Source organism: Catharus ustulatus, chromosome 17 (assembly GCF_009819885.2).
Source record: "Catharus ustulatus isolate bCatUst1 chromosome 17, bCatUst1.pri.v2, whole genome shotgun sequence".
NCBI lineage: Eukaryota > Metazoa > Chordata > Aves > Passeriformes > Turdidae > Catharus > Catharus ustulatus.
In genome coordinates this window covers 13,509,914-13,652,032 of record NC_046237.1, presented here as the reverse complement: position 1 = coordinate 13,652,032, position 142,119 = coordinate 13,509,914, and the positions used below count along the sequence as shown (strand labels likewise).

Sequence of the window (142,119 nt, the reverse complement as noted above, 5' to 3'; positions counted from 1 at the left end):
AATCCTCTGGCCAAGGGCACGCACCGGCCCAGGTGTGCAGAGAGAAGGAGCTGCTGGGCCAGGAGAAGGCTGCCCTTGAGAGCCGACTGGCAGCCATGGAGCAGCAGCAACATGAGCTTTCCAAGCAGCTGGCAGAGACCAGGTAAAGGCAGGGAGCAGAGCCTTTCAGATGTTTTTACATTCCATGGACAGAAGCTATACGAGAGTCGCAAGAAAAGAAAAATATGCCCCAATGTGAAGGTTATTTTTCTGACACCCAAAGCCAGGAAAGCTCTCGTGAGCCTTGGGCTCCTGTCTGTGCTGCTGAGCACACCCTGTGGGAAGGTGAAAGCAAGCCACCCAGCCCGGATTTGAGCAGTAGTTAAACCATGAAGATGTTGAGTGAAACCTCAAATGTCTCTTGGGTTTGGCTCCTTGTTCTGGGCATTGAACATGCCTCGTTCCTTGCCAAGTAGCTTGACATGATCCTGATCTTCAGAACTGAAGCGTCACCTTCAGCATTCCAGGCTCTGGGACGCTGGGAGTAGCACGCTGCCATTTAGGGTGAAGCTAGAGGCTGCTGCAGAAAATCTTGAGGGCTTTCAGCTTCCAAGCACACTCTTCAGTAGTGTGGGGCAGGACCTAGAGCTGGTTAGAGAGCAGCAGGGAAAGGTGTTCGGAATTCTCAACAGCCTCTGGGAATTCTTGCTGGATGTTGATAGGCACCCACCTGCCAAAGCTGCCAAGATGCTTTTGCATGGTCCCTCTCACTCTGTAAGGGAGGACGAGTCCCTTGGGCTACTGCCTGCTTAGCCAGCAACACTAAAAAAAAGGTGGCAAGCCTACTCCTTGGCCTTGCCAGAGTTTAAACTGCAGTGTCTGCATTCAGGTAGTTGTTGTTCAGACAAAAGGGTGTTCTGATTTTTTAGAGGTGCTGCCATGACCATGAGATTTTACTGTATCATGCAAAGTATTTCTGAAGTCTCTTAAATACAGGGTGTCTGGAAGATGATGTACCCTTGTGTCCATTATGAAGAGCGTTAAAAAGTCAGGAGTCAGCCAGGACAAGAGTCTGTTCTGTCCCCCTGCAGAGCAGCTTGGAAGTGCTGATGAGACGAGGGCTGTGAGCAGAGTCTGGGCTTTTGCTTGTCAGCCCAGCTTGTTTGGGCACAGCCGTGCCCTAGGTCAGGAAGAGCTACTGAAGGTTTGGCTGCTGAGGTCCAGTTGGGCTGGGCTGTCTGTGCTATGCCAGGCCATAAGGAAGGCCTGGGCACTCCCTCAGAGGGCCCTGCTTTGCCATTGAAATGGCACAAGTGTGCCTTCTCTGGACGAGTTTCCATGCCACTCCTTTTCCGTCCTCAGCAGTGGAGATCTTGAGCCACTTCATCCTGGAATAACCAGCTGTGGGTGTCAGGAGCAACCAGCTCATGTCTCTCTGTATTTGCAACTTGTAGCTCAGCAAAGGAGAGCTTGGAATGCAGCCTGTTTGCTGCTTAGCAGCAGATATCTCAGCTGGAGGAGACCAGGAACCATCTGGAGGCTCAAATGCTCACAGTCATGCAGGCCAAAGAGGTGATAGAAGGTGAGAACCTCGTGGGCTTTGTTTGTGGTGCTGCCCCTGCCAAGAGAAGCTAAATGGCCTGTAAAGCCACCTCTGTCCACAGGGCTTCTGAGGAGTGATGGAGCTGGAGGCACTGGAAGGGCCTGAGGTGAGTAAAGGCGCTAAAGACTCTGACTCTTGCTGTTGGTCATGTTTGCAGGAGAAGTGAAGTGCCTGCAAGGTGAGCTGGAAGCAGAGAGAGCTCTCAGGAGGCAGCAACAGGAAGACACAGCTCAGCAGCTCTTGTAGGCAGAGCAGCAGCATCAAGAGAGCCTCAGGCTTCAGGGAACTGCTCAGGAACTGCAAATAAACAAGCTCCTGCAAGACCTGGTAGGGGACATTGCGCTTCCGAATTGTCCAAGCTGGCCCTGTGGGTTGGTTTAGCACAAGCAGAGCCTGAGGGTGTGTAAGGGCAGCAATCCTCTGCCAGAGGCCTCCTGCTGCTGGGCCGGGCAGCAGAGCCACCGGGTCAGCCTTGGAGGCATGTGAAGGCCCCCAGGATGGTGCAGGGACAGTAAATGCAGCCATGGCTTTGGTGGGGGTATAAGAGAAGTTGCAGAGCAGGTTGGGCAGTGCCCACCCAAAGCATGGCCGCCCAGGGCAGGATGGTCCCTGAGTCCCACCTGCCAGGGAGCAGATGCCAAGGTGGAGCAGATGCCAAGGTGGAGCAGATGCCAAGAGTGGTGCTGGCTGCAGGTGTGGGAACACGGTTCCTTCCTTGCTGTGCTTCCATGGTGGACAGAGAGATCAGCTATGGGCTGGAAGCAAACGGAACAGGCCCCTTTTGCCCGGTGCTTCAGTCCTTGTAACTAGGGCATCAGAGAGCGGAAGGTGACACCTCCTGATCTGAGTGGTTGGATTCAATGCTTGGGAAGGTCTTTCCCAACAGAAATGATTCCACAAGTCTGGGATTCTTGCACCTGCTGAGTGTCCTTTTAAATTCCATGACATTCCATTCCAGGACACAGTTTCTGGAGTGCAGAAAGCCAGCGCTATTGACTTTTCAGGTTGAGGGTTGTGGGAGGCAGGAAGCTTCAGATTTTTAAGCGAAGAGCTTGCCTGGCACATCATCTTGAAGATTTTTCCTGTCCCTCCTCAGGCAAGTGAGCGTGAAAGGCACCATGCAGAGATGCTGGAGCGATGGGAAGAAGAGAAGGCAGAGAGAGAGCGGGAGCACCAGAAGGTGCTGTTAGAGATGAGGCAGAAAATTGCCAACCTGCAGACCCAATAGGAAGAGGATCAAACTAGATTTGAAAATGCAAAGAGAGAGGTCATGATTGTGAAAGGAGAACTGGTATGATATTTTTGCAAGGCTGGATCTGTGGGAAATATCAGGGTATGGGGCTGTGTGGAGAAGGCCCTCCATGTCTTCTACATGGAATTTGGGATGGTAAGAAGTGAACAGGGCTATCTTTGAGACCACGAATGAGCTCTCTCATAGAAAGGCAGGCAGAAGGATCAGCTTTCAGCTGAGATTTGTGTGCTGCTCCTGTGCTCTGTATTTCTAAGACGTACCTCAGAGTATTTCTACTGTTCTCTTCCTGCTCATCATTTGGTGTATAGTGGGAGATGTTCATAGCCAAAGTGAGTTTATAGGACATTTCTTTTATGGTCATGGGGAGGGCACAGCAGGAATGCTGACACAAAAGATAAAAATCCTTTTAAAGCCTCATGTGGAGAATTTCTGAACAGTAATCCAGAGATGTCTTCTGGGCTGTGTTCTAAGTCACTTCCTGGGAAGCTGTGGCTCCCCTGCGGCAGACAGTGGCCCAGGGGAGCAGCAGCCGAGTGCTCTGAGAGCGCGTGGGCCCATCAGGCTTTGCCTCTTGCCACGCAGAAGTTTCAGGGCAAGTGTGAAGCTCTCTGCTTTTTCCTTCTGTGCAGGTGCTGCTAGAAGAGCAGAATAAGAGGAGTGCTTTATCAGAGGCACTGCTCCAAACTTGGGGAGAGCTCAACCAAACCTGCCAGCAGGTCCAGCAGCTCAGCCAGGAGGTGAAAGAGCAGCAAGAGAAGGGGCAGGTAAGTCTGAGTAGGCAGGGAACAGAGTGCAGGGCAGTGACAAAGGCACAAAAGGCAGCTCCTGGGACTGAGGAGGCAAGGGCTGCTTCAGGCCCTGGGACCACAGAGCCTGGCAAGCCCCAGAGCTCAGCCCCAGGAAGGAGGGCTTGCAGAGGAGACAGAACTTGCTAGAGATGCCAAAGGAAGTAGCTGAAGGAATGGGATTTTGAGACAGCAAGTGGAAAAAGCTGAGCCTGAGGACAGGTCCCAGGAAGTTGCTCTGCATTTTGTTGCCAGACCATCAAGGCTGAGCTGCAAGCTGAGCTGCAGGAAGCTCGGAATGAAATCCAGGCAGCACAAAGTAGGCACAAGGATGAGCTACAAGGCATCAAGGAGGAAATGAATCTCCTCCTTGAACAGAGGGAGGACCTACAAAAGCAGGTGAGGGAAACAGCAGTGGCACCACAGTCATCCAGGGAGGGACCTGTGGTCTTGCTGCTTTTCCATGGCAGGGCAGCAGCTGCTGGGGTGATCCTTGGGGCTGCCTGGTCCTGTGCTCTCCATGGCAGCTGCTCTGAAGGACACTCAGTGCTCTGCTGAATCTCCCTGCTGCCCTGGACTGCTGGGCTAGTGCTGTGGGCTGTTGGCCAGCATTCATCAGCATGGATTCCTGCTGGCCTCTTCTTGCTAGCCTTGGTTTGGGAGGTGCATTTTCAGGTGCCCTTGGTGGGCCACTTAGAAACTGACAGAAGTTGTCCATATGCATTGTGAATGTGTTTCTGTCAGGACAGGGAGAAATGGAAAGTGGTCCTTTACCTTTCCTCACAGCCTCTGCTGTGGCTGACAGTGACAAGCTGTGGCTGTAGGCTCTGACTGCTTTGTTCTGTTTGACTGGAGGTGGGAGAGTTGGCATCTCAGCTGGCAGCCTCCCGAGAGTCCCAGGAAGCCATTTTCCAGGGAGCACAGGAACAGTCGAGGCAGAAGCTGTTGGAGGTTGAACAGGTGCAGAAGATGCTGCAGGAAGCAGAAACTAAGAACAAGGAGCTGCAAGAGGACCTGCAGAACCTGGAGAGGGAATGGTCACAATGGGAAGACTTGGCTCATCAAAATTCAGAATTGCAGGCTTCTGTGAATGTGCTAGAGAGGGAGAAAGCCAGGTAAAGGAAAGCCTGTGGGACTCTGCATTGTGGTGAATGGATTCTCTCTTGGCCAACTTTGCACCTGCCAGGGGCTCTGGCAGCATTTCCTAAGTGGTAGAATCTGACCTGTCCATGCAGACAGGTCTCATTGTCTCAGTGTTGCGTCTCATTTTCTTTGCCTCGATGCCTTTAGTTAAAGTTTTTCTGAAGACAAAGGCTTTTAGGGTAGTTCTTTCCCTCTGGGGACTGTTGTGTTGTTAGATTAGGTAGGTGAGTTAATACAGCCCAAGCTGGAGTTTAAGGAGGTGGATGCATCCATCAGCTCCACGTTGTGTCCTGTTACCTGAAACCTGTGGGATTTGGATCAGCCTGGCATCAGATGCCTTTGCTGGGCAGAACCATCTTAAGGCCCTGATTGATGATCTAGGCCAGATTGCCCTTGGAGGCACCCAAGAAACAAAATTGTCTCTGTTGCATCATTCCTCATAAAATGTGCCCCACTGCCTGAGGGGAGTCAAGCAGAGTCCCTGCCATCCTCCACAGTCACAGTCACCACTGAATGTGCAAAGAATGCAAGAAACAAGACCAAGGTTAGGGGGGCTCCTCCAGCTGATCATGTCCTGCCAGTCTTCAGTGTCACAGGATTCTTCTTCCAAGAAGACAAAGGAAGGCAGGGTACTCTTGCTTGCCTGGAGGTTTCTGCATTTTCCTCCAGGTTGTGGTCCAAGCCTCTGTAGCCACTTCTGCCTTTGGCTTTTGATTTTCTGGCTGAAAGTAGGATGTGTGCTGATAAATCCTAGGGAAGTTCCCAGAGATCCCCTGGCTGTAGTCCGCTGCCTGGTTATTCAGAAGAAAATCGTTCCTCTTTCTAATGTCTTCATTGCAAGATTTTGTTAGGTTTGTATTCACATTTGCATCTCAAAAAGCAGGCAGGGCATGTAGGCAGGAGCTCCCCATTCTTTCAGGAAAAAAAGCAGAGTGGGCACATGCTGGGCTGTGACTGCAGGGCAAACAAACAGCCAAGTTGTTTAGACAAAGCTCATCAGAGAGAGCAGTTTTATCCTGAGGTGATGCAAATGCAAGACTTTATGAAATGTGATACCATGTACTAATAAGGTACATCCTTCCAGGCTGATTGTGTCTCTAGAGGAAAAGAACCTGTGCCTCAGAACACTGGAAGAAAAGAACCTGGCACTGAACAATCAGGTGTTTCTGTTGCATTCTGCTCTTCAGCAGGCTGAGCAGCCCTCTTCAAACCGCACAAAACAACTGCAGGAGCTCAACACCCAGGTATGCTGTGGCCTGGCACCCTCTTCTCCATGGACACACACCACCACCTTTGGCTTGGAGGCCCCAGCCTCTTTCCCCTCCCCGTAGCAGGCACTGCTGCCGTGTTCTGCCCATGGCTGCTGCTGCACCCTGAGGCCAAGGCTGGATCTGCTGTGTGCTGCCAATGTTTTTCCCCATTTTCTCGCGGGTCCCAGCAGGAAATGTGGGAGAAGAAGCAGCAGCAGACTCCTTTGGCTCTTCTCAGTCCCTGTGTTAGCAGAGCTGTCCCAGATGGAGTTGGTGCCTGTGCTGGGCCCTGAGCAATGTGGGGACACAGACATGGCTATGGCAGGCTGGTCAGAGCACTTCCACCACAGCCAGTTCAGGCAATGTTCAGAGCTGCAGCCTCCAGGGTTTCCATTGCCTCCCTTTCCCTGTTTTCTCCACACTTGTATCCATTGGAATGATCAGTTCTGCCGCTTCTGTTTCCCTTTGTGGCTTTTGCCTGAAGTCCTTTCTCCTTCATCGCTCTCCCTGCTGCCCGCTGTGCTGCCTCAGGAGCAGCCCTGTCCCTGAGGCTCTGTGCTTCCATCTTCCAGATCCGGGCCCTGCGGGAGGCAGTGATGGAGATGGAGGCGGCCCAGGCCACTCGAGAGAAGCAGCTGCTGCAGGAGCTGGAGGAGTCCCAGGCAGGAGAACGGTGTTTAAAGGTCTCTGTGCATGTGCTGGAGAATGAGGTGTCTGAGCTGCGTGTGAGGCTCCAGACGTCTGATGACAAAGCTCTTGCCTGGTCCATACAGTATAACATCTCAGAGCTGGATCTGAGGAAGGCACAGGCTCAGATGACGAAACTCAGAGACCAAAACCAGGAGCTGCAGAAGGAGATGGAGGAAAGTGAACGAGGTAGAGATTCTCCTCTCCCACCTGTTGCCCCATCCTGTCTCACCAGTGGGTCTTTCTGATCCCATGCACAGGAAAAGTGCCAGAGATGGCAGAGAGGAAAAAATAATCAGCAGGAGATTGATCTATTATAGTGCCAATGAAAGCTTTTTCTCAAGAATGATGCCATGGCTGGCAGTGCCATCTGGCTGTGCTATGGCTGATCCTGTGCACAGCTGGTGCCTTTCAGGTGGTGTCTGTGCTAAGGAGCTGTGGCAGGATGCCTCAGTTTGATTCCCCCAAGCTGCGGGCCCTGTCAGAGCCTCGAGACTATTGATCCCTCTGGTGCAGGGCTGCACAGGCATCCCCGCTCCTTTGTCTGTCTTGGATTGCTCACTCTGCAGAAGCCTGAGAGCAAACACAATTTCCTATTCCTTGGAACCTTGCCCCATCCATTCCTGGTTTTTTCTTTGCATGGAAGTTTCCTTCATTTGTGTCAGCTTTGGAGTCCTTGTGGGTTTAGGGCCTGGCCAAGACAGGCAGGCAGAGAAGACAGTGCTGTTGTCTCAGCAGGATGCACATCAGTTTGCCTTTCCTTTGCTTTTCCCCTTCTCATTCCCCTTCTGTGCTGCAGATTTGTTGAATGCACAACACAAGCACAGATCTCGAGAAGCTGTCCTGGAGAAAGAGACCAGTAAAATGAAGGAAGAGGCTGTTATTCTTCATCAGGAGGTGGCATCTCTGTGGAGGAAACTGGAGAGCGTGGAGAAGGAAAGGGAGGATGTGCTGGTGAGATGGGCAGATGCCACAAAGGGTCATTTCTTAGCTATGATTGGACCTTGTGTTAATAGTCCTTAGGAGCACCGTTTTCCAGTTTAATTTTTCTAATTGCATTCTTCTGAATAAAGAGAAGAAAATGTTGTTGTCATGTCAAAGCCACTTAGTGCTGAGGCAGGTAATTTCCCTCCATGCCACAGTTCTGTGCCCTAGAAGCTTTAGTTCTCAGTGTCCCCACTGTCTCTGTTGACATTGCATGCTTTGGGAAATTCCTCATGTGCTAAGCCATGTTCAGATTAATAAATATCTGGGCACGGAAGGAGTGGTGAGAACAACTAGTTTGCTGTTTATAGAAAGGTGTTTGTGCATGGCCATCTGAGAGCAGCCAGTGGGGAGAGAAGGGAGGAAAGGCACGTGCTGAGGCAGAGAAGGACGTGTGCCTGCAAGGGGAGAACTGGTCCTGAGTGGCAGCAGAGAATGACAGTGTGATCTGACCATTGCTGCTGCAAGAGAGGGCAGTGGGGCTCTGGGGATGGTGCCATGGAAACTCTACAGAGGAGAGGTTGAAAACCAGTGCTGTTGCCCCACCCCAGGGAATGAAATGCTGGAGGTGTTTGCTCTTCCCTTCCTCCCTGATGGAGAGCACATCCTCGTGGCACTGCCTAAATCCTGCTTAGCATGACTTGAAATCCTGGCTGAATTTCTGGCAGCTGCTCCCCAAAGGAACACTGGAGTGGAACTGCAAGGGGTCGGGAAGGGGCAGATGGAAGCTGGGATGGGCTGAGCGAGCTGGGAAAGATGCAGCATCACGGGGGCCCAGCACAGATCTGCAGCATCCTGAGAGTGATCAGTCACCCTTTTTCTCCCTGTTTTGCAGCATGAACAGGAATTGTACCAACAGCACATGAGAGATGTGGATAGGAAGAATGAGAAGCATGCACCTGATGTGCAAATCTAGCAGGCAATACTGCTGCCCAAGCAGCAACAGGACATTAAAAAGGACACCAAGCAGGTAATGTTGGAGCATGAACCTACTGCTTTGGAAGAAGGGAGCGGGAGCCCTCTGAGTGCTACTTTTTCCAAGTATGAAATTACCAAGGGGGCTGTTAAGAAGCCTTTTTCTTTTCTGAAGGGAAGGACTTGCATCCAGGTAGGCACTGGCACTGATTTTCAGTCCACTCTAATGTTCCTGAATTGTTGCAATGATGTTTCCTGTAAAGAATTGGGACTCTATATCCCTGTCAGTCCAGTTCTGCTTGTGCAAAGTAGCCCAGGCTGCAGCAAGTCATCCTTGTCTGTGTGCCTGGCTCCAGCCAGAGAGCATTGACTGCCAGATTGTTTCCTGGCATGCCCAGAATGACTGAACAGCTCTGGAGCTTGCTGTTGAAATCAGCTCCAGGCCAGTAGCTGGGCATGGGGAGATGCTTCTTCTGTGCCCATGCAAGGGGAGGCAAAACACAGGGGTTTGGATTTTGCATGCAAAGGAATGGAACAGGTGAGCAGAGTGATGGACCAAACCCAGCAGAGTTTTGGACCAATGGCTGAACAGCAGCTTCACTGCTTATGCTTTGAGGATGCTCCCCAATACCAAGATTTCTGAAGGACAGCTTTTGTGGTGTTGGAAATAAGAGAATCATCTCCTCTCTGAATACCCAGCAGGCTGCTGGAGCAGAAGAGAAGCAGCTGTCAGAGCACTCTGGGAAGGGCATGGAATGTGTGCCGGATGAGGTTGCAAAATCAGCAGAAAACATTACAGAGAAACGTGAAGCAACCACTGAGCCCGGGAGGACTTACGAGGTAAAATGGGCTGTGTAGAGCCTCAGGCTCCTCTGGAACAGGGCATGTTATCCCAGGCAGTGCTTTGGAGTCCTCCGCTTGTTTCCTTGCCTCTCCCTGTCCGTGCTGTGTGCACAGCATTTTGTTTCTTCTCTCTGTTGTGGCAGCCCATGGCTTTCACAAAGGCACCTTCACTCCACTGCTTCCCTCCCTGTCCTCGTGTTCCCAGACACACACTGGCCTCTCTTGCACAGCCGCCAGCAAGAGCTTTTGGCCCCCAGTGTTGTCTGGTGCAATTCAGGCTGTCTGAGCAGAGATCTCCTTGCCCTGATGTCCAGAGGTCCTTTTGCTTCATGTTTGCTGACAGGTTTTTGTGACCCTCTCTCCCATCCAATATGCAGGTGACACCTGAAGGGAGAAGAATCAGAACTTTTAGGAGAGTGTTCCCCCCAGACTGCTTTAAGTTGCCTAATCGCGAGTCTGCCCAGGAAAGTTCATCGACTTCTGACGGAGAAGATTCCTCCCGTAGCTCGGGGAAGCAGCAGCCCTCCTGCTGATGCACAGCCTGTGGAGAAAGGGGTCAGCCTCTCCTCACACAGCAGAGATGCTCCAGTGCCTCCATCACCTCCTTCCTGGCCCTGTGCTGGAGTCTGTCCAGTCTGTCCCTGTCTCCTGTACTGGGCAGCCCTGCTCTGGGCCCAGCACTCCAGGGCTGGCCTCACTGGTGTGGAGCAGAGGCGAAGGATCCCCTCCCTCCACCAGCTGTGACACAGCTTACACATTCAGAAGGAATTGGCAGGTTTTATTACAGGGATTTCTCTTCCATATCTTATGTGGGAAAAAATGTAATGATCCGTACTCACTCTCACTAGAGGTGGGTAAAGGAAGGTCCTGGAATTGGTGACAATGGATGTCAGCTGGATAGGAACCGTGCCAGTCTGTTGTGACCTACTGTGAGAAAGAGCACTCTGAGGGAGGTAGAAGCTGGGGTATAGAGATCCTTCAAAGACTGTTCTTCAAACCATAGAAGCCCCTGTTTTTTGAGGATCAGGAAGAATTGCTAGGCAAGGGCTGTAACTGTGCTTCTGTGAGTTCCTTTCCCTCCCAGATCAATTTTGCCATTAATGATGACAGATCAAAGTTGAAACTTGGCCAGCTGAGAATTCACTCATCGTCCTATGAGGTTTGATAGAAGGGAAGAATTCTTGATGCTGAAAGCATTCAGGAACTCACTGAGAATGAGAAGGTCAAGGGTTGAGGGCATAATTTAAAATAAGGTAACTTTGGAAGGTGAAAAGCTGAATCCCAATGCTGGGTGACAGGGGATCTACTGAATCACGAACTTCTGATCAACCTCATCTCAGAAAGGAGGAATGTGGAAGAAAATCCTGTGGAAGAAGGATCAAGCTATCCTGGAGGAGGGTAGAGACATTTCAGTGGAAGCAGTATGGAGGGGGGAGTATAGTTAGAAAGCTCTTGAACCAGACCAAGTCTGAGGATCAGAGGAAGCTACAGCAGCTGTCTATTGTCTTCAAAAACGCCTGGCCAGTGAAGGTGGCTCCTGAGAACTTCAAAGAACATTACAGCAGTCTTAAAGATGGGCACAAAGGAGAGTCTGCAGAAGAACTGCCTGCTACTCAGCTCCTTTGGAATCCCTGGGAAGGTGATGGAGCAAATCCTCCTGGACACCTGTTCAAGCAATTGAGAGGACAGGGCTTTGGGAACAGCCAGCACAGATTTACCATGGGGAAATGGAGCCTAGCCAGGCTGACTGACTCTGTGAATAATGGGGGACCAGGGATGGTGTTACCTGACACTGCAAAACATTCAACAGCCATGCAGTCTCCTCACAGCCCGCCACACTCTCCGAATCCTCTCTCTACCCCAAAACTTTGCCCAGAGGAATGTTCCTTTTCCGTGGTGATCCAGTTTGGGCCGGGATCCCCTCTCATCTTCATGGGGGACCCTGTAGCCTTCGCAGGCTTTCTTCCCTCACCCTCAACATCACCCTGTTGCATAGTTGGAAGAAAGACAGCAAATCAAAAGGCGAAACAAGATCCTACACTGACTACGATGATAGTTGTGACCCCAAATTGTACAATTGAAACAAACCCAAAAGAGCTGCTGTCTCCTTATTTCTACCATGGGTAGCAGCAGCTAAAGCCATTGGCGAAATCAATCATTTCTGGGCCTGACCTAGTAGGCAAGCCAACGCTACATCTGCTGCCCTGAGTGATCTCTTGAAGGATGAAGAAACAAAAAGACATGCTTCTCTGCAGAATCGTGCCACAATCAACTTCCTGCTGCTTGCCCATGGGTATGGCTTTCAGGACTTTGAAGGGATGTGCAGCTTCAACCTCTCATCACGTTCCACATCCATCCACACCAACATCCAAAAACTGCACAAACTCATGAAGGACTTGAAAGTGGAAACCACCCCCGATTGGGTCCATGACCTTTTTGGCCAATGGGGACTGACGAGATGGGCATTATCCTTGGTCAAGGGAATTTAGTGGATTTTAATTGTAATTGTCATTGTATTAGTTATCTTTGCATGTTTGGTTCAATGCTTCAAGAAAATTACAGGAAGTGCCTTTTTAGTAAATACAGAGAGAGGAATTGCAGCGGATACGGATTCCCCTAAGGAGGCCTCGGTGTGGGGCCCCTGGCACTTTCTCTTAAAGATAAGGCATCCTAGTTACTTAGTATGACTAATGTTAGAAAAATGTTATGACTAATGTTAGACCCCTGCTTATTGTTCTAGGAGATAGTTGGTTAGAATTTAGCTTTTCTAATTGGTTAGTTTACTCATAGAACTTCAACTTAGATTGGATGCTGTTTTTCTATATGACTTTCTATTGGTTATAATCATGATCCTCTCAAAATCTGTAAATATGACTGTTTGTCCTTTGTCTATCGGTATTCTTGCACTATATCCTTCGCGGGAGAAATAAAGACCTTTTGTGGAACTGTCCTGTGTGCCCCAGTCTCTTTCTGTCAGCTGTGTGGGCTGCTGTGATTACTAACTGATAAATAATGAGTACAGTAAATTCACGAATACAAGCCGCACGGAATATAAGCCGCACTGCTGGTGTGTTGGCAACATTGTTGCCTTTGTTAATAGATAAGCCGCACCCGGAATATTCGCCGCACTTTAGTTCGCAGCGAACTTTCACAAAATCGTCATTTAGTAACACAATCGCGGGATCGCTGGAGCTTACTGGCTTACTGCCGACCTCGGAAACATTGTTTCCAAGTGAAAAAAGACACACCCTTTATTTACAAGCCGAAAAAGACAGGAACAATAGTGTGGTCATTTTGCGAGCATTCCCAATGGATCCGCGTTGCCTTTAAACAGCCGCTCAGCCGCGCGGGCAGGCAGCTGAGCTCCGAGCGGAGCCACATCTCCGTGCTGGCACAGGAGCGGCCGTTGTAGCCCTTGCGGCCCGCGGGGGCTAGCGGCCCCGTTTTAGCCCCCGCGGCCCGCGGGGGGAGCGCCGCTCTGGCCCTCGCAGCCCGCGGGGGCTAGCAGCCCCATTTTAGCCCCCGCGGCCCGCGGGGGGAGCGCCACTCTGGCCCTCGCAGCCCGCGGTGGGGAGCGGCCCCGTTTTAGCCCCCGCGGCCCGTGGGGGGAGCGCCGCTCCAGCCCTCGCAGCCCGCGGGGGCTAGCGGCCTCGTTTTAGCCCCCGCGGCCCGCGGGGGGAGCGCCGCTCTGGCCCCCGCGGCCCGCGGGGGCAGCGGCCCCGTTGTAGCCGTTGCGACTGCGGGGGGAGCGGCCGTTGTAGCCCTCTCCCTGCGGGCTGAGCAGCTCCCACAGCCCTCTCCCTGCGAGCCGATTGCCCGCTTCATCCCTCTCCCTGCGGGGAGAGAGGCTCCCCCAGCCCTCTCCCTGCGAGCCCAGCCAGCCCCGTAGCCGCACAAGACTGAAAACACTTTAAAAAGTACAGAGAAATATCACACACTTTTATCGAACTGCCGAGGTAACTCACCCTGATAACAACCCCCGCCCCTCAGTAACGCCGCCATCCACAGGCAGGCAATAAGCTGTTCTCTGATTGGTTCATCGTCGGAACAACGGGAAACCATGGATTTCAGACTGTTTTGGGTCGGGACTGGACCAGCATGATACTAGGTAAGAGCAGACATCACATTTTTGTCCATAGATTAGCTGCACCGGAATATTGGCCGCATTTTCGGGTTTCCACCAAAATTTTAGTCTTCTTGCTGCGGCTTGTATTCGTGAAATTACTGTACTTTCAAGTCCTGGTAGCAGATAACTGCCAGAGACAGGCAGCCCACAATTAATGACTAATATTTATATGCAGAGGATCTCTCCTCTAAGCAAATATGTGCCATGAAACTTTACAACAGAATGTTCATTGCACCATGGTTATATATATATTCATCACAAGGTACTTTCTAGCTCCTACATGAACATTACAGTAATTTCACGACTATAAGGTGCACTGGATTATAAGGCGCAGCTCTGGGAGTCGACAAATTTTGCAACTTTGTACGTTATATAAAGCGCACTGGACTATAAGGCTATAAGGCGCACTTTTTTTGCAGTGAAGATCCGTGCCTTGTGCAACAAAGTAACAAATTAGTAATGGAATCGCACAATTCCAGGTTTACTGGCATGTGCTCAAATTGGAAAAATTTTAACAGACTGGTGTGGCCTTTAATTGCAGTCTGAGGCGCCCTCCCATGTGCAGGCGGACCCCAGAACCCCTGCACGCCAATGACGCCGGCTGGCATGGTTTGGGACTGCCTGCAGTTCGGGGCAGCTGGGGACTGCCTACGGCCGCTGGTATAGAGCCAGTAGAGAGCCGGGACTCAGCCGGGACACAACTGGGAGCTGCAGCTGTGGGGAGGGACCCGGACTGCCTGTGGTTCGGGACTGCCGTGGTTCGGGGCTGCTCGCCTGCGGCTGCGATCTGGTGTGGTCCATGTCGAACTCACTCTTGCCGTTAAAAACCACCCTCAGTAACGCCTTCACCAACGGGTAGGCAAGAAGCTTTTCTCTGATTGGTTTATCTTGGTCAGAAACACAGGTCCCGGCTTGTCCCCGGGATTGTTTGGGCGTGGAGATTTAGAGAATGAAATGTCCTTTGTTACCTAATCCTGCTGATTAAGTGCTTACAGACACTGAGTGCAATACTCATTAGCACATCTTCCTGTTGAGTAAATGAAGAGCAGTTCCCAGGAGACTACAGAGACAGACCAATACCAGAGGATATGCTGAGAAGGACAACCACACCAGATGCCACCACTGGTGAGCAACTCCGAACCATGGCAGTCCTGAACCACGGGCAGTCTGGGTCCCTCCCAGTGGCTGCAGCTTCTGGCGGGTCCCAGCTGTGTCCTGGCTGTGTCCCGACTCTCTGCCGGCTGTCTCCCAGTTCCCTCCCGGCATATCTTGGCGGGTCGCGGTTCCCGCCAGGCGGCCGCGGCTCACGGCTCTCTCCCTGCAACTGCGGCTCCCACAGGTCCCGGCTCGGCTCGCAGCTCGCTCTTCCGGGTTGGCAAATGTTGCAACTTTGTGCATTATATAAAGCGCACTGGACTATAAGGCACACTTCTGGGTTTGGACCAAAATTTTAATCAAAGGGTGCGCCTTATAGTATTGAAATTACTGTACATTTACTAGAACTACTTTACCCACCTCTGCCCATTCCTGGAAGTCCTTTTGTGATCTTAGAGGGTTGTCTAAAGGGGTCTCTGGTGGTCATATTCACTGAGAGCCCACAAAATTGTTAGTTCAACGCCCTTGCCTTGAACTTCTCTTAGGGCATGTACTGCTGTTTCTTGTTACGTAACTTTGTCAGAAAACCCACCTGGGTTCCTTCTTACCTGTTTATCCATGGCTTCCAGCTCTGGTTAGCCACCTGTGTGTCTACTTTTACTTTCTTTTCTCTAATTTGCTAGTTAGTCTTTAAGCTCTATTTTGCAACTGAAAATTTCTATTTTCCATGTTGTCTGTCACAATTGAGTGGCAGCAATGCATCTTCCGGGCTGGAGCCACCCCCATTTCCATGCAGTCTTGGCTCAATGTGCTGACCCGGTCTCCTCAGGAGCTGCCCTTTGACCTTGTCAGGGACCACCTAATGGACAAGATGGCAGCTTGGCAACCTCTGGATTGGTCATCCCTATGGTGATGTTTCACCTCAGCATAGAATCCCAGACTGCTATGGGCTGGAGGGGCCTCAAAGCTCATCCTATTCCACCCTGTGCCACCAGACCAGGTTGCTCCAAGCCCCCTCCAACCTGGCCTTGGACACTTCCAGGGATGGGGCAGCCACACCTGCTCTGGGGGATCTGTGCCAGGGTCTCACCATCCCCACAGGGAAGAATCTCTCCTAAGCCTGACTTCTGCCAGTGGAAAGCCATTCCCCTTGTCCTGGCATTCCAGGTCCTTTTCCAAGGTCCCCCCTCATGTCTCTTGGGAGCCCCTTGAGGAACTGGAAGTGGCTCTGAGCTCTCCCTGGAACCTTCTTTTCTCCAGGCTGAACTCCCCGAGCTCTCCCAGCCTGGCTCAGGGCAGAGGGCTTCCAACCGTTGGAGCATCTCTTTGGCATTTTTTTGTTATAAATACATATTATGGTATTGACTTTTCACAAATGTTAGGGCGAATACTATATGTGTGGTGTTGAAATGGTTGTTAAGATACAGTTTTCTTTAGGAGTAATATAAGCTCACAAAGTGTCTTTGTAGTGAGTGAACTGCCTGCTTGGTTGGATAACACCCAGTGAAGACACCTGCTACTGGTGTACCACCCACCAGCACAGACTGTCTGTAGAAAATGAAGACGATACCAAAATTAAGACTGATAAGAAAAATAAATTAAAAACACAGCCAAGAAACACGCATTCTTTAAAAAGGTGGACTCAAAGAGTGGTCATGCAAAACAATTCCTGGAATATGGAAAATAGTTTTTAGAAGAGTAAGAATATGCATGAGTGGTCTATGAATATGCAACGGGATGATGAATTTAATGGGTGTCTCCAAAACAGCAGGGGTGTTCTTGGCTGATGAATGCCAAGCACACGGCCGTATTACCTTTTGCTTTATTGTTTGTCTCTTATTGTCTTTTATTAAACTTTCTAAATTTTACCAGGAAAGTGAACCTCATTTTTCACATCTTGACTCACTCCAGCAGCTCCACATGCTTCTGATATTGGAGCTGAGAGCTGGAGGCAGCTCTGCAGGTGAGATCTCATCTGAATGGGGCAGAGGGGCAGAATGTCCCCTGTCCCCTGCTGCTCACGCTGTGGGGCCAGCCCAGGACAGGGCGGTTTTGGGTGACAGTGAAGGGCTGGGGTGTTGCTATGACAGAGATATGAGCAGTTGTGTCAAGCAGGCTGCCCTGCACACATGCTCCAGGTTGGCCACCACCAGGGCAGTGGGTGTCTCTACAAGGACTCTCATGGCCTTCAGGGACCCCTTCTCAAGTTCAGGGGATTTTGTCACAATGTTGGCTGATGTCCATAGGAGCTCAGCCACATTTTTGTGATAGGAAATGCTGCCTTTCAGAGCCACAGCCTTAGTGCAGTCTGCAAAAGCAGGGTGCATGTTCATCAGTTTGGGGGGATATCCACTGGAGACAGGAATTGGATTGAGGGAATTTTCCTCAGGAAATCCTCTGACTCAGGATTTGCCCACAGGATTGCATGTTGCTTGAGCATCTCCTGCTGTTGGTCCAGCAGTTCTGCAGCATAGTAGGCAGCCCGAGTGGTTTCATGCTCTATCTCCTCAGCCAGTGCCACAAAATCCTCTACACAGAGACTGGTGTAGACACCAGCCTCAAGGAAGAAATCTGTCACAGCACAACCTGGCTTGTAGCTAGGCAATTAATTTAGCTACAAGTCATAAATTCAGTTTGATTAGCCAGGTCCAATAAACAGGTCCTAGGTGAAGAATGATAGGGTGTATTCAGACCCAAACACAGATTTCACCCAATGACCATCCATCCTAAGCAGCAGATACTTCACTGGTCAGAGAGGTGGGCAGTCCAAACTCCCAAACAATCAGTTGATGAGCAGGGAATTCAAACCATCTATTTAAGAAGGGTCTTGAACAACAAAGAGGATTTTGTCACCTGGATCAATATGGGTGTTGTTGTCTGCCTCCAGTTACAACCACAGTCAATGCTATAGGTGCCTCCTATTCACAAACAGGGAGGTCCTCAGTGAGCACCAAGGCAGCCAGCTGGGCAAGTGCAGAGGCTAGGGGTAACTCTGGGAGGAGAAGCTGTTCTGTGTCTCTGATGATGGTGCCAGCCTCCAGAAGGAGTGTCCCAGACAAGTGCTGCAAGCTGGTGTGTCCTGCCCTCGTCTGCTATCAGATGCACAAGGGACAGACTTGCGGCCACAGGTCTACCAGACTTGATCCAGGAACAATGGAGGGCCATGCATTGCAAGGGAACAACCTCTCCTGGAGACACCGATGCTGCTGCCTTGGGACACCTGCCTGTGGAAGGCGTGTCTGGCCTCAAGCACGGCCATTGGAGTCAGTCGGGAGCACAGGATGCAGCTGCAGCTACCAAGGGTTGCTGTGAGGCTGGCAAGTCAAGAGCAAGCCATTGCGGCCAATTCTGCCGAATCCTTTTGCCAAAGCACATGCAGTGGTGCCCACAGTATGCCCCCTTTTGGCCTCGCAGCTGGTGCTGTTTCCTCATTGAACAGATGCCGGCGTTCAGGGTGCTGCTGTTCCTGTGCACGCTCTGGTGCTGTTTGTGTGGTGCCCAGAGCCACTAGGGTGGCAGTGACTTAGCAACCCTGCTTGAGGAGACATGACCGCAATCCCCATAGAGGCAGAAGTGGTCTTAGCTGCGAGGCCTGGGTAGATGTGCGGGCCTGGACTGGTGGCCAGCCCTGCCTCTGCCCACTGGCCTTGCCTCCCCCAGTGACTCTGCCGTGGCAGAGACGCCTTGGCCTCCTTGTACTCAGCCAGCCTGGCCTGGGCCCCTTGGAGGTGTCCCCTCTGTCCTGCTGAGGCCCAGCCTCAAGGCCTTCAGCCACAAGTGTGGCAGACTCTCTGGGGAAGCACCACAGCAGCCAGGTGGCAGGAACAAGGCAGCTGCCTGGGGGCTGTTTATGGCCTCTGACACCCAGTTCCTCAGGGCTTCCCACCAGTCCGGCCCCTCAGGGGCCTCCTGTCCCCTTGGAAGCTCCTGCCACCCACTGCATCCCATCCACGTGGCCCTCATGCCTATCCATGGCCTTGTCCCTTCAGGGCGTCCACAGCACCTCATCCCTTCATGGCCTCCCACCGGCCCGTCCCCTCAGGGCCTCCCCCAGCCCCGCCAACCTTCCCGGCAGTGGTGCAGCCCCGAAGCAGCTCTGCAGGAGCTGGATCGAGAGGCACCTCGGAGCTCTCAGCAATCCAGCCAGCAACCCACGGGCAGGAGGACACAGATGGCGCTTCCTGGCTGGGAGAGGCCTTGTGGCCATCTCCAGGCACTGGTCTCACAGGGCTCCCCACAGTTCCCGTCCCTGCCCAGCAGCTCACTCGGCAGCGTTAAGGCTTCAGCAGAACCATCAAAAGCCAAGGGGCTTCTGGCCATCTTCCCTTCCCTGCTGCACACCTGGACAGCTTGCTGAGCACAAGCACCAGTTTTCCCCTCCTCCCCTGTCCTCTGTGGACACTGGGCACCAAAAGAAAGCTCCTGGGAGTCTTGGTATTAGAACACATCCTATATTCACATGCTAACGAAGAATGAAAAAGAATGAAAAAGAATCATGGAGGAAAGAAGAATCCCTTCAGGATCAAGTGGCCCCAGCTGACAGAGAGCCTCTCTACTCAGCTCTCCTCAGAGCTCCAGCAGCAGAGGCGGCCATGGCCCATAGAGACAAGGCCGTTTTGTGCATGCCCTGCAGAATTGATGCTGCAGCTTGTGTAAGACGGAGCTCAAAGCTCTCTCTTCTGCCCACAGGAGAAAGGCTGTTTGGAGAGCCTGGCTTCTGATGGCAGGGCTTATGTCCTCTGCCTTGTCTTCAAGGGCTGCAAGAGAGAAGAACAGAGCCACCTGTAAGGACCTGAACAGACCCCCGTGCCAGGGCTATCCCAGGTGGCTCTGGCCATGGACAGGGGGAGCAGGGACCAAGGGGATCAGCCCGAAGCTACTGGACACTATTGCCCTGAAATATCTGTGGGTGCTCTGGCCATGGCAGCCCTGGTCCGCACAGGGAGCAGAGCCCTCGGCAGCCGGGGCAGGGATTGCAGCTCCACCCGGCATGTGGGGCTGACAGCCTGCTGCCCTCATTCATCATGACAGATGTGCCTGAGAGGAATGATGGTGTTGTCTTTACAAACAAGTTGTACATCTTCTGGTCAATAAGACTAGCACTGAGAGATAAAATAAACAATGGGACAGATTCCACTGATTGATGAATGGAAAAAGTTGTTTCCCTATACAAACAAGCTGTAGGTCTGCTGATAAATGAAATTGGATCTTGATAGATGAAAGAAGCAATGGGGAAAAATTATGAATTCTATAGAAATTAAAAATGAAAATGGAGGGATATACATTAAGGGGGTATCTCAGGTATCAGGCATTCCAGAAAGTCTCTACCTCTCAAGTATCTCAGCTAACAGGGAAAGTGTGAGGGATATGTTGCAAGGTAAATATGATATAAGGGAGGTTATGTCCTCCAAAACTTTGAGAGGTACCAGGGGAATGCGCCATGGCCACTCCCTTTATTCAAATTAAGCAAAAGGACTCTACTGTCTCCTTTTTGGACATAAACCTCTGGTATTTGTGGATTAATTTTCCTAACAAACTGAATTGTTGCACATCCTGGCCCAAATTAAGTAGTGGCTTCGATTCTCTAACACTAAATGTACTGTTGGAGAAGGGTTTTTGTTTGGTTTTTTTTTTCCCCCTCCTATTTAAGTGACAAACGGACCCCCACAATGAAGATGGGATGCTCAAAGCCCACCTCCCTCCAGACGGGGGAAGAAAACACCCTCGGCCGTTTGCTGGAGTGGGGGGCACCCAATAATCAAAGGGGGCCCCAAAATCAGCCCCCCCTGTCCCTCCCCCACCTCTAAAGACATAGAAAACCTTGACCCCCAGCTCTGTCTCCGGTCACGTATCCCATGTCCATGTCTTGATAGTCTGCTCCCACGACAACGTTAGGCAACCGGGCCTTGTAGAGAATCTCATGGCCTGTTCCTTCATACAAGCCACCAAAGTCCCCAGTAAATCCCCCAACACACAAACAGTAGAGGTTTATGTCCAAAAAGGAGACAGAGGAGTCCCTTTTGCTTTATTTGAATAAAGGGAGAGGTCATGGGACATTCCCCTGGATTCTCTCAGATTTTTGGAGCACGTAGCCGACTTTTTATCCTATTTTCCCGGTCGCATTTCCCACTATCTTTCCCCATTGGCTCCACCCTGGGTCCTGTAACCTGAAGCCTGTGGGATTTGGATCAGCCTGGCATCAGATGCCTTTGCTGGGCAGAACCATCTTAAGGCCCTGATTGCTGCTCTAAGCCAGATTCCCCTTGGAGGCACCCAAGAAACAAAATTGCCTCTGATGCATCATTCCTCATAAAATGTCCCGCTATACCTGGGGGGAGTCAAGCAGGGTCCCTGCCATCAACGACAGTCACAGTCATCACTGAATGTGCAGAGAATGCAAGAAACAAGACCAGGGTTAGGGGGTCTCCTCCAGCTAATCATGTCCTGCCAGTCTTCAGTGCCACAGGATTCAAATTTCCATCTCAAAAAGCAGGCAGGGCATGTAGGCAGGAGCTCCCCATTCTTTCAGGAAAAAAAGCAGAGTGGGCACATGCTGGGCTGTGACTGCAGGGCAAACAAACAGCCAAGTTGTTTAGACAAAACTCATCAGAGAGAGCAGTTTTTCCCTGAGGTGATGCAAATGCCAGGAGTTTACGAAATGTGATACCATGTAGTAATGAGTTGCATCCTTCCAGGCTGATTGTGTCTCTGGAGGAAAGGAACCTGTGCCTCAGAACACTGGAAGAAAAGAACCTGGCACTGAACAATCAGGTGTTTCTGTTGCATTCTGCTCTTCAGCAGTCTGAGCAGCTCTTTTCAAACCGCACAAAACAACTGCAGGAGCTCAACACCCAGGTATGCTGTGGCCCTGCACCCTCTTCTCCATGGACACACACCACCACCTTTGGCTTGGAGGCCCCAGCCTCTTTCCCCTCCCCGTAGCAGGCACTGCTGCCGTGTTCTGCCCATGGCTGCTGCTGCACCCTGAGGCCAAGGCTGGATCTGCTGTGTGCTGCCAATATTTTCCCCCATTTTCTCGAAGGTCCCAGAAGGAAATGTGGGAGAAGAAGCAGTAGCAGACTCCTTTGGATCTTCTCAGTCCCTGTGTTAGCAGAGCTGTCCCAGATGGAGTTGGTGCCTGTGCTGGGCCCTGAGCAGTGTGGGGACACAGACGTGGCTATGGCAGGCTGGTCAGAGCACTTCCACCACAGCCAGTTCAGGCAATGTTCAGAGCTGCAGCCTCCAGGGTGTCCATTGCCTCCCTCTCCCTGTTTTCTCCACACTTGTATCCATTGGAATGCTCAGTTCTGCCGCTTCTGTTTCCCTTTGTGGCTTTTGCCTGAAGTCCTTTCTCCTTCATCGCTCTCCCTGCTGCCCGCTGTGCTGCCTCAGGAGCAGCCCTGTCCCTGAGGCTCTGTGCTTCCATCTTCCAGATCCGGGCTCTGCAGGAGGCAGTGATGGAGATGGAGGCGGCCCAGGCCACTCGAGAGAAGCAGCTACTGCAGGAACTGGAGGAGTACTAGGCAGGAGAACAGTGTTTAAAGGCCTCTGTGCATGTGCTGGAGACTGAGGTGTCTGAGCTGCGTGTGAGGTTCCATACGTCTGATGACAAAGCTCTTGCCTGGGCCATACAGTATAACATCTCAGAGTAGGAGCTGAGGAAGGCAGAGGCGCAGATGAAGAAACTCAGAGACCAAAACCAGGAGCTGCAGAAGGAGTTGGAGGAAAGTGAGCGAGGTAGAGAGTCTCCTCTCCCACCTGTTGCCCCATCCTGTCTCACCAGTGGGTCTTTCTGATCCCATGCACAGGAAAAGTGCCAGAGATGGCAGAGAGGAAAAAATAATCAGCAGGAGATTGATCTATTATAGTGCCAATGAAAGCTTTTTATCAAGAATGATGCCAGGGCTGGCAGTGCCATCTGGCTGTGCTATGGCTGATCCTGTGCACAGCTGGTGCCTTTCAGGTGGTGTCTGTGCTAAGGAGCTGTAGCTGGATGCCTCAGTTCGATTCCCCCAAACTGCAGCCAGAGCCTCGAGACTATTGATATCTCTGGAGCAGGGCCGCACAGGCATCCCCGCTCCTTTGTCTGTCTTGGATTGCTCACTCTGCAGAAGCCCGAGAGCAAACACAATTTCCTATTCCTTGAAATCTTGCCCCATCCATTCCTGGATTTTTCTTTGCATGGAAGTTTCCTTCATTTGTGTCAGCTATGGAGACCTTGTGGGTGTAGGGCCCGGCCAAGACAGGCAGGCAGAGAAGACAGGGCTGTTGTCTCTGCAGGATGCACATCAGTTTGCCTTTGCGCTGCTTTTCCCCTTCTCATTCCCCTTCTCTGCTGCAGCAATATTTAATGAAGTACAGCAGAAGACTGCTCTAGAAATTGCTGTGAAGGAAAAGACTGTTATTCTTCATCAGGAGGTGGCATCTCTGCGGAGGAAATTGGAGAGCATGGAGAAGGAAAGGGAGGATGTGTTGGTGAGATTGGCAGATGCCACAAAGGGCCATTTCTTAGCTATGATTGGACCTTGTGTTAATAGTCCTAAGGAGCACCTTTTTCCATTTTAACTTTTCTAACTGCATTCTTCTGAAGAAGGACGAGAAGATGTTGTTGTCGTGTCAAAGCCACTTAGTGCTGAGGCTGCTGATTTCCCTCCATGCCGCAGTTCGGTGCCCTAGAAGTTTTAGTTCTCAATGTCCACACTGTCTCTGTTGACATTGCATGCTTTGGGCAATTCCTCGTGTGCTAAGCCATGTTCAGATTAATAAATATCTGGGCATGGAAGGAGTCATGAGAAGAACAAGTTTGCTGTTAATAGGAAGGTATTTGGCCATGGCCATCTGAGAGCAGCCAGTGGGGAGAGAAGGGAGGAAAGGCAAGTGCTGATGCAGAGAAGGACGTGTGCCTGCAAGGGGAGAACTGGTCCTGAGTGGCAGCAGAGAATGACAGTGTGATCTGGCCATTGATGCTGCAAGAGAGGGCAGTGGGGCTCTGGGGATGGTGCCATGGAAACTCTACAGAGGAGAGGTTGAAAACCAGTGCTGTTGCCCCACCCCAGGGAATGAAATGCTGGAGGTGTTTGCTCCTCCCTTCCTCCCTGATGGAGAGCACATCCTCGTGGCACTGCCTAAATCCTGCTTAGCGTGGACTTGAAATCCTGGCTGAATTTCTGGCAGCCGCCCCCCAAAGGAACACTGGAGTGGAGCTGCAAGGGGTCTGGATGGGATAGAAGGAAGCTGGGATGGGCTGAGAGAGCTGGGAAAGATGTAGCATCATGGAAGGTTTAGGAAAGGTCTGAAGCATCCTGAGAGAGTGAGGGGCAGCCTGTTCCGCTCCTGTGGCAGGAGTCCAGATCTGGTTTGAGAAGCAAACTGAGAGAGGGAATGAGTGACTCTTTTTCTCCCTGTTTTGCAGCATGAACGGGAATTGTACCAGCAGCAGATGAGATATGTGGATAGGAAGAATGAGATGCATGCACCTCACATGCAAATTTGGAATGAAATAGCCCAGCCACTGGATGTGGAAAAGGAAGGCATGCAGGAAGGGTTGGATGCATGGGGCTTACGGGGTTTCTACCACTTTGAAGCAGATAGGAAGGGGAGAACTCATAGGGACACAAAATGCTCAAGCCCTGCGTGCTGCACTGAGCAAGACTGAAATGGCCAAGGGGATTTTGAAGAAAGATTTAGCAGTCCTACAGAGAAGGGCTCCTAACAGTGGCATGGACATGGTAGGGATTGGCATTGCCCTTCAGTCCACTGCAACATCCCTGAATTGTTGCAATGATGTTTCCCAGAAAGAATTGGGATTCGCTGCCCTTTTCAGTCCAGTTCTGCTTGGGCAAAGCAGCCCGGGCTGCAGCAGGCAGCCTTGTCTGTGTGCCAGGCTCCAGCCAGAGAGCACTGACTGCCAGATTGTTTCCTGGCATGGCTGGAATGACTGAATCACTCTGGAGCTTGCTGTTGAAATCAGCTCCAGGCCAAAAGCTGGGCATGGGGAGCTGCTTCTCCCGTGCCCCCGCAAGTGGAGGCAACACACGGGGGTTTGGATTTGGTGTGGGAAGGAATGGAGCAGGTGAGCAGAGTGATGGACCAAACCCAGCAGAATTTTGGACCAATGAATGAAGAGCAGCTGCACTGCTGGTGCTTAGTACACTGCTTGTATAGGCAGTTGTTGAAGATGCATTATTTTTGGGTGACAGCACGGAGTTTGGAGTAGGGATGTTTGTTGGGCAGGTGCTGTCTGGTGCCAGGCAAGCCAGCAAGGCCTGACACAGCACTTCCAAGGAGACAGTGCCAGAGGCTCTTGGAGCCCAGGCTGTCAGAGCTGCCTAGGGCAGGTGCTGTGAAACGTTGAGCCCAGAGCACAGGTGCTCCTTGTCCTCTGGCTGCCTACCGGGTGGCACTGGCTGGCTCTGCACATGGCTCCCGAGGAAGGGCTCAAGCCGTACTTTGTCCTGCTTCCCGTCTTCCCAGGAGCAAGAGTTGCCGAGCAGGGCCCTGGAGCAGCTGCACCAGGAATCCTCTGGCCAAGGGCACGCACCGGCCCAGGTGTGCAGAGAGAAGGAGCTGCTGGGCCAGGAGAAGGCTGCCCTTGAGAGCCGACTGGCAGCCATGGAGCAGCAGCAACATGAGCTTTCCAAGCAGCTGGCAGAGACCAGGTAAAGGCAGGGAGCAGAGCCTTTCAGATGTTTTTACATTCCATGCACAGAAACTATATGAGAGTCTCAAGAAAAGAAAAATATGCTCCAATGTGAAGGTTATTTTCCTGACACCTAAAGCCAGGAAAGCTCTCGTGAGCCTTGGGCTCCTGTTTGTGCTGCCGAGCACGCTCCTGTGGGAAGGTGAAAGCAAGCCACCCAACCCTGAGTTGAGCAGTAGTTAAACCATGCAGATGTTGAGTGAAACCTCAAGTGTCTCTTGGGTTTGGCTCCTTGTTCTGGGCATTGAACATGCCTCGTTCCTTGCCAAGTAGCTTGACATGATCCTGATCTTCAGAACTGAAGCGTCACCTTCAGCATTCCAGGCTCTGGGACGCTGGGAGTAGCACGCTGCCATTCAGGGTGAAGCTAGAGGCTGCTGCAGAAAATCTTGAGGGCTTTCATCTTCCAAGGACGCTCTTGAGTACTGTGGGGCAGGACCTAGAGCTGGTTAGAGAGCAGCAGGGAATGGTGTTTGGAATTCTCAACAGCCTCTGGGGATTCTTGCTGATTGTTGATAGGCACCCACCTGCCAAAGCCACCAAGGTCCCTTTGCATGGTCCCTCTCACTCTGTAAGGGAGGACGAGTCCCTTGGGCTACTGCCTGCTTAGCCAGCAACGCTAAAAAAAAAGGTGGCAAGTCTACTCCTTGGCCTTGCCAGAGTTTAAACTGCAGTGTCTGCATTCAGGTAGTTCGTGTTCAGACAAAATGGTGTTCTGATTTTTTACAGGTGCTGCCATGACCATGAGATTTTACTGTATCATGCAAAGTATTTCTGAAGTCTCTTAAATACAGGGTGTCTGGAAGGTGATGTACCTTTGTGTCCATTATGAAGAGCGTTAAAAATTCAGGAGTCAGCCAGGACAAGAGTCTGTTCTGTTCCCCTGCAGAGCAGCTTGGAAGTGCTGATGAGACGAGGGCTGTGAGTAGAGTCTGGGCCTTTGCTCATTAGCCCAGCCTGTTTGGGCACAGCTGTGCCCTAGGTCAGGAAGAGCTACTGAAGGTTTGGCTGCTGAGGTCCAGTTGGGCTGGGCTGTCTGTGCTATGCCAGGCCATAAGGAAGGCCTGGGCACTCCCTCAGAGGGCCCTGCTTTGCCATTGAAATGGCAAAATGTGCCTTCTCTGGAGGAGTTTCCATGCCACTCCTTTTCCTCCCTCAGCAGTGGAGATCTTGAGCCACTTCATCCTGGAATAACCAGCTGTGGGTGTCAGGAGCAACCAGCTCATGTCTCTCTGTATTTGCAACTTGTAGCTCAGCAAAGGAGAGCTTGGAATGCAGCCTGTTTGCTGCTCAGCAGCAGATATCTCAGCTGGAGGAGACCAGGAACCATCTGGAGGCTCAAATGCTCACAGTCATGCAGGCCAAAGAGGTGATAGAAGGTGAGAACCTCGTGGGCTTTGTTTGTGGTGCTGCCCCTGCCAAGAGAAGCTAAGCAGCCTGTAAAGCCACCTCTGTCCACAGGGCTTCTGAGGAGTGATGGGGCTGGAGGCACTGGAAGGGCCTGAGGTGAGTAAAGGCGCTAAAGACTCTGACTCTTGCTGTTGGTCATGTTTGCAGGAGAAGTGAAGTGCCTGCAAGGTGAGCTGGAAGCAGAGAGAGATCTCAGGAGGCAGGAACAGGAAGACACAGCTCAGCAGCTCTTGCAGGCAGAGCAGCAGCATCAAGAAAGCCTCAGGCTTCAGGGAACTGCTCAGGAACTGCAAATAAACAAGCTCCTGCAAGAGCTGGTAGGGGACATTGCGCTTCCGAATTGTCCAAGCTGGCCCTGTGGGTTGGTTTAGCACAAGCAGAGCCTGAGGGTGTGTAAGGGCAGCAATCCTCTGCCAGAGGCCTCCTGCTGCTGTGCTGGGCAGCAGAGCCACCAGGTCAGCCTTGGAGGCACGTGAAGGCCCCCAGGATGGTGCAGGGACAGTAAATGCAGCCATGGCTTCGGTGGGGTATAAGAGAAGTTGCAGAGCAGGTTGGGCAGTGCCCACCCAAAGCATGGCCGCCCAGGGCAGGATGGTCCCTGAGTCCCACCTGCCAGGAAGCAGATGCCAAGGTGGAGCAGATGCCAAGGTGGAGCAGATGCCAAGAGTGGTGCTGGCTGCAGGTGTGGGAACACGGTTCCTTCCTTGCTGTGCTTCCATGGTGGACAGAGAGATCATCTCTGGGCTGGAAGCAAACGGAACAGGCCCCTTGTGCCCAGTGCTTCAGTCCTTGTAACTAGGGCATCAGAGAGCGGAAGGTGACACCTCCTGATCTGAGTGGTTGGATTCAATGCTTGGGAAGGTCTTTCCCAACAGAAATGATTCCACGAGTCTGGGATTCTTGCACCTGCTGAGTGTCCTTTTAAATTCCATGACATTCCATTCCAGGACACAGTTTCTGGAGTGCAGAAAGCCAGCGCTGTTGTCTTTTCAGGTTGGGGGTTGTGGAAGGCATGAAACTTCAGATTTTTAAGCGAGGAGCTTGCCTGGCACATCATCTTGAAGATTTTTCCTGCCCTCCTCAGGCAAGTGAGCATGAAAGGCACCATGCAGAGATGCTGGAGCAATGGGAAGAAGAGAAGGCAGAGAGAGAGCGGGAGCACCAAGAAGTGCTGTTAGATATGAGGCAGAAAATTGCCAGCCTGCAGACCCAACAGGAAGAGGATCAAACTAGATTTTAAAATGCCAAGAGAGAGGTAATGATTGTTGTTGCTTCACGGATGGAGGCCTGACAACCCAGTTCGCTATAAGAGACACGTTGACTGAACTTACATGTCTGACAGGACAAATCGCACACTAACACTAATGTGGTGGATGGCGAAATGCGTTTTATTTTCTGCGCGCGCATCCTTTTACACCCGTGAAGCGCTTGCGTCACGGCTGTCACGCCACTTAGTTACATCGCCATTGGTTAACGCTTTGGAGAGGGTGGGGACCTTATCTTTCCCGTACACCACCTGATCTTCCGATCGGCTTGCCTGTGTAACCACATTTCCCCCCTCTCCATGAACAGAGAACTTTACAACTGTGTTAAACTTGTATTAACGAAATTGGGAACTTGTTAGTAACACTGAATGTAACTGCAACGTGTTAGTAAATGAACTGTTGTTAAACTTAGGCTAGTTGCCTTTGTTCTAAGTACATAACGTCTATCCTGCTTAAATGGGCTTTTACAAACTGGGCTAACTTATTGAGGAGACAGGGACCGAATATAAGGGCGAACACAACGACTATAAGTGGTCCCGCTAAACTGGATATGAGAGTAGTAACCCATGGGAAATGGTTAAAAAGTGAATCGAACCACGTCTGTTGGGAAAACTGTCTGCTGCGTTGTTCCAGTCTTTGTTGGAGTTCTGCCAAGGATTGTCTGATTGGCGTAGAAGCAGCACTTCTTGGTGGTGAGAGGCAAAGTTGTCGAGGAGGGTTACCGTGGTAGACCTGCTAAGAGAAACTCACAAATTTCATTAGATTTGTTACCTAACACGGGTTTTATTGATTTTAATGGACACCACTTAATGATGTTATCTCTCTCAATTGCCGCGTACCCTCGACCTGTTGTAACCAATTTCCATCCCGCCTCCCATTCTCCTATCTCATTTTTAATGCTGACTGGCGGACCTTCTTTTATTGCCTCTATGGCCCAATGTTTTTGGGAAGGAGCTTGTGTCTGATCTCCCCTGCGGAACTGGTTTATCGCCATCAAGGTGGTGGCTAATAATCATGGTTGTTCTGGTGGAGGGATACTGTTGGTGACCCCTTCGGCCTTTGCTTGGGTCTCCAACTTGGACTTCAGGGTTTGATTTGCTCTCTGCACTATAGCCTGTCCCGTGCTGTTGTATGGGATGCCTTGCTTCAGGGCGATGTTCCACTTGGTGGCGAACTCCTGCACTGACTTCGAGATGAAGTTTGTCCCGTTATCTGTTTTGATCTGCTTTGGGATGCCAAGCCATGCCATGGCTGTTACCCAGTGCTGGATTGTTGCTTTGGAGTTCGCTTTGGCATGCTGGGTCACGACGATCATGCCACTGTATGTGTCCACAGTCACTGCGAGCCACACCCTGGGTTTTAATAATTGGCAGAGGGTAAAATCTGATTGCCAAATCTTGGAAGCTTTGAGGCACCTAGGATTGACTCCTCTCGACCACAAGGGCTTTCCTTGTGGGTCAAGTCCTATTTGTTCTGGGTTAAATATGTCACTGAGGCGAACAATGAAACTGGGAGCATTAGACATGGTCTGCGCAATTACTCTACCATCCGCGGGACTGCGAAATGTCCACGGGCATGGCTGGTAGGGATGCGCATCTGGTTCTCCTTGTGTAGTGCAAGGCAGGCTTAGAAACGAGAGATCATAAAGGCACATACGTGTTAAATCAGTAAGTTTGGTAAAAACTGCTGGTGTTCTCTTCCTGTCTGGGTCGGAATCTGGGGTAGAAGGGTACCGCTTTGTATCCCACCGGGGCTGTAAGCGGTAGTGTTCGGCATACCGCGGGTAGCTGTAGTCCTCATCCAACTTGGAGGAGGAAGTCGAATGGTGAGGAATTTCCAGTCTGCAGTGGATTTTGCTTGGGCTCCACCCTCTCTCTCTCCCTCCCCTTCTCCGCCCCTCTTTAGAGGAGTTCCCTTCCTTCAAGGGGAGTGTTTTGGGGCGAGCTCCCTGATTGGGCCTTGGGCTCTCCTCCCTCTTAGCATCCGCGCTCTCCTCCTCCTTCCCCTTGGGTTCTCGTTTGTGCGTGTCCGTGGCGGGAAACGACTCCTCGCCCCGCCCTTCTCCCTCTCTCCTGGCGCCATGTTGTGGTGCATATGGTGGTGGCCCCCCCAAAACCTCCTCAGGGACTGCACTGCTGAAACCACTTTCGAATTCATGAGTATTAACACCTCCCCACTGCTGACCCTGCTTAGAGGTTAAATCGGGAGTAGAACCGGAGGAATGAGACCGCGACCGCAACCGCTCTTTAACTTTAGACCGTGAATCCAAATCTGCGGGGCAATCGCTGAACGCCGTCTGCATAGCGGCTCCCACCCCCACTTTCGGAATCGCTTTTAAGCAGCTCTGAGCTGCACTCCACACCTCCTGCTCGAGCAATGCTTTCTGTAGCGCTCGCATAACTCTCCCCCAGCTTTTCAAACATTTACTTGATCCTGAAAGCATAACGTCGTTCGCGAGTGCTTTCGTGCATCTATCCCAGCACCCTGAGTGCAGCACGTCCACAGGACGATCTATCGAACTCAACATCATCAGCCGTGTAATCACGCACTCCAAATCCTTTCTTTTACAACTTATCCCCCATTGATTATATAATTCCCCAACTACCTTGTCGAGCGCTTCCATCTCGACGGTACCGGGAGTGTCCTCCCTCGCGGAAGTCAGTCCCGCTGCTTCGGCTGTCTCTCCTCAACCGGCGAGACTCCCGTCACCCGATCGCCCGCGCCCGCGTGTATCGGAGGGCTATCCGCACACGCCCCTTCATCGGGGGACAACCCTCCCTCACCCGAAGATCGGGAGGTGACCATCCCTCACCCGTACACCGGGGGGCGATCCCGGGTTTTGGCACCGCTATGTTGCCTCACGGATGGAGGCATGACGACCCAGTTCGCTAGGAGAGACACGTCGGCGAAACTTACATGCCTTACGGGACAAATCGCACACTAACACCAATGTGATGGATGGCGAAATGCGTTTTATTTTCTGCGCGCGCATCCTTTTACACCCGTGAAACGCTTGCGTCACGTCTGTCATGCCACTTGTTACATCCCCATTGGTTAATGCTTTGGAGAGGGTGGGGACCCTATCTTTCCCATACACCACCTGATCTTCCGATCGGCTTGCCTGTCTAACCACAGATTGTGAAAGGAGAACTGGTGTGATGTTTTGCAAGACTGGAGCTGTGGGAAATAGCAGGATATGGGGCTGAGTGGAGAAGGCTGTCTGTGTCCTCTACATGGAATTTGGGGTGGTAAAATGTGAACAGGGCTATCTTTGGGACCAGGAATGGGCCCTCTGATAGGAAGGCAGGCAGAAAGATCAGCTTTCAGCTGACATTTGTGTGCTGCTCTTGTGCTCTGTTTTTCTAAGATGTATCTCAGAGTATTTTTACTGTTCTATTCCTGCTCCCTATTTGGTGTATAGTGGGAGATGTTCATAGCCAAAGTGAGTTTATAGGACATTTCTTTTATGGTCATGGGGAGGGCACAGCAGGAATGCTGACACAAAAGATAAAAATCCTTTTAAAGCCTCATGTGGAGAATTTCTGAACAGTAATCCAGAGATGTCTTCTGGGCTGTGTTCTAAGTCACTTCCTGGGAAGCTGTGGCTCCCCTGCGGCAGACAGTGGCCCAGGGGAGCAGCAGCCGAGTGCTCTGAGAGCGCGTGGGCCCATCAGGCTTTGCCTCTTGCCACGCAGAAGTTTCAGGGCAAGTGTGAAGCTCTCTGCTCTTTTTCCTTCTGTGCAGGTGCTGCTGGAAGAGCAGAATAAGAGGAGTGCTTTATCAGAGGCACTGCTCCAAACTCGGGGAGAGCTCAGGCGAGCCTGCCAGCAGGTCCAGCAGCTCAGCCAGGAGGTGAAAGAGCAGCAAGAGAAGGGGCAGGTAAGTCTGAGTAGGCAGGGAACAGAGTGCAGGGCAGTGACAAAGGCACAAAAGGCAGCTCCTGGGACTGAGGAGGCAAGGGCTGCTTCAGGCCCTGGGACCACAGAGCCTGGCAAGCCCCAGAGCTCAGCCCCAGGAAGGAGGGCTTGCAGAGGAGACAGAACTGGCTAGAGATGCCAAAAGAAGTAGCTGAAGGAATGGGATTTTGAGACAGTAAGTGGAAAAAGCTGAGCCTGAGGACAGGTCCCAGGAAGTTGCTCTGCATTTTGTTGCCAGACCATCAAGGCTGAGCTGCAAGCTGAGCTGCAGGAAGCTCGGAATGAAATCCAGGCAGCACATAGGAAGCACAAGGATGAGCTACAAGGCATCAAGGAGGAAATGAATCTCCTCCTTCAGCAGAGGGAGGACCTACAAAAGCAGGTGAGGGAAACAGCAGTGGCACCACAGTCATCCACGGAGGGACCTGTGACCTTGTTGCTTTTCCATGGCAGAGCAGCAGCTGCTGGGGTGATCCTTGGTCCTGTGCTCTCCATGGCAGCTGCTCTGAAGGACACTCAGTGCTCTGCTGAATCTCCCTGCTGCCCTGGACTGCTGGGCTAGTGCTGTGGGCTGTTGGCCAGCATTCATCAGCATGGATTCCTGCTGGCCTCTTCTTGCTAGCCTTGGTTTGGGAGGTGCATTTTCAGGTGCCCTTGGTGGGCCACTTAGAAACTGACAGAAGTTGTCCATATGCATTGTGAATGTGTTTCTGTCAGGACAGGGAGAAATGGAAAGTGGTCCTTTACCTTTCCTCACAGCCTCTGCTGTGGCTGACAGTGACAAGCTGTGGCTGTAGGCTCTGACTGCTTTGTTCTGTTTGACTGGAGGTGGGAGAGTTGACATCTCAGCTGGTAGCCTCCCGAGAGTCCCAGGAAGCCATTTTCCAGAGAGCACAGGAACAGTCGAGGCAGAAGCTGTTGGAGGTTGAACAGGTGCAGAAGATGCTGCAGGAAGCAGAAACTAAGAACAAGGAGCTGCAAGAGCACCTTCAGAACCTGGAGAGGGAATGGAGTCAATGGGAAGAAGTGGCACATCAAAATTCAGAACTGCAGGCTTCTGTGAATGTCCTAGAGAGGGAGAAAGCCAGGTAAAAGAAAGCCTTTGGGACTCTGCATTGTGGTGAATGGATTCCCTCTTGGCCATCTTTGCACCTGCCAGGGGCTCTGGCAGCATTTCCTAAGTGGCAGAATCTGACCTGTCCAAGCAGACAGGTCTCATTGTCTCAGTGTTGCACCTCATTTTCTTTCCCTTGATGCCTTTAGTTAAAGTTTTTCTGAAGACAAAGGCTTTTGGGGTAGTTCTTTCCCTCTGGGGACTTTTATGTTGTCAGGTTAGGTAGGGGAGTTAACACAGCCCAAGCTGGAGTTTAAGGAGGTGGATGCATCCATCAGCTCCATCTTGGGTCCTGTAACCTGAAGCCTGTGGGATTTGGATCAGCCTGGCATCAGATGCCTTTGCTGGGCAGAACCATCTTAAGGCCCTGATTGCTGATCTAGGCCAGATTCCCCTTGGAGGCACCCAAGAAACAAAATTGCCTCTGATGCATCATTCCTCATAAAATGCCCCCCCAGTACCTGGGGGGAGTCAAGCAGGGTCCCTGCCATCCTCGACAGTCACAGTCATCACTGAATGTGCAGAGAATGCAAGAAACAGGACCAAGGTTAGGGGGTCTCCTCCAGCTGATCATGCCCTGCCAGTCTTCAGTGTCACAGGATTCAAATTTCCATCTCAAAAAGCAGGCAGGGCATGTAGGCAGCAGCTCCCCATTCTTTCAGGAGCAAAAGCAGAGTGGGCACATGCTGGGCTGTGACTGCAGGGCAAACAAACAGCCAAGTTGTTTAGACAAAGCTCATCAGAGAGAGCAGTTTTTCCCTGAGGTGATGCAAATGCCAGGAGTTTATGAAATGTGATACCATGTAGTAATGAGTTGCATCCTTCCAGGCTGATTGTGTCTCTGGAGGAAAAGAACCTGTGCCTCAGAACACTGGAAGAAAAGAACCTGGCACTGAACAATCAGGTGTTTCACTTTCATTCTGCTCTTCAGCAGTCTGAGCAGCTCTCTTCAAACCGCACAAAACAACTGCAGGAGCTCAACACCCAGGTATGCTTTGGCCCTGCACCCTCTTCTCCATGGACACACACACCACCACCTTTGGCTTGGAGGCCCCAGCCTCTTTCCCCTCCCCGTAGCAGGCACTGCTGCCGTGTTCTGCCCATGGCTGCTGCTGCACCCTGAGGCCAAGGCTGGATCTGCTGTGTGCTGCCAATGTTTTCCCCATTTTCTCATGGGTCCCAGAAGGAAATGTGGGAGAAGAAGCAGCAGCAGACTCCTTTGGATCTTCTCAGTCCCTGTGTTAGCAGAGCTGTCCCAGATGGAGTTGGTGCCTGTGCTGGGCCCTGAGCAATGTGGGGACACAGACGTGGCTATGGCAGGCTGGTCAGAGCACTTCCACCACAGCCAGTTCAGGCAATGTTCAGAGTTGCAGCCTCCAGGGTGTCCATTGCCTCCCTTTCCCTGTTTTTTCCACACCTGTATCCATTGGAATGCTCAGTTATGCCGTTTCTGTTTCCCTTTGTGGCTTTTGCCTGAAGTCCTTTCTCCTTCATCGCTCTCCCTGCTGCCCGCTGTGCTGCCTCAGGAGCAGCCCTGTCCCTGAGGCTCTGTGCTTCCATCTTCCAGATCCGGGCCCTGCGGGAGGCAGTGATGGAGATGGAGGCTGCCCAGGCCACTTGAGAGAAGGAGAAGGAAAATGAGGTGTCTGAGCTGCGTGTGAGGCTCCAAAGCTCTGAGGAAAGAGCAGAGGCCATGGTCACACAGTGCAAGGCCATGGAGCTGGAGCTGAGGAAGACACAGGCTCAGAGAGACCAACTAAATGCCCACAATCAGGAGCTGCAGAAGGAGTTGGAGGAAAGTGAGCAAGGTACAGCTTCTCTCCCATCCATTCACTGCCCCGTCCTGTCTCACCAGTGGGGAATTCTGATCCCATGCAGAGGAAACGGGCAGTGCCCAGACAGGGCAGATGGGAAACCAACCAGCAGGAGATTGATCCATTGTAGTGCCTGTGAAAGCTTTTTCTCAAGAATGATGCCATGGCTGGCAGTGCCATCTGGCTGTGCTATGGCTGATCCTGTGCACAGATGGTGCCTTTCAGGTGGTGTCTGTGCTAAGGAGCTGTAGCTGGATGCCTCAGTTTGACTTCCCCAAGCTGCAGGCCCTGCCAGAGCCTCGAGACTATTGATCCCTCTGCAGCAGGTCTGCACAGACTGTCTTGAATTGCTCAATCTGCACAAACCCAAGAGCAAACACACTTTCCTTGGAACCTTGCCCCATCCATTCCTGCTTTTTTCTTTGCATGGACGTTTCCTTCATTTGTGTCAGCTTTAGAGCCCTTGAGGGTTTAGGGCCTGGTCAACACAGGCAGGCAGAGAAGACAGGGCTGTTGTCTCTGCAGGATGCACATCAGTTTGCCTTTGCTTTGCTTTTCCCCATCCCATTCCCCTTTCTGTGCTGTAGATTGTTTGAATGCACAACTCAAGCACAGTTCTCGAGAAGCTGTCCTGGAGAAAGAGGTCACTGAAAGGAAGGAAGAGGCTGTTATTCTTCATCAGGAGATGGCATCTCTGCGGAGGAAATTGGAGAGCATGGAGAAGGAAAGGAAGGATGTGCTGGTGAGATTGGCAGATGCCACAAAGGGCCATTTCTTAGCTATGATTGGACCTTGTGTTAATAGTCCTAAGGAGCACCGTTTTCCAGTTTAACTTTTTTAATTGCATTCTTCTGAATAAGGAGGAGAAGATGTTGCAGTCATGTCAAAGCCACTTAGTGCTGAGGCTGCTGATTTCCCTCCATGCCGCAGTTCGGTGCCCTAGAAGCTTTAGTTCTCAATGTCCACACTGTCTTTGTTGACATTGCATGCTTTGGGCAATTCCTCATGTGCTAAGCCATGTTGAGATTAATAAATATCTGGGCATGGAAGGAGTGGTGAGAAGAACAAGTTTGCTGTTAATGGGAAGGTATTTGGCCATGGCCATCTGAGAGCAGCCAGTGGGGAGAGAAGGGAGGAAAGGCAAGTGCTGATGCAGAGAAGGACGTGTGCCTGCAAGGGGAGAACTGGTCCTGAGTGGCAGCAGAGAATGACAGTGTGATCTGGCCATTGCTGCTGCAAGAGAGGGCAGTGGGGCTCTGGGGATGGTGCGAAGGAAACTCTACAGAGGAGAGGTTGAAAACCAGTGCTGTTGCCCCACCCCAGGGAATGAAATGCTGGGGCTGTTTGCTCTTCCCTCCCTTCCTGATGGAGAGCACATCCTCGTGGCACTGCCTAAATCCTGCTTAGCAGAAATCCTGGCTGCAGTTTTGGCAGCTGCTCCCCAAAGGAACATTGGAGTGGAGCTGCAAGGAGTCAGGAAGAGGAAGAAGGAAGCTGGGATGGGCTGAGCAGGCTGGGAAAGATGCAGCATCAAGGGGGGGCCAGCAAAGGTCTGCAGCATCCTGAGAGGCAGAGAGAGAGGGGCAGCCTGTGCCTGCTCCTGTGGCAGGAGTCCAGATCTGGTATGAGAAGCAAACCGAGAGAGGGAATGAGTGACCATTTTTCTCCCTGTTTTGAAGCATGAACAGGAATTGTACCAGCAGCAGATGAGAGATGTGGATAGGAAGAATGAGACACATGCACCTGACATGCAAATTTGGAATGAAATACCCCAGCAACTGGATGTGGAAAAGGAAGGCATGCAGGAAGGGTTGGAGCATGGGGCTTATGGGGTTTACACCACTTCGAAGCACATAGGAAGAGGAGAACTCATAGGAACACAGAATGCTCAAGTCCTGCGTGCTGCACTGAGCAAGAGTGAAATGGCCAAGGGGATTTTGAAGAAAGATTTAGCAGTCCCACAGAGAAAGGCTCCTAACAGTGGCAAGGACCAGGTAGGCATTGGCACTGCCCTTCAGTCCACTGCAACATCCCTGAATTGTTGCAATGATGTTTCCCAGAAAGAATTGGGATTTGCTATTCTTTTCAGTCCAGTTCTGCTTGGGCAAATCAGCCCAGGCTGCAGCAGGCAGCCTTGTCTGTGTGCCAGGCTCCAGCCAGAGAGCACTGACTGCCAGATTATTTCCTGGCATGGCCGGAATGACTGAATCACTCTGGAGCTTGCTGTTGAAATCAGCTCCAGGCCAAAAGCTGGGCATGGGGAGCTGTTTCTCCCTTGCCCCCGCAAGGGGAGGCAACACACGGGGGTTTGGATTTGGTGTGGGGAGGAATGGAGCAGGTGAGCAGAGTGATGGACCAAACCCAGCAGAATTTTGGACCAATGACTGAAGAGCAGCTGCACTGCTGGTGCTTAGTACACTGCTTGTATAGACAGTTGTTGAAGATGCATTATTTTTGGGTGACAGCACGGAGTTTGGAGTAGGGATGTTTGTCGGGCAGGTGCTGTCTGGTGCCAGGCAAGCCATCAAGGCCTGACACAGCACTTCCAAGGAGACAGTGCCAGAGGCTCTTGGAGCCCAGGCTATCAGAGCTGCCTAGGGCAGGTGCTGTGAAACGTTGAGCCCAGAGCACAGGTGCTCCTTGTCCTCTGGCTGCCTGCTAGGTGGCACTGGCTGGCTCTGCACAGGGCTCCCGAGGAAGGGCTCAAGCCGTACTTTGTCCTGCTTCCAGTCTTCCCAGGAGCAAGAGTTGTTGAGCAGGGCCCTGGAGCAGCTGCACCGGGAATCCTCTGGCCAAGGGCACGCACCGGCCCAGGTATGCAGAGAGAAGGAGCTGCTGGGCCAGGAGAAGGCTGCCCTTGAGAGCCGACTGGCAGCCATGGAGCAGCAGCAACATGAGCTTTCCAAGCAGCTGGCAGAGACCAGGTAAAGGCAGGGAGCAGAGCCTTTCAGATGTTTTTACATTCCATGCACAGAAACTATATGAGAGTCTCAAGAAAAGAAAAATATGCCCCAATGTGAAGGTTATTTTTCTGACACCTAAAGCCAGGAAAGCTCTTGTGAGCCTTGGGCTCCTGTTTGTGGGGCAGGACCTAGAGCTGGTTAGAGAGCAGCAGGGAAAGGTGTTTGGAATTCTCAACAGCCTCTGGGAATTCTTGCTGGATGTTGATAGGCACCCACCTGCCAAAGCTGCCAAGATGCTTTTGCATGGTCCCTCTCACTCTGTAAGGGAGGACAAGTCCCTTGGGCTACTGCCTGCTTAGCCAGCAACACTAAAAAAAAGGTGGCAAGTCTACTCCTTGGCCTTGCCAGAGTTTAAACTGCAGTGTCTGCATTCAGGTAGCTGTTGTGCAGACAGAAGTGTGTTCTGATTTTTTACAGTTGCTGCCATGACCATGAGATTTTACTGTATCATTCAAAGTAGTTCTGAAGTCTCTTAAATACAGGGTGTCTGGAAGGTGATGTACCTCTGTGTCCATTATGAAGAGCGTTAAAAGTCAGGAGTCAGCCAGGACAAGAGTCTGTTCTGTCCCCCTGCAGAGTAGCTTGGAAGAGCTGATGAGACGAGGGCTGTGAGCAGAGTCTGGGCTTTTGCTTGTCAGCCCAGCTTGTTTGGGCACAGCCGTGCCCTAGGTCAGGAAGAGCTACTGAAGGTTTGGCTGCTGAGGTCCAGTTGGGCTGGGCTGTCTGTGCTATGCCAGGCCATAAGGAACACCTGGGCACTCCCTCAGAGGGCCCTGCTTTGCCATTGAAATGGCACAAATGTGCCTTCTCTGGACGAGTTTCCATGCCTTCCTTTTCCATCCTCAGCAGTGGAGATCTTGAGCCACTTCATCCTGGAATAACCAGCTGTGGGTGTCAGGAGCAACCAGCTCATGTCTCTCTGTATTTGCAACTTGTAGCTCAGCAAAGGAGAGCTTGGAATGCAGCCTGTTTGCTGCTCAGCAGCAGATATCTCAGCTGGAGGAGACCAGGAACCATCTGGAGGCTCAAATGCTCACAGTCATGCAGGCCAAAGAGGTGATAGAAGGTGAGAACCTTGTGGGCTTTGTTTGTGGTGCTGCCCCTGCCAAGAGAAGCTAAATGGCCTGTAAAGCCACCTCTGTCCACAGGGCTTCTGGGGAGTGGTGGGGCTGGAGGCACTGGAAGGGCCTGAGGTGAGTAAAGGCGCTAAAGACTCTGACTTGCTGTTGGTCATGTTTGCAGGAGAAGTGAAGTGCCTGCAAGGTGAGCTGGAAGCAGAGAGAGCTCTCAGGAGGCAGCAACAGGAAGACACAGCTCAGCAGCTCTTGCAGGCAGAGCAGCAGCATCAAGAAAGCCTCAGGCTTCAGGGAACTGCTCAGGAACTGCAAATAAACAAGCTCCTGCAAGACCAGGTAGGGGACAGTGTGCTTCCGAATTGTCCAAGCTGGCCCTGTGGGTTGGTTTAGCACAAGCAGAGCCTGAGGGTGTGCAAGGGCAGCAATCCTCTGCTAGAGGCCTCCTGCTGCTGGGCCGGGCAGCAGAGCCACCGGGTCAGCCTTGGAGGCACGTGAAGGCCCCCAGGATGGTGCAGGGACAGTAAATGCAGCCATGGTTTCGGTGGGGTATAAGAGAAGTTGCAGAGCAGGTTGGGCAGTGCCCACCTGTTGTGGGTTGGCGAGGTTTAGAAATTTTTTCCATTATTATGTTAAGCTAGCCGGGATGGCTCTCCTATTAGCCGTTAAGAGCTGGAGATAAAGGACTGCTGAAGCAATGATGGCCCATTAGGGAAAGGTGGAGTCCTGCTTTTGTGTTCCGCAAGTAAGAGGACACTGGGGGTAGGAGAACTACACAGCTCGCCGGCCGAACTGGAGGAGAGAGATTCCGTTTCTCCTGTTGGGATCAGGCTTCTTGGATTTGGACTGCTAAAGCTTGCTGTTTCCTCTGAACAACTGGGAACTGGGACGCTCACGGTGAGCAGAGCTCCTTCCTCACCCTTTTCTTCCACCTGGGGTGGTGAAACTACCTCGCCCCCTCCCCTGCCCCTGCAGCAGCCGCGACTGAGAAGCCGCCTGCCCTGCTCCATCGGAGAGCCATCGGTGACTGAAAAAAAGGACTGGGACTGAATTCCGTTCTGTTCTGTCACTGTTTTTTTTCTTTCATATAGCTGATGCTGTTTTTGTTTGTCTTATAAATATTTCAGTAAAGAACTGTTATTCCCAACCTATACCTTTTTTGTGCCTGCGAGTTCCTGAATTCCCTTTTCCTGGTAATACTGTCCCTTTAAACCTGGACAGATCTTGGCGCCCAACGTGGGGCACGAGGTTAAGGAATAACAGTTCTTCAGTTGCCTGAGATTGTTTTTTTTTTGTGTGTGTGCTAGCAACATGTGGTCCAGTTTAATCTGGTTTGGGCTGCACGTGTTCATACATGTATATCTCCCATTTGCAAACCCTTACATAAGCATGGGCCCTGTAACTAAGGCTACTGTGACTGTTATCGAACTTGCTTTGTGGGTTGATAAGGTGAGGAATTCATGGATTTTTAACTTCCTTTGGACGGCGGGTGCATGGATTCAGGGATACCACACACTAAATGCATGTTTTTGGGATTACTTTAATAATGGCACCTACTGTGAGGGAATAACACCAGGGGAAATTTTCTCCCAACCCCTCACCCAAATTTTTGGGTCTACCCCACCAGTTTTTGAAGGGTTCAGATTTCCTCTGAATGCTAATGATATCGTACAGTGGCTGGTGTTAATGATAGGCTTGTCCTATTTAACATTAAGAGATAACGGGGGATTGAGCTGGATAACAACTCTGATACCTACTCCAGGAAATAGGGGTGCTGCCACAGAGCCTGACCCTGCCCCAGAGACTAGGGATGCTGCCACAGAGACTGACCCTGCCCCAGAGACTAGGGATGCTGCCACAGAGCCTGACCCTGCCCCAGAGACTAGGGATACTGCCACAGAACCTGACCCTGCCCCAGAGACTAGGGATGCTGCCACAGAGCCTGACCCTGCCCCAGAGACTAGGGATGCTGCCACAGAACCTGACCCTGCCCCAAAGATTAGGGATGCTGCCCCAGAGCCTGACCCTGCCCCAGAGACTAGGGATGCTGCCCCAGAGCCTGACCCTGCCCCACAGCCCATCTCAGAAAGAAACCAACCGGAGTGGGTGGGGCTTCTAGTGAAGCAGATGAGTGAGATGGGCCAGATGATGAAGGAGTACCTCTCCCCAGCTGGTGAGAAGCCCTGCCATAAAGGGGGAGAATCCAGTGATGCTGTAGTGGAACCCATAGGTGTTACATCTGCCCAGGGTCCAGGTGAATTGCAAGGGCACTCACAGCCAGCAGCAGTCGCCCCTGTAGAAACTAGGAAGTCTAAAATGAAAGCAAGGCACCTAGACAAAGAGGACCAGAGAGGAGGGCCCTCACAACCAGCAGGGGAGCCAGAGGTTGAAATCATCACTGAGTCCCTGTCGTATGAAAATCTCCGCAATCTGCGGAAAGATATTGCACGACGGGGCCGGGAGGCTTTGACAACTTGGTTACTTCGGGTCTGGGACCTTATGGGTACAGGTGTGCACCTGGATGGTACAGAGGCAAGGAATTTGGGATCCTTGTCCCAGGACTCAGGTGTGGACCAAATATTCGTAAGGGAGCCAGGCCCACTTCCCCTCTGGGAGCGGCTTTTAATGAGTGTAAGAGAGAGGTTTGTCAACAAAGAAAGAATGCAGGAGTACCATAATAGAACGCATTGGAAAACCGTTGAGGAAGGGATTCAACAGCTGAGAGAGGTGGCGGTACTGGAGGTACTCTTTGGGAGGGATGGACAGCATGACAATGACCCTGACAAGGTCAGGTGCACAGGTCACATGCTGTGGAACCTGGCAAACCGAGGGCCATCTCAATACACCACCTTCATTGCAATGATTAATGCTGATGAGCACCGAGAAACAGTGAGCTCTGTTGCTAACAAGCTTAGGGATTTTCACAGTATGATGAATGGCGTAGTGCAGGCCCAGGTTTCTTCCGTGGTCCAAGAGATGAGGGGGATGAGGGAGGAGATCAGGGAGGTGAGGGGGATGAGAGGTGACATAAGTGAGATGAGGGAGGAGATCAGGAAGATCAAGGCAGCACCAGTGCGAGCCTCATACCCCAAGGTTACAGCCCAACGCTCCCCAGCTAGTGGAAGAGGGTACACCCCACGAGCTGACCTATGGTTTTTCCTGCGTGACCATGGGGAAGACATGGGAAAATGGGATGGGAAACCCACTTCTGTCTTGGCAGCACGGGTGCGTCAACTGAGGGAGGGAAATGCTAACCGAGGGAGCTACACTAAAGTGAAGGTAGCCTCAACCTCCCATGACCAAGGTGCTGGGCATTACAGAAGGGAGGATGATCTGTCAGACCCACTTGAAGGAACCTCCACTATGTATGTTCAGGAAAGGAGTAATAGCCAGGGCTAGAGGGGCCCTGCCTCTAGCCAGGGAGAGGCACGGGATAACAGAGTCTATTGGATGGTGTGGGTCCGATGGCCTGGCACATCAGAACCACAAGAATACAGGGTATTAGTTGATACTGGTTCACAATGCACTCTAATACCATCAGAACATGTGGGGGAAGAGCGTGTTTCCATTGTTGGGGTGACGGGGGGATCACAGGAATTGTCTTTGCTGGAAGCTGAGGTGAGCCTGACAGGGGAGGGGTGGCAGAAACATCCGATTGTAACTGGCCCAGAGGCACCGCCCATTCTAGGCATAGATTTTCTTAGGAGTGGCTACTACAAAGACCCAAAGGGATACAGATGGGCTTTTGGAATAGCTGCTGTAGAGACAGAGGGCATTAAGCAGTTGAACACCTTGCCTGGACTGTCAGAAAACCCATCTGCAGTGGGACTTCTGAAGGTGGAAGAGCAGCGAGTGCCAATTGCCACCTCAACAGTGCACCGCCGGCAGTACCGGACGAATCGAGATGCTGTGATCCCCATCCACAAGATGATCCGTGAGCTGGAGAGCCAAGGGGTGGTCAGCAAAACCCACTCACCCTTCAACAGCCCCATCTGGCCCGTGCGCAAGTCTGATGGAGAATGGAGATTGACTGTGGACTATCGTGCGTTGAACGAAGTGACTCCACCACTGAGCGCTGCCGTGCCGGACATGCTGGAACTCCAGTACGAGCTGGAGTCCAAGGCAGCAAGGTGGTATGCCACCATTGACATTGCTAACGCATTTTTCTCCATTCCTCTGGCAGCAGAGTGCAGGCCTCAGTTTGCCTTTACATGGAGGGGCGTGCAGTACACCTGGAATCGTCTGCCCCAGGGGTGGAAACACAGCCCCACCATCTGTCATGGACTGATCCAGGCTGCACTGGAAAAGGGTGAGGCTCCAGAACACCTGCAATACATCGATGACATCATTGTGTGGGGGAACACGGCAGTGGAGGTATTTGAGAAAGGAGAAAAGATCATACAGATTCTGCTGGGAGCCGGCTTTGCCATTAAAAAGAGCAAAGTCAAAGGACCTGCCCGAGAGATCCAGTTCCTGGGAGTAAAGTGGCAAGACGGACGGCGCCAGATCCCCACTGAGGTCATCAATAAGATCACCGCAATGTCTCCACCAACCAGCAAGAAGGAAACACAAGCTTTCCTAGGTGCCATAGGCTTTTGGAGAATGCACATTCCTGAGTACAGCCAGATTGTGAGCCCTCTCTACCTGGTCACCCGTAAGAAGAACGATTTCCACTGGGGTGCTGAGCAACAGCAAGCCTTTGCCCAGATCAAGCAGGAGATCGCTCATGCAGTGGCCCTTGGCCCAGTCAGGACGGGACCAGAGGTAAAGAATGTGCTTTATTCTGCAGCCGGGAACCATGGCTTGTCCTGGAGCCTTTGGCAGAAGGTGCCTGGGGAGACTCGAGGGCGACCTCTGGGATTCTGGAGCCGGAGCTACAGAGGGTCTGAAGCCAACTACACTCCCACAGAGAAGGAGATCTTGGCTGCCTATGAAGGAGTCCAAGCTGCCTCAGAGGTGATTGGGACGGAAGCACAACTCCTCCTGGCACCCCGACTACCAGTGCTGGGGTGGATGTTCAAAGGAAAGGTTCCCTCTACCCACCACGCCACCGACGCCACATGGAGCAAGTGGATTGCCCTCATCACGCAACGCGCCCGCATCGGAAACCCAAATCGCCCTGGGATTTTGGAGATAATTACGAACTGGCCAGAAGGTGAAAATTTTGGTCTCGCCGATGATGAGGAGCAAGAACAAGTGAGCCGCGCTGAGGAAGCCCCACCGTATAACCAACTGCCAGCAGATGAAACATGCTACGCTCTTTTCACCGACGGCTCCTGCCGCGTCGTGGGAATGAACCGGAAGTGGAAAGCAGCCGTATGGAGCCCCACACGACAGGTTGCACAAGCTACTGAAGGAGAAGGTGGATCAAGTCAATTTGCTGAACTCAAAGCTGTTCAGCTGGCCCTGGACATTGCTGAAAGAGAGAAGTGGCCCAAGCTCTACCTTTATACTGACTCGTGGATGGTAGCCAATGCTCTGTGGGGTTGGCTGGAAAGGTGGAAAAAGGCAAACTGGCAACGTAGGGGAAAACCAATCTGGGCTGCCGACGAGTGGAAAGACATTGCCACCCGGGTAGAGAAACTACCTGTGAAAGTTCGTCACGTGGATGCCCATGTCCCCAAGAGTCGGGCTAATGAGGAACACCAACACAACGAGCAGGTTGATCAGGCCTCAAAGATAGAGGTGTCACAAATAGACCTGGATTGGCAACACAAGGGAGAATTGTTCCTGGCTCGATGGGCCCATGACGCCTCAGGTCATCAGGGCAGAGATGCCACGTATAAGTGGGCACGAGACCGAGGGGTGGATCTAACTATGGACAGTATCTCTCAAGTCATCCATGACTGTGAGACGTGCGCTGCCATCAAACAGGCCAAGCGAGTGAAGCCCCTCTGGTATGGTGGGCGTTGGTCCAAATACAAGTATGGGGAGGCCTGGCAGATTGACTACATCACACTGCCTCAGACCCGCCAAGGCAAGCGCTACGTGCTGACCATGGTGGAAGCCACCACTGGATGGTTGGAGACCTACCCTGTGCCTCATGCCACTGCTCGGAACACCATCCTGGGCCTTGAGAAACAGGTCCTTTGGAGGCATGGCACCCCTGAGAGAATTGAGTCAGACAACGGGACTCATTTCAAGAACAGCCTCATAAACAGCTGGGCTAGGGAACACGGCATTGAGTGGGTGTACCATATCCCCTACCATGCACCAGCAGCTGGGAAGGTCGAACGGTGCAATGGCCTGCTTAAAACCACCTTGAAGGCACTGGGTGGGGGGACTTTCAAGAACTGGGAAAGTAATCTACCAAAGGCCACATGGTTAGTGAATACCCGAGGTTCCACTAACCGAGCAGGCCCTGCCCAATCTGAGCTCTTGGGAACACCAGATGGAGATAAGGTTCCAGTGGTACACATGAGAGGTATGCTAGGGAAAACTGTTTGGGTGAACTCTGCCTCCAGCAAAGACAATCCTGTCCGTGGGGTGGTTTTTGCTCAAGGACCAGGTTGTACCTGGTGGGTGATGCAAAAGGATGGAGAAACCCGATGCATACCCCAAGGAGACCTTGTCCTGGGGTGAACTACCTATGATACTGTGTATGTAACTGCATGTATGTATGTAATTTAAAGGTTCTAATTTAATGTAGTATGTTAGCATGGAAAAAATTTGGGGTGGATAATGTTGTGGGTTGGCGAGGTTTAGAAATTTTTTCCATTATTATGTTAAGCTAGCCGGGATGGCTCTCCTATTAGCCGTTAAGAGCTGGAGATAAAGGACTGCTGAAGCAATGATGGCCCATTAGGGAAAGGTGGAGTCCTGCTTTTGTGTTCCGCAAGTAAGAGGACACCGGGGGTAGGAGAACTACACAGCTCGCCGGCCGAACTGGAGGAGAGAGATTCCGTTTCTCCTGTTGGGATCAGGCTTCTTGGATTTGGACTGCTAAAGCTTGCTGTTTCCTCTGAACAACTGGGAACTGGGACGCTCACGGTGAGCAGAGCTCCTTCCTCACCCTTTTCTTCCACCTGGGGTGGTGAAACTACCTCGCCCCCTCCCCTGCCCCTGCAGCAGCCGCGACTGAGAAGCCGCCTGCCCTGCTCCATCGGAGAGCCATCGGTGACTGAAAAAAAGGACTGGGACTGAATTCCGTTCTGTTCTGTCACTGTTTTTTTTTCTTTCATATAGCTGATGCTGTTTTTGTTTGTCTTATAAATATTTCAGTAAAGAACTGTTATTCCCAACCTATACCTTTTTTGTGCCTGCGAGTTCCTGAATTCCCTTTTCCTGGTAATACTGTCCCTTTAAACCTGGACACCACCCAAAGCATGGCAGCCCAGGGCAGGATGGTCCCTGAGTCCCACCTGCCAGGGAGCAGATGCCGAGGTGGAGCAGATGCCAAGAGTGGTGCTGGCTGCAGGTGTGGGAACACGGTTCCTTCCTTGCTGTGCTTCCATGGTGGACAGAGAGATCATCTATGGGCTGGAAGCAAATGGAACAGGCCCCTTGTGCCCAGTGCTTCAGTCCTTGTGACTAGGGCATCAGAGAGGGGAAGGTGACACCTCCTGATCTGAGTGGTTGGATTCAATGCTTGGGAAGGTCTTTCCCAACATGAGTCTGGGATTCTTGCACCTGCTGAGTGTCCTTTTAAATTCCATGATATTCTATTCCAGCGCACAGTTTCTGGAGTGCAGAAAGCCAGCGCTGTTCTCTTTTCAGGTTGGGGGTTGTGGAAGGCATGAAGCTTCAGATTTTTAAGTGAGGAGCTTGCCTGGCACGTCATCTTGAAGATTTTTCCTGCCCTCCTCAGGCAAGTGAGCGTGAAAGGCACAATGCAGAGATGCTGGAGCGATGGGAAGAAGAGAAGGCAGAGAGAGAGCGGGAGCACCAGAAGGTGCTGTTAGAGATGAGGCAGAAAGTTGCCAACCTGCAGGCCAAACAAGAAGAGGATCAAACTAGATTTGAAAATGCCAAGAGAGAGGTAATGATTGTGAAAGGAGAACTGGAGTGATTTTTTGCAAGGCTGGAGCAGTGGGAAATAGCAGGATATGGGGCTGTGTGGAGAAGGCCGTCTGTGTCCTCTACATGGAATTTGGGGTGGTAAAATGTGAACAGGGCTATCTTTGGGACCAGGAATGGGCCCTCTGATAGGAAGGCAGGCAGAAAGATCAGCTTTCAGCTGACATTTGTGTACTCCTCTTGTGCTCCGTTTTTCTAAGATGTACCTCCGAGTATTTTTACTGTTCTATTCCTGCTCCCCATTTGGTGTATACTGGGAGAGGTTCATAGCCAAAGTGAGTTTATAGGACATTTCTTTTATGGCCAGGGGGAGGGCACAGCAGGAATGCTGACACAAAAGATAAAAATCCTTTTAAAGCCTCATGTGGAGAATTTCTGAACAGTAATCCAGAGATGTCTTCTGGGCTGTGTTCTAAGTCACTTCCTGGGAAGCTGTGGCTCCCCCGGGGCAGACAGTGGCCCAGGGGAGCAGCAGCCGAGTGCTCTGAGAGCGCGTGGGCCCATCAGGCTTTGCCTCTTGCCATGCAGAAGTTTCAGGGCAAGTGTGAAGCTCTTTGCTCTTTCCTTCTGTGCAGGTGCTGCTGGAAGAGCAGAATAAGAGGAGTGCTTTATCAGAGGCACTGCTCCAAACTCGGGGAGAGCTCAGGCGAGCCTGCCAGCAGGTCCAGCAGCTCAGCCAGGAGGTGAAAGAGCAGCAAGAGAAGGGGCAGGTAAGTCTGAGTAGGCAGGGAACAGAGTGCAGGGCAGTGACAAAGGCACAAAAGGCAGCTCCTGGGACTGAGGAGGCAAGGGCTGCTTCAGGCCCTGGGACCACAGAGCCTGGTAAGCCCCAGAGCTCAGCCCCAGGAAGGAGGGCTTGCAGAGGAGACAGAACTGGCTAGAGATGCCAAAAGAAGTAGCTGAAGGAATGGGATTTTGAGACAGCAAGTGGAAAAAGCTGAGCCTGAGGACAGGTCCCAGGAAGTTGCTCTGCATTTTGTTGCCAGACCATCAAGGCTGAGCTGCAAGCTGAGCTGCAGGAAGCTCGGAATGAAATCCAGGCAGCACAAAGTAGGCACAAGGATGAGCTACAAGGCATCAAGGAGGAAATGAATCTCCTCCTTCAGCAGAGGGAGGACCTACAAAAGCAGGTGAGGGAAACAGCAGTGGCACCACAGTCATCCAGGGAGGGACCTGTGGTCTTGTTGCTTTTCCATGGCAGGGCAGCAGCTGCTGGGGTGATCCGTGGGGCTGCCTGGTCCTGTGCTCTCCATGGCAGCTGCTCTGAAGGACACTCAGTGCTCTGCTGAATCTCCCTGCTGCCCTGGACTGCTGGGCTAGTGCTGTGGGCTGTTGGCCAGCATTCATCAGCATGGATTCCTGCTGGCCTCTTCTTGCTAGCCTTGGTTTGGGAGGTGCATTTTCATGTGCCCTTGGTGGGCCACTTAGAAACTGACAGAAGTTGTCCATATGCATTGTGAATGTGTTTCTGTCAGGACAGGGAGAAATGGAAAGTGGTCCTTTACCTTTCCTCACAGCCTCTGCTGTGGCTGACAGTGACAAGTTGTGACTGTATTCTCTGACTGCTTTGTTCTGTTTGACTGGAGGTGGGAGAGTTGACATCTCAGCTGGCAGCCCCCCGAGAGTCCAAGGAAGCCATTTTCCAGAGAGCACAGGAACAGTCGAGGCAGAAGCTGTTGGAGGTTGAACAGGTGCAGAAGATGCTGCAGGAAGCAGAAACTAAGAACAAGGAGCTGCAAGAGCACCTGCAGAACCTGGAGAGGGAATGGTCACAATGGGAAGACTTGGCACATCAAAATTCAGAACTGCAGGCTTCTATGAATTTCCTAGAGAGGGAGAAAGCCAGGTAAAGGAAAGCCTTTGGGACTCTGCATTGTGGTGAATGGATTCCCTCTTGGCCAACTTTGCACCTGCCAGGGGCTCTGGCAGCATTTCCTAAGTGGTAGAATCTGACCTGTCCATGCAGACAGGTCTCATTGTCTCAGTGTTGCGTCTCATTTTCTTTGCCTTGATGCCTTTAGTTAAAGTTTTTCTGAAGACAAAGGCTTTTGGGGTAGTTCTTTCCATCTGGGGACTTTTGTGTTGTTAGGTTAGGTAGGTGAGTTAACACAGCCCAAGCTGGAGTTTAAGGAGGTGGATGCATCCATCAGCTCCATCTTGGGTCCTGTAACCTGAAGCCTGTGGGATTTGGATCAGCCTGGCATCAGATGCCTTTGCTGGGCAGAACCATCTTAAGGCCCTGATTGCTGATCTAGGCCAGATTGCCCTTGGAGGCACCCAAGAAACAAAATTGTCTGTGTTGCATCATTCCTCATAAAATGTCCCGCTATACCTGGGGGGAGTCAAGCAGGGTCCCTGCCATCCTCCACAGTCACAGTCATGACTGAATGTGCAAAGAATGCAAGAAACAAGACCAAGGTTAGGGGGTCTCCTCCAGCTGATCAAGTCCTGCCAGTCTTCAGTGCCACGAGATTCTTCTTCCAAGAAGACAAAGGAAGGCAGGGCACTCTTTCTTGCCTGGAGGTTTCTGCATTTTCCTCCAGGTTGTGGTCCAAGCCTCTGTAGCCACTTCTGCCTTTGGCCTTTAATTCTCTGGCTGAAAGTGGGATGGGTGCTGATAAATCCATGGCTGTAGGCTACTTCCTGGTTATTTAGAAAAAAATTGTTCATCTTTCTAATGTCTTCATTGCAAGATTTTGTTAGCTTTGTATTCACATTTGCATCTCAAAAAGCAGGCAGGGCATGTAGGCAGGAGCTCCCCATTCTTTCAGGAACAAAAGCAGAGTGGGCACATGCTGGGCTGTGACTGCAGGGCAAACAAACAGCCAAGTTGTTTAGACAAAGCTCATCAGAGAGAGCAGTTTTATCCTGAGGTGATGCAAATGCCAGGAGTTTATGAAATGTGATACCATGTAGTAATGAGTTGCATCCTTCCAGGCTGATTGTGTCTCTGGAGGAAAGGAACCTGTGCCTCAGAACACTGGAAGAAAAGAACCTGGCACTGAACAATCAGGTGTTTCTGTTGCATTCTGCTCTTCAGCAGTCTGAGCAGCTCTTTTCAAACCGCACAAAACAACTGCAGGAGCTCAACACCCAGGTATGCTGTGGCCTGGCACCCTCTTCTCCATGGACACACACCACCACCTTTGGCTTGGAGGCCCCAGCCTCTTTCCCCTCCCCGTAGCAGGCACTGCTGCCGTGTTCTGCCCACGGCTGCTGCTGCACCCTGAGGCCAAGGCTGGATCTGCTGTGTGCTGCCAATGTTTTCCCCCATTTTCTTGCGGATCCCAGCAGGAAATGTGGGAGAAGAAGCAGCAGCAGACTCCTTTGGCTCTTCTCAGTCCCTGTGTTAGCAGAGCTGTCCCAGATGGAGTTGGTGCCTGTGCTGGGCCCTGAGCAATGTGGGGACACAGACGTGGCTATGGCAGGCTGGGCAGGGCACTTCCACCACAGCCAGTTCAGGAAATGTCCAGAGCTGCAGCCTCCAGGGTTTCCATTACCTCCCTTTCCCTCTTTTCTCCACACTTGTATCCATTGGAATGCTCAGTTCTGCCGCTTCTGTTTCCCTTTGTGGCTTTTGCCTGAAGTCCTTTCTCCTTCATCGCTCTCCCTGCTGCCCGCTGTGCTGCCTCAGGAGCAGCCCTGTCCCTGAGGCTCTGTGCTTCCATCTTCCAGATCCGGGCCCTGCAGGAGGCAGTGATGGAGATGGAGGCGGCCCAGGCCACTCGAGAGGCAGCTGCTGCAGGAGCTGGAGGAGTCCCGGGCAGGAGAACGATGTTTAAAGGCCTCTGTGCATGTGCTGGAGAATGAGGTGTCTGAGTTGCGTGTGAGGCTCCAGACGTCTGATGGCAAAGCTCTTGCCTGGTCCATACAGTACAACATGTCAGAGCAGGAGCTGAGGAAGGCAGAGGCGCAGATGAAGAAACTCAGAGACCAAAACCAGGAGCTGCAGAAGGAGTTGAAGGAAAGTGAGCGAGGTATGCATTCTCTTCTCCCTCCTGTTGCCCCATCCTGTCTCAGCAGTGGGGATTTCTGATTCCATGCCCAGGAAAAGTGCTCAGAGATGGCAGAGAGGAAAAAATTACCAGCAGGAGATTGATCTATTATAGTGCCAATGAGAGCTTTTTCTCAAGAATGATGCCATGGTTGACAGTGCCATCTGGCCGTGCTATGGCTGATCCTGTGCACAGCTGGTGCCTTTCAGGTGGTGTCTGTGCTAAGGAGCTGTAGCTGGATGCCTCAGTTTGATTCCCCCAAGCTGCAGGCCCTGCCAGAGCCTCGAGACTATTTATCCCTCTGGAGCGGGGCTGCACAGGCATCCCCGCTCCTTTGTCTGTCTTGGATTGCTCACTCTGCAGAAGCCCGAGAGCAAACACAGTTTCCTATTCCTTGGAACCTTGCCCCATCCATTCCTGCTTTTTGCTTTGCATGGAAGTTTCCTTCATTTGTGTCAGCTTTGGAGCCCTTGTGGGTTTCGGGCCTGGCCAACACGGGCAGGCAGAGAAAAGAGTACAGTAATGTCACGAATACAAGCTGCACCATTTTGACTAAGATTTTGCTCCCAAACTGGAAATGCGGCTTATATTCAGGAGCGGCTGATATGTGAATAATTTTCTGACATTTCCAACCTCAGAAGTGCCAGCCAGGGTGCCAAGCTGAGCACCTGCTAGTAAAAGCCGGCATTTTGCGATTGTTACAAGTGTTACTATGTTGCGCCACAGGTGGAGCCTGGCTCCCTGCAGGCAGCACGGGAGGGCGGAGAGAGAGGGGGGAGAGCTCTCTCCTTCCCTCCTCTGCAGCAGCCCGGGGGAGAGACAGGGGGGCCCCGTGCCGCCATCGCAGTGGCCCGGGGAGGCGGCGGGGGCCCCGTGCCGCCATTGCTGCAACTCGGGGAAGAAGCCGGGTGCTCCGTCCCCACCCGCCTCTGCCGCCGCGGGAGCAGGGGGCGCTCCGTCCCTGCCTGCCACCACGGGCCAGTGCCTGGGCCAGGGCGAGCGAGCCCAGTGGCGGCAACTGGCCACGAGCGGCCCCGCCGAATGGCAGCACCGGGCTGGGCGACCTGGCCCCGTCGTCAGCCTCGAGCGGGCCGAGCCTGCACAGCCTGAGCCGAGCCAGTAAACCCCACCATGCCGCAGTTCTGTTACTAATTGGCAACTTTGTTGCACGCGGATCCTCGCTGCGAACGACAGAGCGGCTTATCCTCAGGTGTGGCTTATTTATGGACAAAGAACGAAATATTTGCCAACACCCAGAGATGCGGCTTATATTCAGTGCAGCTTGTATTCATGAAATTACTGTACTGTTGTCTCTGTAGGATGCACATCAGTTTGCCTTTGCTTTGCTTTTCCCCTTCTGTGCTGTAGATTGTTTGAATGCACAACACAAGCACAGATCTCGAGAAGCTGTCCTGGAGAAAGAGGCCACTGAAAGGAAGGAAGAGGCTGTTATTCTTCATCAGGAGGTGGCATCTCTGCGGAGGAAATTGGAGAGCATGGAGAAGGAAAGGGAGGATGTGCTGGTGAGATTGGCAGATGCCACAAAGGGCCATTTCTTAGCTATGATTGGACCTTATGTTAATAGTCCTAAGGAGCACCTGTTTCCATTTTAACTTTTCTAATTGCATTCTTCTGAATAAGGAGGAGAAGATGTTGCAGTCATGTCAAAGCCACTTAGTGCTGAGGCTGCTGATTTCCCTCCATGCCACAGTTCGGTGCCCTAGAAGCTTTAGTTCTCAATGTTCACACTGTCTCTATTGGCATTGCATGCTTTGGGCAATTCCTTGTGTTCTAAGCCATGTTCAGATTAATAAATATCTGGGCATGGAAGGAGTGGTGAGAAGAACAAGTTTGCTGTTAATGGGAAGGTATTTGGCCATGGCCATCTGAGAGCAGCCAGTGGGGAGAGAAGGGAGGAAAGGCAAGTGCTGATGCAGAGAAGGACGTGTGCCTGCAAGGGGAGAACTGGTCCTGAGTGGCAGCAGAGAATGACAGTGTGATCTGGCCATTGCTGCTGCAAGAGAGGGCAGTGGGGCTCTGGGGATGGTGCGAAGGAAACTCTACAGAGGAGAGGTTGAAAACCAGTGCTGTTGCCCCACCCCAGGGAATGAAATGCTGGAGGTGTTTGCTCTTCCCTTCCTCCCTGATGGAGAGCACATCCTCGTGGCACTGCCTAAATCCTGCTTAGCATGACTTGAAATCCTGGCTGAATTTCTGGCAGCTGCTCCCCAAAGGAACACTGGAGTGGAGCTGCAAGGGGTCGGGAAGGGGCAGATGGAAGCTGGGATGGGCTGAGCGAGCTGGGAAAGATGCAGCATCACGGCGGGCCCAGCACAGATCTGCAGTATCCTGAGAGTGATCAGTTACCCTTTTTCTCCCTGTTTTGCAGCATGAACGGGAATTGTACCAACAGCAGATGAGAGATGTGGAAGAATGAGATGCTTGCACCTGATGTGCAAAGTCATCAGGCAAGACTGCTGCCCAAGCAGCAACAGGACATTGAAAAGGACACCAAGCAGGAAGGGTTGAAGCATGAACCTGCTGCCTTGGAGGAAGGACGAGGGAGTGCTCTGAGTGCTGCCCTGTCCAACTATGAAATTACCAAGGGGGCTGTGAAGAAGCCTTTTTCTTTTCTGAAGGGAAGGATTTGTATCCAGGTAGGCACTGATCTCCAGTCCACTCTAATGTTCCTGATTATTCCACTGATGTTTCCTATAATGAATTGGGACTCTATATCCCTGTCAGTCCAGTTCTTCTTGGGCAAAGCGGCCTGGGTTGTAGCAAGTCATCCTTGTCTGTGTGCCTGGCTCCAGCCAGAGAGCATTGACTGCGGGATTGTTTCCTGGCATGCCCAGAATGACTGAACAGCTCTGGAGCTTGCTGTTGAAATCAGCTCCAGGCCAAAAGCTGGGCATGGGGAGATGCTTCTCCTGTGCCCACGCAAGGGGAGGCAACACACAGGGGTTTGGATTTGGTGTGGGAAGGAATGGAGCAGGTGAGTAGAGTGATGGACCAAACCCAGCAGAGTTTTGGACCAATGGCTGAACAGCAGCTTCACTGCTTATGCTTTGAGGATGCTCCCCAATACCGAGATTTCTGAAGGACAGCTTTAGTGGTGTTGGAAATAAGAGAATCATCTCCTCTCTGAATACCCAACAGGCTGCTGGAGCAGAAGAGAAGCAGCTGTCACAGCACTTTAGGAAGTGCATGGAATGTGTGTCGGATGTGGTTGCAAAATCAGCAGAAAACATTACAGAGAAACGTGAAGCAACCACTGAGCCCGGGGGGACTTACAAGGTAAAATGGGCTGTGTAGAGCCTCAGGCTCCTCTGGAACAGGGCATGTTATCCCAGGCAGTGCTTTGGAGTCCTCCGCTTGTTTCCTTGCCTCTCCCTGTCCGTGCTGTGTGCACAGCATTTTGTTTGTCCTCTCTGTTGTGGCAGCCCATGGCTTTCACAAAGGCACCTTCACTCCACTGCTTCCCTCCCTGTCCTTATGTTCCCAGACACACACTGGCCTCTCTTGCACAGCCGCCAGCAAGAGCTTTTGGCCCCCAGTGTTGTCTGGTGCAATTCAGGCTGTCTGAGCAGAGATCTCCTTGCCCTGATGTCCAGAGGTCCTTTTGCTTCATGTTTGCTGACAGGTTTTTGTGACCCTCTCTCCCATCCAATGTGCAGGTGACACCTGAAGGGAGAAGAATCAGAACTTTTAGGAGAGTGTTCCCCCCAGACTGCTTTAAGTTTCCTAATCGTGAGTCTGCCCAGGAAAGTTCATCGACTTCTGAAGGAGAAGATTCCTCCTGTAGCTCAGGGAAGCAGCAGCCCTCCTGCTGATGCACAGCCTGTGGAGAAAGGGGTCAGCCTCTCCTCACACAGCAGAGATGCTCCAGTCCCTCCATCACCTCCTTCCTGGCCCTGTGCTGGAGTCTGTCCAGTCTGTCCCTGTCTCCTGTACTGGGCAGCCCTGCTCTGGGCCCAGCACTCCAGGGCTGGCCTCACTGGTGTGGAGCAGAGGCGAAGGATCCCCTCCCTCCACCGGCTGTGACACAACTTACATATTCAGAAAGAATTGGCAGGATTTATTACAGGGATTTCTCTTCCAGATCTTATGTGGGAAAAAATGTAATGATCCGTACTCACTCTCACTAGAGGTGGGTAAAGGAAGGTCCTAGAGTTGGTGACAATGGATGTCAGCTGCATAGGAACCATGCCAGTCTGTTGTGACCTACTGTAAGAAAGAGCACTCTGAGGGAGGTAGAAGCTGGGGTATAGAGATCCCTCAAAGACTATTCTTCAAACCATAGAAGCCCCATTTTGTGAGGATCAGGAAGAATTGCTAGGCAAGGGCTGTAACTGTGCTTCTGTGAGTTCCTTTCCCTCCCAGATCTATTTTGCCATTAATGATGACAGATCAAAGTTGATATTTGGCCAGCTGAGAATTCACTCATCTTCCTATGAGGATTGATAGGAGGGAAGAATTCTTGATCCTGAAAGCATTCAGGAACTTGCTGAGAATGAAAACGTCAAGGGTTGAGGGCATAATTTAAAATAAGGTAACTTTGGAAGGTGAAAAGCAGAATCCCAATGCTGGGTGACAGGAGATCAACTGAATCAAGAACTTCTGATCAACCTCATCTCAGAAAGGAGGAATGTGGAAGAAAAACCTGTGGAAGAAGAATCAAGCTATCCTGGAGGAGGGTAGAAACATTCCAGTGGAAGCAGTATGGAGGGGGGAGAATAGTTAGGAAGTTCTTGAGCCAGGCCAGGTCCGAGGATCAGAGGAAGCTACAGCAGCTGTCTATTGTCTTCAAAAACGCCTGGCCAGTGAAGGTGGCTCCTGAGAACTTCAAAGAACATTACAGCAGTCTTAAAGATGGGCACAAAGGAGAGTCTGCAGAAGAACTGCCTGCTACTCAGCTCCTTTGGAATCCCTGGGAAGGTGATGGAGCAAATCCTCCTGGACACCTGTTCAAGCAACTGAGAGGGAAGGGCGTTGGGAACAGCCAGCACAGATTTACCATGGGGAAATGGTGCCTGGCCAGGCTGATTGACTCTGTAAGTAATGGGAGACCAGGGACAGTGTTACCTGACACTGCAAAACATTCAACAGCCACACAGTCTCCTCACAGCCCGCCACACTCTCCGAATCCTCTCTCCACCCCAAAACTTTGCCCAGAGGAATGTTCCTTATCTGTGGTGATCGAGTTTGGGCCGGGATCCCCTCTCATCTTCACGGGGGACCCTGTAACCTTCACAGGCTTTCTACCCTCACCCCCAACATCACCCTGTTGCATAATTGGAAGAAAGACAGCAAATCAAAAGGCAAAAAAAGATCCTACACTGACTATGATGAAAGTTGTGGCCCCAAATTGTACAATTGGAACAAACCCAAAAGAGTTGCAGTCTCCTTATTTCTACCATGGGTAGCAGCAGCTAAAAACTGCACAAACTCATGAAGGACTTGAAAGTGGAAACCACCCCTGATTGGGTCCATGACCATTTTGGCCAATGGGGACTGACAAGATGGGCATTATCCTTGGTCAAGGGAATTTTGTGGATTTTAATTGTAATCGTCATTATGTTAGTTATGTTTGCATGTTTGGTTCAATGCTTCAAGAAATTTACAGGAAGTGCCTTTTTAGTAAATACAGAGAGAGGAATTGCAGAGGATATGGATTCCCCTAAGGAGGACTCGGTGTGGGGCCCCTGGTACTTTCTGTTAAAGATAAGGTATCCTAGTTACAGTAATTTCACAATTATAAGCTGCACCATTTTGACTAAAATTTTGGTCCGAACTCAAAGTGCGGCTTATAAGCAGGTGCGGCTTATATATGGACAAAGAATGAAAAGTTGCTGTTTTAGTTTGGAGGACAGGTGTCTGCTGAGAAAGGCAGGAACTTCTCTTTGAAATGGAGAATGTAAATCCCCTCCCTCCAAATTATTATAATTTTGGAATCAAGGGGCTTTCAGGCAAAAATATGGGAATTAGGAATAACAGTTCTTTTCTAGGGAAATGAAAATAGAAATACAGTACTACAAGAAACGAACTCCAAACCCTGACAAAGTCAGAGTACAGCCTGACACCCTGTCAGGCAGGATGTTGGTAGCAGTCCCATTAAATGGTGGGTGCATCCTCCTGCAGTGACAGATGTCGCTCAGTTGGAGCAGTGCTCCTGTACAAGGTGGAGTTTCCCTCTAAAGGTCCAGTGGTGATGTGGAGAAGTCCAGTTTTCCTCTGGAGTCCAGTGGAGAAAGGGGCTCCCTTAGTGTCCCCAAACCTCTGTTTTATCTTGGTAAGAAATGTTGGGCTCTTCCCCCTGGCTGGAGCAACTTCCAATGGGATGCAGTAATTTTATCAGTCCCACAGTGGGACTCAATGGCCATTAGCAGAAAATGACTGGCTGGAGGAAGGATGGGTTGTGAAAAGATAAAGAACAATGCCCTGCCTGGTTTCAATGGATGGCCCATTAGCAGAATATCTGCCGTTGAGATAAGGATCACTGCCCCCACCCTCAACAGATGGTGATAGAATAGATACCTTTTATCACACTCTGTATTGTAACATGAGGCTTATAATCAGGTGCAGCTTAGGTATGGACAAAAAAATGAAAAGTTGCTGGCACCCAGAAGGTGCGGCTTATACTCAGTGCGGCTTATAATCGTGAAATTACTGTTAAGTACAACTAATGTTAGAAAAATGTTATGACTAATGTTAGACCCCTGCTTATTGTTCTAGGAGATAGTTGGTTAGAATTTAGCTTTTCTAATTGGTTAGTTTACTCACAGAACTTCAACTTAGATTGGATGCTGTTTTTCTATATGACTTTCTATTGGTTATAATCATGATCCTCTGAAAATCTATAAATATGACTGTTTGTCCTTTGTCTATCGGGATTCTTGCACTATATCCTTCATGGGAGAAATCAAGACCTTTTGTGGAACCTTCCTGTGTGCCCCAGTCTCTTTCTGTCGGCTGTGTGGGCTGCTGCGAGTTACTAACTGGTAAATAATCAGTACTCTCAAGTCCTGGTAGCAGATAACTGCCAGAGACAGGCAGCCCACAATTAATGACTAATATTTATATGCAGAGGATCTCTCCGCTATGCAAATGTGTGCCATGAAACTTTACAACGGGATGTTCATTGCACCATGGTCATATATATTCATCACAAGGTACTTTCTAGCTCCTACATGAACATTACATTTACTAGAACGACTTTACCCACCTCTGCCCGTTCCTAGAAGTCCTTTTGTGATCTTAGAGGGTTGTCTAAAGGGGTCTCTGGTGGTCATATTCACTGAGAGCCCACAAAATTGTTAGTTCAAGGCCCTTGCCTTGAACTTCTCTTAGGGCATGCACTGCTGTTTCTTGTTACGTAACTTTGTCAGAAAACCCACCTGGGTTCCTTCTTACCTGTTTATCCATGGCTTCCAGCTCTGGTTAGCCACCTGTGTGTCTACTTTTACATTCTTTTCTCTAATTTGCTAGTTAGTCTTTAAGCTCTATTTTGCAACTGAAAATTTCTATTTTCCATGTTGTCTGTCACAGTGAGTGGCAGCAATGCATCTTCCCGGCTGGAGCCACTCCCATTTCCATGCAGTCTTGGCCCAATGTGCTGACCCGGTCTCCTCAGGAGCTGCCTTTGACCTTGTCAGGGACCACCCAATGGACAAGATGGCAGCTTGGCAACCTCTGGATTGGTCATCCCTATGGTGATGTTTCACCTCAGCATAGAATCCCAGACTGCTTTGGGCTGGAGGGACCTCAAAGCTCATCCTATTCCACCCCGTGCCACCAGACCAGGTTGCTCCAAGCTCCCTCCAACCTGGCCTTGGACACTTCCAGGGATGGGGCAGCCACACCTGCTCTGGGGGATCTGTGCCAGGGCCTCACCATCTCCACAGGAAAGAATTTCTTCTAAGCCTGTCCTCTGCCAGCGAAAAGCCATTCCCCTTGTCCTGGCATTCCAGGCCCTTTTCCAAGCTCCCTCCTCATGTCTCTTGGGAGCCCCTTTAGGAACTGGAAGTGGCTCTGAGCTCTCCCTGGAACCTTCTCTTCTCCAGGCTGAACTTCCCCAGCTCTCCCAGCCTGGCTCAGGGCAGAGGGCTTCCAACCGTTGGAGCATCTCTTTGGCCTCTTTTTGTTATAAATACATATTATGGTATTGTTTTTTCACAAATGTTAGGATGGATACTATATGTGTGGTATTGAAATGGTTTTTAAGATACAGTTTTCTTTAGGAGTAATATAAGCTGATAAAGTGTCTTTGTAGTGAGTGAACTGCCTGCTTGATTGGATAACACCCAGTGAGGACACCTGCTACTGGTGTACCTGCTACCAGCACAGACTGTCTGTAGAAAATGAAGACGATACCAAAATTAAGACTGATAAGAAAAATAAAATAACACAGCCAAGAAACATGCATTCTTTTAAAAAGGTGGACTCAAAGAGTGGCCATTGTCCCGGTTTAAAGGGACAGTATTACCAGGAAAAGGAAATTCAGGAACTCACAGGCACAACAAAAGGTATAGGTTGGGAATAACAGTTCTTTACTGATATATTTATAAGACAAACGAAAACAGCAGCAGCTATATGAAAGAAAAAAAAAACCAGTGACAGAACAGAACGGAATTCATTCCCAGTCCCTTTTTTTTCAGTCACCGATGACTCTCCGAAGGAGCAGGGCAGGCGGCTTCTCAGTCGCGGCTGCTGCAGGGGCAGGGGAGGGGGCCAGGTGGCCTCACCGCCCCAGGTGGAAGAAAAAGGTGAGGAAGGAATTCTGCTCACCGTGGGCATCCCAGTTCCCAGTTGTTCAGAGGAAAGTAGGAAGCTTTAGCAGTCTAAATCCAAGAAGCCTGATCCCAACCGGAGAAACGGAACCTCTCTCCTCCAGTTCGGCCGGCGAGCTGTTAAGAGTTCTCCTACCCCCAGTGTCCTCTTACTTGCCGAAAACAAAAGCAGGACTCCACCTTTCCCTAATGGGGCCATCAGCTTGCTTCAGCTAGTCCTTTGTCTCCAGCTCTTAACGGCTAATAGGAGAGCCATCCCGGCTAGTTTAACATAATAATGGGAAAAATTTCTAAACCTCGCCAACCCACAACATTATCCACCCCAAATTTTTTCCATGCTAACATACTACATTAAATTAGAACCTTTAAATTACATACATACATGCAGTTACAGACACAGTATCATAAATACCTCACCCTAGGACAAGGTCTCCTTGGGGTATGCATCGGGTTTCTCCATCCTTTTGCATCACCCACCAGGTACAACCTGGTCCTTGAGCAAAAACCACCCCACGGACAGGATTGTCTTTGTTGGAGGCAGAGCTCACCCAAACAGTTTTCCCTAGCATACCTCTCATGTGTACCACTGGAACCTTATCCCCATCTGGTGTTCCCAAGAGCTCAGATTGGGCAGGGCCTGCTCGGTTAGTGGAACCTCAGGTATTCACTAACCATGTGGCCTTTGGTAGATTACTTTCCCAGTTCTTGAAAGTCCCCCCACCAAGTGCCTTCAAGGTGGTTTTAAGCAGGCCATTGCACCGTTCGACCTTCCCAGCTGCAGGTGCATGGTAGGGAATATGGTACACCCACTCAATGCCGTGTTCCCTAGCCCAGCTGTTTATGAGGCTGTTCTTGAAATGAGTCCCGTTGTCTGACTCAATTGTCTCAGGGGTGCCATGCCTCCAAAGGACCTGTTTCTCAAGGCCCAGGATGGTGTTCCGAGCAGTGGCATGAGGCACAGGGTAGGTCTCCAACCATCCGGTGGTGGCTTCCACCATGGTCAGCACGTAGCGCTTGCCTTGGCGGGTTTGAGGCAGTGTGATGTAGTCAATCTGCCAGGCCTCCCTGTATTTATATTTGGACCAACGTCCACCATACCAGAGGGGCTTCACTCGCTTGGCCTGTTTGATGGCAGCGCACGTATCACAGTCATGGATAACTTGAGAGATACTGTCCATGGTTAGATCCACCCCTCGATCTCGTGCCCACTTATACGTGGCATCTCTGCCCTGATGACCTGAGGCGTCATGGGCCCATCGAGCCAGGAACAATTCTCCCTTGTGTTGCCAATCCAGGTCTATCTGTGACACCTCTATCTTTGAGGCCTGATCAACCTGCTCGTTGTGTTGGTGTTCCTCATTTGCCCGACTCTTTGGGACATGGGCATCCACATGACGAACTTTCACAGGTAGCTTCTCTAGCTGGGTGGCAATGTCTTTCCACTTGTTGGCAGCCCAGATTGGTTTTCCCCTACGTTGCCAGTTTGCCTTTTTCCACCTTTCCAGCCAACCCCACAGAGCATTGGCTACCATCCACGAGTCAGTATAAAGGTAGAGCTTTGGCCACTTCTCTCTTTCAGCAATGTCCAGGGCCAGCTGAACAGCTTTGAGTTCAGCAAATTGACTTGATCCACCTTCTCCTTCAGTAGCTTGTGCAACCTGTCGAGTGGGGCTCCATACGGCTGCTTTCCACTTCCGGTTCATCCCCACGATGCGGCAGGAGCCGTCGGTGAAAAGAGCGTAGCGTGTTTCTTCTGTTGGCAGTTGGTTATACGGTGGGGCTTCCTCAGCGCGGCTCACTTGTTCTTGCTCCTCATCATCGGCGAGACCAAAATTTTCACCTTCTGGCCAGTTCGTAATTATCTCCAAAATCCCAGGGCGATTTGGGTTTCCGATGCGGGCGCATTGTGTGATGAGGGCAATCCACTTGCTCCATGTGGCGTCGGTGGCATGGTGGGTAGAGGGAACCTTTCCTTTGAACATCCACCTCAGCACTTGTAGTTGGGGTGCCAGGAGGAGTTGCGCTTCCGTCCCAATCACCTCTGAGGTGGCTTGGACTCCTTCATAGGCAGCCAAGATCTCCTTCTCTGTGGGAGTATAGTTGGCTTCAGACCCTCTGTAGCTCCGGCTCCAGAATCCCAGAGGTCGGCCTCGAGTCTCCCCAGGCACCTTCTGCCAAAGGCTCCAGGACAAGCCATGGTTCCCAGCTGCAGAATAAAGCACATTCTTTACCTCTGGTCCCGTCCTGACTGGGCCAAGGGCCACTGCATGAGCAATCTCCTGCTTGATCTGGGCAAAGGCTTGCTGTTGCTCAGCACCCCAGTGGAAATCGTTCTTCTTACGGGTGACCAGGTAGAGAGGGCTCACAATCTGGCTGTACTCAGGAATGTGCATTCTCCAAAAGCCTATGGCACCTAGGAAAGCTTGTGTTTCCTTCTTGCTGGTTGGTGGAGACATTGCGGTGATCTTATTGATGACCTCAGTGGGGATCTGGCGCCGTCCATCTTGCCACTTTACTCCCAGGAGCTGGATCTCTCGGGCAGGTCCTTTGACTTTGCTCTTTTTAACGGCAAAGCCGGCTCTCAGCAGAATCTGTATGATCTTTTCTCCTTTCTCAAATACCTCCACTGCCGTGTTCCCCCACACAATGATGTCATCTATGTATTGCAGGTGTTCTGGAGCCTCACCCTTTTCCAGTGCAGCCTGGATCAGTCCATGACAGATGGTGGGGCTGTGTTTCCACCCCTGCGGCAGACGATTCCACGTGTACTGCACGCCCCTCCATGTAAAGGCAAACTGAGGCCTGCACTCTGCTGCCAGGGGAATGGAGAAAAATGCGTTGGCAATGTCGATGGTGGCATACCACCTTGCTGCCTTGGACTCCAGCTCGTACTGGAGTTCCAGCATGTCCGGCACGGCAGTGCTCAGTGGTGGAGTCACTTCGTTCAACGCACGATAGTCCACAGTCAATCTCCATTCTCCATCAGACTTGCGCACGGGCCAGATGGGGCCATTGAAGGGTGAGTGGGTTTTGCTGACCACCCCTTGGCTCTCCAGCTCACGGATCATCTTGTGGATGGGGATCACGGCATCTCGATTCGTCCGGTACTGCCGGCGGTGCACTGTTGAGGTGGCAATTGGCACTTGTTGCTCTTCCACCTTCAGGAGTCCCACTGCAGATGGGTTTTCTGACAGTCCAGGCAAGGTGTTCAACTGCTTAATGCCCTCTGCCACTACAGCAGCTATTCCAAAAGCCCACCTGAGTCCCTTTGGGTCTTTGTAGTAGCCACTCCTGAGAAAATCTATGCCTAGAATGGGCGGTGCCTCTGGGCCAGTTACAATCGGATGTTTCTGCCACCCCTCTCCTGTCAGGCTCACCTCAGCTTCCAGCAAAGACAATTCCTGTGATCCCCCCGTCACCCCAACAATGGAAACACGCTCTTCCCCCACATGTTCTGATGGTATTAGAGTGCATTGTGAACCAGTATCAACTAATACCCTGTATTCTTGTGGTTCTGATGTGCCAGGCCATCGGACCCACACCATCCAATAGACTCTGTTATCCCGTGCCTCTCCCTGGCTAGAGGCAGGGCCCCTCTAGCCCTGGCTATTATTCCTTTCCTGAACATACATAGTGGAGGTTCCTTCAAGTGGGTCTGACAGATCATCCTCCCTTCTGTAATGCCCAGCACCTTGGTCATGGGAGGTTGAGGCTACCTTCACTTTAGTGTAGCTCCCTTGGTTAGCATTTCCCTCCCTGAGTTGACGCACAGAAGTGGGTTTCCCATCCTATTTTCCCATGTCTTCCCATGGTCACGCAAGAAAAACCATAGGTCAGCTCGTGGGGTGTACCCTCTTCCACTAGCTGAGGGGCGCGGGGCTGTAACCTTGGGGTATGAGGCTTGCACTGGTGCTGCCTTGATCTTCCTGATCTCCTCCCTCATCTCACTTATGTCACCTCTCATCCCCCTCACCTCCTTCATCTCCTCCCTCATCCCCCTCACCTCCTGGACCACGGAAGAAACCTGGGCCTGCACTACACCATTCATCATACTGTGAAAATCCCTAAGCTTGTTAGCAACAGAGCTCACTGTTTCTCGGTGCTCATCAGCATTAATCATTGCAATGAAGGTGGTGTATTGAGATGGCCCTCGGTTTGCCAGGTTCCACAGCATGTGACCTGTGCACCTGACCTTGTCAGGGTCATTGTCATGCTGTCCATCCCTCGCAAAGAGTACCTCCAGTACCGCCACCTCTCTCAGCTGTTGAATCCCTTCCTCAACGGTTTTCCAATGCGTTCTATTATGGTACTCCTGCATTCTTTCTCTGTTGACAAACCTCTCTCTTACACTCATTAAAAGCCGCTCCCAGAGAGGAAGTGGGCCTGGCTCCCTTACGAATATTTGGTCCACACCTGAGTCCTGGGACAAGGATCCCAAATTCCTTGCCTCTGTACCATCCAAGTGCACACCTGTACCCATAAGGTCCCAGACCCGAAGTAACCAAGTTGTCAAAGCCTCCCGGCCCCGTCATGCAATATCTTTCCGCAGATTGCGGAGATTTTCATAAGACAGGGACTCAGTGATGATTTCAACCTCTGGCTCCCCTGCTGGTTGTGAGGGCCCTCCTCTCTGGTCCTCTTTGTCTAGGTGCCTTGTTTTCATTTTAGACTTCCTAGTTTCTACAGGGGCGACTGCTGCTGGCTGTGAGTGCCCTTGCAATTCAGCTGGACCCTGGGCAGATGTAACACCTATGGGTTCCACTACAGCATCACTGGATTCTCCCCCTTTATGGCAGGGCTTCTCACCAGCTGGGGAGAGGTACTCCTTCATCATCTGGCCCATCTCACTCATCTGCTTCACTAGAAGCCCCACCCACTCCGGCTGGTTTCTTTCTGAGATGGGCTGTGGGGCAGGGTCAGGCTCTGGGGCAGCATCCCTAGTCTCTGGGGTAGGGTCAGGCTCTGGGGCAGCATCCCTATTTCCTGGAGTAGGTATCAGAGTTGTTATCCAGCTCAATCCCCCGTTATCTCTTAATGTTAAATAGGACAAGCCTATCAGTAACACCAGCCACTGTACGATATCATTAGCATTCAGAGGAAATCTGAACCCTTCAAAAACTGGTGGGGTAGACCCAAAAATTTGGGTGAGGGGTTGGGAGAAAATTTCTCCTGGTGTTATTCCCTCACAGTAGGTGCCATTATTAAAGTAATCCCAAAAACATGGATTTAGTGTGTGGTATCCCTGAATCCATGTACCCGCCGTCCAAAGGAAGTTAAAAATCCATGAATTCCTCACCTTATCAACCCATAAAGCAAGTTCGATAACAGTCACAGTAGCCTTAGTTACAGGGCCCATGCTTATGTAAGGGTTTGCAAATGGGAGATATACATGTATGAACACGTGCAGCCCAAACCAGATTAAACTGGACCACATGTTGCTAGCACACACAAAAAAAACAATCTCAGGCAACTGAAGAACTGTTATTCCTTAACCTCGTGCCCCACGTTGGGCGCCAAGATCTGTCCCGGTTTAAAGGGACAGTATTACCAGGAAAAGGAAATTCAGGAACTCACAGGCACAACAAAAGGTATAGGTTGGGAATAACAGTTCTTTACTGATATATTTATAAGACAAACGAAAACAGCATCAGCTATATGAAAGAAAAAAAAAACAGTGACAGAACAGAATGGAACTCAGTCCCAGTCCCTTTTTTTCAGTCACCGATGACTCTCCGAAGGAGCAGGGCAGGCGGCTTCTCAGTCGCGGCTGCTGCAGGGGCAGGGGAGGGGGCCAGGTGGCCTCACCGCCCCAGGTGGAAGAAAAAGGTGAGGAAGGAATTCTGCTCACCGTGGGCGTCCCAGTTCCCAGTTGTTCAGAGGAAAGCAGGAAGCTTTAGCAGTCTAAATCCAAGAAGCCTGATCCCAACCGGAGAAACGGAACCTCTCTCCTCCAGTTCGGCCGGCGAGTTGTAAGAGTTCTCCTACCCCCAGTGTCCTCTTACTTGCCGAAAACAAAAGCAGGACTCCACCTTTCCCTAATGGGGCCATCAGCTTGCTTCAGCTAGTCCTTTGTCTCCAGCTCTTAACGGCTAATAGGAGAGCCATCCCGGCTAGTTTAACATAATAATGGGAAAAATTTCTAAACCTCGACAACCCACAACAGCCATGCAAAACAATTCCTGGAATATGGAAAATAGTTTTTAGAAGAGTAAGAATATGCATGAGTGGTCTATGAATATGCAACGGGCTGATGAATTTAAGGGGTGTCGCCAAAACAGCAGGGGTGCTCTTGGCTGATGAATGCCAAGCACCCGGTCGTATTCCCTTTTGCTTTATTGTTTGTCTCTTATTGTCTTTTATTAAACTTTCTAAATTTTACCAGGAAAGTGAACCTCATTTTTCACATCTTGACTCACTCCAGCAGCTCCACATGCTTCTGATATTGGAGCCGAGAGCTGGAGGCAGCTCTGCAGGTGAGATCTCATCTGAACGGGGCAGAGGGGCAGAATGTCCCCTGTCCCCTGCTGCTCACACTGTGGGGCCAGCCCAGGACAGGGCGGTTTTGGGTGACAGTGAAAGGGCTGGGGTGTTGCTGTGACAGAGATATGAGCAGTTGTGTCAAGCAGGCTGCCCTGCACACATGCTTCAGGTTGGCCACCACCAGGGCAGTGGGTGTCTCTACAAAGACTCCCATGGCCCTCAGGGACCCGTTCTCAAGTTCAGGGGATTTTGTCACAATGTTGGCTGATGTCCATAGGAGCTCAGCCACATTTTTGTGATAGGAAATGCTGCCTTTCAGAGCCACGGCCTTAGTGCAGTCTGCAAAAGCAGGGTGCATGTTCATCAGTTTGGGGGGATATCCACTGGAGACAGGAATTGGATTGAGGGAATTTTCCTCAGGAAATCCTCTGACTCAGGATTTGCCCACAGGATTGCATGTTGCTTGAGCATCTCCTACTGTTGGTCCAGCAGTTCTGCAGCATAGTAAGTAGCCCGAGTGGTTTCATGCTCTATCTCCTCAGCCAGGGCCACAAAATCCTCTACACAGAGACTGGTGCAGACACCAGCCTCAAGGAGGAAATCTGTCACAGCACAAGCTGGCTTGTAGCTAGGCAATTAATTTGGCTACAAGTCATAAATTCAGTTTGATAGCCAGGTCAAATAAACAGGTCCTAGGTGAAGAATGATAGGGTGTATTCAGACCCAAACACAGATTTCACCCAATGACCATCCATCCCAAGCAGCAGATACTTCACTGGTCAGAGAGGTGGGCAGTCCAAACTCTCAATAAGCTGATGAGCTGGGGAATTCAAACCATCTATTTAAGAAGGGTCTCCAACAATAAAGAGGATTTTGTCACCTGGATCAATACGGGTGTTGTTGTCTGCCTCCAATTACAACCACAGTCAATGCTATAGGTGCCTCCTATTCACAAACAGGGAGGTCCTCAGTGAGCACCAAGGCAGCCAGCTGGGCAAGTGCAGAGGCTAGGGGTAACTCTGGGAGGAGAAGCTGTTCTGTGTCTCTGATGATGGTGCCAGCCTCCAGAAGGAGTGTCCCAGACAAGTGCTGCAAGCTGGTGTGTCCTGCCCTCCTTGCTGCCACAAGTCCACCAGACTTGATCCAGGAACAATGGAGGGCCATGCATTGCAAGGGAACGACCTCTCATGGTGACACCGATACTGCTGCCTTGGGACACCTGCTTGTGGAAGGCGAGTCTGGCCTCAAGCACGGCCATTGGAGTCAGTCGGGAGCACAGGCTGCAGCAGCAGCTACCAAGGGTTACTGTGAGGCTGGCAAGTCAAGAGCAAGCCATTGTGGCCGATTCTGCCGAATCCTTTTGCCAAAGCACATGCAGTGGTGCCCACAGTATGCCCCCTTTTGGCCTCACAGCTGGTGCTGTTGCCTCATTGAGCAGATGCTGGCGTTCAGGTTGCTGCTGTTCCTGTGCATGCTCTGGTGCTGTTTGTGTGGTGCCCAGAGCCACTAGGGTGGCAGTGACTTAGCAACCCTGCTTGAGGAGACATGACCGCAATCCCCATAGAGGCAGAAGTGGTCTTAGCTGCGAGGCCTGGGTAGATGTGCGGGCCTGGACTGGCGGCCAGCCCTGCCTCTGCCCACTGGCCTTGCCTCCCCCAGTGACTCTGCCGTGGCAGAGACCCCTTGGCCTCCTTGTCCCCAACCAGCGTGGTCTGGGCCCCTTGGAGGTGTCCCCTCTGTCCTGCTGAGGCCCAGCCTCAAGGCCTTCAGCCACAAGTGTGGCAGACTCTCTGGGGAAGCACCACAGCAGCCAGGTGGCAGGAACAAGGCAGCTGCCTGGGGGCTGCTTATGGCCTCTGACACCCAGTTCCTCAGGGCTTCCCACCAGCCCGGCCCCTCAGGGGCCTCCTGTCCCCTTGGAAGCTCCTGCCACCCACTGCATCCCATCCACGTGGCCCTCATGCCTATCCATGGCCTTGTCCCTTCAGGGCGTCCGCAGCACCTCATCCCTTCATGGCCTCCCACCGGCCCATCCCCTCAGGGCCTCCCCCAGCCCCGCCAACCTTCCTGGCAGTGGTGCAGCCCCGAAGCAGCTCTGCAGGAGCTGGATCGAGAGGCACCTCGGAGCCCTCAGCAATCCAGCCAGCAACCCACGGGCAGGAGGACACAGATGGCGCTTCCTGGCTGGGAGAGGCCTTGTGGCCATCTCCAGGCACTGGTCTCACAGGGCTCCCCACAGTTCCCGTCCCTGCCCAGCTGCTCACTCGGCAGTGTTAAGGTTTCAGCAGAACCACCAAAGGCCAAGGGGCTTCTGGCCATCTTCCCTTCCCCAGTGCACACCTAGGCACCTTGTTGAGCACAAGCACGCACCAGTTTTCCCCTCCTACCCTGTCCTCTGTGGACACTGGGCACCAAAAGAAAGCTCCTGGGAGTCTTGGTATTAGAACACATCCTATATTCACATGCTAACGAAGAATGAAAAAGAATGAAAAAGAATCATGGAGGAAAGAAAAATCCCTGCAGGATCAGGTGGCCCCAGCTGACAAAGAGCCTCTCTACTCAGCTCTCCTCAGAGCTCCAGCAGCAGAGGCGGCCATGGCCCATAGAGACAAGGCCGTTTTGTGCATGCCCTGCAGAATTGATGCTGCAGCTTGTGTAAGACGGAGCTCGAAGCTCTCTCTACTGCCCGTAGGAGAAAGGCTGTTTGGAGAGCCTGGCTTCTGATGGCAGGGCTTATGTCCTCTGCCTTGTCTTCAAGGGCTGCAAGAGAGAAGAACAGAGCCACCTGTAAGGACCTGAGCAGACCCCCGTGCCAGGGCTATCCCAGGTGGCTCTGGCCATGGACAGGGGGAGCAGGGACCAAGGGGATCAGCCCGAAGCTACTGGACACTATTGCCCTGAAATATCTGTGGGTGCTCTGGCCATGGCAGCCCTGGTCCGCACAGGGAGCAGAGCCCTCGGCAGCCGGGGCAGGGATTGCAGCTCCACCCGGCATGCGGGGCTGACAACCTGCTGCCCTCATTCACCCTGACAGATGTGCTGGAGCTGTCGCTTGCTCCCCCTGCGGTGCTGCCCGGCCTTCCCTGAGAACACAGAGCGGGTCATGGCCCCAGCGGCACAGCTCCCTGCCCACGGCACTTCCAGCCCTGTGGCCACACGCCCTGGTGCCCCCGCAGGGCTCAGCCCGGGCCCTTGCCGCATGCTGACGCCCAAGGGCACGGCTGCGAGAGGGCGGCAGCAGCCCCGAGGGCAGCCGGGGCTCCGCGGCGTCGGGCCCGGATAGCGCTGCCGGGGCCACAGGCGGGGCTGGGGCCGAGCTGCGCCGGGGCAGGGCGAGGAGAGGGGCCAGGCTTGTGGCTCACCAGTGAACCTCATGGCAAGGACTGTCACAATGACTCCTGTGGGCTGTCCAGATATAGCAGGGCGTGGTACAGGTGCTCGGCTGCTTGGCTCCTGTCCTCTGCCAGCTGGGGAGAGCGGCAGGAGAGTGCAGTTGGTGCAGGTACCACCCCATGCATAGCTCAGCTGGGCCGGGGCTCCATCGACACCGGCTTGGGGCCACGGGAGCCGGGAGCAGAGCCCGCGTGGCCCAGGGAAGGGAACAGTGTGTGGGTGCAGTACTGGGCAGGGGTGCAGCTGCCAGCCGCATGCACTGAGCAGTGCACTCAGGGGGCTTCTCCAGCCCGAAGCTGCAGCTACCAGGCCGTCCTTACCAGGTGCACGCCGAAACTCCAGATCTGATCCACCTGCAGCATCTCTTGGAGATCCTTCCTCTTCAGGAACATGGCTGAAGAATGCAGTGTTTCCCGGGAGGCCTGGAGAGCAGTGAAAAGGCAGAGGTGGCATACCTAAAACTAGGCAAGAGAACTGAAGTTTATACTATAAGGGCTATAGAGCAGGTATTTAATTATTCAATGCTTGGAGGGAGGAGAATATCTCCCGCACAAGCTCACTCTTCCATTCTTCACACAGACGTAGCTTTTATACTTTTTGTAACTTAATGTGTACATTATTCTTTCCTACCTTTTGTATTGCAACCTGTTTTCTAATCACATGTTTATGTAAGCCCATTTATCACATGTGTGCTTTTTGCAAAGTGGTCGTCAGCCTCCTCGTGGCCATTTTTGATGATAGTTCGGAAATCTTCCTCAAGCTTCAACTTTTCGTCCCTGCTTCCTACAGATGCTCTATAAGATTGTCTGCTCAAATAGCAGGAGACATGTCCCAGGCACTGGGACAGAACTTGCGTGTCCCAAAGCCAGTGCAGGGCAGGCTGGAGGTGCTGCTTGTGCCACCAGAATCCAGGGCCCCCCCAGGGCACCGTGTCCCTGAGCAGGGCCACCCAGCCCAGCCCCAGCCTGGCTGCAGGGACCCACTGTGCCTGTGGGCAGGGCATGGCCAGCACCTGCCTGTCCTGCTGCTGGGTTGGTCTTCATCCCAAAATCTTATCTTCATCTTCCTTAACCACATCCATATGCACCTCCATGTCTTCTTTCTCCATATCCACCTCATTTCTTTCACATACTCTTCAAAATCCATCTCAGTCTTCTCCACATAACTATCTGAATCAACCTCCATTATCTCCTCTCCGTCCATCTCCATATATACTTCCATTTTTTCTATGGTCTCTCTGGCAGCCTGCATGAGCCAGCACAACCTCACAGTAGGGTCCCTGTCCCACACTATCCCCACAGGGCTCAAGCCTGCCCAGGCAGTTGGGGGTGCCCTCCTCCCTGGAATGGCACTGTACCTTCACTGGGACAGGAGTGCAAATCCTGCTGGGATTGGTTCTTCAGCACAGACAGCAGGATGAGCTCAGGACTGATGCCAGAAGCAAGCAGCAGCAGAAAACAATCTGATGCAACTAGGGTGAAGGGTGGTCTCCAAACAGACCGAAGGCTCTGTTGGCTACAGTGCAATGATTGGCTCATCAAGAGATACTGGAAGTTCCACCTGGAACACTGGCTGTGACACAACGAATCTGGGAGCTGTGATGTGAGTTCTAGGGCCCCTCCAGATTGGGCATTTTTTGTTGTAAAATGATTGAATCCTTGAATGGTTTGACTTGAGTGGGTCCCTAAAGACCATCTCATTCCAACCTGATCAACCTCCCACTAGTCCAGGTTGCTTAGGGTGCTGTCCAACATGGCCTTCAGTCATCCCAGTGATGTGGTCTCCCAGCCTCTCTGCAGAGCCTCACCACCCTTGTGGGAGAAAAACATCTTCCTCAGATCAAAGCTAAATTGAGCTCCTCCAGTTTCCATCCATGCCCCCTTCTCCTCTGGCCACAGGCCTCCAGCCGCCACGGCGTCTCCAGGGCCTCCTCTGCACTCCCTCCAACAGCTCCAGCTCCTTCCCATGATCAGGACCCCAGAGCTGAGGCAGGGATGAGCCTGGGAGGGGCTGCAGCTTCATGGGCTCCAGCGGGGAATTTTGTGTTATCCCTGGAGAGGAATTAAGGGCACTTGGATACTGAGGGATAAAATGAAAGGAATGAGGACTGTGCTGGGCACCTTTTGATTTACAGAACTCCTTGACAGTATCAGGTATTCCAGTGCACCTGCAGCACTCTGAGTATTATACAGAAATCCTGCTATTTCCCTGTGTACTGATTGTCTTTCCAGGTGTTCTACTGGGATTTCCGTCATTCTTTTCACTGGAGGACAGTCACTGAAGACCAGTTGCTTCTCATCTTAAAAATAATGACCCTCATTTAGAGGAGGACTGGGAACTGGGGTCTCAGGATAAAGTCTGCACTGAGAATTATTTCAAACTTTTCAAAATAATTCAATGAGAATTTCTGTGCAATTATGAGTTAATCGTCACTGTTATGTATTTCACAGGTTAAAGGAGATGTGCGTAACAGTGTGGCTGGAAAGTTCATCCCAGTTCATGACTGAGGCTTATGAAAATCGTATTTTAGATGTTAGAACAGAAGCAAATGTGACCTGCAGGCAAGGCCGAAGCGGGGCTGTGCCTCCTGCGTGCGCAGCAGGCATTGGCTGTGCCTGGGGGCCAGCAGCCCTGCTCAGCACCTGGCAAAGGGCTGCAGCCTGGGGAGGGGAACTGCCTGCAGCCAAGTCCAAGGTCCAGGCTGATACAGCTGCTCACACGTTGGCCCCAGCTCTGCCTGGCATCTCACCAGCTGTATCTTGCGCACTGCCTTGGGCCCTGCTGCAGTGAGGGGTCTGTGTGCCCCAGGGTAACACTTCTCACTGAACATTTTGTGGGATCCTTTTGGGAAAGTGAGATAGGCCTGGCATGGGGAATCAGGGCTGCTCCTGGCACTGCCCTGGGATCTGCTGTGGCTTTATGTGGCTCTGGATTACAGAATCCCAGAATGGGTGAGGCTGAAAGGGTTCACAGTGGGGCTTCTGGTGCCACATCCTGGGTCAAACAGAGTCATCCCACAGCACAGATCTGGAATATTTTCAGTGAAGGAGACTCCACAGCCTCTCTGGGTAATCTGTTCCATTGAGTGGTCACTTGCAAAATTAAGTTCTTCCTCATGTTCAAGTGGAACTTCCTTCAGTTTCTGCTCGTGTCCTCATCCCATTGCTGGGCCCCACTGAGCAGAGCCTAGTGCATGCTCTGAGCCACCCTTGCAGATATTTAGACAGCGGCTCCTGTGCTGGCACCGGTGGCGGTGGGTGCAGCGGCTGCCAGAGCCTGCTTGGGCACGGGGCTGAAGCTGCGGCAGAGGCCGAACGCGGGGTCAGGTTCGGTACGGGGCAGCCCAGCTCCGAGCGCTCCGTGCCCTCGCTGCCCGCACAGGAGGCGGGCCCGCGGCCGGCCCGGCCCGGAGGAAGCGCCGGCTAGGCCCAACACCCAAGCGCAACCCAGCCCCGCCTCACGCAGGCGGCACCGCCTCTACTTAAAGCGCGCCCGGCGTGGCTCTTGTCTCCTCCTCCTGCTCGCTGGCTGCGCAGCTGCAGCATGTCGGACCGGCTGCCCTACAAAGTGGGTAAGTGCGAGCCCCGGGCCGGCCCCGCGCGGCTCGGCGCTTCCACTGGGCCGAGCGCGGTGCGGGGAGCGCGGCCGTGGCGCCGCGCCGAACGCGGCCGCGGGGGGCGGGAGTACGGCGGGTCCTGCCCGCGCGGAGCCGGGCCTGAGCCCCCTGTGCGCTGGGGAAGCCACCGGGGGCGAAGGGGGCTCGGGGGCGCTGCACCGCTGGCTTCCCACTCGCGGTTGTGCCGCTCTCCCGGCCCGGCTGCCCCGTCCCTCCCCCGCCGCTCTGAGCCCTTGGCGGGAACAGGCTTAATACTTAATACTTTCCGAAGGTGAAAGTATTTCCCAGCCTGGGACCTTTGACTCATGTGCCCTGAAGGTTTTGGCGGGTATTTCTGTAGACCTGATACTTCACAAAGAACCCCAGTTTTTACAGGACTTGCGTGTTCATTGGAGGCTTCGTTCAAATAAAAGAACATTAGTCTGTAAGGCTCAGCTTCATAAATAATTTACCCTGAAGCTTCTGAACCTGAAATATTGCAGGATCTTTCAAAAAGAGCCCTGGTAAAGCTACTAAGGCCCTTAACAGGGGTAAGATTAAGCCTCCTTCTCTTGATGTGTTTGTTTCCATGGTCCTTTCCTTGCTTGTTTTCAGTCCCGGTGGTGTACAGGCTGTGCTCCAGTCAGCTCTAGCACGTGCAATAGCTTCAGTGGCTCCAGGCTTCATTCTGCAGCAAAATGCAATTAGCATGTCTGTATTAAACCCGGCAGTCCTGGTATTCCCTAGTGCTTTACACAGTCTGTGTTCACGAGGTAGGGGATAAAAGAGCATCTGACTATGGTCAAAACAGAATGGTGAACTTTTGAAATCTCTCAAAGAGTCTCGAACTAGGTAAGAAGGACACTCTGTGTTGGCTGGTGCTGCAGAGTCGATGCAGCTGGGCATTACCTGCTTGACCCTTGTGTTTTTAAGGCTGGGGTTGGACATACATGGTGAATGCAGTGAGCCTGTCAGAAGTCTCTCTTTATCATTTTCTGCTGGACTTTTCTGCTATTGTTCATTTTCACAAAAGTATAAGTAGACTGGTAGCTGAGGTAAGTAGGGTCACTTAAAATAATTTTTGTGGATCCAAAGGAGAAGGACCAATGGGGAAGTACCTGCAGCTTTCCTGTGAGGAGGGGGAGCTAAACTGGGCTCAGTTCCTGGTACACTCTTAGGGAGCATTCTCTGTGTGGGAAGCCACTGCCCTACAGCCAACTCCTCCCCACATGCACGTCAATACCGTGGTAGTCAGTCTGTGTAGGAAGTTTTGGACCCTCAGGAAGTGTCTGTAAGAAGTGCTTAAGGCTGTGGCTTGCTGAATTCATGCCCCTTGGGATGTCCATGCATTAGATCACAGTTGATTTATACCCTCTTGCAGTAGCATGTTTGTTTTTTTTTTTTTTTGGAGGGGCTGTTAAGTTTGGTCTGAGCTTGTGTACCATAGCAGAGAACCAGGGAGAAACTGGAATAGGGTCTAGTTTATCTGCAGCTCTGTCTGCCAGCTGTTGCTGGGTGTTCAGTTCAGCTGTTGCAGCCACTGCCTACCCACAAGTGTGTGAACACATACCAAGGTCTCAGCTATTCAAACTCTGACACCTGTCCTGCTTCTCTTGCAGCTGACATTAGCCTTGCGGACTGGGGTCGCAAGGCCATTGAAATTGCGGAGAATGAGATGCCAGGGCTGATGAAGATGAGGGAGATGTACTCGGCATCAAAGCCCCTGAAAGGTGCCCGTATCGCCGGCTGCCTCCACATGACCGTGCAGACAGCAGTGCTCATAGAGACCCTCATTGTGCTGGGGGCCGAGGTAACGTGGCTCTGAGTGTCTCCCTCAGCTCTTGCGTACCGCTCTGCTAGGTCACTGCTCCTGCTTATATAACACCTTATGGAATCCTGGCAAATGTCTGTACTTCTTGGATGAGGCTACAATCTCTACATGGAGGGATTGTGTCTTTTCTCCTTGAACAAGAAGCTTGTTGCCTGCCCTCAGCACCTCTGAAGTGTGAGGTGTACATGTTCCCTGTGGACAAGCTGCAGCTTTGAGTGCCTGTTGAGCCCTGTGTGCAGCGCCCACAGCTGCTCCCATGCAGCCATGCTGTGATCGGGCTTGCAGTGCTCTAGGGACTGCCTCCAGCACAGATTAGCCTCTATTAAGAACCCCACTCTGCCCTGGTAAAGTCAGCAAAATCTAATAATGTATTCTGAAAGCTCTTGAGCTGTGCAGGAAAACAACAGGGATGCAGTGTGGCTCACGGACCCAGGACTGGGGTCTCCACTGAATTTTTTGTGACTATGGACCAGTTACTCTCATCTGTATTAAAGTCTGAGATACTTAGTAGGCATTTACTGCCTTGTGTCCCATGCCTGACTTGCTGAATGAAGTCCAGACATCACAGCTGAGAGTTTGCTGTACAGGGCATGAGGAGAGCCAGGTATCTGAGCATAATCTGCATTGCTTGTGTGCTGAGCAGGGAGCTGCCTGGAATTTTGATGGATTGTTAAGTATGTATATGATCTGAAGTTCCTTCTTCCTGCAGTTTGGCTGCCCAGAGGTGCCCTATGTGGGATCCCTCTCTGGGAACAGTTAAGAATTGAGCAGTGTCATGTTGATTGAAAGGCACTGGGACAAGGAAGAGTTTTCTGCATAGCAGTGAAGGTGTTTCCTCAAAAAGAGAAGGAGGGTAGGTATGGACAGTGCCAGGTCAGCTTGGGCAAGGTACATGCTACTGTGCAGGTGCTCCCCAACCTCTTCAGATCTGTTCTGTGGTTGCAAATGGTGCAGTGCTGAAGGAGAGCTTCGGTGTGGAGGTACAGTCCTAGCTTTGTTCCAGGTGCTCTATGTGGAACTCCTGTCCCTTTGCAGGATTTAAAAGGAAGGAGTAGCCCTTGAAATTTGGGAAGCTCCTTGCTGCTCCTGTTGGTTGCTATCTCCCAGTATGGCTAGCCTAAGAGGCAGCTGTGTGCTTAGTTGAACATTGCCAAGCTGCTTTAAGCTGAGCATAACCCCAGATCAGTGTAATATGGGATTCATCCAAGTCATTCAGGGAGGTACCTGCAGAGACTTGGTTTCTCTAAGATGTGGTTGTACCTTTAAAGGTGTGTGCTGGTGTGTTAACTCCTTGTCTTGATGCCTGTGGATTAGTTTCAGCTTTGATTTGAGTTTGGATTCAGCCCTGGTTCATCTGTTCTATCAGAACTTTGGTGCCAGGGAGGGAGGAGTGAAACTGATAAAATCATACCCCATGTAATGGAGGATGTAGCTCACTGCAGCATAGTAACCTTGGTGTTCTTTTTTTGCCTGTGTTAACAAGGATATAATAAATATTCTGTGATTCAGAGTATAAGTTCTGAATTTGTAACAGAAAAATAATCCTTTCCATAACCATTGATGTAAATACTAGGGTCTGAGCCTATCAGGTGTGCCAGCTATTCTAGGCTCTATATCACTACTACAAGTCTGTATCAAGTCTGAAGTATAAACAATATATAGGTATTCTTTATACTTTGAATGTCACAATACCTCCTGATGTCATCTCTGCTGGTATGGGGGAAGCTTGTGAAAACCCAGGTGAAGCAGTGCAGCTTTAGGTTATGGATTCTGTTTTCTTGTGCTGCTTCCAAGTGTGTTTGCATGACAAGTGTGTTAGTAGTGTAGGCTCCTTCCTACTGCACCCTTTACTTTGAGATGTCACTTTTTGATCAGGTGGGATGAGTATCTGAAAACATGCTGGATGATTGTGCCTTATTGCCCTCTTACTCAAGCTCTGTAACCAGTGAGCATGCGAATACAGTAATTTCACGAATACAAGCCGCACCAATTTGACTAAGATTTTGCTCCTAAACCGGAAATGCGGCTAATAATCAGGAGCGGCTAATACAACCTCAGAAGTGCCTGCCAGAGTGCTGAGCCGAGCAGCTGCAAAGTCGGCATTTTGCGATTGTTACAAATCGCTACTCTGTTGCACCGCGGGTGGAGCCTGGCTCCCTGTAGGCAGCACGGGGGACGGGGAGAGAGGCGGGAGAGCTCTCTTTCCTCCTCTGCCACAGCCCAGGGGAGAGACGGGGGGGGGGGCCCGGCGCCGCCATTGCCGTGGCCTGGGGAGGAGAGGGGGGACCCGGGCCGCCCCTACCGCGGCCCGGGGAGGGGGGGGGAAGCCCGCGCTGCCATCGCCGCGGCCCGGGGAGGTGGGGGGAGACCCGGGCCGCCATTGCCACGGCCCGGGGAGGGGGGGGGAAGCCGGCACCGCCATTGCTGCGGCCCGGGGAGGGGGGGGGAAGCCGGCGCCGCCATTGCTGCGGCTTGGGGAGCTGACGGGAGCCCCGCGGAAGCCATTGCTGTGGCCCGGGGAGCCGACGGGAGCCCCGCGCAGCCATTGCCGCGGCTCGGGGAGCCGACGGGGTGCTTTGTCCCCGCCCGCCGCCGCCGCGGCAGGAGCGGGGAAACTCCGTCCCTGCCCGCCGCCGGCGCCACGGGCGCGGGAAAGCTCCGTCCCCGCCCGCCGCCGCTGCCGTAGGAGCAGGGGAAGCTCCGTCCCTGCCTGCCACCGCGGGGCAGCGCCGACCTGGGGTGACCGAGCCCAGTGGCAGCGGCGGCGGGCCCCGAGCGGCAGCGCCGGGCTGGGCCATCTGGCCCCGTCAGCGGCCCCTAGCGGGCCGAGCCTGCACAGCCTTAGCTCAGCCAGTAAACCCTGCCCTCCCGCGGTTCTGTTAATAATTGCACGCAGGTCCTCGCTGCGAACGACAAAGCGGCTTATATTCGGGTGCGGCTTATCTATGGACAAAAACCGAAATATTTGCCAACACCCAGAGATGCGGCTTATATTCAGTGCGGCTTGTATTCGTGAATTTACTGTACCTTCCAATGAGCCCTATGGGGACCAGAGGGTATGTGGCTCTGGGATGCAGTGCTGTGAGATGCAGTAGGTGTGTAGATCCTTTTCTATGCAACTCAGCAACATGCTGTCGCTTTTCTAGGTGCCTGAGCCTAGTTATGAAATCTGAGGAAAACACTTAGCTGGAAAAGCTTCCATGACTGGAGCACAGAGTGGGAGGTGGGTGAGCGTAATCTTAGAGAATGCCTGGATTGAATGTAATGGTTCAGTTGCATTTCTGACTTTTGTGAGTGCCAGTGGATGTGTTGCTGCATGTCCATACCTTCAGTGGACACTTGCTATAGGGCTGTTCTGAAAATCTGACCTTTATTGACCTGTTGGGCACCCCTGAAGATCTGGCATATGCTCTGTCTGAGAGAAGTGCTTGTGAGCAAGGAGATGACTGAATATATGGCACAGCTAAAGCTCATTCACATTCTCTCCATATGACATTATTTTCCCTGACTTAGTCAGACACCCTAAGGTTCTCACCTTAACTTTGCAGAGCTACTGAAAAAGGCAGGAATCTGCACTAATTTTTTCTGGTCTTGCACCCTTTTTAACTCCTGTGTTTTACAGAGTCCCTGATATCTCAGAACTTTGTTCAGCAAACAAAACTTGGTTGTTTTCCAGGTACAATGGTCAAGCTGCAACATATTCTCCACTCAGGACCATGCTGCAGCTGCTATTGCAAAAGCTGGTATCCCTGGTAAGTTCTAGTTTGGCTGAGTTGGGCTGTACTGCCTGTTCCTGCTAAATCAAACTGTGTACACATCAAGCTCTTCTGAATAAGCTTGATGATAGAAACAGCCCATCAGAAACAGTGATTGTTACAAACCAGGACACTTGATTCAGGCTGTGTTGCATCAGCCTGTGCACAGGTCTCCCAGCAAAGGCTGCTGTTGGGCTCTGTGTTAGAGCTCATTAACATGATGGAATGGGTTGGGTGATGAAATGGTGTGGAGGTGTATATAGCTGGAGGTGTTTGGTGCTTTCCAGCAAGCTCTGTGCTAAATAGGGATTGAGAAAGGAACTGCCATGTGCCCTGTTACAGTGGCAGGGTCAATACCCAAGATATTTTTAGCCTAGAATTAGCCCAGCTATGTCCCTGCCTAATATCCCTGAAGTGCTGTATCAGGATGCTGCTCTTTTGTTACTGTCATGATCCAGTAAGGAGCAATTCCTCACAGATCAGTATAAATACCTGAAGCTGTCTGCTGTGTAACTCAGCTGAAGGAAATGCAATCCTCAGTGCTGGGAACTGCATTACCTGAGCCCAGCTGTTGGAAGAGACTTAATTTGGTTTCTAGCAGTCTGCTTTGGGAGAGGTCTCTCTCATTTCTATTGTAATTAACTATTTCCAAGTGTCTTTCCTTAGCTATGTTGCCATTCTATGGCAACCAAGTGATCCCTTCATCAGCTCATTTGGCACTACCAGCTTCAGGCATTGCCTCTGGTGTGGGATTTCAGAGGGTCTCATGGGATTCTTTAGACCTTGGGTTGTCTTCCTCACTGCTTTCAACACCCAAAACTCATTTACAGGTTGAGTGTTTGTTAAAGTGTTTGACCTTTTCCCTTTGTATCCTTATTTTTGGAACTTGCTCTTTTTGTTAATATTGTACTTCACATACTGAATTTGAGACCCTGGAGGAATGCTGATCCTTTGGCTTCAGTATGAGATCCTGACACACATTACTTCAGAATAGGCAGTTGCATGATTGGCTTCTCATGGCTCAAGGTCAGTTTTCTGTGTAAGCAGTGAAAACATGACAATTAGCCAAATGTTGGGGTGTGTAAATAACGTGCCCAATATGTGTTTAAGTGGCCAAATACTTCTGAGGATTGAGCATGAAGGCAGTACAGCTGCTGGAAAGACACAAATCCTGGTGGATGCAACATGCCAGTGGTGGCAGCCTGTTGCTTGGGGCTGTACTCACATTAAAATACACCCTAATTAAAGCAGATGAGGTACCTCAGCTTGGATTTTAGGCTGGGCTAGAGACTAGAATTTAAACTCAGTGTTGCCGAAGAGTTTATATTCTACTGCTTAGCTCATGCTGAAGTCTTGTCCCTTTTTTCTGCTGGGCTAGAAAATGCTGTAGTTGTGTTTTCATTTGTCTGTATCAATATGTCCAGTGGATATTTCTAGTGAGTGGGGTGCTGTGGATGTGAGTCTGCTTTAGTTTGCTTTGTCATCTCCTGCTTAACGTGGAAGAAGAATAAGGGGAGCAATGAACTCTCAAAATTTTGACCATGTTTGTGGCCTGGAACAGTGATTATTCCGAGGTCTGTTTTTCAGTGCAAATGTCTTTGCTGGCCTGCAGGCACAGATAATCATCTGTCTGTCAGCTGCTACTGGGAGTTGCTGATGAAATCTTCCTTTGGGTGCTTCACTATGTGCTGAGTAAGAAACTAGCTGATGGTTTGTGTTTGTTCCCATGCAGTGTTTGCCTGGAAAGGGGAGACAGATGAGGAATACTTGTGGTGTATCGAGCAGACACTGTACTTCAAGGATGGGCAGCCCCTCAACATGATTCTGGATGATGGTGGAGATCTTACCAACCTAGTTCATACCAAATACCCACAGCTGCTGAAAGGTGACTTGTGTTTTGTTTTGGTAGGCACAGTTCTGCCTGGGAGGCTGTTGGTGGGGAGGGTTTCTGCAGGAATTTGCTGGATGTAAAAAGGGGTGGGTGAAGAGGGGCAGGCATGTGCAAACAGGCTGGGAAAATTCTTTACAGTTCAAGACCAGAATCTCTTACCTGCAAGAGCTGTTTCCACCTCTGCTCTGTAGCACATAAGCTGCAAAGACCTGTCCTGGCCATACTTCACTGTGCCCATTACCTGAGAATGGCCACTAGTTCTGCTGTCATGCCAAAAGCTTCCTAGAAGAGGGCTGTGTTCTAGAACTCAAGGTCTGTTTACAATTAAAAATTTTACATTAATGCATTTCTTACCTTCATCTTAGTGAAGTTCTGAATGAAGTCATGACCACCTGTAGCCTTCTGTGGAAAAGGAACAGTTCTCTATATTAAATAGTCAGTTTGTCAGTGAAAATGCTGATGGAATCAGGATTGGGACTCTTGCTTTGATTTGCCTTCAGTGCAAGTTAGTAAAACTGATCAGTGTAGTGTTGTTAGCATGTGTTTATGTAAAAGATTGATGGGAAGCAAATTTGACGTGACCAGGCTGATCTGTGCCTGGTGAGTATGACAGACTCTCCTTAGCCCTGCCAGTGTCCATCAGCTGTGCTGCAGCAAGATATGTGCCCAGGCTTGTTAAAGGGCGCATTATGTCTGGGATGTGAAGGAAATTGGGTGGTAATACAGTGGGGTGTGTTGGTGCTTTTGTAGAAGGGAGGTTGCTCTAGAAGCCTGCTGGATCAGCTCTCCTCTGATATGTGCCCTGCTTTAGTAGGAAGACAGGAGTAAAAAAATCTGAAGGTGGCAGGCTGTGAATAGTGCTGTCTGAGGGGAGTCTGGGGATCTGCTCCACAACCATGTGCTGCTGCAGGTAGGGGCACCAGAAAGAGGGAAACTTTATCTGTAACAAGTCTCACTTTGGCCTTCATCCTCAGCCTGACGTCACTCATAATCCAACAGTCAATATCTTTGTGTTATTTAAACTGTAGTGAAAGGATTTCATTGGTATTTGCTTAGCCTCTCTTCCATGGGTTCCATGCTTCCTGGGTTGCCTCTGTGATATTCATGACCTCTTGCTCTTCCCATGTTTGATGCCAAGGAATACTGCAATTGATCATCCTGCTCTGTCTTCCTTGTGTTTTCAGAGGCTGAAGAAAGTATTTTCCATATTCATTCTTTTTGCAGGCTTGTTTCCCTCCCATGAATACCTTGGTTGGTGTCCTTGTTCCCAGGGTCTTTGAACTGAGCTGTTTCATGCTTTTAGCCCTCCTGTTGTACTCCTTCTTTCCAGCCCTTTTCACCCTCTTGCTTGTCTTTTGATCCTGGTGTTGAAGGGACTGGCATAATACAATGCAGTAGGACAATGGCTCTTGAACTGTCTCATGTCTCTGCATCCATCTGTAGCCTACCACTGATAAAAAACATCTCTTTTTTTTGTGTGCTTCCTAAATTCATAGAAGTTACTCTCTGTAGGGTTTTAAAGAGTCTAGGGAGGATGCAATACCTGTCAGTGTTTCCCTTCCCAGAATGTGTGCCTGTCTGCATTGGCTGTAGTTGAAAAGCTTCTTGCAGCAGTTCAGTAAATTAAGACTGATCTCTATAGAGGATGACAAACTTGATCTGTTTTATCTTCTAGTCTATTGCTCCTTAGAAACAGAATTCCAGAATGGGACTGCCAGAGTAGTCTTGATCTCCTTAATCTGAGATCTGTTCTTTGCCCTTTGCTGCAAAGTCTGCTTAAATGAAGTACTGTAGCACCCAATTCTGGTATTTTACACCTAACAGAGGCTAATATATCTTAAAGGGCTTTTGGGGATACCTGACCTCTGGAGGTGGAACAAGAGTGACATTGGCAGAGCATGCAGAGTGTATGGACTGTGAGCACTGGAGACATTTTGGCATGAGGCAGCTGAAAATGCCATTTGCCATTTAAAGATTGAATAAGTTTTCTGGGTTAATTTCAGAGGGAATTGTCTTCCATGCTTCAGCTGCTTCTAATTTAAATAGTTAGGTCCTAGTGTGCAGCTAACAGTTGAAAGTAGTATTCCTTCAACTAGGAGATGTGTTAAATGTCTATGGAACTGCTCAGTAAGCTTTCCCACTCCTGAAGTGTACCTGCAGTTAGAGAGCAGAATGGCCTTGGTACTATTGGCTTATTCCATTAAGCCAAATGCCCTTAATACCAAGGCAAATAAAGGAAGAAAGGAAGAGAATGAGATCTGACCAAAGAGGGAAGCCATCTGTGCAAAAGACCTGTGTGGGGAAGATTGGCTCGTTTGTGATTCATTGGTCAGACTTGCTCATTGCTCAGGTGAGAAACATAGGGCAAAGCAGGTCTGAGCATTTAGCAAGGCTGTGTCTAATTTAAACTGCTGTTCCTTCTCTGCTGTCCAGCCACTCAGGCATTGACCATGAGTGGTATAGGCAGCACCTGGGGCAGCTGCAGGGTGATGTAGACCAGCTGTAAATGGCACCTGGGGCAGAGCTGGGGTGCCTCTGGGGAGGGGAAGCTCTTGGCCTACCAGATGTGAGGTCTGCTTAGTGCCATGGAAAGGTAATCTGCTAAGCTCAGGACCCTCATCTGGAGAGCCTTTGAAGGATGAGGAGATACACAAGAGGAGAGAGGGCAGGTTTGAACTGGAGGTTCCTGCCATGACCTCCAGAGTTTTCCTTCTAGGGGATGACTGTCCATGATCCAGGCAGTTGCTCTGGAAACCGATGCTTTTGGGATACTGTCCACAGATCCTCCATTTCACTGTGCACAAGGCTTCAATGTGAACTTTAAACTGTCCTCTGTCCTCCAAGCAAGCCCTGACTATGCCAAAGCCTGAATGCATTCCCTCAGCAGGTGACCCAGCAGGTGACCATCAGGAGAGTGGGGCTATTGAGGGTTCTGTGGTGAGAGAGAAGTGATGGGAATCAGTCAGCCTAATCATAGAATCACAGAATGGTTTGGGTTGGATCTCTTAAAGGCCATCCAGTGCAACCTGCCTGCAATGGGCAGGATGCCTTCACCCCAGGTTGCTCAGAGCCTGTTGAACGTTCCCAGGGGTGGGCATGCAGCACTTCTCATGGCAGCCTGTGCCACCGTCATTGTGAAAAAAAAAAAAAAAACCCTACCTTATATCTAGTACGAATTGCCCTCTTTCAATTTGAAACCATTCCCCCTTGTCCCGTTGCAACAGGCCATGCTGAACAGTGTGTCCATATTTTGCAAGCCCATGCACATCAAGTATTAAAAAGCTGCAGTGATCTCTCTCTGGAGCCTTTTCTTCTCCAGTTAATCAGCCTTTTCCCTTCTAGTTCTGTTAGTCTCATTTCCTTCATGTGCTGCATACAGAGTGGTCTGGGCAGCGAGCAATGGGAGGGTCTCATGGTTCAGTCTTGGACTCCACTGGGGAATCTGTCCAAGTTGTGCTCTGAAAACCATGTTGAATTACATTCAGAGTTCCCCACCCGGGCTTGGAGCAGCTCACAGCTGGATTTTTTGAGTAGTGGGGAGGGATTTGGGCCAGACTTGGCATCTGTGAGTGCGCAGTGTGGGTTCGGTGGCTGTGCAGAGCCAGGAGCGGGGCTGGGTCATCCCGGGGTCCCTCCCAGCTCGGGCGTTCTGTGGGTCCGTGTGGGCCGGGCTGGGGAGCGCCCGAGCTGCCAGCAGAGGGCGCTGCGGCGCCGCGGAGCGCGGCCGGGCAGGGGCTGAGGCCCTGAGGGCGCTCCTGGCCCCGGTCCCCGGTCCTGTCGTCCCCCGTCCGCATCCCAAACCCCGGGCCCCGCTCCTGTCGTCCCCCGTCCGCACCCCAAACCCCGGGCCCCGCTCCTGTCATACCCCCGTCCGCATCCCAAACCCCGGACCCCGCTCCTGTCGTACCCCCGTCCACATCCCAAACCCCGGGCCCCGCTCCTGTCGTATCCCCGTCCGCATCCCAAACCCCGGGGCCCGCTCCTGTCGTATCCCCGTCCGCATCCCAAACCCCGGGGCCCGCTCCTGTCGTATCCCCGTCCGCATCCCAAACCCCGGGCCCCGCTCCTGTCGTACCCCCGTCCGCATCCCAAACCCCGGGCCCCGCTCCTGTCGTACCCCCGTCCGCATCCCAAACCCCGGGCCCCGCTCCTGTCGTCCCCGTGCAAACCAACCCCGAGGTGGTGCAGCAAAGCACCTGCCTGCCTTCCCAGGAGCCGGGCTGCTACAGCCCGCTATGGAGCCTGGCAGGTACAGCACTGGCAGGTGCACAGGTGTGTGACTCTGTGGTGTTTCTGCAGTTTGAGGATTTTCATATCTTCCTTGCTCTCTGCCAAGGGGTTGTTTAACTTAAGACTCTGGGGGATGCTCCCAGCATGTGGATGGGCTGGTTTGCACAGCATTGACTCCAGCTAAGGTGAATCCTTTTACTTTCTCCACAGGAATTAGAGGTATTTCAGAAGAAACTACCACTGGGGTTCACAACCTGTACAAGATGAAGGCCAATGGGACCCTAAAGGTGCCAGCTATCAATGTGAATGACTCTGTCACTAAGGTAATACAGACAAAGTCCTTTTGCAGTATTCTGCTCTCTGGCCAACTTGGTGTTGGGATGTTGTCATTCCCATGAAAGTATTCATTCTCTTGCAGAGCTTTTCCTGATCTGGTTCTGAACAGAGATTTCTACCATATCCTAAAAGTGAGGCCTTGATGTCTCTAATGGGACATGCTGTTGTAAATACCCTGTTGTCAGGACATTGAGGGCTTTTTTTGTATGTATGACATCCATTCTTCTGCTGTTTAATAATGTGAACACACTTTTGGAGATCCTGGGCACAGTCAGTACCTGTGGCAAGGAGCCTGTCCTCACTCTGAATAGCTTAAAGCCTCCATGCAGGTGTCAGGTACCAGCTGGAAAAGAGACTTTGACCTCCTTGAGCTTGTGTTGGTTGGTCAGACTGTGGCTGATATCTGTGAGCAGCAGTTGCAAAGGAGGGGGCATGAGGGAGATATTTATCCCTTGCTTAGCTTTAGTACTGCTTCTGAGGTAAACCATGGTGAATTGAGAATGAATTGCAATGGGTTTAAAGGGTGATGGTGCTTTTTGGCTGCAAAGGAATTATAGTGGGAATTAAAGGTGTACTAAAGGTTTATGCATGCTGATGTTTTTGTAAATCTAGTTACTGACTACTTCAAGTTCCTGTTGGATTGGCAGTTCCCATGTTTGGCCTGCCTTCTCTGCAGTTTGCTATCTCCTTTCTGCTCACTGAGATAAATCTGACACTTACTTCATAGATAGTGGGCTGGAATCCAGTTAATGTTGAAAGAAGTTCTTTGCGTCCTTTTCACCCAGATTTGTGCTACTAGCATAATAATTATTAATACTGTTCAGTAGATTTGGAAATTCAGATGTTTCTAACAAAGCCTCTTGAAGGGATTTGGGATTCTAGTACCAAACAAGTGCTTATTTTCAAGTACTGTTTGGTATTTACACAGTACAAGATTTGTGCTAACCGTAATTATGGATCTCTGGGAAAATGTGCAGCTGAGCTGACAAGTTCTGCTCTCCCAGTCTGATATTTCCAAATGGTGCCAGGCTTGTATGCTAACATTTGGAGAAAGAAGGCAGGCACAGCAGCCAGCTCTGTTCTTCCCCTCAAGTGTATTTTAGATGGGGCATTCAAAACTCATCCAGCTGCATCCAACACTCTGCTCTCCTGCCTGCCTGGAATGCACAGACACCTGTAAGGCTTTGATTGCAGTTGGGGAATTTGGTGATGAGGATCCAAATCTGACCATGCTGCTTTCCTTCATGCTGCAAGGAAAATCTGCAGGACTAGGAAAGAGGGATACCAACTGACATTAGCTCTAGAATTTGAAGGGTTTGTAACACAACTTTCTGATTTATTAATGGTAGCTTTGCCTCTGATAATGTTTATAGGCACAGAGTCAGAACTTCTGGATCTGGGGTATAATTTGTTACACTTTGGCCAGTTTCTGCCATGGGCAGTTTATCCCATTTCTGTTCATACTTACAAGAACTGCAGGTGCACTTGTGAATGCACCTTCCATAGACCAGTTTGCTGCCTCTGGGAAATTAATCTTAAGATTGCCTGTAGCAGACAGTGCCGTGTTAAAAGAGAGCAAGAACGATTGGTGCCTTAAGGCTGTAGAAAGCCAGGATAGGCTTTGAGACCAAATTGTGTTGTGAATGAAGATTTTTTTAGTATTGCTTCCTTGGGAAACACAGCACAACATTAGTAGCCAGGTTCTTTAAAATTATTGGTCTCTGTAACTCCCTTAATAATCAAATCTATTTGTACAACCCTTCCTCCTGGTCAAAACAAAAGGTTCCAGGAGAAGGAGCATTGCAAAAATCAGCACAATAAGGGGTGTTTGAGTTTAGGAAGGTCTTCAAGGGGTGAAGTAAAGTAATATTTGATGTCTAACTCAACTGGGCACTTTTGATTGGAGGGTCTGGCTGTCAATGTCAGTGTTACAGTAGGAGGATGTTGTGTGATAGGGCATTAGGAGATGAAATCCAGGGGTTCCTGGTTGCAGTGACCACTATTGTGAATGGCTGCTTGCTGTATTTTTCCAAGTCTGAGCAGTAGTGAGTGACACTGTTAGGGTAACTTTGTGGGGGGAGATGTTATTTTCATCTTCTGAGGCTGCAGGAATCTGTGTCTCCTGGTTGATGTGGGCAGCTTGCTGCTTTGCAGGCTGGATGTGTCTTGCAAAGATAAGATGTGCTGCTGGTGTGTTTTGCCTTCCTGTGGCACTTGGTTCAGTCATTGTCTGATAAACAGAAGCAGGGAACTGGTGAGCATCTGGCTTAGGAACTCAGACTTACACTGGTGTGAAAGGCACTTGATAAATTCAAGTTACCTCTAACAAGTTTTTAACAAGTCCAAATCCTGGTCAGTAGACATAATGTATTTATGAAATGCTTCTCACCATGTTGAAGCCTGTGTCTGATATAACCTATAGACTGAAACTGGATAAATAAACATATCAAAGCAGGTTACCTATCCCTCATGGTAGTTAAAGTATTTGACTCTCGTAGTACTTGCACATAAGTCCATTTTCTTTCTCTAAGGAAATTTCACTTGAATGGATTTCATCTGTTCTGAAACTGCTCTGTTTTCTCCCTCAGAGCAAGTTTGATAACCTCTATGGCTGCAGAGAGTCCCTCATTGATGGCATCAAGCGTGCCACAGATGTCATGATTGCTGGGAAGGTGGCAGTGGTGGCAGGATACGGGGACGTGGGCAAGGGCTGCGCCCAGGCCCTGCGGAGCTTCGGAGCCAGAGTCATCATCACCGAAATCGACCCCATCAATGCCCTCCAGGCAGCCATGGAAGGTGGGAGCTGAAGCAGAGCAGGAATTTGGGATTCTGACAGGATCTCTGCATGTCAGTATAGAGCATAAATGAGAGCTGGCCAGGAATGGTTCAGTTGATTTCAGCCCTGTCCCTGCTGAAGTAGTTGAATCCAGTTTAAGTGCAGGAATTATTTCCTTGTAGTTAGGGAAGGAATTTGTTGCTAGAGGCCTTGAAGGTGTGTTTGGAATCAAGGATTCAGAGACCATAGTGGGGGTTAAGGCTGAGGGATTGTCCTCAAGTTGTGTGGTTCTAATCTCCAGTGTGGGATAAGGCTTGACTGGAATTAAAATGTTAAAAAAGAAACAGGCCTTACCCTTGATAAGTTTTTTTGAAGAGCAATGCCATGCTCTGTCTTTCCAGCTGAGCTTAGGGCATGCTCTGGAGCTGTTCTCCTCGGTGGGTGCCTTATGTAACTGTGCCTTGTGGTACCAGTTTATCCCATTTCTGTTCACACCTGCCAAGAAATGCAGGTGTTGTGGGGACACTTTTTTTGCAAATTTGACCCCCTGAGTCCAGTCTGAGTGCTGTGCCACACTATACCTCTGGACATTGAATGTGTTGATCCACAGATTTGAAAAGGGTTGAGGAATGGATGGTTTCTGTGTGTGTTGGTGTTTAGCAATTTCAGCATTCCACCGCCTTGCATCATCCCTAGGCCAGGTGTGGGCAGAAAAATTTGGCTCATTCTTTCTCTGCACTTTTCTACTTCTGGTCTTTGTCCCACTTGTTAATAAATGTTGGTGCTTGTATAGAGAAGTAACTTTTTCTCTTTTCAGGTTATGAAGTTACAACCATGGAGGAGGCCTGCAAAGAGGGCAACATCTTTGTCACCACCACTGGCTGCACTGACATTGTGCAGGGCAGGTATGGCTAAACCACTTGCTTTAGTGAAAGCATACCTGTACAGTTAGATTTCTTTCTTTAAATACGGTAATAACCTGTCAGCAGTGTGGTTAGGGCTAGCACACAGTCTGACTTCTGAACATCAGAATTTAGCATGAATTTAGTGACAAATTAGGTCTTTTGGTCAGTTTTGTTGGGTTTTCACATTGTAGTTGTTCTAGCTTATGGAATGTAATGATGGGGATACAAATGCTATAGGAGGGTAGGTTGGCTTTTGGAGAATGAGGGTGTCAGGGCTGAATTCTGTGTTAGGCCAGACAAACGTGAAGAGGAGAGGAGGCAGGTAAAGGTTGAAAGGGATTCAATCTGTGGGTGCATATAGCAGCTGAAACCAACCTGTTCTTAATGAACTGCCCTGCAGTGTTAGTTTCTGCTTCTTAGAACTCTGTTTATAGCCCCAGCTCCACACAGACTCCTTCCTTTCTTTGCCATGATGACTGTACGTGTTGTAATGGAAGATCAGATTAGGTGGCAGGAGATCAGGCCATTAGTGTCTAGAGATGTAAAACTGCTGGAAACTTTGAAGTCATGAAGAAAATATTTTTTTCTGTGTAAGGAGAATAGCTGCAGGTATTTGTTTTGACCAATCAGACAAAATTTTATTACTTTATATACTGGGAAAATACTTTCTCTCCAGTAAGCTCTTACATCTTTGTGAGAGTCAATGCAGTTACTGAGGCTGGGCACTTGTCAGGGCTGTGGATTGGAGCATCTGCTGAGGGAGAAAACTGTGTTGATTAACTTTTGATACAATTTTTTTTTCTTTTGCAGGCACTTTGAGCAGATGAAGGATGATGCCATAGTGTGTAATATTGGCCATTTTGATGTGGAAGTTGATGCCAAGTGGCTGAATGACAATGCAGTGGAGGCAGTGAATGTCAAACCTCAGGTGAGACAGCCTTTCCACAGGCTCTCGTGCTGGAAAAAGGCGATGACTGCTCAGTGTCTGTTTCTAGAAAGGAGATTATTTTTGAGGTTCTTTGGTGTTTCTAGCTTTGTTGGAAGCTGCTTCGTCTGGTGAGAATGCAGATTCTGCTAACCTGGAACAAACTGCATGTGATACTTACGGGTTGGCATTAAAGCAATTGTTTCCAGCTAGTGCCCAAGTCCCCCAGGCTGATCTCTGGGGTGAGGTGCCTGGTACATCTTTCTCCATATGTTCCCACTTCCTTGAGAGACAGGAGCCTACCCTTAGTAGATAATTAATTGCATCAAGTCCATTCAGCTTTTGATGTTTGGGGCATGGGCAGGAGGTATGCAAATGTGCCTGCTTCGATAGCCCTGAGATGAAAACAGTGCCTGAGCTCAGCTTGAGGAGGTGAGTTAGGTGAGGAATACAGGGTAGAGCATTAGAGATCCTATAAAACTTGAGAGTGGAGCCCATAGATTGCCTGATGTCTGACCTGAATTTCCTCCTCTGGAGCTGTTTGCTCATGTACTGCTCTGCAGCAGAACAGTCGTGGTCCTAAGGGAATCTCAATGGAATCTCTTTTGGGACTCTGTCAAGGTTTGAGAAAAAAATCACGCCTCTTTGTTTCCAAAGTGTGGTGTGATTTTTTTTTTTTTTTTTTTTTTTAATCAACTCTGAGATTGAAGCCTCAGGAAAGCCTGTCTGGAGCTCTGCCAAACTTGGGTTTTTCTTCCAATTTGGTGGCTTCATTTTTAGAAACCTGCGTGGGCAGACCAGGCAAGATGTTTCACCCTTGCTCAGCTTGCATGCCCACCATGTATTTCCTTTGAGCTATGGCTGTAGCTACACAAGGAAAATCAGAATCTGAAAATTTCAGCTTTTCAGCTGTGTCTTAAAGCAAAGAAGGAAAAATGAGCTAGATCAAAACTTCTGTGACACCAGCATTGAGGGAGAACATCACATAAAGCAAACCAGGCTTTATCTGACTTGGTGTGGGACTTCTGGTTACCTTTTGAAGAGGGAGTTTCCTTGCTGGTAGCAGGATTCTGGGACAGGTTTTGTAGTTTTAAAAACACCACACCCAAACGTACCTCTCAGATCTCCATTTGCCCTTCCAATTTTCCTAACTCCCCTGTGGCTTATTGGCCACCCATATCAAAGTCTTATTAAGCACTTCTGAGAAGTATGTTGGCACACTTTGCACAGCCTTAACCAGGTCTAGAGTTATACCCTTAAGTTCTCACTGTGTTCAGGTTTGTTCTTGCCCAGGGCCTTAGTGGAGCTGAGTCTGCTCAGCAGCTCTCGTCCTAGAGGAGCCCACAGGTACCTGCCTGCTTTCTGCTAGCTCAGGTTCTTTTAAAACTAAACCTTGGACTGCTTGAAGAATAAACACTGTTGAAGGTTTAATTGGGTGTTAATATGGCACCACACACACTCTCTGCACAGGGGGAAGAAATCCCATTTTTTATACTTTGCTTTGTGGAATCAGTCTGGCATTGATGACAGAGTGCAGTAAGGTGCACTGTGGTCCCAGGTATGAAAACTGTAACAAGTTTTTGGTTTAAAGAAAAAATGAACTTTTTGAAAAGGATGGAATTGGGGTTAGGGTTGTTCATATGGATTAATGCTGAAGAAATAGAACTTTCTAAATATTCAGATTTTTACTAAAACCTGTCAGCTTCTTTTCTCTATCCTCAGCCAGAGAGGGGAATATAGTACAAGAGCAAAAATTCCTGACTTTCTGTGAGGACATCAGTTTCTTGATGAAAGGATTAATGCTGGGGCTGAGGGTGGTTAACTTCAGCTGAAGGTACAAAGTCATTGTGACTGTGTCCAACATGAAAGCTTCAGTACTAGTGCTGGTCTGATGTAAGATATGCTTAATACTTTAATAAGAAAAACATCTTACTATGCATTGTGACTGATGTGTTGCTTTCAGAGGACAGGTAAGGTAGAAATAGGCTTATTAGTGAAAAGCTGGCAGGTTGGTTTGACTCTGGGTTTGCACTGCAGCCTTGTTCATTTGTGTTTGGTATCAGAGACTAACCTGCAGGACAAACTCAACTCTAGAGGGCAAGGAAAGGTCAAGGTCAATGAACTTTGGCTTGTCAATTATTCCCATATAGTGTAAAGGGAAGTGCAAAGCAGCCACAAAGTCCAGAGCCAGTTAAATTCCAATGGGGAAAAGGCACTTGTCTAAGTGTGGAGAGGAGCTTGTTGATTGGATAACTTGAATTCTACTTCTGGAACAATTTCTTGAGCTTATAAATCAGGCTGTTTATCTGCCTGTGTATGGGGTGTGTTTCACAGTACTGACTTAAGCATCTGCTAGTACCACTACTATTTTGTATTCATTTCTGTGCATTAATTTTACATTTTCTGTGTTCCCCTGTGCATTGAATGACTCCTGTCAGCACAAGTTGCTGAAGATGTGGGGTTCTAGGCACAAGCCAGCAGCTGTCCAGCAAGTGGTGTGGATATTATGTAAGGATGTAAGATTTTGACACCTAAACCACCCAATTCAGAGCTCAAAACTGAAATACTACTTTAACTGCTCAACTGTCTTTTAGTAGTTCAATCTGTAAATGCAGTGTTTGTTATAAGTAATACTGTAGCTGTTCTCAGGATTTTTCATGTTCTACTTCCCATCTGGTTCCTCCTTTGTTTTTTTACTTCCTCCCATAACCTCATGATGGTCCATGTGAGATTTTTTGGGTGGATAGGAGCACTGTCCCTGGTGATCCACAGTGGAGAACTGGCATCCAAAATAACTTCAGCTGCTCAGGGGGAATCGTTCTTATCCTGCCTGCTGAGTGCTTTTGGGCAGGAGAAACCAAGATTGATTTAGGGCTGCTCTTTGAGGTGGTTACTGCCTGCATGTGTTGTGCTGAAATCACAATAAATCTGTCATGTGAACCCAAGAAGCAGAAAATAGTGTTGTGCTTGAAGCATAGCTGGGACAGGCAGGTGGAGGCACAGACCTGCACTGAAGGCAAAATACCTGTCATAGAAAACATGGTTTGTATTGGTTTGCTCTTGGCATCTGTGCTAAAGTCCTGCACAAGGATGTTTTTTCACAAGAGGGTGTTGTTACAATTACAGCTTCATTACGTGTGGCTTTTAACTTACAGGCCAAAATTGAAAATTACATATTTCACTTAATATTAAATAACTTTTAACTTCTAAAGTTTAAATACAACTGTGGGGAAGGACCCTTTTGGGTCTGTCACAGTTGCTCTACTGTGCTAGCAGAAGATTAATAAATGGTCTGGAGCATTAAGTTTTGCCAAAGTTGGTTGCTGATTATGTTCTAAGTATATCCAAAGTGCTCTACTCCCAAATGCTTGGTATGACATGAGCAATAAATACCAGTTAATCCTGAATATTCTTGTGACTTATGGGCCATATTGGTGTTCCATTATTTCTTTAATATTGTAACCTCCTCCAGGGTGAAGGCAGGGCAGAGAGGAGCTAATGACAGATTTAAAGGAGAAGCAGGGTTAAATTTAACATTGCAGGAGTGCTGTCTGGCCCAGGCAGTTGGGGCACATGCTAAGTGACGCTGTCTCCTGAGCTGTGTGGGACAGTGACATTATCTGTCTCTTGAGTTGTGTGAGACTCTCACAGCTGAGGCTCTGTGTTCAGAGTCCTGCTGTCCCTGGGGGGACTTGGGGAAGATCATGCCTGTGGTCCCCCAAGAGCAAAGCAGGGTACACCAGGAACCAGGACAGCTGTTCATTGTATGTATTGGCCTTGCAGAGGTGGGAACAAGTCCAGGGGAACAAGCAGGCTGAAGGCTCTGGCTGTTACCCTGTGTTAGATGCCAAGGCTCTGGACTGATGCATGCAGAGGTGTTCCCTCTTCCCTGTCACCACACACCAGTTGTGGCCAATGGATGTACATGAACTGGGATTTACTGCTAGCAGCACATTACCATCACAGCTGGCTGGGACTACATGCATGTGGAAAAGCCAGGAGAATTGGAGAGCTGGCTGAAAACAAAGTGGATGCCAGGTTGGGTGTGCTGTGAAGCCCAGGGTTGATGCACGCTTTGCAAACACTTGGGATGGAGAGAGGGGGGTCTGTTGTAACTGAAGTGCTGCAGTGCTGGGTTGCTGAGGGGGAGGGAGGCCCCCTGGCCCCATGTGTGATATGGCACTGCTGCTCCCACAGGTGGATCGCTACACCCTGCGCAACGGCCGCCACATCATCCTGCTGGCCGAGGGCCGCCTGGTCAACCTGGGCTGTGCCATGGGTCACCCCAGCTTTGTCATGAGCAACTCCTTCACCAACCAGGTCCTGGCACAGATCGAGCTCTGGACCCACAGTGACAAATACGCCGTGGGGGTCCACTTCCTGCCAAAGAAGGTGAGTGACAGCCACACAAAAGTGCTCTAAGGAAGCCAACTTCAGGTGTGGCTTTGTTCGTGCTTGAACTCATTTTCCTGCCGAAGGTTTTGAAGGTTTTTGTTGCAAAGTTGTTCTATCCTTCAGAGGATGTTTGGCTTTGAACGTGCTAGGTGTGAATGGGCTGTTCTTCTGTGTGCAGAACTGTCCTGTGATAGAATATCCAGGCACTTTTTGACTTCTGTAAGGTGCTGGGAAGCCCTGTGCTGCCTCAAGGTATTTGGAAAGCTTCTACCAACGTGTCTAGCAGCAAAGTGTAGTGGGCAGAGTTGAAGCTGGAGGGAAACTTGAATCCCTTTTACAGTGGTTGATAGAGTCCTGATCCCATTTGCACCTGAGAAAGCTTATCACAATCTGGTCCTAATACCATCACAAAATATTAATGACAGATTTCCTCGGATTTCCCTTTAAACTTACCTCTGCATTCTTTGTTCTTGGAAAAGTCTGGATCATGGCACAGCTTGCACATTCCTTTTAGAAAACTAACATGGTTTTAATTTTCTAAAACAGGCCTGAGAATTTGAGATGGTTCATGGAAAAAGATGCTAGAGTTAAATCCCACTGCCTTTGGAGCACAACTAGGTGTGAGAGTAAATGTGAAAATACTTTCCATTTGGGAAGTAGAATGTGTATGTTTGGCTTTACTAATGAGGTGTTTGCTGGCTGAAGAACTTAAGTTTACAAACTCTTCAGTTAAGGATCAGGCAAAGCATACCAGAAATGCCGTGTAGGAGTGGATCAGCAAATTGTCACATAATTGTCTTCAAAGGAGCAGTTTTATTGACAGTTGTCTTGAAAATGAGAGCCCTGTGTTGCTTCTAAAATGTGACTTTATCCTCTCACTGAATAACAATTTTTAGTAAGCATATTTGAACTGGAAATACATAGAAATGAGAAGTAATGCCCAGAGCAGTAAAACATGAACTTGCCTGCTAGAGGAGCATATGGCAGTGATCTGTGACAAAACACTTTTGACCCTCTGTACCTCACAGAGGTTTTTATTCAAAGAATAAAGCAGTTACCTTGTCAGAACCAACAAAAGAGTTTTCTGTGATAATTTTCTGGGTTAGTGCCTTTCCTTGTTCTGTGCAATTGCTTTGAGGTCCGAATGTAAGACTTAACAATTACCAAGTACCTTACACTGCACTTTCTTTGACTGCAAGAATATTGCTTTCATCAACCATTACAAATGTGCACACATTTCTGCAACCTGTGTCCCCGTCTCTCCTGCTCAGCTTTGATTTTAAGATGAGAATGTCTGCTTATCTTCATCTAAATTTGTGTGTCTCTATGTCTAAGTCTTGAAGTCCCCAAGCTGAAGCAGCTGGGAAACAATCGATCCCTGCAAAAAACTGGAAATCTCATCTGGGAATTGTCAAGGATTTGGTTCCTTTTCAGTTGAGTGGAATCTGTCTTAAGTTCGCTGGAAATACACCTGTGAGAGCTTCACACCTCAGTCTAATCAACCAGATAAGAATACAATTTCTCACTCTCTTTTTTTGTTTCCTGGCATCCTGACAGGATGTACTAGGCTTAAATCCTTTTTTTCTTCTATGGTTTACCTGTCTCTGGAGGATTTTTTGGTTCACTGCCACCATTTCAACCACTTCTCCTTAGGTTTCTGATTTTGTCTTGTCATCTTTGGCTGTACTGATTCCCAAGAGATGCTGGCAGGTCCACAGTGCAGGCTGAGCTGCAGTGAGTTACACTCTGTGCAGATGGAGCTTCTTACCTGGTTCATGGCATGGGATTACTTCAGAGTAGTGGCTTTGTTACCACAGGCCCTTGCAGGGGAAAATCCAGGACTAGTTTTTGAATCATTTATGGCCCTGCTGGTTCACACAAGCTGCAGATTTGACCCTTGACTGTTTTGTTGATCTACTGTCCTTCAGTTATTTTGCAGCCTTTCATGTCTGCTTAGCTGATATGAGGGAAATGTTGCTGGTTTTCTTCTGTGCTGCTGGGATTTAGACTTACCTTGTATTACCACTGTTTACTTTGCAATGATTGCCTGGTTTTTGCAGGAATTACAAATGGTCAGACTTGTCCTGCTTTTGCTGTCCTTTCCACCTCTGAATATCTCCTGTGGCTGTACATTCTCCTCTGACACAGTACCTTGTTCATCATCCTCCTGTTTGTTTTCTGACTCTCGTGTACCTGCTTCTGGAGCACTTGACTGCCTTCTAACTTTATAAATTTTTCAGTTTCTTGAGTTTACACATCTACCTGACACCTCTGGGATAGAGAAATTATATCAACCTTCCTGTGCTTGTGTTCTGCAGCCCAGCTTGGTTTTCTTCTTCATGAAGACAGTGCCAGTAGATACAAGTAGTCTTGCTGAATTGATGAATGAATGAATAATTTCATTATTCATGAGTCCCTAGGATGGAATATCTGGAGAGGACAAATTTTTTTCCACTATTAGGATTTGCATAATATTGTGGGATGACAGTGCAGTACATCCATGTGTCTTTGTAGTAGAAACTGGGGGTTTATCATTCTACCAAACTGGATATTATCTCTGAAGAGTTTGATCTCTGCTCTTTGCCTGCTGGATGGATGTGAATGTGTAAATGAGATTGAAACAGGCTTGATTATATAAAATTTTGGCTCACTTAACTTGACTCCCTCAAAAGCACAAGTCTCTTCCATGTGAGTGCAGGTCTGTGAGGTGAGGGATGTTGGCAGGAAAGAAGCTGTGTCAGTCTAAGTTCCCCCCTTGGGCTGCTGTTGGTTTCCACGTATTTATTTCTGTGACTTCCTGAACTAGCCAAACTGTAATGTTCTTATCTCAATGTTTTGTCTTCCAGCTGGATGAAGCTGTGGCTGCTGCTCATCTGGACAAGCTGAGTGTGAAGCTGACAAAGCTGAGTGACAAACAGGCCAAATACCTGGGCTTGCCCAGAGATGGGCCCTTCAAGCCAGACCACTACAGATACTGAGGAGGTGGCACTACCCAAAGACCAAAGCGCAGGGATACAACCTTCCAAAGCTCTTGTGTGTGCTGGGCTACTGAGGACAAGCCTTTTGCCATTTTCCTCTCAGTACTGCACAACCCCTCCCCTTACCAGGGAACCCCCAGGGCCCTGTCAGTGGAAGAGGATCACTGACTACTGGAATTAGAATTGGTTACTTAGCTAATGTCACAGTGAAAAAGATCTTACGCACCTTTTGTTGGTTTGTAATGCTCCAATAAGGGGAGCAGGACAGAAGGTGACTAAATGAGAATGTGTAGTCTTATCATACAAGTGGCTGACAGCTTTGAACAGGCTCACCAGTGAGGTGGGGAATGGTTTCTTCAGGGAGATTCTTTTGCCATGCCCTGCTCCAATCAGGTGAATTCCATTAGAGACTGGCAGTGTCAGACCCTCTCCGCAAGAGTTCCCTGGTAAAGTGCATATGGTGAAACTGGAGGAAATAGGAAGGATATGGGTTGCTTGGTCTCTGCTGTAAAATCAGCTCAGCCTCCTATTCAGAGATTAGAGCTGGAGCTTTACCTGAGTTAATTTACTCTATAGGTTTTGATCAGAACAAAGTCCATTTTTGTGCTTCTGCCATACTAGCTTGAGGAGGGGTGAGGTAAGAGACTTTTAGCAACCTTCAAGTGTGTTGTGAGCAGCTGAGGAGCCACTGTGGGGATGGTTGGGTTTAGGGACCTTGTTCAGTCCTCTGCAGACACCAGCAACACACTGCTACCCCTAACTTGATTTCTGAGTTGTCATGTCTGCTGTTGTATCATGTTTGTCACTGACTTCAAGTGCTTTTATTAAAGATCTGACTGTGGCCTGACTTGTTTTGTGCAGTGTGATGTTTTGGGGTTTGCCATGAGATTGCTTACGTTTGTGTGACCTTTAAGCTACTGAAAATATTTAATGTACCTGTGTGGGGTCTCCTCAAGGCAAAAGCCCCAAGATGCATCTTGTGCTGGGAAAAGCTGGTCCTCAGGAAATATTTGAAGAGCTGATCTTACAGGATGATCATTCTGCCCACACAGAATTATCTCCATATGCCATGGAAGCTCTTTTTTGCCACTGTCCTCTTCAGTCAGCATTGTGCTGCAGACCACCTCTGTTTCTGGATGTAAGAAGATAAAAGAGTGATGTTACAAAGTGCTTGAAATTCTCAGATTCATGCCCAAACCTCAGCAGTTGGAACAGATGGTGTGGAGTTGTCCTGGTTTGGAGGACAGGTGTCTGCTAAGAAAGGCAGGAACCTCTCTTTGAAATGGAGAATGTAAACCCTGCCCCTCCAAATTATTATAATTTTGAAATTAAGGGGCTCTCAGGCAAAGAGATGGGAATTAGGAATAACAGTTCTTTACTGGGGAAATTGAAAAAGAAATACACTACTACAAAGAAACTCCAAACCCTGACAGAGTACAACCTGACACCCTGTCAGGCAGGGTGTTGGCAGCAGTCCCATTAAATGGTGGCTCCAGTCCTCTTGCAGTGACAGATGTGATTCAGTTGAAGCAGTGGTTCTGTACAAGGTGCAGTTTCCCTCTGGAGGTCCAGTAGTGGTGTGGAGAAGCCCAGTTTCCCTCTGGAGTCCAGTGGAGAAAGGGGCTCCCTTAGTGTCCCCAAACCTCTGTTTTATCTTGGTAAGAAATGTTGGGCTCTTCCCCCTGGCTGGAGCAACTTCCAATGGGATGCAGTAATTTTATCAGTCCCACAGTGGGACTCAATGGCCATGAGCAGAAAATGACTGGCTGGAGGAAGGATGGGTTGTGAAAACATAAAGAACAATGCCCTGCCTGGTTTCAATGGATGGCCCATTAGCAGAATATCTGCCATGGAGATAAGAATCACTGCCCCCACCCTCAACAGATGGTGATAGAATAGATACCTTTTATCACATCCTGTATTGTAAACCCTAGACAGGATTGTCAACTGTTGGAGGAGGAAACAAACGAGTAAGCCAGGTGTTGCTCAGTGTGCAGCTTATTTCATGGTTTTGTTTTTCATTGACCTCTAAAAAGCACAAATTTGAACTGAATTTGGGTCCCACAGGGGCACCATAAATAACTCCATAATCATTAGTGGTGATCATCTTTTAAGAGACACACAGCAGTTAGTACACATCTGAAATGTAGGTGATGTGCACCTTGTGCTTGTGGCACAGAGTACCAATGGTGGAAAATGTCACTGTGGTAGAACAAATGCAGTAGGGAAATAAGGACTGCTGGTATCCTTATTCCATAGTTTCTACCCCATGGGCTTGGCTTTTCAACCCATTTCACAGCTGAAATCTGTTATGCTGAAGTGCAAGGCTGTAATTCTGCTCTTGGATAATGGATTCCTAAAATCCAGTTAGGAAGAGTCACCTGGAGGTCTCTGGTTCATCCCTGTCCTCATACCAGTGCTGTGCTGAGATGAGCTTGGCCAGGAGAGTTTCAGTTGGGACAGATCACATTATCTCTTTAGGCTTCTCTCCCATAATGTGACCACCCTCTGGTGAAAGTATTCTTCTGTACATTTAACTGGAATTTCCTGTGTTACAACCTGTGCTGGCTGCTTTGTTTTTTTCCTCTGTGCTTCTGGGAAGGGGCTAGTTCCATCTTCGCTACGTGCATGATTCCATTGACAAATCAGGGAAGTGTCCAGACCAGCTCTAAAAATATCTCATCTGCTTTGCAAGGCCCTGGGCCAGGGCATTAAAGCACCACTGTGAGAACAAGAACTGTCCAGTGCCTTTCTTCAGCATATTCATTAACCAAATGAATGAAAATCTGATTTGCTGCTGAAAATCCACTATTGTGAACAAGTTAGCAATGTGGGATTATGATGGCTTGATTTGATAAAAGGCAGAATTTGTATTTGGAATATATTTATTAGGTCTTGTATTTATTTTTTGCTGTTGAAGAGGACTAGATGAAATGCAGACCCTAATAAAACTACTGGCAGATTTTCTGTGCTTCCCTCCCAGTGCAGTTGTGGTTTGGTGGCTGCAGCACTGCTGTGGTCAGTACCTGTCAGCAGAGTAATTTGGAAACTGGAAATGCAACAGGAGCATGTTGAATATTTTTGTTCACTCTTTTTTAGTGCACTTCACATTCTTTAGGTACTGCTGTTCAGCCTCAGGGGGGCCATCTTGGTTTTTAATGTAGTATGAGCTGTTTAAACTCTTTCTCAATGGCAATTTTGAATAATCTTTACAGCAGAATGCAGAGATTTCTCTTCCATTTCAGAAGCTTTCCAGGACGAATGGAAGACATTGAAACCTGACCTTTCTTGTAGCAGCTGGTTTCCTTTAAAAAATACAGGTTCCACGTTGTGACTCCCTGCGGAGTTCTTAATGTGTACAATGCACACGACAGTGTAAGTGTGCCCAGGTGGGCAGGGAGGCCAAGGGCAGCTGTGCTGTCCCAGGGCTGGTGTGTCCAGCAGGACCGGGCAGTGACTGCCCCCTGTGCTGGGCACTGCTGAGGCCCCACCTCCCATCCTGGGGTCAGTTTTGGGGCCCCTCACAATAAAGACATTGAGGGGCTGGAGCGTGTCCAGGGAATGGAATGGAGCTGGGGAAGGCTCGGGAGCACTAGGAGTGGCTGAGAGAGCTGGGAAAGGGGCTGAGCCTGGAGAAAAGGAGGCTCGGGGGGGGCCCTTCACAACTCCCTGACAGGAGGGGACAGCCAGGGGGGTTGGGCTCTACCCTCAAGGAACAGGGATGTTCCTTGAACATGTCCTTGAGTTGTTTCAGAGGAGGGTCTGGTTGGATATTGGAGGAAATTTCTTCATGGATAGGGTCCCCAGGCATTGGTACAGCTGCCCAGGGCAGGGGTGGAGTCTCCATCCCTGGAGGGACGCAAAAGCTGCATGTGTGGCACTTGGGGACATGTGTTAGTGGCAAACTTGGAGGTTCTGGGGGATTGGTTTGACTGCGTGGTCTTAAAGATCTTTCCAACCTCAAGGACACTGAAATCGCTCAGCAATTTATTGAAAGAGCTCAATAAATTGCTCTTTATTGGCAAGAGCACATCTGATGTCAGAGTTTTGCTAAATCATTCACAACCAATTTTTTCACTCTTCTCTTTGTTTTCAGCCCACATGCTATTAATTCAGAGTTCACTCTAGCCTGAGGTCCAGCTTCTAGATTGCCTCAATGCAGATTGCCAGATACTTTGTGGCTGCTTTACAATGGTTTTAGCGGGTGCTAATGAATGAAGAATAGCACTGAGGAGAGCCTGGCTGGAGAGTCCCCTCCCCAGCGCCAAAACCCCTCAAACGGGTTCCTCTGGCCTCCCACACCTGACCTGGTGAGTCAGAGGGAAGTGCCAGAATCCATCTTTTCTCCCTGCTGGGCCTCTGCACAGCAGATGTCCCAGCACTGGGGCAATGTGAGCCACGGGCTCCCTGGATCTGGCAGGCAGATCCAGAGCTGGGTCACTGCGAGTACAGAGGGCAGGGGGGAGCAAAGGCAAGATTCGGTGTCAGACTGGATGGATGCACAGAACAGTGTTCCCTGTGCAAGGTGTGAGAAGCTGACCCAGAGCAGCCCTCAGGTCTCTGTCCCAGTCAGGCTGAACAAATGGACAAAGTCCCAAAGCAACCTTACCTTCAGTTCACAACCTCTTCCCCCAGCCTCGTTTGCAGGCTCATTTCATTTTGAGGGGCAAAAATGCAAGAAGTAAGATTTCTGTGTGTGCCCAAAGGAGGTGCAGTTTAGGAAAGTGTGGGCACTGGGTGAGGAATGAGGAGAGCTGGTGTGTGCTGTCCTTCATACAACAGCAGCTGGCTCAGATTTGCAGCTTCCTCCCACTCCTTATCTCCCCAGTAGCAGCAACCACTGGTTGAGAACCGGGAAATAGTAAGTCCACTCCAGTTAATAGCTGTTCCTTAAATTTAGCTGTTCCTAGCAGAGGAATTTAGCAGAGCTTTTCCTACTGTTTCTATTTGAGCAGGGAAAAAACCCTCAGTAGTAAAGTAGTGCTAAACCAGATCTGTTTCCACACGGGGAGAAGTTTTTATTGTATGCTGTGTCCAATTTCAGGTTGTTATTTAGCACCTTCAAGTGGTTTGCACTGTCCCATTGCCTTCAGTGAGGTTGGGTTGCTCTGGGTGGTAGCAAACACTGTCATCCTTGGAAATCTGTCCCTGCAAATTGATGGAATCTGGTGATCAAATGAAATTAATGATGAAAGATTGTACTCTTTATCTTCCAGCAGCTCTGATTTGTCCAAAAGTACTCAAGTATTTCTCAAATGTCTGCCAGACTAACATTCTGTTAATGCTTTCCTTATTGTTACCTGTGAAAATACTCTCCTCTTGTAAATAAAGCACCTCCTGCTCCTGTTTTCCCTCCCTCGATCGTTGAGTCAGAAGTGATAAGAGAGCACAGGCTATACATTTTTCTCCATTTATCTCAACCAGTGATGCCAGACTCTGGGATTTTTAAATTTGCAATATAGTCTTATTAGGCCCTGCTCTTTATTTTTTTGCAAGGCTGGAGTTCTATGAAATGGAGATTGATGGAGGTGCACAGGCTGCTCTGGGAAATACAGATCAGTGCAGAGGAGAGCAGGGCATGGCTGAATGAATGCTGCACTGATGACTCTGAGATTCATGCCTGGGCTTGTTTTCACAGCAGTGGTTCTTCCTGCAGAAGATATGAAGCTAATTGTGGGGTTTTTAGCCTGTGGGCTTTTTGCAGTAAATGTAGCCTGGGAAACCTCAGCAGGGTTTGCAGTAGCATTGTTTGCCACTGGACAACTTTGCACCACTGCAACAATTACAGTTATTTTTTTTCTCTTTTAAAATCCCTTCATGCCTCCATGCCTCCATGTGGTTTGCATGCCAGATTAGGGAAAACAAAAACAAACATAGACAGAAGAATAATTAAAAAAACCCAAACCTGTGAAAAAATACTTCCAGAAGTGAGTGGGATAAAAAAAATGGGTTTAAGGTTCTTCAGAATCCTTTTTATGGCATGGGGGCACCCCAACTTCTTGTCTAATTCCCTGACACTGCAGAAAGATTAAATACTTTAGGGTACTTAGAAAGTTTATAGTAAAGTTTTCACTTCCTATTCCATCTGCAGACTCCAGAGACATTTTTCAGCACACCTGGTACTTTTCTGTAGCACCCTGGTTTTGGTTTCATTCCTGGAAAATAATTGCTGTGAGGGAATATTTAATGGACCACAGCCATAGGTATGTGCTCCTTTTCCCATGGAGCAGCAGCATTTTGGAAGTAAACTGAACAGATTGCAGAGGTTCAGGTACTTAAATGCTTAATAATTTAAGGTAAAATTAATAGTAATTGGACATGAAGTTTTGGGTTGATCTAGGGATTGCTGTCAGCATCTGCATTTTTATTAACTTGTTTCCACTAAGAACAAACATTCAGTAGTCCTGTTCTTCCTTCTCTCCAAAACTTGTGTCCTATGTGTATTTTATCAACAATTGGCTGCGGACTCCTTTGATTCTTTTGGGGATCTGTCCTGCCACTGAGATGTCATTTTGGAGATAAGTATCAACATCTCTGACCACACTCCAGACTTAGAGGAAAGGAGCAGTGATAGGGAATGCTGAAGGGATCTGTTCTGCTCATTTAGTTTGCTTTCCAAACTGAGAAATGAATATTAATTGAATCACGGCTTTATAGCAAGGAAATCTTTGAAATACTAAAACCTTTGTGTTTAAAGTAGTCTGACTCTGTCAGATATTTCTGAGGTCTTTTCAGAGGAGGAGGGATCTCTAAGCGTAAAATTACAGTCATTTCACAATTATAAACCGTACAATTTTTACTAAAATTTTGCTCCCAACCCAGAAATGCGGCTTACACTCAGGAGCAGCCAATATATGAAAAAAGTTCTGAAACTTCCAAACCTGGAAGTGCAGCTGAGGTGCCGAACCAAGCACCTGCCAGTAAAACTCGGGATTGCGCAATTGTTACAAATTGGTTACTCTGTTGCGTGGCAGGTGGAGGCGGGCTCTGTGCCGGCAGTGCGGGGGAAAGATGGAGGGCTCCCTCCTGGGGGGGCTCCCTCCTGCCAACCCCGTGGCCCAGGGGAGAGGTGGGGATCTCCGTGCCTCCCTCCTGCTGTGGGTGAAGGCGGGCTCCATGCCTCCCCATGCTGCTGCTACCGTGGGTGAAGGCGGGTTCCGCGCCTCCCTTCCACCAGCACCGCAGGGCAGCGCCAGACCAGGGCGAGTGATCCCGTGATTCTGTTACTAATTCGTTACTTTGTTGCACGCAGGTCCTCCCTGCAAACAAAAATGCGGCTTATAATCGGTGTGGTTTATACATGGACAAAGACCTAAACGTTGCCGACACCTGGACATGCAGCTTATAATCAGGTGCAGCTTGTAATTGTGAAATTACTGTACTTTGGATGCTCCCATTTCCACTTTAGAAGACTCTAAGGTTGGATGTCTTTCACCAACAAGTGAAAAAACATTATTTTAATGAATTTATGTATATATTTATAATATATATATATTTTAAATGGCACTCTTATTTGTTATGGAATACATGGAAAGTGAGGCTGTGTATTCTCATGGTTCATTTCTGGCTATTACTGTTGTAAGTCACATAACACTCTTATTTATCTATTTGAGATAGCTGTGCACAGTGAAGGGCAACCCATTTGAGATCCCAAATCACATTTTAGCTGAGAAAGCTGCTCAAAATGGCATGGATACCACAAGAACACTGTTAGGTAAATCTAATAGATTGGCTAAAATGTAGAGAATGAAGGTGTTATTAAAGTGTACTAGAGTATATTAGAGTCAATAGATAGTTTCCACTGATTCAGAGGGGTCTTCAGGGAATGGTGTATTTTAGTCCTTTCCTGCCTTGATCGGTACTAAATGAAAGCCACATGTGAATTGTGTTATGACATTAATATAGCCATTTTAGGACTCCCATATTTCAGAGAGGGTTTAATCTTAAAGGATTTCCTGGATGGAAAGATATGTGCATATGCCACGCAGGAATTGAAATAGTTCCTGATTTCACTGAAAAAAAAAAAAAAACCAAAACCAAGAAAAAACCCAACTTGCAGAAAGGAGACAGGAATGGCAGGAATGACTAAAGCCTCCTTTTTCTTCTGGGAGAGTGACTTGACCATATGTTGGCCATCTGCATGTCATCTGAGAATCTTGCCAATGAAATCTTTGTATTACCTCAGAAAATAATCTTAAAGGAGCACTTTGAGAGTGGGTAATGGTGCTTTCACACAGCCCCTGGCCTGGTGCTGCTCCTCCAAGAGGAAATTGTGTCCCACAGATGGGAATGGTGTTCCACAGGAGGGAATGGTGTCCCACAGGAGGGAATGGTGTCCCCCAGGTGGGAATGGTGTCCCACAGATGGGAATGGTGTCCTCCAGCAGGGAATGGTGTCCCACAGGAGGGAACGATGTCCCACAGATGGGAATGGTGTCCCGCAGGAGGGAATGGTGTCCTTCAGAAGGGAATGGTGTCCTCCAGCAGGGAATGGTGTACCACAGGAGGGAATGGCATCCCACAGATGGGAATGGTGTCCTCCAGCAGGGAATGGTGTCCCACAGGAGGCACTGGTGTCTCACAGGAGGGAATGGTGTCCCACTGGCATCCCACAGGAGGGAATGGTATCCCACGGGTGGGAGTGGTGTCACAGAGGTTGGAATGGTGTCTCACAGGTCCCATGTCACACCTGCCAGCCTTGCATGTGGCAGGATTTCATTTCCCTCTTCCAACCCTCCCTGAAGGGACTGTGCAAGTGGCAGAAAATATTTACAGTATTTTCATGACTGTAAGGTGCACCCTTTTGACTAAAATTTTGATCGAAACCTGAAAGTGTGCCTTATAATCCGGTACACTTTATATATGGACAAAGTTTGGAATTTTGCCAACCCAGAAGTGCAAACTGTGAGCCGGGCTGCGAGGGGGGGCTGTGCCATGAAAGCCCTGACCCGTGCCGGCATGGCAAGAGCCGGGAGCTGCACCAGCCGGTGCTGGGGACGGGCGGGAGTGCTGGGGCCCACAGCATGGGGAGGGCACCTGGGGCTGCGTTTAAAGGCTACACCAATCTGTGAAAAATGTTTGCAAATTGAGCACCTGCCAGTAAACCCCGCGATCGCACGATTCCGTTGATAATTCGTTACTTTGTTGCGCGTGGATCCTTGCTGCAAAAAAGAAGTGCACCTTAGAGTCCGGTATGCCTTATATATGGACAAAGTTTGGAAATTTGCCACCACTTCGAAGTGCGCCTTATACTCCAGTGCACCTTATAGTTGTGAAATTACTGTAGTTTGATTCTGAAGCACCAGAAAAACTTGAAGTAGCCTGTCATGTCAGACTGACGTTGGGGTGTCTTTGTCCCCAGATCAGGGGTAATTTGCTGGTGAAAGGGAAGAATACCCCACCAAAACCCCTTTCTAGTGGTGAAACTCCATTTTAGAGGTCTAAGAGCTATTATTGTGGGTGGCCACATGCCCTGGGGAGCCTGCCTCTCTGCCCCCCTCTCAGCACACCCTATCTGTGGGGTGCTGCAGCTCTGGGGGCCCCAAAGGAGGACATGAAACTGCTGGAGCTCCAGAGGAGGCCACGAGCTGGGAGAGCTGAGGATGCTCAGCCTGGAGAGAAGGCTCTGGGGAGATCTAATTGAGGCCTTTCACTAGCTGAAGGGGGCCTATAGGAAAGATGAGGTCAGACTTTTTAGCAGGGCCTGTTGTGGCAGGAGAAGAGGTGGTGGTTGTAAACAGAAAGAATGTAGATCTAAACTAGATATAAAGAAGATTTTTGCTTTTTATGCTGAGGGTGGGCAGGCCCTGGCACAGGGTGCCCAGGGCAGCTGTGGCTGCCCCTGGATCCCTGAGAATGTCCAAGGCCAGGCTGGACATTGGGGCTTGGGGCAGCCTGGGACAGTGGAAGGGCAGGGGATGGACTTTAAGGTCCCCTCCAACCCCAATCATTCTGTGATTCTAAGAGCAAGGAAATGTACTGTGGGGCTGTTGTGTGTATTCCTGTCCTTTGTGCTATCCCAGAAGCTGATGATAACCTTGAAAAAATTTGGAATCTGGAATCTGAAACAGTGGAGATTGTACAAGGAGAGGAAAGAATTGTTCATGGAATTCCAAGATTCAGCACTTATGTGTGTACCCACCTGTGATGTCCCCAGTTGTGGTTTTATGACTAAATTGTGACCTGTGAACTGTTGCCTTTGTAAGGCTGGGGACTTCACTCATTGCCTTTGGCCAGAGCTTGCCAAAAGGGACTGGTGACTTTCTCATCCCCACAGTTAGAAAAGCACATGGTGCTTCAAGTGGTTTGCAGCTGGCCCAGGAAGCAATTATTTCTTTCCAACTATTAAATGTACTACAAAAAAGATTGTTTTTCTGGTTGGAAATGAATAGCTGCTTGCTGTGCATTCTTAGTTTTGGAAATGAGGTGCATCTGGCAAATCTGCTACAGTTATTACAGGGGTAACTGGATTTTGGAGTGCAGTAACCATAGCAGCCATCTCACATGTTTCCTGCTGGGTTTTGGAGATCACAGTGTGAGCAGCACTGTCCAGAAGAGCAGCAGGTTGGAGCTCAGGAATAGACAGAAAAAAGTTGTTCCTGGGTTTGTTAGGGGAATCCATTGTTAATTATTTTATTTTCCAGGCCTGAGTGTGCAACTCAGAGATATGTCTTGGAGTTAAATAGATCACTGGATTTGGGCAAGTGTTGAATTGGTCTGTTTAGTGTGTTCATGGAATCACTTCCATACACATAGACTATTAGAATAGTCTAATTAATCTCAAAATGCTCTGTTGAAATATATTATGATTTAATGTTTTTTTTGCATTGGCCTTGAGTACCATTTAATGTCTACACCCACCCAGGGAGTGAGCTGGAGGCTGCAGTACCTCATGAGGAGTGTGTCCCATAATGCTGAGAGGCCTCTTTGCTGCAGCACTGGATGGATATCATTTGTGCTCTGTAAACTAGAGCTCCCACAGAGTCACAGCTTGGCATGTCACACACAGATTCTTCCTTGCCCTCTCAGTGTGCTTATACAGATCTCCTCTGCTGCTCCAATAATTCTTTTCGTCATGGGTTTAATGCTGTCCTCATCTCAAAGGAGCCTCGTTCAGTCTTTCACCACCCTCAGCTAAGGGAGCATCGCAGACACTGCTGACTACTCTAGAGAACTTGATTTTGCCTTCCATCAATTCTTCCCTTCTTTCTGCAATTCCTAAAGGCTTTGGATGGTTTATTTTGGGATCTTCCAGAGAATTTGAGTGATTAGCTTGAAAAACTATGGCATATTTGGAAGTAGTTTGGTGTAGCCATTAAAGTGTTAATTCTACCACTTGTTTTATCCATCAGGATAAGCTTGAATTTTATGGGCTTTGAGTGTGACAATAAGCAATCAAGTCAGGAAAATACAGTATCTGTTTCAAATTTACACAAGGCAGACGATATGTGAAAAAGCTAACAGTGATTTATTTGTGTTTCATCCTACAAACTTGTAACTGGGGTAGAATTTCCATTAGTCTCTAGGAGGACAATGACTCTGTCACAGAGCATTCCTGAGACTGTCTCTACACTTGAATTCCAGTAAGTTTTCAGTGGAGACATTTTGGTGTGTGACAGGTAAAAATTGCATACTCCATCTTTGTCATGTGCATGTTTTATCATCTGTGTGCTGATGACATTTCAGGTGGGACCCTGGGGGGACTCCTGAACTGCTCAAGCTAAATAAATTGAAGCAAATATTTGGTGCACATATTTTGCTGATTTCTGCATCCTGTGTAAATACCTCATGCAAGGTGATTTTTACCCAGAAAAGTCAAGTCACTAAGGCTAATAACAATTTCAGACTACTTGATTATATGTATTCTCTGGTGTGATAGATAAACAACAAAGAAATAAAAACCTCTTTCTAATCAACTCCAGTTACAAAGAAGGCTTATGAATAAATCAGATTTAAAATACATTACAGATAGATGCTATATGAAAAACGATGTGCATATATGTTGAAAAACAAATAGCCTCATTGTCATTGACAACTTTTTTCCTTTTCCTTTGTTACCTACACATGCCATCCTGTCCTTTTCTGGGTCAGCTGCTGTGTCTGTAGGTCCTTGGGTGGGTTTTGACACTTTGGTTTCCGTGTCTGAGAGCCCCAGGTTGTGCTGCATCTCCATCAGTGATGTGGATGAAGGGGCAGAGGGAGCCCCAGGGGTGTCTGGGCACAGGCCTGGGAGGAGTGGCTGATGTGCCAGAGGAATGTGCTGCTGTCCAGAGGGACCAGACCAGGCTGGACAGCTCAACAAGGAGGAGCACAAAATCCTGTCCCTGGGATTAGGGTTAGGGCAGGAACAAGCCCAGGACACTCTGGGGGACACCCAGCAGGGAACCAGGAAAGGCTCTGGGGAACCTGGTGAGCACCAAGAGGGTGAACTGTGCCCTGGGCCATGCTGGGAGCATTGTCCTCTGGTCCAGGAGGGGATCCCTCCTTGCTCATCACTGTGGAGCTCATCCCTGGACTGCTGTGTCCAGTTTGGGCTCCCCAGTGTGAGAGAGACAGGGACATACTGGAAAGAGCCAAACATGAGGAAACATTTCTTTTTCTGGTTTTAGTGGTGAGTGAGGGTGACCAAGCACCAGGGCAGGTTGCCCAGGGTGGTGGTGGAGTTTCCCTCCTTGAAGATGTTCAAAAGCTGCCTGGATATGGTCCTGGGCAGGCAGGTCCAGATGGATGTCTGCCAGAGGCTGACCTCAACCATTCCAAGGTTCTGCAAAGCTGGAGTAGGAGCTGCAGTTCAGCAGCTGTTTGTTGGATTTCTGGCTCTCCTTCCTTCCCTTCCATCTACTCCCACTCCCCTTGACCATGGCAAAATATAATTTTTCTGACCAGCTGGTCTTTCTGGTATGGAAATTATCTTGTTTCCACATAAGAAGTAGTGTGATTTTTGGTATGTTTTTAGCATCAATCTGATGCCATGAGAGGCTACCTAGAACAGAGGCTAGACAGTGTTAAAGGAGTAAAGCAGGAATTTTTTAAAAAGTCTTCAAAGGATAAACCTTGGGCAGTACAAGAGCCTGGCCGTGGCTCCACCCAAGACGGACGGCGTGTCACGAGTTCTCACACTTATAAGCTTTGGTCCATTTCCATATTGGGGTTCACTGTCCAATTCCAGCTCCAGGTTCTGCAATCCCATCGTCCCAGATTGCTCTCCTTAATTCTCTGTTGTTTACACTGTCTGGGCCTGAAGCTGCAACAGTGTCCTTGGTTCTGGGCTGGAAAAGGATTGTTTTGTGGAACTAAGTTGTGAAGAGAACTTGCTAACACTTTATATGAAGTTCAGAGTCACACACCAATGCAGTACAGAATCTGGAAAACATGTAAACTAAAACTTAGGGTGTCAAATCAAGGACAGTTTGCTATAGTTAGGAGAATTTTGAAACAATTTGATGGGACCTAAATCTTTACCTAGTAAAAGAAGGAGCCACATTCTGAAATCCATTATAATGTATTGTTCTTCCTTCTCATCTCCTTTTTCATAATAACTGAGTGGCTTACAGATTCCTCATCCAAGAAATCTGTCTAAAAGACACACTTACGTATATTTACAAGAATTCAAGCTTATGTCAGACATGTCAATTGATGTGCCTTATAAAAGATAAGGAATAAAATGGCATTCTGTCATCATTAGCACTGTTTCTTAGATTAATCTGACAACTATATATATCTAGTATGAACAAAACTTTCTGTCAATAGTTTTGAGTTCTGGGCTTTAGACTGATTATTAGAATTTAAATAAAAAACCTTTCTATGGCTTGAGCCCCTTTGGAGTGTCATCTGTATCATCTTTTCCCATCTGGAAGATTTTTGTACCCCTCAGCTGTGTTTAGAAATAAATCAGTAAACAATTGTCTTCTCAATTAGACATGCACAGGAGATTAGAAAGTTCCTGATTGGGATCAGAAATTCATGGCTGGAAAAAATCTGATTGTGAAAGCTGAAGAGCACTGGCAGGGGCCCTGGTGCAGGCAGGTGGAGAGAACACGGGAGATGTGGGTTAGCCCTGGAGTGCTCCTGCAGTGACTAGGAATAGCAGCTGGATAAAGGGAAAATGCAAAAAATTAGGAAGCAGGAAAAAAAAGAGTGTAAGGGAGCAGGGGAGAGACACTGTAGGTATAGACAGAGGAGGCAAAAAACAAGAACTGGAGTCTGGCAGATAAAAAGTCTTCAATGTCAGGGACATTTTCTGGGTCTGCTCCTTCCTTGCTCTCCTGGGAGTTTAACCAAGAAGGCTTTTCCTCCTGTGCCATCTTGGATACCTCAAATTTAAGGCAAAGACTTTCAAGAACAAGAGAAAGGAATCTTCTGCTGCCTTGAGCTTCAGCCATCTGTTTCTGAGCCTTTAAGTGTTGATACAGCATGTGATGTATTTTTTTCCCCTGATTGCTGCCTCACTTGGACATTGCTGCCTGAATTCACCCTTGGAGATGGTTCTGGGAGTTCCTGCAGCAAGAAAGGGCAAAGAAAGGGATTGATTGCTTGGAATGGTTTGCTATAAGATGTATATGTGGGATATACACTCATCTTTTGCTGATCTTTCTTCCTCAAAGTCCCAGATAGGTCTTCCTGTTTTAGGCTCTGTACATGCAGTGTCCTTGGCACCAGGTGAAGAAGGGCTGAGGAGTTGATTCTTATAGATATGCTTGGGGGAAAAAAATCGGATTTTTATATTCCAAGGCACAGATACATTTAGTTTTCAAGTATATATGTATGTCATACCCCTGGGAGGTACTGCCTGGTGGCAGAATGACTGATTATCTCTGAAGGTGGATGCTCAGCTGAGAATGACTAAAAAATGTCCTTATAGCCTTGGGTCCCTCTTTTCAGGTGGAATAACCTACAGAAATTCTTGTCCTGTTTTTGTTGGATATGTGAAAATGGAGTTAGCCCCAAAGCCTGCATTTTCAGCATGATTCTTTGCCTGTGTTGAAGGCTGGTGACGTCCCTGTGGGCAAAGCCAAGCTCAAGTCCCTCACTGACCTGACCAGTCTTGTTTTAGTGGCCATTTGGGTGCCATGGGGGCAGGTTTTGTGGTGCTGGTTAGACAGTTCTGCAGACTTGCATTAATATGACCTTTCAAACAAAACCACAAACCCACAGGAATCCAGAATTCATCATAAAACACAACTCTTCTCTAAAAATGCCTAATCAGTGCCAATCTCCCTGGTTGTCTGCTCCTTGAAATAGCACCAGCTTGTGGAACAATAACCCCAAGTAAAGATTGTCCATTAGATTTTAAGAGGGGCAAATTCAAACTTCAGAGCTCTCTATTTTGGTTAATATGCACACAGGGCAATTTGAAATATCCACTTGAGAAGCTAATGAAAGACAGGCATGTTGTGCTTCTGGCTTGGCTTAGCATTTGGGGTTTAACAGCAGGCACTGGCAGATCGTCTGGAAGATTCTGCACTTGCACAAAGCACAGTAGTGACAACAGGAATTCAAGTGTGGCTTGCAGGTTTTGAAGGTTGGCACACAGTTAGCAGCAGGTGGCGGCCTTGGCTTTGGAGATATCTTGCGTTTAGCATTTTTCTGGAAGAGAAAAACATGAGAATTCATGGACAGCTGAAATGAGGGTGGTGAGCAGTGGGAGGTTCTGGGGGATGAGCAGGGGGCTGAGGGAGCTGTGCTAGCCATGCAGAGGTGTGCTTGGGCTGGGAAATGGGAAATGGTGGCTTGAGACCAACCTGCTAAGCAAAATGACAAACCTCATTTTGACCATGACTAGATGGAGCTCTGGAAAGGGTCTGTAGGGAAGAGCATGGCAGCAGTGAAGAAAGGGGTGCAAAACTGTACTCAGATGGTGACGTGATCAGTAAAGCCAATTAAGGTGTATGTTTGGATCTCCCAGCTTTTCAGATGAGTGAAAAATCACTGTCAGTCTCTTGTTTGCTGAGCTGTGACACGGAGAGAGCAGAGGAGTGACTTGGCAATGCTTCACCTCGTGAGCCAGGTGTTCCTCCTTGGGAATCCTCACTGCACACATGGCTCAGGGAGTGGAAAAAGACCCCCCCCATCTCCCTCAGGAGTGCAGCTTCTCTGCTGGGGACTTGGAAAGGTGGAAAATTTTGGGTTGCTCAGCATGTGCCTGAAACTTGGGAGGGATCTCTAGAGCCCAGCACCTGCAGGCACCCTGTGCACTTCTGAAACTCAGAGTTATGGAATTGTTTGGATGGGAAGGGATTTTAAAGGTCATCTCATCCCACCCCTTGCCATGGGCAGGGACACCTTCTCCTACCCCAGGTTGCTGCAGGTCCCATCCAATCTGGCCTTGGACACTGCCAGGGATGGGGCAGCCACAGCTTTTACTTTTCTTTTCACCATTATTGTTTCACATTTTTTTTTGCAACACTTAAAGCTTTAAACTGTATGTAAATTATTTAAATCAGGGGATGAGAGTAAAAGCTTTGCAAATTAATGCACCAAGGGAAACTTGGGAAGTAGCAAACCATTCTAATCTGACGAAGTTTTCTGAACAACCACATACCTTGGAAGATTTCTTGTTCTCTGCCTCTTTCCTGCTGACTTTCTGGGATTTTCTAGTTAAATCTTCAATGAAAATAGCACAGCAAAATGTAGAATCAGTTTTACATAATGTTATTTCAATGAGATAATCCTATTTTTGTGTGAGAGGAGGCAGATAACCTGCATTGCCACCTCATTGCTGCATGTTTTGCAGTGATGTTCGTCTCAATTCAGTGTCTGACATCTGTCACTGCTGCCTGTGCAAAGCAGAACAACTGATATTTGTATTTTAGAAGGGAATTTTAGCATATTGTTTGGTAGATGCAAACAATGAATTATTTCAGAGAAATAAAATTAAAGGTCCCTGTGAAAAGGATCAGGGTGCTCACACACAGTGATCACATGAGCAAAAACAGGAAAAATTTTTAGAATTCCATAATTTCTTCTGTTAATAGGTGGTGCTACATGCATAATTTTGGAAGGAATTAACAAGCGTACACTGCTTTCCACAAACAAAAACTCTGCTGATTTGGCATAAACTTTGCCAAATCTGTGATGCCACCTTTCATTCTGCAGTTCTTTGTTCCTTCTCCCCCCACGACCTCATTTTACAGAATGTTACTTGTGAAAATGTTTCATTCATGTGCCTGTAACTTCGCACTCTCTCTCTATTTGTCACTATATCTAATTTTAGATATTTATAACTGGGTAAATTCCATGACTGGACCTTATTTTGGGCTCTAACACAGCATGACTGTTAAAGTATGAGACACTTCCCAGCTCACCAAGCTATTGTGGTATTTTTGATACCTTTATTCTGGGTGTGTGAGCTCTGTAATAACCATTACCTGTATGTACTGGATGATTGAGATAAAAACCATCCATATCCCCACTGGTGAATGGTGGCTCCTCATCTATTCCAGGATCCTCTATCAATATATTTTTGGTATTTACTGATTGCTAGGATTTACAGAGTTGCAGAATGAAGAATAAGTATTTCATTTATTTATCTTGTGTCGTTATAAGTTATGGTCATGCATCTCTAGGAAGCAGTGGGGAGAAATGTGTCACATCTCAGCCCATCTGCCATGTCTAAAGCATGGCTCGCTTATTTTATAGTTCTGATTTTAACTGGGGTAAAAAAAGTTACTGGAATTGTGAGAGTGAAGGCATCAAGGATCACAAGGACCACAAAATGGTACAGCTTGGGAGGCTGCAGAACAGCACAAGCTTTGCTGAACTCTCAGTTAAACAACACTGAGTTAATCAGGATTCAGAGGTTCAGATTTCTTTGGAAATGCATGTGTGGGGCAACTGTTTCTCCTTAAAGATATGTTGTTCTGAGCAAGAGCATGGAGAAAACACAGGGAATGTGATAAGAACCAGAGTGCTTTAAACTAAAGCCCTAAAAACCTGCAGAAAGGAGCTAAACAAAATACAGTAATTTCACGAATACAAGCCGCACCAATTTGACTAAGATTTTGCTCCTAAACCGGAAATGCGGCTAATAATCAGGAGCGGCTAATACAACCTCAGAAGTGCCTGCCAGAGTGCTGAGCCGAGCAGCTGCAAAGTCGGCATTTTGCGATTGTTACAAATCGCTACTCTGTTGCACCGCGGGTGGAGCCTGGCTCCCTGCAGGCAGCACGGGGGGCGGGGAGAGAGGCGGGAGAGCTCTCTTTCCTCCTCTGCCACAGCCCAGGGGAGAGACGGGGGGGGGGGGGGCCCGGCGCCGCCATTGCCGCGGCCCGGGGAGGAGAGGGGGGACCCGGGCCGCCCCTACCGCGGCCCGGGGAGGAGAGGGGGGACCCGGGCCGCCCCTACCGCGGCCCGGGGAGGGAAGCCCGTGCCGCCATTGCCGTGGCCCGGGGAGGGGGGGGGAAGCCCGCGCCGCCATTGCTGCGGCTCGGGGAGCCGACAGGAGCTCCGCGCAAGCCATTGCTGTGGCCCGGGGAGCCGACGGGAACCCCGCGCAGCCATTGCTGCGGCTCGGGGAGCCGACGGGGTGCTTTGTCCCCGCCCGCCGCCGCCGCGGCAGGAGCGGGGAAACTCCGTCCCTGCCCGCCGCCGGCGCCACGGGCGCGGGAAAGCTCCGTCCCCGCCCGCCGCCGCTGCCGTAGGAGCAGGGGAAGCTCCGTCCCTGCCTGCCACCGCGGGGCAGCGCCAACCCGGGGTGACCAAGCCCAGTGGCAGCAGTGGCCGGCCCCGAGCTGCAGCACCGGGCTGGCCCACCTGGCCCCGTCAGCGGCCCCTAGCGGGCCGAGCCTGCACAGCCTTAGCTCAGCCAGTAAACCCCGCCCTGCCACGGTTCTGTTACTAATTGCACGCGGGTCCTCGCTGCGAACGACAAAGCGGCTTATATTCGTGTGCGGCTTATCTATGGACAAAAACCGAAATATTTGCCAAGACCCAGAGATGCGGCTTATACTCAGTGCGGCTTGTATTCGTGAATTTACTGTAAGCTTTATTTTTTAAAATTATTAGCATTATGAATGTTCCTTAGCTGACTATCTCCAACACCTGTGAGTTTCTTGAGAGGAGAAGTTGGTGTAAATTACAGTAATTTCATGATTATAAGCCGCACCATTTTGAGTAAAATTTTGCTTTGGAAATGCGGCTTACACTCAGGAGCGGCTAATATGTGAAAAATTTTCTAAAATTTCCAACCCCGGAAGTGCAGCCGTGGTGCCGAACTGAGCACCTGCCAGTAAAACCAGGAATTGCGCGATTGTTACAAATTGGTTACTCTGTTGTGCGGCGGGTGCAGGCGGGCTCCGTGCCGGCAGCGCGGGGGGGAGGGAGGCGGGGGCTCCCTCCTTCAGGCAGCGCAGCCCGGGGGAGAGGTGGGGAGCTCCGTGCTGACATCCCCATGGCCCAGCGGGGAGGCGGGGGCCTCCTTCCCCACCTGCCCCCGCAGGAACAGGCAGGCTCCGTCCCCGCCTACCGCCGCGGGAGCGGGGGGGCTCCTTCCCCTCCTGCCGCCGCCACTGTGGGTGCCAGTGGGCTCTGTCCCTGCCTGCCACCGCGGGGCAGCACCGGGCTGGGGCGAGCGAGCCCAGAAGCATTGGTGGCCGGCCTTGAGTGGCCCCGCCAAGCAGCAGAGCCGAGCTGGGATGCCCGGCCCCTTTGGCAGCCCTGAGCGGGCTGAGCCCGCACAGCCCGAGCTGAGCCAGTAAACCCCACGATCCCACGATTCTGTTACTACTTGCCAGTTTTGTTGCACGCGGGTCCTCGCTGCGAACGACAGAACGGCTTATAATCAGGTGCGGCTTATTTATGGACAAAGAACGAAATGTTGCCGACATCCGGAGATGCGGCTTATAGTCAGTGCGGCTTGTAATAATGAAATTACTGTACATGGAAAAAGTTAAGGCAGACATGAGGACAGAATTTTGTGAAGAAAAGAATTAAGCATCACTCTAAAGAGGCTCTTCCCAAACAGGACAGGTGGTCATCAGCCAGGAACTGTAGGGATAGAGTTGGTCCTGCCTTGGATAGATAAATAAATGATCCCTGGCTCTCCCTTGCAGTGGTCTTTTCTTCCCCTGTTTAAAGGCCAGGTAAATTAATTTACCTGAGGTTATATTAATACCTATTAATACTGTTGATTTTTCTACCACAAGAGCAGATCCTTAAAACCCTCACATTATGTTCTTTTTTCCTCATGTGCATAAGCTTTTCAAAGGAAGGTTATTTCCCATATTAGCACAAAATCACTTGTCTTCAATATAAAAAGGCTTATAGTGTGATAGGAGTTGAAACGAAACTTGTAAAACTAAAATAAATTGTATTTTTTTTCCTCTAAACTGAGGTTTACCACATTGTCACTCTTGGGTGCTGCAGCCACCACAGTTCTGCACCCTATGAAACCAAGCAAAGTTATTCACATAATCCAGAATTTTCAACAGCAGTGTTTCCTGCAGATCTTGTTAATTTGGCACCGAAGGGCAGGTTTTACTCACCTACTATGGAGATCGGTGGGAGATCTGAGAGGTCCATTTTGCTGCTTCTGGACAGGTTGCATTCTGTCTTCTCCTCAGGGACCAAGTGGGAATCAGCAACTCTGAACAGGCTGTAGCAGAGCAGGAGGCTGAGAAAGAGATTCTTTCTTGCCATGGTAGGTAGGAAAAATTCCATTGTCATGAAAACCAAAGTTGGTTAAAACCTGCAGAAGCAATGCAGGGATATGAATGTCAGCAGTGGCTTTCTGTCATATTGTGCAGCTTTAGCAACAAATTTCTGAGAATTTTATTTCCAGCACCTTGCCTCTGGTACTAGAATTGTAGTTGTAAGGGTGGAAAAATTCTATCCCAAATACAACTCCCCAAGATGGTATTTTTTCCTGATTCTTTTCTCAAAAGGTTTAGTTCCCATGAGATGTGAGGGTGCTCCCAATTGAGCTTTACAATGGTAATTTTATGGCCAAGGGCAGAAACTCAACCACATCATCAAATTCTTCTCAGAAAATCTTGTCAACGAATTTGTGCTCGAAAACATAGAAAATAATGACGACTAAAACTCTTCCCGGCCTCTCACCAAATTGTGTTTCCTGTTATTTTTCTGGTCTTAAAAGAAATTCATGAAGTAACGTCTTGTTTTATTACACCTCCAAATGGCTATTCTAACCCCATATAAATCACAGCCATAACTCATGTGAGTTATAAAAGGCTAGTGCTGTAAAATGTTTATGTGCCTTGGGGTTATGCACTGAATCACTCCCAAGACATGGGATTTGGAATACTGGGATTTGGGGATACTTCTGGAGGCACCTGAGCTGTGCCATTCACCTGAGGTGACAGTCCCTGCAGGGTCCACAGAGTGTGTCACCAGCCTGGACTCATTTTCTTGTCTTTTCTTTTACTTCAGAGTTGATTTTTACTTCCATGTGCCTCAGTTTTCTACACTGTCAGGGTTATGGGAGCCTTGTTCCCCTAGAGGCACTGCCAGTCTCCAGATTTATGGGTGGCTTTGTGTCAGTGAAAAGCTACTGGATGCAGTAAAAAGAGCGAGTGAAACCAAATGTTTTGGGCCATTCATCTGGTTGTAATGACTTAATTCCTGGGAAGTTAAAAGATGAAGTTTCTGCATTGGGAGGGTTTCAATCTGGTCACTGTTGCTACACCAAGTCTGTCCTACACCTGCTTTTACAGCCCCACTGACCCACCCTTCCCTGGGAGATGGTCACTATTATGCTTCTAATTCCAAGTGCTTGGATCAGTTCTAGAATTGTCTGTCCTGCAGACCATGCTCATGTAACACGTAAATGCTGGGAGCATCTTCCACTGGTGGCTGTAGCTGTGCCATGAAGATGCTTACCTCTGCTCTGGAGCCAGACTGGAGCTGGGGGTTCAGCCTGGAGAAGACAAGGCTCCAGGGAGACATGAGAACCCCTTCACCCCTTATCAAAAAGAGAGAGAGCAACTTTTTATCCAGACAGAGAGTGGTAGGACAAGGCTGAATGGTTTTAAACTAAAAGAGAGAGATTTAGATGGGAGAAAATGATTCTTTACACAGCGGGTGCCCAGAGCAGCTGTGGCTGCCCCTGGATCCCTGGAAGTGTCCAAGGCCAGGCTGGACATTGGGGCTTGGAGCAGCCTGGGACTGGATGGGCTTTAAGGTCTCTCCCAACCCAAACCATTCTGACAGTCCATAATTCACTCCTGGATCTGTCTGGGCTCCATTGGGATGTGGAGGGATGCATATGCTGGATCCTTTGTGCTTTATACATCAGCATGAGCTGCAACTGAAAGAGATGTATCTGAGCCTGGAGATTTACAGGGGAGGATTAACCTCTGAGGAGGCAGCGCTGCTGTGTCTGTACTGGAAATGCTGCACAGCTGGAGTCACTCAAAGCAGATGTGAAAGTTCAGACCCCGACTGGGTCAGAGTCATGACTTTGAGTACAAATCTCCTTTAAACGAGTTGATTCAAATTTTGTCATACCAGATGTGAAGAGCCTTTGATTTGATCCTGAATCACCTCCAAGAGGAGAAGGTGCATCTTGTTTAGAAGACTCTAAAAATTCCAGCAACCAAAAGGAACATGTCCTACTTTGAGAATTTTTGTTGTCATGGTAAAACCATGGACTTGATTTTTCAGCAACTCCAGTTTAGTAAAGTAACAAGGTGACACTTCTGTGTTAATTCTTTACCTACTCTGATCTTGCAAGTTCTTGTACAGAAGCTCAGCCCTCAACCGTGACAATTGCCCGTTTATAATGGGAGTATCTGAAAATACGTGCTAGGTCAGGCTCCTACCCTGATCTTTTTCTTATCTTCAGAAGAGTTCCCATTTTATTGGCTTTTTCCCATCTCCTTCCACAGAAGATGTCCAAACCTCACAGAGATTTCTTGATGCTTCCTAAAGACTGCTCTAACACATACCTACATGCATAAACAACCATTAGGTCATAACCATTCAGGTCACGACTTCTTTTCATCTAACTGATTTTACCAACCTGAGTATCTTCATATTCTAGGTCCATGTTTACAATTCATACAAGAACTAAATAATGACTTGTATGCCCAAAAGCTTGTCTACACTTTCCAAATATGCAGTTGGTCAAATATAATGTATTGTCTAAAAATCTTAGCCTGCTAAACATTAAAGTTTCCTGATTTTTCAGATCTAGGCTTAAAGAGAAGAAAGACATTTTTTATGGTGAGGGTGATAAAACACTGGCACAGGCTATCCAAGAAGGTGGTCAGGCCTCATCCCAGAAAATATTTAAGGTCAGGTTGGAGGGTCTTTGAGCAACCTGATTCAGATGAAGATGTCCCTGCTCATGGCAGGGGAGTTGGACTAAATTACCTTTAAAGGTAAGGTCACTTCCAACCCAATCTATTGCACAATTCCATAGCACAGGGCTGGTCTGTGGCTGGTGGATGGAGACATTTGAGCTCTCATTCTTTCCTTGCCTTGAGCTGGAGTGAAGAGAGCAAGATGTGAGCTGGGAGCTGTTTTGCTTGCACATAGTGGTGTTCATACTGCAGGTTTTGGTTTTCAAAGCAGCTTTTTAGCCTCGTTGCAGGATGTGCTCAGTATAAGATACCTGTGGTGTTCAGGTCACTGTGTGCTGTCCACCTGGAATGTTGTCTGGCACAAAGCTGCCCCACCTTTACCTGCCCCTAATGTACCCTTTAAACAAGCTTCTGCCCCAAAATGTTGTTTCTATTGTATTTCCTTGTCTTTATCTCAGCAAAATTGCCAATGGACATGATTTTGTCTGAGGAAACAGTAAAATTTTACAGCTGACATCTGATCACTTCAAACAGCGGCAACTGAACAATGGCTGGGGTGGAAATGCAAACTTGGCTTGATTTGAACCCTGGTGCACCTGGGGGTTTTTGGTCACAAGCACTTAGGTGGTAGGGATTTTTCTTGGGTTGCAATTTGGATGTGACCAAAAGTACCTAGTCTATCACCATCTGTTGCGACCAAGTGGGGCAGTGATCCTTATCTCCGTGGGAGATATTCTGCTAATGGGCCATCCATTGAAACCAGGCAGGGCATTGTTCTTTATCTTTCCACAACCCATCCTTCCTCCAGCGAGTCTTTTTCTGCTAATGGCCCATTGAGTCCCACTGTGGGACTGATAAAATTACTGCATCCCATTGGAAGTTTCTCCTGCCAGGGGGAAGAGCCAAGCATTTCCTACCAAGATAAAAAACCAGATTTTTGGGACACTAGGGAAGCCCTTTTTTCCCCTGGATTTCAGAGGAAAACCGGACTTCTCCACATCACCACTGGACCTTTAGAGGGAAACTGCACCTTCTACAGGAGCACTGCTTCAACTGAGCCACATCTGTCACTGCAGGAGGATGCAGCCACCATGGAATGGGACTGCTGCCAACACCCTGCCTGACGGGTGTCAGGTTGTACTCTGACTTTGTCAGGGCTTGAGGTTTGTTTCTTTGTAGTAGTGTATTTCTGTTTTAATTTTCTTAGTAAAGAACTGTTATTCCTAATTCCCATACCTTTGCCTGAGAGCCCCTTGATTTCAAAATTATAATTTGGAGGGAAGGGGTTTACATTCTGCATTTCAAAGAGAGGCTTCTGCCTTTCTTAGCAGACACCTGTCCTCCAAACTAGGACAATTCACCGCTGGAATCCTTTGGGCAGCACCAATCCTTATAGCCATGGGGTAATGTGATAACTAAGAACAATGGTCAGTTTATATCTGGTGGTGCAAAAAAATTGAATTTGATGTGCAGCTTTTACCGCTGATCAGTTTTAAGCAGCTGGCTTCACAGTCAGAGGAAAGAGCCAGGAGAGCTGCTGAGGTCCATGTGAGATCCCCATTTGCTGGGGGTGGGAAGCAAAGTGAGGAGCAGAAGCTGTGTGCTGGCAGAGGTTCCCACTGGGCAGCAGATGCCCAGGAGATGGGGTGTGATACGTCCAGGATGTGCATCCTGGACGTGTTGGGGCGCTGAGTGTTTCTTCCCTGCTCTGGGCGATGGGGCTGGCTCTGATACAGCCCAGGGACCAGGCTGGGGCAGAGCTGGGAATGTCTCCCAGGGGCTCCCTGCTTCCCTTGGATGCCATGGAGAAGGCAGGAAATCCTGCTTAGCTTAAGGCACACACACCTGCTGAAGGGAAACTTGAAGGGGCTATGATTAAGTGGTTAAATTTAAAAGAGAATGCTAAAAGTCTTAAATTTGTGTTCCATATATAATGTGGTTTCTAAATATCCTATTCTTTTTTTTCTGCCTGTGTCCTTGACATCCTTAATGAGAGAGTCTGACTCAAATTAATCTTGGTTTGTAAACACAATTTCTTCTTGAGGACACCACTTGCATATTGGTGACATATGTTGGCCTGTCACAGCTGAGAGTGCTGAATGGCAGGGAGGGGAGACCTTCCTGACTGCTGACGGGGAGAAAAGGACATTCTGGACATTCCTTCCACATCCTGGCAAGGTTCTGTTATCCTGACTGTGGCACAGACATTTAAGACCACCTGGAGCCATTGGATTTACTTGGAGTAGCTGCAAACTTTATCTGCTGTACTCAGGTGTCCCGGCTAGAAATGAGGAAAAAGAAAATGAATAAAGTTATTTGCATTGCTCTTGTCTGTGTATGGAAAATCCTGGGATCAGGGACTCAGATGTTGTGTCCCATAAGGAAGGAAGATACTGGAGCAGTGAGAGATCTGGACTGTCTCTACAAAGCGCTGCGAGGCACAGCTTTTCCAGAGAAGGAGGGAAATTTATGTGTAACCCATAAGTGGGAAGGATGAAGACAAATTTATGGAAGTGGCACTTTAATAAACTAACTGCCCACAGGAGAACAACAAACATTCTGAGAACAAAGTAATGATGGACAAACATCCAGGCTGAGAAATGCTGTTCTGGGAAGCAGGAATGCAAAAGTATTTGGGGTTGAGGTGGAAATGAGCCATGTAGCACTGCTGTCAAAAGTGCAAATGGAGCTCTCAAATGGGAAAATTGGAGCAACTTCAATAGGAGAGGGGATATTTGTTTGAGATCCATGTGGCTGTGTGTGGAAGACACTCCAAGAATAACACTAACTTATTGGAGAGCGTTTGGATAAACCAAAGAAATTGAAGAGTGTGTCTAAAAAGAGTCTCAAAGCTCTGGAATTCCAAAAGGGAAAATGGAGAGTGTCTCAGTTCCTGAGTGTGCTTGGGAGGACTGGAATGAGAATGGGGTGAAAAATGACTTTTCAAGCAAGATGACAAAGCTCTAAAAAGATGAAGCTGCCAAAAGTAGAAGCCAGACCCAAAACATTTCCAGGATTTGGACCATTCTGGTTCAGTAGCAGCTATACTTCAGAACTTCTGCCTTTGGCTTTTCTACTACAGAAACTTGATTTAATTTTTTTTTTTTCTAAGAAATACAGCTTCTAAGCAAAATTGGTAGGAATTGCATCATTATTTGTGTTATTGGCTAACTAATGACTAGAGCTTGTTTTATTTATGATCTCACCAGTTCTCTGAAGCTGTGCCAGGAATGTGGATATTCACTTCAACGCTGGAATTTTGAGGACTCATACAATTGTGGAGATAAAGATGTTGTTTTTACACTTATGGCATTACAGTTTTCCTACCAACTACACCTACCTCTCTACTTACTTATTTCCAAGTGGTTTTTTGGTTTTGGGGTGTTTGGGTTTTTTGTTTGGTTTTTTTTTTTCCCCAATTTTTATTTTCTTTTTAGGTTTGTTTTTGTTTGTTTTGTTTTGGGATTTTTTTTGGTTTAGGTTTTTTATTTATTTATTTTTATCTTATATTTTGGTATTTCTGAAACCACTTTAGGTCATGGAAAATAAAAGTTACCTCTAGAGTGTCAGGTATTGAGTCAGACCTACTAATGCAGCCCATTTCAAAATCTTAGGAATATACTAAAAGAACAAGTTTTGAAATTCAACATGCAAACAACTAAAAGTTCAGTGTGAATCTTAAATAATAGATAATAGATTATATACATATATATATATATATATATATATATGTGGTAACATACATTACATCTGATGATTCACTATGGGCCACTGGATGGTTCCCCACTGGGAATTGGCCAGTTTCTGAATTTTTCTCTTTAGAAAATACATTTCCACCTAGAAAAACCATGGATGTCTCTGTCAGCTGTGCCTTCCCCCAGTGCTCCCCCAAAAGAATGTCCCTGCTGCCATCAGCTGCTCCCAGCACAGCTCCCCCTCCCAGGGTTGCTTTGCACTGGTGCAGGACATGCCTCAGCCATGGGAACTTTTCAAAAGTTCATGGCAAAATTAATTTAAATTTTTTCTCTGCAGGGAGAGAGGAAGAGGCTGATGTGCACACCCAGAAATTTTAAACTGAGATATTTCTATTGTCAGGACAAAACCTGTACTTTATATTTTGCTAAACAGTTAAAGTTATAATGTTGAATGGATTCAAAATGCTTAATTCAATACTATTTGTAATGTAATGTCTTTCTCACTATCCCATTATCATATTAAGTCATTATTTTTTTAATGGCATGAGCATTTCAAAATGCAGAGAGAAGCAAATGGAAAAGGTGTAGTGAGTGTTCCCTGCAGAGAGAGCTGCCTTCTGTTTCCTAATCACTCAAATTCAATGTGCTTATTGCAAACAAATTAAAAGTTTAACCACCTGAATAAAGAAATTTGAAGAGAAATTGTCTGATTTGAAAGAAAAAAAAAAGATTACGGCTATTCTGCTTAGGTTGGGCTTTTTTTCTCATTAAATTTGCTTTTCTAAAGGAATGTATTACCATATTAAAAATAAGAAAGTTAATATTTCTTAATCCATGAGCATGCACACTTAATTAAAATGGTATTTATTATTTAGTCAAGGGTTTGAATAGGTGGTCAGTCTGTAAAATACTGGGGAGTGATTGATGTGTATCTCTGCTTCTGTCTGTGTGTAGCATACTGAAGGGAATGCTAAAGAAAAATCTATATTTAAGCTGGCAACATCCTTCAGTTTTCAGTGAATTGGATTTTTTTTATGTACAAGAAAAAAGGAAGATAATTATGGAAAATACTCTGTTACTTGTGTATTTTTGCATTTGGACTAGAATGCTTTGAAAGCTTTCTGAGCTTGCTTCAGCGGGGAAACAAAAAGTATTCTGTGAAGTGGGAAATGCATCGGGAAGTGAAACGCTGGTTATTTGTTCTGGTTTGGGCTTTTTCCCTGGAACATCCCATGTTTGCTTTACAAATATCAAAGAGAAAACCAAACCCAACTAAAAACAACAACAAAAAAAGGCTCCAAACCACCACAAAAACCAAATAACAAAAAGTCCCCCTCAAACCCTAATAAGCATCAAAAGACCATTCTGAAAGAGATTGATTTAAATGTCTAAAATGAGAGACTTCAGACTATCCAAATAAAATGTCTGGAATTTAAAAGGGGGACAGTCCAGTGATGCCTCTGCAGGACTTCCTCTGGTTTGGCCAGAGCATTTCTCACACTAAGAAGATGCCCAGAAACTCCAAAATTTCCAGGCCCAGCACCAAAGGCACTTCAGAACACACTAAGCTCTCCTTTGCCTTCGTGGTGTTGCTGAAAGGCAGCAGAAAGAGAGAGCTGTAAAGTTTAGATGGAGAAATAAAGCAGGGAAAAGTAGATAAAAATCTGGACAAGAGAAAGAAATTAGTCCTTTTTGGAAAACAACAAATATATAAAATTACCAGTAAAATTGTTCATTTTTCAAGAATTGTGGGGACTATGTAATTGATAGGATTGAGTAGAGATTGATGTTGAAAGAAAAATTCTGGTGCAGCAAACAGCAGCCAGAAATGGTCTCTGCATTTTGTATCTTGTTAGCTGTGTTTAGCAACCATTGCTTTGAACTTGCACAAAATTAAAGAATATTAAGAATACTAATGGAAGAGTGGACAATGGGATATGTGTAGTGTAGGATTAGTTTTTGTGAAGTGCTACAGAGTAAGATGACAGGGCAAGTCAGAAAAATAATTACAGAACATCAGTTCAATGAAAAATAGTATCATTCCTAAAATAGATAAAATTCAATCCCTTATCTTTCTGGCTTTATGAAAGCTTCAGGAAAATAAAGATTTATTTTCACATTATATCATAATTTAATTTACTGCACTTAGGGGAATAAAATAACGTATAAAATCGATTAAAATCGATTGGAACAGTGTAAAAATAGAGCTTAGGAAATATACGTTGTTAATTTTAAAATCATATAATAAAAGAGTGAAGAGAGATAATATAACATCTAAAATAATTACAGGGAAAAAAAACTTAGAAGTAGACTAAACGAAAAAGCAAAATTTGCAACAAAAAAAAAAAATATTGAAGGGGCCGAAACACCAAACAGAATCGAAACAACCTAAATCGCAGGCAGGGCATGGAAAAGAGGGTTTTGGAGTAGAACAGAAAAGCGGAGCAAATAAATGCAGAAGAGCAAAATGGTAAAATAGCAAACAAAATAACGAAGTTAGGAGAGTTTTAAGACTATCCTGCTTGCTGAGCCGCCAGGGAGATGTGCAGGATTGTGTGAAGCAAGGCAAGGCAAGGGAAGGGAAGGGAAGGCGAGTCCCTGCGGCAGGCGGAGGGGATGGGCTCGGAGCGGGGAGCGCAGCGCAGGGAGCGCCCTGGGCAGGAGCTCCGCGGGTCCTACCGAGGCACCGAGCTGCAAAGGGGTCCTGTTCATCAGGGCTTTGGTCCTGCCGAGGCACAGAGCTGCAAAGGGCTCCTGTTCATCAGGGCTTTGGTGCTGCCGAGGCACAGAGCTGCAAAGGGCTCCTGTTCATCAGGCCATGCTCGCCATTCCCTCGTTCTGCTCGCCCGCAGCCCGGGCAGCTCAGCGTTGCTCCGCTCCCTGTCCCTGCCTCACCCGGCGCTCAGGGTCACTCTGTCCTGCCTCGACTTCTGCTTTTTATCAATTCGCCCCCGCTTTTTTCTCCCCCCCTCCTTCTCTCTTTGCCGTCTCATCCAAAAGAATCCAGTGGAAAGTTGACCCTCAGCCCCTCCTTTTTCCTCCCGTTTGAAACCCACCAGGACAGAGCCGGTCCCGCCGTCTCCAGGCAGAGGCGATTGCAGCTGAGATTTTCCTGTCCCTCAGGTGGGGAAGGATGGATAGCAGGGGAAGGGAAAGGCCTGCTGACATAAAACCCCATCTGTTGTGCTCTACAGAGCGCGTTTCGGGATTGCTGCGGGATTCCCTGAAGATCCCTGTGGATGCTGGGCAGCTCCTCAGCCATTCCCGAGCCAGGAGAACTGCGAGCTTTTCATTAACTCCACTCCAATGAGATAGTTCAGTGGAGTCACTAAAAGCCAAAATGCCATGGAGGAAAGGTTTTTTTTCCTTAAGCTTGATAAAGGCATGTACAAAGGACCAGATGAGTTTACCCAAATGTGGGCACGATTATTCAAAGCATATCAAATTTCCCTGTATGAATTCAAGAGCTCCATTAGACATCTCCATGGTCTTTTGTTGGCCATTTTGCAGCCATATGCATGTCATGTGTGCCATGAGGGCTGGGCTTTTGGGCTTTTTATGCCTGCTTAGGTGAGTTCTGTGTGAGGGAATAGAAACACAAATGGTTGAGCTCTGTAGCCACTCTGACAACACTGCTCCTGTTTGCAGCCCGGGGCACCAAAAGCTTCAGATTGGAGGGAATGACAAAGCACCAATGGGTTTTTCGGGAGGGCAATGACCAAATTTGATTTAATGACCTCAAGAGTGGTTGTATAATAAAAGTTGATTGAGGGGTTGAACACCTGATATGAAATAAAACTTCAATCCCCTTGCATTTCTCTGTCTCGTTTGCAAGTCTGAATTTTTCTAGTGCTGAGAGATAGGAAAAATGCCTCTTTGGGAGGTCTTTTTATTACTTTTTTTGTTTCTCTCAGTCAGCCTCCCAAACTGTGGCAGTCTAGGTGAGAAAAATGATAGAAAGGTAACACAAGCTGACTTTATAAGACTTGAAAAATTTGCAAAGAAACATGAGGCCATGGGAATTGCTGCCTTAGAGCAGGAACCTCGTTCCTTACAACCTCCAGACTGGAAAATTCTGTAAATATCTGAAGTTGTTTATTTTCTTTTTTATTACTTCTGATAAAGCTACTGGCAGTTTATCATGTTGCAGTGTTTTAGAGTGCAGAACATCTGCTAAAGGAGATACACAGTGCTTAGCCTGTGTTTTTTCCCAGAAGCATCCAGAATGTTAGCTTGTATCTTGGGACACTTAGAGATTAACCACCAATGCAGTTCCTGCATGAAGGAAAGATGTGTCCAGCCTCCAGAAATAAGGGGGATAAAATGGGACTTGTGAGAGGGCTTGAGAAGCAGTATTTGAGGGACCAGGTGGAGAGGAAGTTGATGAGGAAAAAATACCTGAGTGGTGCTTGGGGCAACTTCGCAGAGGAGCTGTGTGAAGACACCTGGAACAGCAGGGGGGACACAGACCTGCATGAACATCTGCTTTCTGCTTCAGTTTTGTTGGATGCCAGATTGAAATGGGACACACTGGTAGAAATGGCTAAATTTCAGAAGGTTGGGATGTTAGTTTCTGAAACTAACATTTTTCACATGAAAAACTTTAACAGCAACCAAATCCTTCATCTGAAAGCATTTCAACTACAGAATTACATACTGACATCTGCAGGGGAATTTACAGTATTAGCAGCCTTCCTTTTGAAAGTTTGAAGTTCACGTTGAAAATTTTAATCTTTTTATACCCCCTTAAAATAAAAGCTTAGTCTAAACTTCCTATTACAAACCCTTTACTTTCAGACACTGCTGTTATCTAAATTAGGGCCAAATCCTTAGCTTACCTTCCAGCCTTGAGCCCCTGAATTTACATCTCATTATATTGCAGACATTTATGGGATGCTATTCATTTTCTCATTTAAAAGCGAAAGAAACTCCATTGTCATGGTGGACTGTGCTTGGGGTTGTCAGATGTGATGTAGAACACCTGGTTTGCATTCACTGTACCAGTCTTCTAAAAATTTGGTGTGTGAGCACATTTGGGCCTCTTTTCTTGGCTTTATCTCAGTCAGTGTTTCATTTTCTCCCTGTTTGGCTCTTTTTATTTTCCATTCTTTTGCATTACAACAAAATCAATGTATTTTGCCTTTTCTTATTCCCCTTATTCCATAGTTAGCACATCTTGGCTTTTCTTCCTCCTCTTCCGTACATGAATTTTTCCCTCTAAGACATTTGTTTTTCCCATTTCTCCAGCCAAGTTTCCTTTCCTCTCTGATGTGTTTTTGCACTCTCCTTTATCCACCTCATTTTTCCTAGTATCCATGCTTTTTGATCCTCTCTCAATTTCCCCCATTTTGTCAACCTCTCCTCATAATCTCTTATATGTGGCTTCCTCACCCGGCCCTCCATCGCTCTTTGTTCTCTGACTCCTTTGTGCCACCTCCTCCCGGCACCTTCCTCTGAGCATCTCCCTGCAGATGCAATTGGTGGCATTGGGAATGGACGGAGAGAAAAAGAGCCCCCACAAGGATCTGGGTACATTTGGGGTCTGTTTGATTCACACCAGGGTGAGTGTGCATCCATCATCTGCAAAGCCCTTTGAGTAGTCTGTGGATGGTTTATAGATCATGTGTTTTAATGGCCTTGTACCATCTTATAAAAGGATTTGATGTCTTTCATGGATATATGAAATCTGACTTCTCTCAGCAACACCTCTTTGATTTTTTTGGAGTCATGTTCCTGTGACAGAAAGCAGCTGAGCTGTCCTTGGTTTGCTGCATTTGTACAGTGCAAGAGTCTAATTGATTAACAATTTTTTAAACTTTAATCTCAGTTGCAAATGTTTTTATTGGGAAAATACTGCTAATCTGAAAGCTTTCCCATCTTGGCTTAAAAAGTGTTTTTCTTCCTAATATATAAATAAGAAAGTTAAATTAAAATGCTGTTGTTTACAAGTCTGCCACACATTTCAGTAGGCAGAATGTTGTGTGCTTTCTGTGACATGGCAATATCAGTAGGTGATCTAAAATAGTTACTGGAAGCACCATCTGAAGGGAAAGTCACAAATTTCACATGATTATGCTGCTCACTCCCAAGAGGAAAAAGAATGTAGGTCTTTGGACAGCAGAACAGTGCAAGGATGGGAAACCCTAGCAGAGCAAATTCAAATTTCAGCATTTTCACACTTTGAGATTGGTTTGGTTTTTAAATCCAGGCTGAAATCTTCTTCTGAAAAAACAAGCTCTCAAACATCTGTACTTAGTAATAACTTTCTTTCATCCTCTAATACTAAATGACAGGACTAACAATATGCAATTACAATTATCAAGCTGCAATTCATCTTGTCCTGGTCATCCAATGAGTCTGCTGTGGTGAAAATAAACCCAGCATGAAGTGAGATGTGAAACTCACTGCAGTTGAGGTAAGCAACGCCAAAGAACAAAAGTTCTAGTTGACTAGAACTGGATGAAATTCATATCGAGATTGATGTAAACTCTGGGTAATTGGCTTGAAATATTACCCAAAGAAGGTTCAGCACCCCCAAAGACCTATGTTTCTTTAGAAAATTGATCATTTGTGCTTTAAAGCTGCTTCCCATTTTCTCAATCAGCCCCATCTGAGGAGAGCTATTCATCTGATAATTTGCTTGTCAAAACTTGCTAGTCAATGCAGGACAGAAGAAACAAGACTTATGGATAATTTTAGAGATGATTTTGTGCTTGTGGCTTTCCCAGCCACTGTAATGGAGATGAAATGCATCTCTGAAACAGTTCAGTCTAAGCCAGGGATCACATGGCAGAAGAAAATAAGCAGGCCAGGAATTATTATCTTATTTGTGCAAGGTTTCTAGAGAAAGATAAAACCTATATATGCACACATAGACCACTGTGCTCTGGACCTAGGTGCAATGCAAGTCCCCTACTTAAAATACTCATGTACAGAGTCATGGAACAGAGTCACTGAAGCTGGGAGGGACCCCCAGGATGAGCCAGCCCAGCCCCTGTCCCTGCACAGACACCCCCAGAACCCCACCCTGAGCATCCCTGGCAGCGCTGTCCTGGAGCTCCTGGAGCTCTGGCAGCCTCGGGGCCGTGCCCGTTCCCTGGGGAGCCTGGGCAGTGCCAGCACCCTCTGGGGAACAACCTTTCCTCATCTCCAGCCTGACCCTCCCTGGCACAGCTCCAGCCATTCCCTGGCTCCTGTCTCTGTTACAGAGATCAGAGCTGCCCCTCTGCCTCCCCTCATGAGGATATTGAAAACCCCAATGAGGTCTCCCCCAGGCTCTTCCTCTCCAGCTGAGCAGACCAAGTCCCCTCAACCACTTCTCATACGGCTCCTCCAGACTCTTCCTCATCCTTTGGGGAGCCTCCTTAGAATGGTCTCTAAGGGCTTAATGTCTATTTTTATATTTTGGTGTGCAAACTGCCCCAGGACTGGAGGTGAGGCCTCTACAGAGCAGAGCAGGACAATCCCCTCCTCAACCTGGCTGGAGATGCCCTCCAGCACAGGGATGTCCCTCCTGGCTGTCAGGGCACTGCTGACTCACATCCAACTTGCCATCGACCAGGAGCTCTTCCTGCAGCTTCTTTCCAGCATCCCATTCCCCAGTCTGTCCACACACCCAGGGTCACCCTGTGCCAGGTGCAGAATTTAGCACTTCCCCGTGCTGAGCTTCGCGTGCTCGGTGAAGGCCCAGCTCTCCCTGCAGGGCCTCCCTTTTCTTCAAGAAGAGTCTACTGCTCCTTCCAGTTTTGCATAATCTGTGAACTTGCTCAGTTTCCCTTCCAGTCCTGCATCCAGGTCATTTATGAAGGTGTTGAAGAGCACAGGGATGTGGAATAGAGCCTCCTGAAACCTCACTAGTGGCCTGTGCCAGTCTGATGTCACCCCAGTCACTGTCACCCTTTGTGTCCAGCCCATGAGCCAGCTCACCCACCCCATGATGTGTTTGTCTAATGGTGGGATGGATGTTTTGCCCAGAAGAATCCTGTGAGAGACAGTATGGAAAGCTTTGCTGAAGCCCAAAAGAATTACATCTACTGGTTTTCCTAGGTGGACCAGGTGTTGTTCCATACTTCCATAGTAGTAAATCAGGTTGGACAAGCAGGACTTTACCCTCATGAAGCCATGCTGCATGTGACCAATGGCTGCATTGTCCTCCAACTGTGTTTCAAGACTGCCCAGAATAACCTTTCCGCCTGATTTTACTGGGCATTGAAGAGACACTGACAGGCCCATAGTTTTCACCTTTTGCCCTTCTTGAAAATCAGGGCAACATCTGCCTACTACCAGTTGTCTGGGTCCTCTCTGGATTCCCAAAATCATTAAAAAATCATTGAGAGAGGCTTTATGATGTCATTCACAGCTCTTTGAAGATATTTGGACAAATCCCATTGATTTTTAGGGATCGAGCTAGGGCAGCAGATCCCACACAATTTCAGGGTCAATTGGGATTTGATCAATCTCACAATCATGGTCCTCCGGCAGAGGACCCCAAGACCCCCCCGGTCCATCATCCATTCTTTGCCTCCATCTTCAACAAGAATGACTGACCAAAGGGGTCCCAGTGCCCTGAGAGTCAACTGAAGTCAGTGCCAGGTCAAATCAGACACTCATTAGAGACTGGGGAAGGCAAATTTGAAATAGCTGCATTGCAAACAGCAAAAGCATTTCAGTAGAAGGAACATCAGAATAGAAATTTGCAGATTTTACACCTAATATTTTTAAAAGAGAGCAAATTATCACTGTCAAGCAAATCCTTATCCATGTGTGAAAATGGATTACAACAATCAAAAATAGAGGAATGAAGTGTTTGAAGCATCATGACAGGGTGAGATTTGAACAATACAATGAGACACTGGATGAGGGCTACCAGCAAAAGGGCTGCCAGCACTCAGTGAGGTCTCCCATTTGCTTACATCTGAGCTCCTGATCCCTCCTGAAAGCAGCCAACTTGGTTAAACAGGCTATATCTGATTAGTTCTTGCTTTTGCATGGGAGTAGATGTAAAATATCTTCTGTAAAATATCCTAGAAATATCAGGTTATGCACATCTGTCTGCAAAGGTCAGTGGAAAGCCGTTTAAGACCTTTGTTATTTCAGTGGCACATCTGCAGAGTTGCACTGCTATAATTTTTTTTTTCCTGTGATAAGAAATGGAGAAAACAGGCGCGTTTGGGAATCATTTAGAGAAATTTCAGTGTTGGCAGTGGGAAAGTGACACACGAAGTGAAAGTGAAACCAATCCGATTTATGCTTTTGAGTAAAATATTGTGAATTGTTGCATTGCATTTGGGTGTAATAATGCTACAACTCAGGAGAATGTCTTACCTTCAGGCTCAAGAGGTCTTGTGTTCAGTGGTTGGTCTGAAGGTCTGTGAAATTAAAGGATGCTGTTTCACTAGAAGCAGTCAAAAGGACTGAAATCCACACAGCTACAGGTTGATACTGGCTTTACTGCTGGGTTTATGCAACATAAAAACTCCCAACCTCGCACTCCCTGTTGATGTTCTCTGGTTTCTCTTTCCTCATCTTCTTACATTCCTTTTCATTGTTTGGAAATTCATAATATGAATTGTCTTTCACTTTCATGATGATCTAAAGTATTTCAACCAGATTTGACTTAATTTCTTTACCCCGTCACCCTAATTTTTAGAACCTGCTGGTCAATATGAGACAAGACTTTGTTTTGCAATTTAAATACTTCAAATCCCTGAGAAGAGAAATAGAGTGTATTGATGATGGGAATATTGAAAATGTCAGAGCTTTTGGACTGGAACAATTATAGGCAAAGTATTTATTGAAAAGCTTTATCCATAATCCCTTTCATTATGTAATTTAATAATGGCAACTGCCCATGAACAGTTAATCCTAACCTTCTCTTTCACTTTCAGACTTTATCAGGAAGAGTTTTAGCAGAAGGCTGGATGCTTCCAATTTGTGTTATAAACTTGTCTGACTTGATCCTGCTTCAATTGAAAAAAAAAGAAAAAGAAAAGCAAAAACTTTTGAGGATGCGTTCTTATGTAAAGTCTCTTCAGTTGCCTGGAGAATAAAGGCAGCAAGAGCAGAGCATTAGGAACAATGAAGGGAAGAGAGGGGCAGTGGTAACATGAACTGAAAGGTGGCACATAAAAAATTAATAAATAATAAATAAATTAAATAAAGTAAATAAATATGTACTTTTTATTGTCAGAATAATTTTAGGATTTTAAACTGTAAATACTTTTAGGGAAGGAATTTTCATTACTCTGTGAAGTACGTGCTGTATTTCTGACCACTGCAAAACCTGGTAAAAAATGTCAAATATCTTCACTATGTATGTATATAATATAGATAGAAAATGAGGTTTGCTAAATGCTTCAGTATTTTACATTAAATTCTTACATTATTTGCACTTTAAGTTACAGGCTCTGATGGTTGTCATGGCCAACTCAATAAAAGAAAATAAATATTTTAAATAGCTAATTTACATCCAGCATTCATAGCTTTGTTAATTCATGTTATGTTCATAACATTTTTCATACCTTAGTGAGTGACTGTGCTGTGAGGGATGTACCTGAACAATAAAACAGGCTCTACTGTTGGGATCTTGGAATGTCCTAAATCAAATTCAGTTGTTCTGCTACAGCCATATTCTAACTAATCACTAATATTAGAAAAGGATTTTAAGGACCCCATAATATTCAGCAATGATTGCCACTTTTTCAGCATCAGACATTTCTCAGTAGTACTGCTGTATGTTTTGAGATAAAGCAATGGAGTTTGAAATGGAGGGGGAAAAAATCCACTACAAAACCTGTATCACAAGTCATTTTAAAAATGATTTTGGTTTTCATTTCCCATTTAAAAATCAAGATATTGAAAACAAAGATCAGTGGTCTAATTACCCTACAAAAAAAATTATCTGGGCTTCCTATCCTCCCTCACCAAACGGAGAAAAGGGTCTCAGAAACTTACTAGAATTAATCTAAAAAACAAAACTTGTTCAGTGCTCGTCTAAGAGCCGCAAACTGCATGGACGTGAAGCCCAGCAGCACATTTAGGGACCGAGGCACCAAATTCTTCAAACATTCAGTGCTTCCACCTTCTTATTTTCTGTACCAGAAAAGCAGCGGACATCTGTCCTTTGTTAATGCTATCCACTCCTTTGCTAATGCTATTTACAAGATTCAGAATTCTGTGTAGGTCATTAAAAGCACCTTGTATAAATCTGAACATATATGATGATGCAGCATGTAAATAAATCTATTAAAAGCTCTTGGTATAATAACAAAAAGCATTTTGGAAGTGGTTTAAAACAACCCAACTCAACACGCAATGAAATCTCTCCTTAAACACAAAACTAAACTCTCCACATTGAAGAAGGTACTTATTATCCCCCCATAATATAAAGAATTTGAGGCTGGTGTGTGACAAAACTCTGTAAGAAGTAAAAGTATGTTTCATACCAAAATATGTTTATAAACTTTAGCTGTCCAATTTCTAAAGGCAAGCTTATAATTTAAAAAGCAGAAAGAAAACCCTGTCTTGCCCATAAAGGAGATTTGCAGAAATTAATACTTTAATTTAAGAAAATTTGTCTCCTTTTTAATATATTCAGTTTATATTTCACAAAAAATCATAAGTAGTTATAATCTTCAACTTTCAACCAACCTTAAAAACTTTAAAAGTAAAAAAAGATCTATTTATGCCTACATACAAGCAGAATATTGAAACTATCGATTTTGTTTTGTTTTAGCTCACTAAACAATCCATCTAGAGTTCTCACTAAAGCTGTATCTTCTGAAAATATTTTGTTGCAATTTAAAATACTAATGAAAAAATAAAATAATTAATAACTTAATAATAAAAGTAAAACATCCACTTGCACCACAAAGAACTTACTCACCCCAGGAATGGAGCTGAAGAAACTCCACTTCCAGCCAGACCGGAATGTCATAAAAGTGCTCTATATTGACAGGCAGTTCTGGCTTTCCTCATGGCAAGAAATTCCACTGCAAGTCAGGTGAAACTAATCCTACCGAATCCTTTGATTCATCTAGAGCCTCTTGGGTAACTCAGCTTTTAAGGCCTCTGTCTAGATTTATTTTTCCTGAAAAGGAGCCACTGGAACAAAGGAGGGAAGGGCAGAGCTCTGGGAGCGAGAGGGCTCCTGCTTTAGAGATGAACCTCCAAGTGTATTTACCACGTATCTTTCTTATGGGCCTTCCTCTGGCTGCACTTTGGACATCCTGGTCTGGCTTCCTGCTTTTAGAAATCAGGGGTGAAGAGAAGGAGAGATGTGAGTGGTCTTGCTTATATTGAATACCCAAAACACGTTGGCAGGGGCTGTACTTTGAGAGGGTTATGATTTCCTTCCTCCCTCCAATCCGATCTCAGCTGGGAATACTGCTATCAGTCCATCCCCTCCTTCAGTTACACAATAGAGGTTTGCACATCAGGTATGTAGGGCATAGGAGACCCACCCACTGGCAACTCTGGAGGAAGAAGAAAGCTCTGATTTGGCTCTGCTTTGTGGGTTGTGTTGCTTGTTTGTGCCTTTGCTGTTGGCAGCTATCACATGTTGAAGGCAAAGCCCCATCATAAAAGGAAGTGTATTAGTTTGGCACCTTCCTTCAATGAATGACAAAGTGACCAAGTACCCTGGCTTGAAAGGGACCTTTATTCCTTCCAACTGACTATTTCAAGGAGATGTCACCAAGGGAAAGAAAATCCTCATGGAACATCTGGACAGGAATGTGACCTTCCCACTGCAGGATTTAAAACACCAGCATTAATCTATCCTAGATCTAAGAGGATATCAAGGCCAGATGCTGCTATGGATAGTCAGACTTAAGAGATGATGCTGTTTTCCTTCCATTGCTCTTTTGAAGCACTCAGATCTTTAACCAGCCTTGATGAATCAAGCCTTTCAAAACCTGATGCAAACAGATGAATGAATATTGTTTTCATTTTAAGGATTAAAAAAAATGGGGCAAATCTTATTCTGAATCCTAGAAAACCCGCAGAATCAAGAAATGGCATGGTAATTACATGCTTGCTAAATGTGTTCCAACAAACCTATTATTCTGTGTCTGGAGACTCAACCTTTGAAGTTTTTCGTCAATTCACTCCCTTATCTACGTTGTCACACACTCAAAGTCTGAGTTATTACAAGTTTCATAATTTTCAGAGAAAGCCCATTGGCACAGATGCCCCCCCATACACAATGGATCATTTACTAGATGTTGTCCTAGAGAAAGATTAAATAGTACAACTGCTTATTGCTCAATGTCTGCCTAACAGAAAATTCCTCCTGGTTTTTGCTTCATTAGTGAAAACACATTCACTTAGGCTTCCCAAAACATTTGCTGAAAAAATAAGACTTTGTGCATTTGTTACATTGCTTCAGCACTGCAAGTAGTCTTGGAAGTTCCCAAGTTTCTTTGGGATACTCTAAAATCTATAAAAATGGTTCTCTAAAATGCACCGTTTTCTGTCTTTGGACAGTAAATATGGGATCCTTCCATGGGATCAAGTTGGTCCAAGCCCCATCCCTTGAACACTTCCAAGGATGGGGCAGACACAGCTTCTCTGGGCACCAGAAAAAGAACTCCATTATATAAGTTATAGCCCTAAGAAGTCATATACATTTTAGCATTTTTTCACCTTTTTTTGCTGTTTAGCAGACACTTTGAATACAGTAAAATGCTGAACATAGTTGCTATAACTGAAAGCATAGCAAAATGTGTATTCTCTGAGTAGGATGAGACAACTCAAATTACCTGAGTCTCTGGCACAGGTAAGCCTCAGTGCAGTATAAAAATGCCACAGCGTTCTCTAGGCACATGACAGATGAAGCATTGCTGCTGAGGACATCAAGTTTATGCTCTAAAACAACACCTGGGGCAAAAGGAAACTTCTGGTGAAAATACCAGGTCCAGTGGAACTTCTGCTAAGTAACGCATTTTTTTCCAGGTCTGTGGGGCTGCACACAACCTGTTCTTGCACTGCAGGGTGAGTTCAGGTGGACGATAAGGAAGAGATGGTGAAGAAATTGGGTGGTTTCCATGGGTTTCCCAGAGCTGGCAGTCCCCTCAGCGCAGTAGCTGTGCTCCCATCGGCTCCCCTGCAGCCAGGGAGATGCTGAGCCTGTGCCATCCATCAGCACCAAAATGTAAATGTTGTGTTCTGCTCAGGAATGTATTTGTGGTGGAGCACTGGCAGGAACAGAATGTCCCAGGCACCAGCAGTCCAACTGGAACTCGTGGCTCCAGATGCCCAAAACCAGGCAGAGCCTGCCCACACCAACTCTGCTCAAATCTCCTACTCCCTCCATGTTGCTCCTAGATTTCCATCCAGGATTTCTGGACAGGAATAAAAATACCCTGTCCTAAACAAAAATAGAACGGTAGCTTTATTCTGAACACTCAGCACAATTGAGAAACCTTCCTTCAATCAAATCTGTCATATTATTGTAGAATTTCTGTCCATTCACAGAAAGGGAAACAATGTGCTCCACAGCTGAGTGATGTGTCCCAGCCTTGGCTGAGACTTTTGTTCTTCCCAGTTCCCAAAAAAGCACCAAGGGTTGCCACCAGCCATATAAGCATTATCTTGGCAATGATGAATATTTTTTCCATAGGCACAAAAGAAACTGAGCATGCATTTCTCTTATGTAAAACCTTTCATTAAATGCAATTTGATTTTATTGAGTCATCAATTATATATATATATATTCACCTGCTTTATGGGCATGAGGTCGCACGGGCTCCAGTTGTCTTTCCACCTCAGTCCTGGTGGGCAACAGCGACCTTCGAGCACCCAACTCTAAAGTCAAGCCAGAGGGTGCCGGGTCTCTGACCAGTTTCTGGGGAATTAAAATGGCCACTGAGCTTTGTGGTCTGTAGTGAAGGCAAAGGGCTCCTGTTGGCTTCTTTGTCTTGCTGTCTCATTCATCCTTTGCCAGGAAGTTCTGATGAGACCCTGGCCTCTTCTGCTGAGGAAGATCTTGGTTTGTAGAACAATGTGCAGATGAGGACTTGGGGCTGCTGCTCTTTTGTCCCCTTCTCCAGGAGGAAACCTCTTCCCTTCCCAGCAGAAGAGCATTTCCTTCCCTCTCACACTCAGGACACTCACTGGGATCCCAGGATGCCATGGCGCTGCTCCAGCAACTTGCTCAGGAAATGGAGAAGAACTAATGGGCACCAAGGGGAGGTGGAAGAGCTGTGCAGGCTGGCACAGGCTACTCTTTTCCTGCTTCTGAAGGAGAGAAGGGACACACTGTAGGACTGGCATGGCCTGGAGACACAAAATGGGGCAGGGACATAGCATGTCTGGGGTCAAGAATTGCAGAACAGAATGTGACTTGGCCACACAGGGCAGGAGGCTGAGGCATAAAGCTGCCACAATGAACACTGTGCATGTTTGGGAGCCTGGTTGGAGTGCTTGGCCAGTATTGCTGTTGCCAGGGTGTTGGTGTCATCCATCCTGACCCTGGGACAGTGTGGGTCAGTGCTGTCCAGCAGCAGTGACCTGACTCTGCCAGGGCACTGCAACTTCCAGGGAGGTGGCCAAAAACCTCTGGTGTTGGGCAGCACGTGGAAGAGTCCATGGCATTTTGTACAGCCTGACTCATGTACTCCTGGAATGCTTTGTGTTTGGGGGGACCTCCAAGCCCACCCTGTCCCACCCCTTCCACCACCCCAGGTTGCTCCAGCCCCGTCCAGCCTGGCTTTGGACACTTCCAGGGATCCAGGGGCAGCCCCAGCTGCTCTGGGCACCCTGTGTGAGGGCCTGCCCACCCTCCCAGGGAAGGATTTCTTCCTAATATTCCATCTAACCCTGCCCTCTGGCAGTGAGAAACCATTGCCCCTTGTCCTGACTCTTTAGGTCTTTGTCCAAAATCTCTCTCCAGCTCTCTCAGAGCAACACCAGGCACTGGAAGCCTGCAATATAATCTCCCCAGAGCCTTCTCCAGGTTGAACAATCCCAATTCTCTTAGTGCTTCCTTATGGGAGAGGTGCTCTTATGATGAAATGTTCCACTTGTATGAATCACACTCACGGGAAAGAAAGGTTCAAATAACACCAGAACACTTCTCTACCTCTGTCTTGCCTTTGGTCATTGCCCTCCATTTGTGTGAGTCAAGGACTGGGAGGAGAGGCTCTTCCTCACAGGCTTGTATTGATGATACTCTGGGGGATGTCACCAGGACAAGGAGAGAGGAAGAAGTCTGGAACTACAGCATCCAAACCAATTCTTGCTTCCCTGACACTTGTGCAGGGCACTTTGGTGAAGTGAGTCCTGCTCCTCCAAGACCTCCTTGACCATCACCTCTGCCACCAGGGCCTGGGGTATGTTCTTTTCATTTTTTTTTTCTCAGTTCTGCCTTTCTCAAGTCTAAGGACATTTACTTGAATTGAAATTTTTATTAAGCAATTGCTAAGCATGAATAAGCATTGTGCAGCCTTAAAAACCTTCTCCTTCTTTTTACTGCGCACAGCACTTGTGGATATTTATTTTTTGCTGGCGGCATGACAGCAGTGCTGGGCTGAAAGCATTGCACAAGGAGAGCTGTGCTTTTTCACAGCCCCAGCTGTACCACACACAGGCTGGGAGAGATGTATGTCAGTGCTGATGGGCGCTGCAGCTCCACATGTAAGCAATCTACTCCCTCCAGTTTTCCCAAGAAGGCAATAAGAACACGAAACCCCTTGAAGCAGATAAAAACATAAAGATTGGAACCACAGATAAGATGGCGAAATAATGTCTCAGGCATCATTTCAGTGAGAAGAAATATTGAAGGTCTTCTTCACAAGTTTTGGGGCAATGCAGGCCCTTGAGTGAATGACGGTCTATAGTTGAGAGTGCAGCTTTCAGAAGATGAAAATATTGTTTATTATCTGGTTATGAAAGTATTTTGTAATGACTTTTGTTGTATGAAGTCAAGATAGAAAACCAAGAACAGTTAATCATTGAAAGGGTACTTAATTTCAAGATGTAACCACAGAAATTTTATTTTATAACCATATAATTTTATTTCCTTTTCAGTATTTTCCCTTGATTTTTCTTTTGTTCAAATTTCTTTCATTTGCATCATGCTGAACCTGGCCTTATATATGATTTGCAAATAATGTTGCCAGAAAAAGCTGGAGCCTTCCTCAAAAAACTTCTGGTTCTTTCAGCTTCCTATGACAGTGATTACACAGGGAATTTTCCCCAGGGAATTTGGTTGTATCTTCACCAAACATGGCTCTTCAGGTGCATAGTAGTTGAAAATTTAGCTGAGAAAAGTAATTACATATTTTTGTCACTGAAGCTATTTTAAGAAAAACATCTTTTGCTTTTTCCTAAAAGTGTTATAATTCTGACTGAAGATGTAATATAAGACAATATTATATAGGATGCAGTCTCTTTTTTTAAACCATCCCCTTTCAATCAACATAATTTTATTACAAAATTTTACTGTCAACCTAGAAGTAATAAAATTCAGCACTGAGGAAATGTATTTCATAATGAGACCTAAATCTTCTGGTGGTTGAAGTCAATAGGTCTGAGTGGAGTTCGGTTGGTCATTTTAAACCATCTGACTCATGGTTCTGTGCACCTGGTGCAGAAACTCCCAGTAATACCAGTTTGAAAGCCTGTGTAAATGGGCTCAAATGAGTAACTTTGCAACAAAACCCGAACTTTGAATCAAGGAAATATATGTCTTTTCTCAGGATGGTCTGGTTAACTCCACAGCCCCATCAAGATGTACAAGAAGGTTCTTACCTTTGAACTTACTTCAAAATTAGATCGTAAAATCTTAATGGAATGTGGAATTATGGCAATAGTCAATATTGCCTATATTTTTTTGATCAGTTCTTCTGGTGGTATTTATCTAATTTCCTTTCTAATTAGAGTGACCACACTACAATAAAACATAATATCTTTTAGAACAATTGTGCACCCAGTGAAGGCAGCATATTGCAGAGCAAACT

The 142,119-nt window shown here is 48.5% G+C and overlaps 2 protein-coding genes across 2 annotated transcripts; one reads left to right on the top strand and one right to left on the bottom strand.

Annotated features, from left to right (window-relative positions):
• Nucleotides 1-73,037: 73,037 nt before the first annotated feature.
• On the top strand, nt 73,038-98,054 carry AHCY (adenosylhomocysteinase). The gene is made up of 10 exons (XM_033075085.2): nt 73,038-73,161; nt 74,805-74,995; nt 78,693-78,768; nt 80,504-80,656; nt 85,103-85,215; nt 87,817-88,024; nt 88,822-88,909; nt 89,720-89,837; nt 94,032-94,226; nt 97,076-98,054. The coding sequence occupies exons 1-10, from the start codon at nt 73,134-73,136 to the stop codon at nt 97,205-97,207; spliced, it is 1,302 nt and encodes a 433-aa protein (XP_032930976.1). The 5' UTR covers nt 73,038-73,133; the 3' UTR covers nt 97,208-98,054.
• Nucleotides 98,055-112,614: 14,560 nt separating this feature from the next.
• Nucleotides 112,615-126,884, bottom strand: LOC117004377 (agouti signaling protein). The gene is made up of 4 exons (XM_033075120.1): nt 126,839-126,884; nt 117,687-117,889; nt 113,747-113,808; nt 112,615-112,791 (listed from the first exon to the last, which is right to left on the bottom strand). Exons 2-4 carry the CDS (start codon nt 117,865-117,867, stop codon nt 112,615-112,617), a joined length of 420 nt encoding a protein of 139 aa, XP_032931011.1. The 5' UTR covers nt 117,868-117,889; nt 126,839-126,884.
• Nucleotides 126,885-142,119: the final 15,235 nt, after the last annotated feature.

Bases quoted from the DNA above. Each gene is read 5' to 3' on its own strand.
- AHCY (XM_033075085.2), top strand. From the start codon at position 73,134: ATGTCGGACCGGCTGCCCTACAAAGTGG. The intron at 80,657-85,102 runs GTGACTTGTGTT...CTTTCTCCACAG, and splicing joins ATACCCACAGCTGCTGAAAG to GAATTAGAGGTATTTCAGAA. The intron at 89,838-94,031 runs GTGAGACAGCCT...CTGCTCCCACAG, and splicing joins CAGTGAATGTCAAACCTCAG to GTGGATCGCTACACCCTGCG.
- LOC117004377 (XM_033075120.1), bottom strand. From the start codon at position 117,867: ATGACAATGGAATTTTTCCTACCTACCATGGCAAGAAAGAATCTCTTT. The intron at 113,809-117,686 runs GTGAGTAAAACC...TTTTCATTGAAG, and splicing joins CCCACCGATCTCCATAGTAG to ATTTAACTAGAAAATCCCAG. The intron at 112,792-113,746 runs GTATGTGGTTGT...TTTCTCTTCCAG, and splicing joins AGAACAAGAAATCTTCCAAG to AAAAATGCTAAACGCAAGAT.